Source organism: Phaenicophaeus curvirostris, chromosome Z (genome assembly GCF_032191515.1).
Source record: "Phaenicophaeus curvirostris isolate KB17595 chromosome Z, BPBGC_Pcur_1.0, whole genome shotgun sequence".
NCBI lineage: Eukaryota > Metazoa > Chordata > Aves > Cuculiformes > Cuculidae > Phaenicophaeus > Phaenicophaeus curvirostris.
Genome location: NC_091431.1, coordinates 63,817,420 through 63,961,598, shown reverse-complemented (window position 1 = coordinate 63,961,598; position 144,179 = coordinate 63,817,420). Strand labels below are relative to the sequence as shown.

The 144,179-nt window shown below is 41.2% G+C and overlaps 1 protein-coding gene across 4 annotated transcripts; it reads left to right on the top strand.

The window, feature by feature from the left end:
- The first annotated feature begins 58,915 nt into the window (after positions 1-58,915).
- Positions 58,916-143,147, top strand: RAI14 (retinoic acid induced 14). 4 transcript variants are annotated; one of them, XM_069880088.1, is made up of 18 exons: positions 67,649-67,672; positions 68,680-68,771; positions 108,468-108,598; positions 123,802-123,890; positions 125,589-125,653; positions 128,252-128,309; positions 128,837-128,907; positions 130,198-130,304; positions 132,558-132,736; positions 133,379-133,407; positions 134,321-134,407; positions 135,083-135,175; positions 135,823-135,880; positions 136,212-136,330; positions 136,843-138,369; positions 139,146-139,295; positions 140,795-140,860; positions 141,108-143,147. In XM_069880088.1, the coding sequence occupies exons 2-18, from the start codon at positions 68,736-68,738 to the stop codon at positions 141,183-141,185; spliced, it is 2,943 nt and encodes a 980-aa protein (XP_069736189.1). In that variant the 5' UTR covers positions 67,649-67,672; positions 68,680-68,735; the 3' UTR covers positions 141,186-143,147. The 4 variants fall into 4 exon arrangements, with proteins under 4 accessions (XP_069736186.1, XP_069736188.1, XP_069736189.1 ...); XM_069880085.1 differs by lacking the exons at positions 67,649-67,672; positions 135,083-135,175 and adding an exon at positions 58,916-58,998; XM_069880086.1 differs by lacking the exon at positions 135,083-135,175 and having other exon boundaries at positions 67,650-67,672.
- Positions 143,148-144,179: the final 1,032 nt, after the last annotated feature.

Here is a 144,179-nt window from a genome sequence, read left to right as displayed (position 1 = left end):
ACTGCAGTTCAGCAAGCAGTGTGAAAAAAAACAAATTGGAAAGCAGTGCTACCTAAAGGCTCTTGTCCTTTAAGCCTGCAAGAACTGAAGGATTTCCTCAAATTCCTTCTGCTAGCAGCACTTAAGTGGTGTCTTGCCACTTAGCAAGGATGATACTCTAGGATAACACAAAATAGGTTAGAACTCCTTTTTTTTGAGGTAGCCAAGCCACAGATGGTGGTGTTTCCATCCAGAATGACTGTAGGGTTGTAGGATCAGAGCAATTCTGGCTCTCCCAGAGCTTTCATAGGTGGGGAAAGCTATGAAATAGCTTGAACCGACAATTTAACTGGAATCATTAGAGTCGTTATGAATCTATGATTTGGTACACTCTGCTTCCATCCCTCTTTCTCGATCTGCCTCATTGCTTTTATCAAAGGTTAGCTATTTCTCAAGTCTGCAGTGACATAATCCACATGGTGCCAGTTACTCCATTAATTGCTCTGTACCCTGCCACCAAAGAAGCAGGATCCTTCACTTTGCCGTCCGCTGTATGGATCCTGCAGGAATTTTGTCAACAAGCAGGATAGCCAAAAAGTTTATTTTTCCATAACATAAAACTAAAAGTCTCATGAATGGCTGAGGATCTTGCCTAAGCAATTCCCTGGAGGTGTTTAAGGCACGGGTGGACAAGGCGCTGAGGGGCATGGTTTAGTATTTGATAGGAATGGTTGGACTCAATGATTCAATGAGTCTTTTCGAACCTGGTGATTCTATGATTCTGTGACCCTCTATAATACAGTCAAAGCCACACACCCCCAACACATTCAGAGTCAGCGCAGTGAAAGGCTGTCAGGGATGCCCTATTGCCTGTTTTGGGTGACAGTGACCCCACTAAAGGTACAGGCTTAGGTACACGTTGTAAAGTTTTATTGTGTGAGACTGACTCCAAATAATAAAATATATTGCACTCATTTAATAAGTGGATGGACACTGAGCTGATATCTTTGCTATCATCTCGTGCCAGAATGTTCTCTTTCAAACCTAGCTTCCCTACCAGCTTGTAATTGCTGTGTTAAGGCCACCCACACCACTGCTATGTGTATTTACTTTGTTAGAAACACATTATGGAAAGATACATTGCTTTTAATTTTAATACACTTTCTGGAAAGAAAAGATTTCTTTCTACAAGCCTTTCCAAGGGAAAATTGTCAGAGGTAAGGCTTGTTTCCTAAATTAATTATCCCTATAGTGTATAAATTAATTTAGTTTCTTGTTGACTTGTTAGTGTTTCTATTTAGGAGAAGAAAATGGCCTTAATTTTTGTTTTTTTAGAGAAGTCACGCATTTTGGCACCTTTGGCAATTTAAAACTAACAAGTGCAGGAGTCTGAATGGGTTCATAGGAGGTGTAAGTTTTTCATATAGAGCTCAGATTCCCTTAGCCATCACAGACTTTGGAAGGAAACAGAGAGACCTTATTTCTCTAACACATCTGCGGAAAAGCCTCAGAAACCTCAGGACACAGAAGCTGCTAAATCAGACATTAAATTTGCTGATCTGATTTTAATGTTCCTCATTAGTTCACAAGAAAAACAGATGGGACATAGAATTACGGTCAAAAGATCTGCAATGGGACAATTTTGGCTTAACAAGTTTCACTCTACACCTGTAATTTCTATTAATTTCATCAGTAATGTTGAATTCAGTCTCTGGTAGGAAAGAAACCTGAGTGTTTCTAGGAAAGAGCCAGCCACAGGATTGTTAGCAAACCTCTGAGCAGAGGCACTCTCAGCTCTCAAGGCAGCAAGCCCAGACTGAGCCTCCACCTTTAGGCTATTTATAAGGATGGTATGTAGGAAAAGCAGTGCCACAAATGCAATCAGCATGTGTATTTTTGGTGCTGTGGCCAGCTGTAGGCGTGGGTGAAGCAGGCAGCCTCCAGGGTGCAGTCTGAAAGATGGCAGCAGCATCGCAGAGGTGTGCAAGGAAGATAAACTCTGCATGCTACAGCAGCCCTAGGTGGCATATCTGCTGTTGCAGCAGCAAGGCCAGCAAAGTCTGTCTGCCTGGAATGAAGCTGGCTGACCATAGCCCTCCAGGGCAGCAGGAAACTGGGACGAAGCCAGCCAAGGTCAGCCCCCCTCCTTTCCACTGGCTGAGAGGAGTTTAGGGGAGTGGGGCAGGGACAAATCTTCATTTTACCTGTTATTCCCAGGGCAGCAGCTTTCAGTTCTTCTTGGAGGCTTAGTTTCACCTGTCTGCTGGTAAAATTGACGCAGGAGACTAGTCACAGATGTTGCTTTTAAGTAATTTCTTTTTTTGGGGGGGAAAAAACCTGTGCTTCTCAGGGTGCCTCTCAAACACAACCTAAATGCTTTCAAGTAATTTCTGAAAATCTTTGGAAAGGATTTTCAGCTACTGGTCCTTGCTCCATTCCCTTCATCTCCTGAAACACAGTATGTTGGACAGATTACCTGTGTTCTGGGTAACAGACAAGCACATGTTTTCCTGAAAACCAGGAAAAATCAATTCTGACCAGCAGGAGTGTGCCAGGAGGTTGCACAGGCAAAGCAAAGGTGAGCAGCAGAGACAGAGACTAAAGGTGTCCACTCAGCTCAGCAAGAGAGAAGTCCTCCTGCAACTCAGAAATGCAGATCTACACTTCCACAGTGGTGTTTGTGGCTGGACTGGGGAGGGTCTGAAGCAACCTGTTAAAGTTTTATGTCTAGCTGGCAACAAATACTTTGCTAGTCTCACAAGCCTTCTGTCAAACTGGGTTTGCACAACTGTCCCAGCCCCCTGCAGCACAGCAGCCACAGGGGAAAGGGACCCCATCTGTCTCCTTCCTAGAAGCACCCTTTAACTGAGTCTTTAGTACGTGCAAGATCAGTCAGAGACTGCCCATTGCACGTCCAAATGTCATTTGTAATACACTTTTCTGCTGGGCTTGGTCTGGGGTTTTGCCGCAGGTTCATTTCTGCATCCAAACTGATGTTCACGCCCTGCAGAAGCCTGTGGTGTGACATGGAGTCCTGCTATAATGGGCACCACAGCGGGGAAATGTTTGCTTCTGGGGAGAGGAAACCTCTAGTGGTCTGACCTTACTTTACTATCAAAGCAAATAGGATGCTACACTAGCAGTGAGCAGAGCAGCAGGAGCTGCCACAGGATCACTACTCCCCAGCACTGCCCAGTGTGGACACTCTGCAGTGGAGTGGGACAGCAGAAGGAGGGAAGGAAGGGCAAAAAAGGGGAAAGAAACATGTTAGCTGAGGCCAGACATAGCTCAAATACTCATATATGTATAAGCTCCACCAATAAAGAGAGGAGGCAGACCGGCTTGTCTCTATGCCTGAAGCACATAGCATGCCTGCACCTTCCTGATGAAGAAGAGAGATCATGCCTGGTGCCACACATCGCTTTTAATTGAGGAAAAACTGGAACTAAAGCTGGCGTCAGACACGACAATAGGATCTGCAGGAGGATGTCGCCAGGGAGCCGTCAGTCACTTGTGCCAGCTGAAGCGGGCTGCTGGCAAGCGCTGCAGGCAGCTGCAGGACAGCTGCTCTCTTTGTGTCATCTCCACATTGCATTGCAGGAGTGAGCATGGACGAGTCACCCCCCTTCTTATTACCACATTTTCCTGAGTGTACTTCCTTGCTAACTTGAAAGAAGGTGACTGGAGCAAACGCTACAACACTGTACACCACTTTCATTGCAGTGAGATTAATAATAATGCTGGAGGAGGGATCAAATGGCTTGAACTTAGGGATAAACCCAATTTTGATAGTGTGAGAACAGAATGTTACTTCTGCATAAGGCACCTGATACCCTGGACTGGCTTCCAAACATCAGACTGCATGTGTTTAAAGGAATGAGATCAGAGGAGCAATACATTTACCTACTGAATAACCTTCATACCAACCTAAAGGGCAGAAAACTGGCATCCAGATTCAGAAAGCTTACAGAAAATCTCTAATTAATACTTTGTTCATTGGATCTCCTTACACTGTACCCTGTAAATGTAGCAGGAGCAGTTTTTGTCATTCATCTCGCCCCACATCCATCCACCCTTGGCTTTAATACCTTCCTTCAGAGATCCATGTTGAAAGCTGTAGGTAGAGTGTCTTGCTCACAGTTCATGCTGTGGCTCTCATGGATTTGATTTTTATTTCTTCTTCCTATATCAAAGTGAAGAACAGCATCTACACCTACAAAAATGATCAAAGGCCTGGAACACCTCCTCTTTGAAGAGAGGCTGAGAGAGCTGGGGTTGTTCAGCTTGGAGAAGAGAAGACTCTGAGGAGACCTTATTGGGGCCTTTCAATACTTTAAAGGGGCTTACAAGAAAGGTGGGGAAAAACCTTTTAGCAGGACCTGTAGCAATAGGACAGGGTTGGTGGTTTTAAACTAAAAGAGAAGTTTACACTACATATTAGGAAGAAATTTTTCACAATGAGGGTGGTGAAATACTGGCACAGGTTGCCCAGAGAGGTGTTGGATGCCCTGTCCTAGGAAACATTCAAGGTCAGGTTGGATGGAGCCTGAGCAACCTGATCCAGTTGAAGACGTCCCTCCTCACTGCAAGGGTGTTGCACTAAATGACCTTCATGGTCCCTTCCAACCCAAACCATTCTATGATTCTATGATTCTATGATTCTATGATTCTATGATTCTATGATTCTATGATTCTATGATTCTATGATTCTATATCTGGGCAGGCATAGGTTCTGTATGACTATCTCCATTGCTCTCTGATACAGGCCATGACTATTCCATTGGAAGCTGGACAGCCTTGAAACATTTACACACCACTGCCTGTTTCCACAATTGTCTGAGACCTGTGTGAAATGGGGCTGGAAAAATCACTGCAAAACTTACTTGTCTTTTTTTATTGTCACAAGCCAAACGCTCATGATTAATGCAAGTTCACAGACCAGAACACTGAGTTTGTGTGAAAAATTTATTAACTCATTCATAGTTATATGATGAGTGCAAAGATCAAGCAGACTGAAGTTCTTCATCTCCCTGACACACATGCAGACAGCAGAGCCCTCATCTGTGACCAAAGCAATGCAAATGGCTTTTGAGATAAAAGAACCCCATGAGTGCACAGGACTTTGGTGAAATGATACCTGCAGCATAGTGAAGTGGGTGATAGTTGTGCCAGAGCTCCCCACATTTGGTCCTTTGCTTTCACTAGCTTCAGCTCCTGCAGCCAAATAAGGCTTTCCTTGGAAAAGGAAAACTTTATTTCTGCTCTTACACTTTCACCCCTTCCCTAGGAAATAACATCACACACCAGAATACCTCCAGTAACTTCATCCACCTGGGTGAGCAGGGATGAAATAATTTTAATTCCTGATCAATACAGTTAGCACCAAGAAGTGTTTTATTCAGTGTTTTTGTCAGTTCTTTTAAAGAACCACTTTTGAAAAATGTACCTGCTGAAAATAACAACTGGAGCCTTCGAAGAGCTAAGCAAATTCCCACCACTCAGGGTTAGTACCCAAATTCCAATTCTGGCTGCAATTTATTAAAGTCCTTAAACCAGTGTTTTCATTTACCTTAACCTGGCAAACAGCTGAAGCTGATTTCCCAGTCTAGGGGTATATCAGGAGCCCTAACTCTGTACACAGCACATAGCATGCTGGAAGGGCTGAAGAAGCTGCTGCTGGCCCCATGGCCCAGGGAGAATTTGGTAACTCGACACTAAGCCACGTCTCAGAACTGCTTGTGAAAATCAGTCAGAAACTGTGTTTGGCCAAAAAGGGGAGGAGATATGTGAGCAACCATGTCAGTCAAATGTGCTTCTGAGAGGTAAAGAGCAAGTTTAGAAAACACAGAGTGATAATTAGTCTATGTGACAAAAAGCACAGGTGGATAGCTTAAAAATTCTCCTTTACACAGGAGATTTCCTGCATATCAGTATTACTGTGGCTTTGCTTGCCAGCCCTGCTGTGTTTTGACCGTGCAGAAAAAAATGAGGTGTAGAAAATCCATTTTCTGGGAAACGCAAAGTAGGAACTTGCTGAGCACTTTTTATCTAAATTACCCAGGCACAGTATTCCCACTTCTGGCAATCCATTTCAAAGTAATATCTATAATTACTCTGGCTACATGCTCAAGCAACTAACTTATTTTGCTCTTGTGAAACTCGCTATGCATTTTAGCTTCCCATATGAGTTACATGGTAGTTGCATAGTGAATAGTACCACTAATCCTTGAAACCACAAGAGAATTTTGCAGCATGAATAGGTTGCTCTGTACTGCAGCACCCTGACAACTTTGTGAGAAGCCAGCTTTAAAACTTGAGAAAAAAACTGGTAAAGAACACAAGCCTAGAAATTCCTTGTTGTTTTTTTGTTTTGTTTTCTTTTTGCATTTATTTTTAATTTACAGTCGGTATGTATCCGAGTGCTTGACTTAGAAGGTATTGACAGAGAGCTTCGCAAAAACAGTGACTTTGAAGACATAAAGTCAGAGTAAGGCCACTGAACAGGATTATTTCTCTAGGTCTCACTTGAACAGAAACAGCACCATCTGTTGCTCTCCATGCTGTCAATCACAGCAGCTTTTTCTCTGCTGAAATGATGATTAGGAGAAATGAACCATATGCAATAGAAATTAAATGAGGAGGAAAACATTGATTTTCAAGGTGGGCTTAGACTGGAATAATTTAACCTGATCTCCTGGATGTGTAAGGATGAATTACAGCTGCTCTTTCAGTTTACAAAAAACAATACTCAATCGATGAAGCTTTTTAAAAAAAATCTGGTAAAAGCAGTCCTGATCTCACATTTCTCCAGCAGTTATGAAGTGTAGAAATGACCCTCATAAAATTATAACCACTAGGGATGGAAAATACTTTCTAGGTTTAGTCTGAGCCCTAAATGTCAGCTCAAATACATTTCTCAGGATGCATCTTATCCAAGTAGCACCACCCATTATTATTTTGTCGGTTGAGATGCTGCATTTCCCCAGAATGCTGTCCTGACCCTTCCTTTGAGAAGGGTTAGATGACACCGTGCTGAACGTCCTGCTGCCAGCTGGAAGCTGTCTAACTGTAGGCCTGTCACATTGCTGCAGCTGAACCCTGATAGAAACAGTGGAAAATTTCTCTCCACTTTCCTCAGTGCAGTGTGAGCCAATGTTTGAAAGATCATCTGGGCTAAGCACCAGTTGCGGGCAAGCCATGACAGAAATCTGAACAGGGAGCCCTTGGGCTGTTACACTTGTGCCATTCATCATTTCACAGTTCCTCCTCAGAGCTGGAGGTCTTTGTCCATAGCTTGGGAGGCGAATGCTGTTCTTTGAGAGGTTTTGCAACTCTCTCTCAAGTGTGAGAGCCTTCTTGGGGACTCCCAACGGTGCCAGTAGCTAAAGCCAAGGTGAGCTGGGCAAGCTCTGCACACTCACACACCCAAACCTGGGAGACAGGATCTTTTACTTCAACAGTTCTGCTGTAAAGAGGGTCTTTCAGTTTAAGTTTAAACATTTGGCAGTTATAATCTTCAGGGGTTTTGCAAGCACTCGTGTAATGTTATTGCTAATGCTATTGCTAACAATATTTTTGCAGGGCAGAACAGCAACACTCGGGAGGTTTCCCAGGGCAAAAAAGCTGCGTCAGCCCTTTGCCCCCCGGTGCCCAGCCTAATTTCTCACAAATGGCCATGGTCTTCCAGGTATCTGCCACAGATCAGAGGAGAGCTACTGGGAACTGCACTTGGGGCACAACAACCCTATGCAGTGCTACAGACTAGGAGAAGTCTGTCTAGAAAGCTGCCTGGAGGAGAGGGACCTGGGGGTGTTGGTTGACAACCGACTGAATATGAGCCAGCAGTGGCCCAGGTGGCCAAGAAGGCCAATGGCATCTTGGCTTGTATCAGAAACGGCGTGACCAGCAGGTCCAGGGAGGTTATCCTCCCTCTGTACTCAGCACTGGTGAGACCGCTCCTCGAATCCTGTGTTCAGTTCTGGGCCCCTCACCACAAGAAGGATGTTGAGGCTCTGGAGCGAGTCCAGAGAAGAGCAATGAAGCTGGTGAAGGGGCTGGAGAACAGGCCTTATGAGGAGCGGCTGAGAGAGCTGGGGTTGTTTAGCCTGGAGAAGAGGAGGCTGAGGGGAGACCTCATTGCTCTCTACAACTACCTGAAAGGAGGTTGTAGAGAGGAGGGAGCTGGCCTCTTCTCCCAAGTGACAGGGGACAGGACAAGAGGGAATGGCCTCCAGCTCCGCCAGGGGAGGTTTAGGCTGGACATTAGGAAAAAATGTTTCAAAGAAAGGGTCATTGGGCACTGGAACAGGCTGCCCAGGGAGGTGGTTGAGTCACCCTCCCTGGAGGTGTTTAAGGCACGGGTGGACGAGGTGCTGAGGGATATGGTTTAGTGTTTGATAGGAACGGTTGGACTCGATGATCCGGTGGGTCTCTTCCAGCCTGGTTATTCTGTGATTCTGTGAACTGCCCTCCACCCCACTGCAGCCCTTGTTTGTTACCTTGCACAGGCGAAGCACCAGTAATTTCCTTTGTCTGAATTTTGAAAATGAGGTGAGGAAAACAAATTACTCTGTTCTGAGTGATCAAATGAGGGTGCTGAAAGAGTCAGAGGAGACTGACAGCTGCTGTTCTCCTTTACTTCAAAGTCGTGTTTGGAAAATTGGACATTGGTGTTACAGTTGAGGTATATTAAGGGTGCCTGATGGAAAATGTGACTTCTTCCCCACTCCTTCTCTTTTCCTGCACTGGAGTGTTTTGTTTCTTTACATAATGTATCAAAATATAACTGACATTTGTTTCCAAACAAGTCCTAGTTTTCACTTCAGGCTTTAAAATGTGAAGAAAAGGGGAAAAAAGTGGATTGTTTTCTACTTTTGTAAAACGTTTTTCTTTTGTCATCTGACTTTAAAAGTGGGAAGATTCTAGAAGTGAGGATTTAAAATCACAGAAACAAAGTGAACTAAAGAGCATGGTGAAACTGAAATTTAATTTGTTCATTGTCTGTTTTTCAGAACTGCAATATGTTGCTTAATTTGCACTTTTTAAGCTGACACTTTCCTCCAAAATCAAAACTGTTTCACAGAAGTTTTTACCACTGATTGCCTTATAAGCTTTGTTGGAAAAATATTTGTCAATACAGTTTGAGAATTTCTTCCTGCACAGACAGAACATGTGGGAACTGTCTGAAATTGGCAGTAAACATTCAAAATGCCCGTAGCACTTAATGGGCAAAGGTTAACACAGGAAGCTGGAGGTGGATACATTTTCTAGCCACTTTCATTAAACTCAGTGGTGAAAGCTGAGGCAATTATCAACCCCTCTGACTGTGCTCTCCTTCCCTCATCAGACCTCTTGGCACGTGAACTACGTTCTGCTGCAAAGCCAGATGTAGCTAGGGCTTTCCCACACTAACACTGGCCACTGCAGCAGACAGTCCACAGATACAGCTGAGCAATACCCTCCTGACTTATCCCCGCTTAGATCAGAGCAGCAACTGCTCTTGGAGAAAGAAATAGCAGATGTAAAATTAGGATATTGCTAAACTTCTGTCAAAAATGCATAACAGAGGAGCTCTTGTGCTTCTATGAGATGTGGGAAACTGCAGAAAGTAAATACATACATCGGTGGTTGGCTTTTGTCAGTTCTGATGTTTATGGTCAGAAAATAAAGGAAAATGCTCAGAGAATGATGAAAGTATTAAAAAAGAAATATTCCAGTCTCCAGTGGTGTGGCATCAGCTACAGCTGAAGACGCTCTGCTGTGGCAGAAAACATTTCCTGAAGAACAAATTCAAATGAGTATGACCCATGGAAGAAGTCACCAGACCAGGAAAGAGCACGTCCTGGGTGCAACAGAATAGTGTTAAAATCAGACTAATTTCTCACTTGTAAGGCCACCACGCCTGAATATTATAAGCTGCATAAAGCAGAGATTACATTGCTGCTGGGGAGCAGCACAGGTGCCAATCAGCTTTAGGCCCAGGTGCCACGTGATACTTGCATAACCACGAAGAAACCCACTATTTTAACTAAGCGTGGTAACAGCAGCAGGCTGTTTCCAACAGTTGAACCAAGCTTCAACACAGCCAAGTCTTTCTGGTAAGCATGGGATCTCAGAGACCTGCCACAAGGTACTTGGGATCTTCTGAGCCAGGGTTGAAGACTGGGAGAAACAGTAGTGTGAGGGAAGCTTCAGACCTTGTCTGTTTGGTTTCTTTCTTTGGACACTGCAGTTTGGCTGGTGAAACACCAGCCTTTTCCCCACCATTTACTTTCCCTTTTCCCGAGCCCTGTGGGAAATGTTGGCTAGATCCCACCAAAGAAATCTCTTTTTCTAAATAAACCCCAAAGCAAAGAGACAAAGGTAGATGGCAAGGTGTTTGATTGCTTGTAGCTGTTAAGACACTTACTAGCACTATCTGCATGTTACCAAGCCTTTTTCTGTACAATATGAGCCTTACTCTCCAGCTACTTGGTGCTGTTTACCTCCATGTCAGTATAACTGACAGCAAGGGAGACCATAATCTGGATTCAAAGAGTCCCATAGAGACCAGTCAAAGCTGCAGGTTAAGCTGAGTTAACGTTGTTCCTCATGCTGGCAAGGAGAGCTCCAGTTGTTCTGCCCAAATGCTGCAACCTCAAGTATCTTCTCCAAAGCACTTATATCTCTGAAAATATCTAGGGTGGTCACTGATGGAGTGATGCCTGTCATGCTAGTCAAAGTGTAGTCCTTTCCAGCTCTTAAATTTGGATGCATGCATGTCACCATGTGTATCCAAGGATAATGTATTCTCTATATCCTGAAAAGAAATATAAAAATTATTCTACAAAGCAATAGAAATGGATTCTTAAGCGGAAAAACTATTCTTGAATTTCATGTCCCATTTTTTCCTCTAGCGTGGAGTCTAAGCTGCTGGCTACTTGTTTCTCACATATAAGTACAATGTACTGGTGTAACGAGACCTACAGTTTGATATCAAAGTCAAAGGCCTTCATACAAACAAACAAGCAAAATGGAATAATACTCAGATTGATGTTACTGCAATGCTCGAAGTAGCACAGGAAGGAATTGAGAGCAGTATTTGGCTAAAAGGGGAGCTGTCTGCAAGTTTGTACCTGCTATGGGTTTGGTCCTTTTTTGTGCTACAACAGTCCTTTATCCATACTCCTGAGAGGAAGATTAATTGCTAACAAGAACTGTTCTTCACCTTGTGATGATACAAAGGCACCTCCTCTGCAGTGTTCACACACAGTCATAGCAGAAAATCACTGTCAAAGGGCTTGATGAAATAGTATTGAGAAGTTTGCATAGTTTTGACAAATGGCTGTTGAAAAAACACCTCTGTCCCTCCTAGCAGTGTGGCTACACCTATCCTGCTAGATCAAACTGGCCTTCAGGCCCCTCCAAGACCCTTTTCCACCAGCCACCAACACAGTAACTCTCAACAGGTGGATAAACAAGAGGGACAAGCTCAGAAGGAGCTACAAGCCCACAGAGCAGCTCTGTGAAAGAATGCACTAAACATCTCAGTGCTGTGATCAAGAAAAACAAAGTACAACACAGAGTACTCTGATGCTACCCTGACAGTGAAATATAGACAGGGACTGCAATTCACATGGCTTAGGCTAGCTGAGAGCAGAATTGATGTCTAGTCCTTGTATCCATATGGACAAACACTTTAGTCTTATACATGTAGCCCAGATTTTTAGATGAAGTTGTTACCTCTGAGCTCATCACTGAGCTTCTGTTTTGAGAAAATAACCTGTCACAGCTGTGAAGAGAAGCTGGAAAACATGACCTCAATATAATCAAGAACAGATGTGCCTTCCTGATAGGGCTGCACTAATAACTCTTGGATATGTCTGAGCAGATTGGCGTAGCCACACAGGCACTCACCTGAATGTGAGAGCAGGGAGGGGCGATGAGATAGCACAGTTGTAGACATCCTCCTTGTTAACTTCCAAAGACAGTTCCACTGCACCTGCTACTGCTGACCTTACAAACAGCAAAGAGGCTAAGTTTTTGTTTTGAAAAAAACCACAAGATTCATTTCTTCAATGAAAGCCTCTCCTACAAATCCTAGCCCTCTCCTCTGTCTCTCAGATTCCCACTACACAGCTTCCTAGGACCAGACTTGGCTGATAGAGCTACTGTGATGGGAGTCAGCATGCATGCACTTCCTGCTATGCAGCTGTTACTTGGGTGCATGTCACCTCTCACCCACGGGGAATCAACGTAATCTGAAAGACGCAGGAATCCTGAAACATGAAGGAATTATTTCTCCCATATGTTTTTCCACCTCTGCAATGGTTGGAGTGGACTCTGTTGCTGTCTTCGCTTGCATTCAGGAAGAGGAAGGTTTTCTTGCCTCCTCATAGTCCCCAGTCTGGGAAAATCACTGGGAATCCTCATATTGCTGAAACTGTGGCTACGGTGGAGGGCAACACCGGGGCCCAGCCTAGGTCCTGCCGTGTTGCCATTCAATTCTGTGGCATTTATAAAACCAGAACAACTATTTCACACAGCTCCGCTGTGTGTTTTTAAAGTTTTCTGTGGAAGGAAAGGAACACCATGAGTGTGTTTGCATAGAAAGAGTGAGCTTTTGGGGGAAAGGACATGAGACTGGTTTACTCAGAGCTTTACAGGGGCTGGATTAGTGAAACCTACTCCCGGAGTATCAGTTAAGTAATTAGTATAGTATATAAAATTAAATATCATTTATACAGGGATTACAAGTCTGTTATGAAAAGAACCATGATCATAAGTTGTTTTTGCTTAAATTAAAGCAGCCTCTCTGCAAATTCAACAGGAATTAGACTGACTTCAATATTGTTTACCCATGGGCTATAAGGAGCCTGGAAAAATAAATAGGCTTTTCTTTGCAAATGAAGACATGCTTTTCCTGTACTGCACAAACACACAATAAGGGGTGAACAGCTCAGCAGACGGTGTGACCCACTGTTCCCAAAAAGTCATGTGGGAATGTGGAGGCACACAGCCAGAATTGCCAATGTGCGTTAGAATACACAAGGCAACAGGAGGAGAGGCTGGGAAGGACTGGGGAAGGAGCTATCTCAAGGAGGTTCATGTAGCAGAGGAGTCATTTGCGTAGGTAAGCATGTGTACAATTTCCGAATGACCGATATTCATTCAATAAATCACAACAGATTCCTTGGAGTCATGCCAGGCTCTGTATAAATACGTGCGTTTCATTGCTTATGCCATGAAAATATCATAAAAGAGTGTGCTTTTCTTATACAATGTTGAATAATACTCTGCAGTGTTTCTCCCTTGCTGTGGCAAAGGGCCTATGAAATAACAACTCTGTAGGTTAGAGATCTGTAGATAAAACATATGACTATTGTACTATCAATAATGAGTTATGCTAGTTTAGAACCCTTTCCTGTATTCAATTAGTGCATCACAAGATGCAGTGTTCAAGACAGGGGTTATTTTAAAATGGCAAGAATGCAGCACAAGCCTAATTGTGAATGAAGACTATAAAAGAGCTTTTGTGCCCTGGAATCTTGGAATTTTAAAGTTTGTTCACAGAGATCTACTAAATGCAATGAGGGTGAATCATAAGGCCTCCCAAATTAGGAGGCATGGAAGCAAGACTGGCATATGTGTTGAAAATAATAGGAGCAAATCTATGCAAGTATGGGGCACATCATGTTCTCCATACAAGTTAACTGCTAGCAGAAGACACCGCTTTTCACATGATAGGCCCAGTTTACAGTCAGTGCATGTAGGTATCTTACCTTTCAGGTTATTAACCTATAAACCAACCTTGCGATTCACAGGACACAAGTGTTGGTGTTGGGTGCACCATGATGGCTGCCAGGGTGGGGCATGACTTAGATTGCTGCTGAGAGAAAAAAGCAGAAGATGCTGTGGTTCATGAAAACACCCAAAACACCGTGTGGTGGGGTAAAGGGGTAAAGCAGAAGCCACACACCAGAGAAGAAAGGCTGAGCAGGCCACCTTCAGCTGACCCCATGGGAAGGGCTGGTGTTCATCCCAACAGGGAGCACTGGGCAGGCCAGCAGGGATGAAGCAGACATCCCAGGGATTTGGGGGAACATTATCTGTGCAGCTGGGGATCAGAAGGAGCCACATGGGTGACTCATTGCTGCAAATGCAGCAGGGAGGCTTGTGAGGATCTCAGCCAGCAAGCCCTAGCATTGCCCAGCACCAGTGTCATGCTTCAGAGGAGACATCTGGAGAAGAGCATGGGGCTTGTTCTAACACAAGAAAACACATGTGCATCTCTGTTGTGTAACTGCAATGTGTCCACCCATGCTCCATGTCCTGTGGCAAGTAATTAAAGCTGCTCAGCCAGATATTACTGAAGGTAGGCAGGTTTGGTGGGAAACGTGACTTCCAGCCATGGTCCCCCTGTTTTGATTTGAATGCTGAGTTGAAAACCAGGGGTTGAAATTATGCTGTGATGGGCATAAACAGGCTGGCGGCGAGCTGCCGCTTTGAGGATGATGGGAGTGCACCCAGTGACTGCTGTTATCCACACCGTATGGGTCAATCCTGGGTATTTCAGACCAGACGTGTCCCATATCTTCTCATCTCCACGGAGTTTCCTCATGGGAAACAAGCATTTATTTCTTCTTGAATCTGTCACATTACTGCCTGCAATTAGGGTGATTAGTGATACTTGGGCCCATGTTTCCATCAGGAGAAGGATCATGACTATACGATTCAGCTATCTTTCCAGCTGTGTTGAGAGCTCACGCAGCTGGGGAGGGCAGGCAGCCAAGCCCCGTGGAAGGGAGAATCTGTGAGAAGCTTGGTGGACCCAAAGAGGCAAAAGTGGCATTCACAGAGGAGAGCACAAAGCTTCTCTAACCAGGCCCAATAGGCCTGTAGCTAAAGGATGCTCACTCAGTCACACTGACAGCCTGTCTGAAGCATGGCTGGTTGGTGCTGTCTTTGTGGCAGAGGCAGCTGTTTCCCAGATACTAGGACTCCTTTTTGTCTACTACTGCTACTCTGCAGAAAGGGACTTTTTCACCCAGGATTGTGATGGCAATATGAGGAGAACTGCATGAATTTTGCTAACCTTTTATTTGCATATTAATAGCTGATAAAATGCAAATTATTTATTTCTAATCATAAATCCCAGTTTATAAATATACTTTTTGTCCACACGTCTCAAATGAATTTATAAGGTATGACAGCATGGCACTGCAATTGTTATTTGACAACAGAATACATCAAATCATGGAATCATAGAATCACCAGGTTGGAAGAGACCCACTGGATCATCGAGCCAAACCATTCCTATCAATCACTAAACCATGTCCCTCAGTGCCTCGTCCACCTATCCCTTAAACACCTCCAGGGAAGGTGACTCAACCACCTCCCTGGGCAGCCTGTTCCAGTGCCCAAGGACCCTTTCTGTGAAAAATTTTTTCCTAATGTTCAGCCTGAACCTCCCCTGGCGGAGCTTGAGGCCATTCCCTCTCGTCCTGTCCCCTGTCACTTGGGAGAAGAGGCCAGCTCCCTCCTCTCCACAACCTCCTTTTAGGTAGTTGTAGAAAAAGGAGAATTGATTTGCCCTCTGATACAAAACAGTGCTTTCACCAGTGCTGAGTAAAAAACTGTCTGGGTGGCTGAGTCTGGAGAGTTGTGGTAAATGAAGTTAAATCCAGTTTGCGGCAGGTCACAAGCAGTGTTCCCCAGGGCTCAGTGTTGGGGACAGGCCTGTTAACACCTTTATCAAAGATATGCATGAGGGGATTGGGTGCTCCCTCAGTAAGTTTGCAAATGACAGCAGACTGGGTGGAAGTTTTGATCTGCTGGAGGGAAGAAAGGCTTTATAGAGGGATCTGGACAGGCTGGATCTGTGGGCCAAGGCCAGATGCATGATGTTCAACAAGTCCAAGTAAGTGCTGGGTCCTGTATTTGGGCCACAACAACCCCACACAACCCTACAGGCTTGGGGAAGTGTGGCTGGAAAGAATCCCGGTGGAAAAGGACCAGGTGCTGACTGAGAGCCAGCTGAACATGAGTGAGCAGTGTGTCCAGATGCCCAAGAAGGTCAACAGCATCCTGGCTTGTATCAGAAATGGTGTGGCCATCAGGACTGGGGAAGTGATCACGCCCTGTACTTGTCACTGGTGAGGCTGCATGTCAAAAAGTGCTTTAGGTTTTGAAACCCTCACTACAAGAAAGACATTGAGGGGCTGGAGTGTGTCTGGAGAAGGGCAGTAAAGCTGGTGAAGGGTCTGGAGCACAAGTGTTATGAGGATCAGCTGAGGGAACTGGGTATCTTTAGCCCTGGAGAAGAGGAGACAGAGGGGAGTCCTTATTGCTCTCTACAGCTACCTGAAAGGAGGCTGTAGCAAGGTGGCCGCTGGTCTCTTCTGCTGAAATAACAAGTAACAGGATAAGAGGAAATGGCCTCAAGTTGCACCAAGGAAGTTTAGGTTGGATATTGGAAAAAAATTTCTTTACCAAAAGGGTGGTGAAGCATTGGAACAGGCTGCCCAGCTAAGCAGTAGAGTCTCCATCCCTGGAGGTGTTCAGAAAGCATGTAGACATGGCATTTGGGGACACGGTTTAGTAGGTGCAGTGGTGTTGGGCTGACAGTTGGACTGATGAGCTGAGAGGCATTTTCCTACCTTAATGATTCTACGGTAAGTCCCCTAGTTCCCAAGCATCTCCTGCTTCCAGTCTTAGGACTGGCATTTCTTATTTCCTCTAAGACAAAGTTAGAAGGAAACACAAGAACATCTCAAATAAAAATTGTAGCAATTTTATACATAAGATAGCATTACACCAGCAATTACATAAATTTAAAAGTATAATGTACCAGAGAAAAATAACAGCTGAGAACAGCAGGATAGCTACATTTCATGCTGTTTGCTATAATCTTCTCATATAATGTGGCATACATATTTCAGAATGTGAACGCTCCAGCTTGCTTAAGTTTTGAATTGGTAATACAATCCACATGACAAAAACTAGGAAACAAATGTTTAAGAGACATAATTTCATTTTTATCTGCACATCTGTCCTGAGGAAAGGTAGGAGGAGGAGGTAGATAGAATGCACAAATAAAGGAGACATGAGAAGTGAAATAGAGAGGACACAAAGTTTACCTTTCCCAAACACCTTTATATCATCACATAGAAAACATCCAGGGCAAAATTTCCAGTACTACCATATTTATCTTGGAAGTATCCTGTAGAAAAAAATGTATTTGCAACACAAGCAAAGCAAATTTACAAAGGTGTAGACAAAAACATCAGGCATAGGCTATGGAGTCTCTCCTGGGAAAATCTGGCAGTGAAACAACACAGCAGTTGTAGCAGTTCAACACCTCAGGCAAAGCTGCCAGTGTGTATCTTTCTCTGTTGTTTGGACTGCTAGATGAGACAGCTTCTTCTAGACATTTAACTTGCAGATAAACTTCTGCAAGGTGAGTCACAGCTCTGCCTGATGGTCCCTTCAGATCTGATGTGACTGGGCAGGACTGGCTGGACCTGCTGTCCTTTCTCTGACTTCAGCCAGCTCCCTGCCACCCACTGCTCTAGTCTGAACTCGAGGCTGTTTGAGAAGTGATCATTCCTGGCTGCATTTGTATTAGCACTGCTCAGTAAGAGCAGAGAGAAACAAACACTGCCCTTTTTCCTGCCATTCAGCCGTCCTCAGCAACTTGTGTCCCCTCAGCTGTCACTCACACTTCTGCTTGGTGAGACCTTTTGTTGCTTTTCCCTAGCAGTGGTCCAAGCCCTCCCTGGCTGACCCTTCTTTCTCATGTTTTCTTACACGTTCAGTATAAATCCTAACACAGGCACTGCCTCTTGGCTGCCTTTCAGACTCCCTTTGTTGCCTGCTGCCCTCGCAGGGTTCGGTGCCCTCATGTCAGCGGGGCATTCACATGGCATTCTAGCAGAAGATGCCAAGGGCCCATTGGCCCTGGAGTATTCCACCATGTCATATTTCCAGCAGTAATCTCATGCAGAAAGAAAACGCATGGAAAATGGGGCTTAAGGAGCTTCCCTGGGCACTGCCACAAGACAGTGCTCCGTCTCCCTCTAGTGATGTCTCAGAGTGGGGAGATGTGTGGCAGAGCTCAGGCCAGACCATGGCTGGTGTTTGAGGGTGGCTCATGCCCTGCTGTCGAGCCCTGGGAGGGCTGCTCACCCCTCTGGGTCCTCTGCCCACTCCACGGCTTCCCTCAGCAGCTTCTTACCCCTGAGATCCCCTCTAAAGGGAAGATCTCAGCACTGAAGCCACAAGGAGGAGAACCGGGCGCAATTGATTGAGTGGGTCACACTGAAATAAAGCAGTTTCATCCTTGGGTCATGTCGCAGACACACAAGACAGGGGGATACACAGTGACACAATAACCCAGTCCCTGTGTCCATGCACAGCTAGGCTTTTCTCTCCCCCAGCACATGATGGGAAGCCCAGATCGATACCTAACCGGGGGTTCTTGTCACTCTCTGCAGCACAGAGCTCTGGCTCAGGCTAAACACATAATTAATTACTGTAGGAAGGCACCACATGGAAGAGCTGCAGTCTCACAGGCAGCTCGGTTTAGCAGAGGCTGTGTTAGAGCTCACATCATCCTGCTGCTGGCAGACAGCCGTGGTCCTCTGTCTCTGGAGATGACCCTCCATGCAGGCACTTTGCAAAGCAAGAAAGCAGGAAATTGCAAAGCAGCCTTGTGCACCAGGGGAGTGTATCTGACACACACTGCTCAGAAAACACCCTGGCTCTCCTTGTGCAAGCAATAGACCTCCCGAACCTGCTCTCTCTGCATAGTGTTATGCGGCAGGGAATAAATACAGTGTCTTGGGTCACACAGTGAGAGGACACCTTTGTCATGCATCCCGGTACAAGGGATGAGCGTGCATCCTCCTGGGCTGTGCAATTTGACTCAGTCAGTCACTGGCCATGGGGCTGGGCAGTGGGATGGCAGCAACTGCTCCACCTGAAAACGCTGGCAGGGCAGAGCAAAGAGGGATACACAGCTGAGAGGACCTGGGACAGCTTCTACATTCCAGCAAGGACACAGGGTACAGCCATTTCCAGCAAGATGCTCCACAAGTACCGGCCTCGCTTGAGCGTGCACGAGGAACAGAGCCCACTAGATGGCAATCACAGGTCTAGGATGGCCGAGATTCCTGCAGCGCTGCTGGGACTCAGCTCTCTGGAAAAGTGAGTAAAACACATTCTAGTGCCTATATCGGGAGCTGTGAGTATCTTGGGGGTAATCATCCAATAAACATGAAGTTGCGTGGCTGCCTGATGTTTGCGGCGGTAACTGGAAGTGCTGTGTTCTTCCCTTTTTAAGTGGTCCCCAGTGTGCACACTTCGCCGGGTGCAGTTGTGTGTGTGTTGATTAGCTTGAGCTAATCAAAGGTCACCATGGCTGAAAGGAAGGAGAAACGTTCCCTCCTGCCTATCTACAAGAAGGGTCGCAGGGAGGATCCAGGGAACTACAAGCCTCTCAGTATGAAGAGCGGCTGAGAGAGCTGGGGTTGTTTAGCCTGGAGAAGAGGAGGCTGAGGGGAGACCTTATTGCTCTCTACAACTACCTGAAAGGAGGTTGTGGAGAGGAGGGTGCTGGCCTCTTCTCCCAAGCAACAGTGGACAGGACAAGAGGGAATGGCCTCAAGCTCCGCCAGGGGAGGTTTAGGCTGAACATTAGGAAAAAAATTTTCACGGAAAGAGTCCTTGGGCACTGGCAGAGGCTGCCCAGGGAGGTGGTTGATTCACCTTCCCTGGAGGTGTTTAAGGGACAGGTGGACAAGGTGCTGAGGGACATGGTTTAGTGTTTGATGGGAATGGTTGGGCTCGATGATCCAGTGGGTCTTTTCCAACCTAGTGATTCTATGATTCTATGAAATGCTGTGACGACCCTTTCTCTGCCTCACCTGACTTGCCTGCACCACCCCTCATAGCACTCCGCCAGGCTGGAGGTCAGCATGCGTCCACAGAAGGTGAGGGAGACAGCAAGACACATCTGGGAGCAGAGAAGTGAGTGAGGGGGCAGGAGTTCCATTACCCTTCTTAGTGGGAAATGTTAGATGTTACCTGTAACTTCAGCTTTAGAGACTTTTTCCTTAGGATTCTGCCTTTCTTTGAGGGTTTTGGCTGCTTACATTCATAGAATCATTAAAAATGATCATTTTGAAAGGGGTACCGAAGTGGAGGTTGTCCAGCGCAATGCCCTGCTCTGAGCAGGTGAGACCATGTTGCTCAGGCAATGTGTTGAAAACCTCCGTTTGGAGATTTCCTACTTCATTGGCCCTTGCTTCATTATTTGTTCACCCAGACAATGCAAAAAGTTTTCCATTTATCTAATGCTTCATCTTGTGTCTGTTGCCTCTTGTCCTACCACTGCAAACATTTGAAGTGAGTTACCTGGCTTGGTCATACCCTCCCATTAGATAACTCTAAACAGCAAAAGCAGTCCCTTCACCTTTCATAGAACCCACTCCCAAAGCAGTATTTCACCTACAGAGTTTTGCTATCAAAAATGACTGCAGTTTGTTCAAAATTATATTTCCCTAATAAAAGATACTTTGCAAAGCATTGGGCAGTTACATGCATAAACTGAATCACCACATGGGTCCTGAAGCAAAAAGCTTTTTAAGTAGCTTCACGAAAATCAGTGCCTGTGATTCCCCCCATGTGGCTCACAATACCTATTCAAGAAGTGTGTTTTGGCACACTGGTGGTTGACACCCACATTTGCATTATGTGTCTGATTGCCAGAAAGACATGAAAGCTTTAATGACTTCAGCTGGGGTGAGGGCTCTGACTCACTAATGGCCTTACGACAAGTCTAGGAGAGCTGACCTGACTGCCTGTCCCCTCTCTCTATCCCACACTATTTTTGAGGTTCCCACCCCAGCTCTTGGCATTGCCAAATGTCTCTTTATACACTCCTGAGCTGCCGTAGACTATAGCCTAGCGTACTAAGGTAAACCAGTGCCAATTTTGGTTCCTTTTCATGCACCAGGTCTGTAATTTGTGAACTGATTCTCCCATTCATTATCTGGAATGTAATGGACATGCAAAGCTTCATTTCCAGACTCAGGAAGCTCTGATAATCAGACAGCTGAATCATACAGGCTATATTGTGCTCACAGATTCTTTGAGCCACAAGGAAAAGGAGAGGTTATCTCTGCACTCACAGGCAATGGATCAACAAAAAGACATCGTTTAAGAACTAAAGCTGAGGAAGGAGAGCAAGGCAAGCTCAAAGTCGCATGAACTCATAGGCCAAGTTCAAGCTAAGCCACATGGGAGGTGGAAAACTCTGCATGACTCTGAATTAACCTTGACAGTATAACATTTCTTTAAAAAAAACAGAGCACAAGAAGAACAGTATTGTCCCAAAACTCATTGTTGTGACCGAGCATCATATTCAGTGACTAACAGAGTCATACATATCTATATACAAGCAGAGCAGATCTCCAGAAATATCAGTCTAAATTTTATACCCTTTTTTCCTGACTAATACAAAAATCCCATTGAAATGAAAGGTTTGACTGACTCCTACTTAAATTTTTCCACAGCCAGTTTGAAAAACAAATATTCTCCAAACCAGGAAATGGACACAAAAGTCTCCCCTGATTCCAATGATTTTCTGTAATTCATATGATGACATCATGATTCCAGGCACTAACCCTTGCCCTCACTATCACATGCTGGATGAATGCTATGCCGTCTTACCACCCCTTCCCAATCCCTTTGATCCAGGCAGACACACCAGCTGCAGCCGCTGCTGACATATGTCTGGAGGAAGAAAATTGTGTTCTGTGGAAGATTTAAAGATTTTCCTGGTTGCTTCATTTGAAGCTGGAACAAACCTTCTGAATTTATGTTATGATGAGAAATCTTGTCTCAAGCCTATAAAGATTTCATTCTGTTAAAATGAGAGTGTTTTTCTTTGTTTCTCATTATGTAACACAGTATAAAAATGTTTTAATATTCAGAAACATTGAAGGAAGAGCAGTTTAGTACACAAACTAGAAACATGTGTTGAAACAAGACTTTTTCTTCCATCTTATGAGTTGAAACCTCAGCAAATTCAATTCCATTTCTCAGAATGTATCAAATTCCTCAGATGGTCATACCCTAGCAGCCTTTTCCACTGCTGCTTGTTTTGCCACTTCCACTGCTGGTACCTACACAGGTTTCAGAGCTGCTTTTCATCAGTACTGGAATTAACAGCATTTTTATACATGGGGCCACATTTCTGGGAGGTTGTTTTGAGTACAGCTGTGCAAATCTGCTTGCAAAGGCAACCTAGCATAGGTCTGCTCGGGACACCAGCCAGCTCTGCCTGGCATGTGGTGAAACACAAATGGAGGTTTTTCTCAGCTCTAATAATCACAGCCAGACCTGGCGCTGCTTAATTTAACAGCAAGGCTTGGAGGCCAAGATTTTCTGTTAGCAGGATCACGTGGGAATTGTAAAAGTCTCAGAATGTCTGAAAATCAGACAGCTTATTCAGATGGCTGAACAGTGGGCTTGGGGACACAACTTTAGGCAGACAGTTCAAAAGTTTTGGCTGTACCAGCTGTAGGGAAGAAGGTGATAAGCATTGTTCCTTTATATTGTGTATATATGCTAGTATTAAAATAACTGAGTCATATTGCTAGGTTAAGTAAACTTCTAATCTAGCACATACTATATTGTCCCTCTTTCATTTGGGTAATAGTAACTTTTCTATGCACAAGTCAGTCCTTACTAGTAAATGGAAAAGAGATCAAGCTTATGCTCATAATTGTCTGTCTTTAGAAATGGGGGAAGCATTTTCAGTGATATTCTCCTGCATAGCAGAAACTACAAAGGAAATCATGGAAATGTGCTGGCATGGGAGAAGTGGTGCTAAGACAGACCGGGACAGAGTCTCAGGAGAGACAGAGGGAAGCAGATGCTGGCATAAGCAGCGAGAGTACCCTCCTTCTGCCATCTTACAGGTAAGTCCCAGTAAAGTTTCTCATCTCCCCAGGTGTTCCACTATCTTTTCTCAGCACTCATGAGACCTGTCCCTTCTCCTCTGATCACCTGTCAGGTTGTTGACTCAGTCCTGTGATGCACATTGGATGTGATGGACGCCCATCCAGCTGTCCAAGGAGACATGCAACAGTTTCTGGTCGTAGATAGCTACTCCTTCTCTAGAGAGTATTTGATGAGACACTGCAAAACAGGATATGGCATGTGTCCCTCTAACACCTGCAGTGTCTGTGTGGCCCATCATAACTCAGAGACTGGCTGCTGTGTCTCCAGAATCCCAAACTTTCATTTGATTCTCATTTTCTTCAGGGAGGAAGTGTTGGTCTTCTGGGAGAATTAAGCACAAAAATGTTCATGTTCAGTTATTGTCCCTCAAAAACAGGCTGACCACATACTTGGCCTAGCCAAACCTGTCCCTGATTCATGCTACCCACCGATCCTCTGTTGTCTTTGAGAATATGAAAGATGACTTTATGATTAACAGCAAGGAAAGTCTGTGCAAGCCAAGGTCTGTGCCCCAGACCTTGTAGCGGGCAGGGTAGATGTGTCCTGGATGCGCAGTCCTGCAGCATGAAGTCCTCTCCTGCCCTAATGCAAACAACAAATTGGCCAGAGGCTGCTTGCATTGGCCTTCTGTACCCTTTGCTGTGGTGTGAACACATGCTCTCGGGTCACTGTGAGCTGCTTTCACTACAGATTTCTTCTCATTCCCTGCCATTTCCTTCACATTTTCCCTTGAACAATATCTAGTTAAGTCTTCACCTTACCCATACTTACACACCACTTCACCAGATGTCAAATACCTGTTCAAGCACTAAAACAACAATGTCCTTGCAGAGCTTTCTTTTATCTGTTAGCAAGTAAATTGAAATTACTGGTTACATGCCTCTCATTGCCGCACAAAAGGCAAGGAGATTTAACTCTTCACTCGTGCCTAACGAAGGCTGGCAGCAAGCCTGCCTCTCATCCCTCTTCACTCCTTCCCCTCTGCCATATGAAATCACTGCAGCTCTTTGAGCCTGATGAACGGTGCTGCCAATTAATTACAGCACAACTGTGAGCCCAGCAGGCACCTGCAGGGATAACACAGCTAACGAGGGGAGGGCAGAGGGAAGTTGTGCCGCTGCACTTGAGGCACTGGTACAGGTCAGTAGAAAGACCTGGTAGAGGATAGAGGGGCTTGCTCTCTCCTAGACTCCACATCATTCCCACATCCAGGTGTAGGTCCAAAGGGCTCCATCCTCTGTTGAGGGAGTGCACCTCCAAGGATGAGTGCCTGAGGATGTCTTCAGGCAGCGTATTTTACAGGGTTTCCTTACTAAGAGACAGATGCCATTGCCACAGGGCATCCCACATGCCTTGTTGCAATTGGATATTTCTCAAGTCCACAGCAAGACCCATAGCTGCTCAAGGCATCAACAATTTTTTTCAGCAGAACAGTATAAACTAATTTTCTCCAGAGGAAAAAGTTAGCTTTTCACTAGCAAAGAAGCTGAATCTTAAAAAAGTTCACCTTAAAATCCAAAAGCTGGAATTCAGGTGTTTCCTAAACAGAAGCTTATCAAACTAAGCTTCTACCACCATCATCTGTCATTATAAGAGGAGACAGTTATTGCAGTAATCACAGGAGAGAGCTTTATACAGAGGTATAAAGAAACCAAATTGCACCCTTTCCAAGAAAACTCAAATGCAATGACCAAACTAAATAATTTCAGTGCATGAATTGAAGAGAAATTTTTAAAAAACAGCTCCCCCCCCATCAAAAAATGCATGGAGTGAAACCTCGTTTTTTTCAATGGTAAAACAGTTTAAGTAAAACTTTTCAATTACTTTTGTCAAATTATTTTGTTTCAAATAGTATGGAGAAGTATAGTCTTGTTAAGACAGCATGAAAAGCCAGGCCACCGCCAGCAGACACAGTCCCAACAGAGAGCAAAATAGCTTAAGAACTCTGGGTGCTTCAGTTTTCTTAGCGTTTAGTTGATAACCTTGCATGCGAAACTTGCCAATACCCCTGCTCAGTGGTAAAGATGTGACACAAAACGCTGGCTTCTCAGGGGGAAGGAGTCACCTCTGACTGCACAGGACAAACCACCATGGACTTTTTCCTCTACGCACACCTGGGGCTTCTGCCAGCAAACTCTGAAGTTGTCCATAAGGAAGTGGTATTTTTCCCAGATAAACCATTTCAGTCCAAACAGGACCACCTGAATTTCACCATGACTCTGGCTACCCAAACTAGTCTGCTATCTGAGGGTTTTAGAGCTGCAGAAAGTGAAAGACCCCTTGGTAATGGACTATTAGCACTATATGATGTATTCACAGTTCATTCATTCTCTTTTGGAGAAGGAACATGTTTTCTGGGAGCTCTGACAGGTTACCATCCTGCTATGTGCCAGCAGTGCTACCCTGATGCAAATGTAAATGCCGCTTTAAGATGTAAAAAAGATGCACAAAGTAATAACTCACTTCAAATCAGTCCTGGTAAAGTTTCACCTGCAGAACCTGTGTCTGTTTTGGGGGAACATTCTTCAGAAAGTTATAGAGCAGGAGGAAAAAGGATGCCAACTGGAATGATCAGCTGTCTAGAAGCCATTATCTTTCCAGAAAAATTTCTTTTTCCAGAAAAGTAACAGAGCAGGTTGCCCTGGGAAACTGAGGAGGTTCCTAAGAATAGGTTAGAGAACATCTGTCGGAAATGGTTAAAATATATTTGATCTTATCTTGTAACAGGGGAAAGGACTAGTTGGCCCTTCAACATCCCTTCCAGAGCTATTTTTATGTTTCCATGACAACTCTTTTGCAGATACCATTTTTCATTGTATCAAGGCACCAGGGTACTCTAAGGTGACTCATGGAGGCAGTTTTGGGGAGCTGACACTTAACACCCACATGTGAATTGCTACTAACAGAATTTCCCTAGACTGATCCTCCTATTAATTATTTGAGGACACTTTGATGTATATCTGTTGTGAAGCCATTTTCATCATATCTGCATCCTCCTACTGAAATTCAGCCAAGGATGGGATGACAGCAGTGAGATTGCACTGATTTTTGGTAGGACAGAGAGGGAAGAATAACATTTCCTGTAGTCATTACTAAAGGAAGTTCTTTTAAGCAAGATTTTCCAGCTGGAATTTGCCCAGGTATCCCAGAGCTCACATCATCACTGTTTTAAAAGAAATATCAGAACAAATGGCTGGAGAGAATTTGAATTTGCATCAGCTGGTCAAGATGTAACTGCGTAGCTGTGGCCTGGGGAGTGGGTCTGAGAAGGGACTACACATATGCAGAACCAGTTTGGAGTATGCCACCAGTCTGGATATGCTGGAAAGGAAGCCAAAAAAGGAGCTGCAAACCATAAGACCACAAATCAGCTTGGACTGATAAAGAAATATTCAATAAGCAAATATTCTTGGACAGAGAATGAGCAAGGTTTCCACTAGAACACGAGCATAGAAGATGAAAACAGTTACAGGGTGACAGTGAGCTGGCGCCACAAAAGCTGAGGGTGAAGTCAGATATATCAGGTAGGATGGGGGAAATTCACTTTGCCTTTTAGAAACAAGCTTAAATATTTCCCCCTAACTGGTATTCTACACCCTCCTTATGTTACTGTAGGAAAATGTTAGTTAAACAGACTCTGGACTGCTACCCTGAGTGATCTCTTAACCAGCCTGGCAGGCGGCTTGGCAATTGCCTAGGATTCAAAAGCCTGGGTGGAAAACTCTGAAACAGAAGCTCTTGCCACGTAGCACATTGGCATCCTGCGGAAAAGACCTTGGCCTGAGACCAGGTAATTCTGAGTAACAAAATCAGCCCCTAGGACATGCTAACGTGGATACATTTTAGTTGTAATTTACACACTGCTTAAACAATTTTAGCCAATGACAGGAGTATAAGAGTAATAAAACCATACAAGTACCTATACAGACATAAAGACAGCAATGTGATGTGGAGTGATGTTACATGCCTGTTACAAAAAAACAACTACTCTCCCTCCAAACAGTTTTTCTTTTTTTTTTTTCCTTTTGCTGCACCCTGCCCCTCTACACTTTCACGTGACATTCCCACAGGGCCAATCCAAGCCACACGCCCACAGGAGAGATTAGTTGGTCCCCCAACATGTATCCAATGCCCCTTTCCAGACCTTCTCACTCAGCCATAGTGAAAGCTGGACCAGACAGAGTATTTTAAGCCATGGTTACTTTTACTGAACCAGGAGGCAGCAGCAATAGTGTGAGGAGCTGGGACTGATTCAGATCTCGCTGGGACTAGTGTTTAAATTGGGAACGCATTGGTGCGCAGCTGCTGCGAGGGATGTCAAAGTGAGCTCTCATGCACAAAAGGGAATGCAGAACTGAGGCAGCTCCAGGTCAAAGTCATAGGAAAGGCTCTGTGAAACTTAATTACATTTATAGTTATGCTATATATTATATCATACATTGTGTTCTTCCTGCTCTGGCAGTCATCTAGTAGTTTAGGACTAAATTGCTGAGGATATAGCTTTTAGTTCCTCCTGTCTGTGTGGCTTGGGAGGCCCACTCCATCCTTTGGAAGCATGCAGGACATGGAGTGGGACAGCTGGCATCACTGCATTCAGTCAACCTATTTAACTGCTAAAAATTGTCTCTGGCAGACAAGGAAGATACAGAAGGTAAAAATGCAATAGGTTAAAAGAAACCACTGTGTCCTTCCTAGGAGCACATGAAAATGAGATGAAGATGCATCACTTTTCCTGTCATGCAATCCTTTCAGCTTATAGGATGATATCCAAGCAGCAGAAAAGATTCTTTGACTATGCTTCTCACTGTGGCCAAGAGGGGGTGACTAGCTGTAACTCTAGCTTCTTCAGATTAGGTATCTCTGGTCTAAGGGATTTGGTTTGATTCCTTCTGTAGTCAACAGATAGAGAAAGGCAGCTGCAAAAGGGTGATTCACCCCACCCTAAAATAGATGGAATGAGTCATTCCCAGACAGGCTTATCTCCTTCCACTGATTATATAGGGAGACCAGACAAATAGCTTAGGTGAGATGCCATGGCTTTTAGGTGGCTAAAATTAAATGAGTGGTATTCTACTCTGTAATCACAAAGATCTTTAGGTTTCCTTGCTCAATGATTTTTCTAAGAGATACAAATTTTTCCATCTTTCACTTGTGATAAAATGGTATCAAGTGTTTCTGTGTATTTGTAAAAGCGTAGTCCAAACAGAGCTCTCAGCACAATAAGCAGAAATTCCAAAGGAGGATAAATAGGGCTCCAGGCAGCTGGACCCAGAGAAAATCCAGGCTAAGCTATGTGTGGTCCATAGTCACTTAACAGAATGGGGAGTGTTTATTATTAGAAAAATGTGTTTTGTTGTCCCCCAGCACTACTTGCTGTCACAGTTTAACACACCACAAGACGCTTTCTGCAGACACCGAACAAGGAACCTAACTAAAACACTGGAAAATAAGAAGCTACACTAGGCTGTCTTCTGCAGGCATTCTGTGTAGAGTCTGCACCCTAAACCCTATCCTCTCTCCTCCCCTTCCCTCTGCTCTCCTTTCTTCCTGTAAACAGTGCACATGTCAAGAAATCTCTGACCTCCCGATGGAGATGAGGAACAAAGTTCACTGAAGCGGAGCAGAAGTGTAGCTGTGCACCTTCCTAAATCTTCAACATGTTTTACAGATTAATAAACAATGGCCCACTGCATAGCTCAGGGCAAAGCTGCTAAAAACAAGTGAGGTCAATTTTGCTGGACAAGGCATGGAGTAGGGCGTTTACGAGGGCAAAATATCATGGCCCAGAAAAGATGGGGGTGGTGAGATGGAGGGGGAGAGGAGAGCCCGTGGACTGAGGTAGAGAGTATTCGCACTGCCAAGCACATCTGCAGAGTTAGCATTTGCTTTCTTTTTATTTTCCATGTGACGTATGCAAAGCTAGCAGAGATGCAGAAGAATAAAACCTATGGACAGTATCAGTTTCTCTGGAGCCTGTGATTGAAATTGAAATATCTCAATGTAAGCAAAAAGCCTGTGATGAGTGCTCTAAGGGACATAGTGGGGGTATAGACAGATCCCAAGAAATGAGGGTGAGCTGTGACTTGGGAGTGTCTGGCGGAACAGCCAAAGCATAGCTGTTTCAGCACAGCTGTATGGAAACCAAGGAGATTGTATAACTAAAATCTCTAACAGCTGCTAGGGCCTGATTAATTCTGGAACAGATGTAGTGATTCAAGGTGCTACCTCCTGTGATGAGGGAGGTCTCCATCACTCTTGCGAAAAGGAAGAGTTAAATAACAGCATCCCACAATCCCCGAGCTCCCCAGCTTGGGAGACTTAGACCACCTGGTAGGTAGCTACTTAAGGCAGCAGTGGACTGATCAGCTGCAGCCGTAATGAGTTAAAATCCTTGCTTCCCCTTTCTTTAGACAAATAAATCTTTCTGTGGTTGCCTTGAAGGAAAAGCAGACTGTGGTATGTGGACCTCTGGGAGAAATTCAGGCCACCCTTTGTGGTGGGAGGAGACCAGCTTGGTGAGTCTGCTGCTGGCCACCTCCTGCCCCATGCCTCTTGCTCACATTTGGCAGCAACCATTGAGCTGCCTGCTCCTGTCATGCCTGCACTGGGATGTGATGTCCTCCAGCAGCCCACTTCTGAAGGAGATGGTCTTGTCTGCGCTGGGTTATTCTGTATTTACCTTCCTGTCCCTAGAGCCTGTGGCTTGCTGAGAAAATAGGTCACTGAAAAACCTTGTTGAAACCTTATTGAAGAATACAAGACCCATGAAAAAAACCAGCAGAATAATGAAATGAGTGAATGAACGACTCTTGGAGCTTCCTTGGGCTAAGTGCACCTTCCCATTTATATTTGTCAGCTGTTTTCTCACACCACACGGACAAGGGCAGAGGCACAGGCTTTGCTGTTCCATATGGAGGCACCAAGCAGCCCAGCAGTCACACTTTGTTGAGCTGCTCACAAGCAACTGTGCTTTCTGCTGAGAGGTCTATGTCTGAACTGTCTCCCTGTATGTCTCCTACCAAGACCCCAGAGGCAAAGCAACAGCAAAACACTCTGTGCTAACACTTCTATGCAGAGAGTTGTTTCGGAAACTGTTGTCCCTGCCAAGTGTAAAAAAAAGGCATTTTACCTAAAGGAAATGACTCCTGCCAGACAACGAGCTATCAGATCCCTTCCAGATGGCATTTGTACTTTGAAGCAGCACTGTGCCCTGAGGAACCACGTTACAGAGCAGGAGGCATCAACCTTGGAGGAAGTGGAAAGATTTTATGTGGCTCCTGCATGCCTGCTGCATATCAGGGCTGAGGCTCCTTTTAATGGACACGTAATGCTTTTGTGTATGGGGTAAATAGCAATACAATGACAGGTATGAAAAGAGGCATGGAAGAAGGCACTGAAGGGCTCGGTGCTTTTGGAGATTACTTTGTTTCTCCCAAGGAATAGTTAAAGGAATTCTGGACATAGGCAAGAGTCCCAGGTGCAGGAACTATATATATATGGGCAGTAATTGTGATTCCAAACAAAATGAAAACCAGGAATATAAAATTGATGCTGATATCAGCTTTATGCACCATGCTGTGATTTTATATAGCCTGACACACCCATTTTCTGCACTGTCCCATTGCAGTGATGCTTCCCAAGAGCTGGAGTCATGCCTGGCCACTGTACTCTCTGGGCTAGCAGCACTCATCACTCAACCCTGCAAAGAGCTGGAGTGGAGCAGAGCTGCCTGCATGCTGTGAAGCCTCAGAGCAGGTTTACACCCTGTTTTCAAGAGGTCTATAGGAAAAAAGCCACCTTACATGGTAAGCTGTGCTATGGAGCAGTAGTGGATGGAACACGTGTTCTTTTCCTAGGTAAATCAAATAACAAAGGGAGTAGAAGGCTTGTGACTGTACGAAAGACACGGATGCATAGCCAGCCCAGACCCTCACTGCCTCTTTGTCCAAGAGGTGGTATCATGCTATGAAGTGAATCATAGCACTGTTTTCCCTTGTTTTCATGAAAGATGCAAGTGGTATTACCCATGTCTGTTACATTATCCGCTTCCTATTTAAAATGTTCTTCCAAGAACAACATTCTTTCCCTATTAACTTCTCTTTTCTCTCCTCTGCTGTTCTTCCTAATTCCTTCTCCACAGCCCAGTCATCTGTCACTGTTTTCTCAGACTAAATTCCCCATCAAAACCTCTTCCACCAGAGGTGGAGAAAAGGGGCTGCAAGCGTCCTGCATACCAGCCCTCAAGGCTTTACAATGTCTTGCACAGACCAGCCATGGCTGCTTGCTCCAAAACTTTCCATAGTCCCTCCTAACTCGGAACGCACATATCTGGTGGTATTGGGTGGGCAATACAGCCACTTGCAAGTGCCAAGAAAGCTTAATGTGGAGCAGGGCAGAATCTTATTCTGCTCTTCTTCCCAGTCCCACCCCAACCCTCACCACCCAGTTTACCCAGGCTTGACAAACTCTGAGCAGACAGTTGCTTTTTATTTGAAACAACCACCTCACAACTTCTACTTGGTTTTACTTCTGCAGGACTAAAATTACCAGCAGGAAGCTGTGAATAAGCTAATGTAATTTTTACAGTCAGGTACATGGCCTACTAATTTTGACGAATGATCATATGCATTTAACTCAAGCACTTTACGACAGGATTTTATACAGGTGTTTTCAGACACCTGCAGGCAGTGGGATCAGGGGAGTCTCATCTACCTGAGCTTCAGGGCAGATTCAGGGCAGGGCATTTTGTCAAGGAAAAGAGGACTGAATGAGGAGGGAAACCAGACTGTACACAGCCTAGTTGTGTTGTGGTTTTGTAGAAGAAAAAGATATTGAAGGACAAGAGCTGCAGCTGGGAAAGAACAGAGGGAGTATGTGAAAGGACCCTGAGCTGCAGACATGAAAGAGAAACAAAATGAACTGATCAGAAACTTGCAAGGAACAACAGCCCCACTGAGATAATAACATGACCTAATTGTTATTGTTTCTTTTTACTTCAACTGTGTAAACCAAAAAAGAACAGAGGAGAAGGCATGCTGGAACTGTAGAATTACCACCTAGCACCCATCTCTGCACAGACATGAAATAAACAAATATCTTGATTCTGTGTGTGGATTGGCTCTTTCCACACCAGGTGAAGAATCCAGATTCGGGACAACAGTTTTGGTCTCTTAACATTAATTAATTTCATTGAGAGCAGCTACAAAACAGTTCCAATGTACACTGCAGCTGCAAGAAACGTAGGCACAATGAGGAACGAGGAGTTGCCACTACTCCTTCATAGTCGCATGGCTGAAACCAGTTGCCATTGCTCATGGCTATTGTCTAAAGTGTGTTTTCATTCATCTCCCTATGAACATCCACCACTAGCAGCTAAGAAATGTCTTTGCACACGGCATGGAGGAAAAAGCCAAAGGCTCTTGCTTAAACCAGTTCCATGCTTGCATTTGCTTCAGCGGTCTCACCCTAACCATTGCATGCAAACCAGACAGCAAAGTTTTAGATCCTCAGGACTGCATCCCTTTTCCTGGGAAGTCAGTGACTAATTCCCCAGGAATGGCTGTGGTGAAGGTTGATGCTGCATAATCCTTGGGCCTTACAGCTTCCCCAATGGTGGGCTGAACAAGATTCAGCCGAGGAGATCCCCAGTAAGCACGCTTCTTTCCATTGTCCAATAACTGTGCAAACATGATTTTTTCTCACACTGTTTTTTCCTGTCCATCCTTGCCTGCCGGAGTACCAACATGCTTCATGCTGTCTTTCATACCCTTCTCACTTGAGGACCTGAAATAACCTAAAGGAGGAGATTTAGAACCTACAATTCACCTCTTAGGGGAGAGGCAGGCTAAAACACTCTCCCCCACACTTCAGCCTTCCTTCTGAGTCAGGGTCAGAAACAACAGTCTGCATGCTGGAAAGCCCCTTGTGCTCCAGCAGTGACAGCAAAAGCTGAGAAGCTTCCCCGTTCCTGGAAATACCCTGTCAGTTCCAGTAGCCCTGGGATGGGGAGGTGAGCCAGAAATGACCAGTGTTACACTCCCGGAAAGCCCAACCAAGCTGCAGAGCTGGGAAGGGGGTGCAAAGATCACCACAGGCAGTGGGACCGAGAACACATGCTGCAGAACTGCAGGACCGAGAGCTGCAGGATGGTAAAAGACAGTAGGAGAGGATAGTGGAGGGGAGCCTGGGCTTTTTCAGCAGGGAATAATCCAAGAAAATGAGGGGATTTTTCCTTCCTTCCCCAGCCTCCCTTTTGGGACAGGAGTTACCAGGGGTCAGCTGAGACTGGGGGCAACCAGCATCTGCTTCCTCTGCCTTTTCACTTTGTTTATAAACATATGTTACGGTCTGAAAGACGTCTTCAGCATTCCAGACAGGAATAATGAAATCCATTCAGGGCAGGGGGAACGGGGACTGCAGCTCAAGCCAAGGTCTCGGCTGTGCACAGGCAACAACCCAGCAGTTCCACACCACTGCCATACACCCTTACACATGGGAACTGACTTCCTCGAGCCTCCTCCCCTTTCCTTCCACTGCCCCTTCCCTTCTTCTCCATCCGGTTCCCAAGGGAACCAGCGTGCACTTAGGAAGACACAACTCATCAGCCCAGGACTCAGAATATTCAAAATCCCTTTCTCATTGGGGTTTTTCACATCAAATTGGTTTGATAAACGCTTTGACCTCTACATACCACTGATAAACTCTGAAATATGATCCCCTCCTCCCTCAGCCCTTACTGTAAATATCTTGCAGATGCTCTGCTCATTTTTCTTCTATTATAGCCAGCTGGCAACTTTGCTGGCAAGCCACAGAATTCCAGCCCTCATAGCAAAGCAACCTTTTAGTCTTTAGCTCTGGATGTTTTCTCACGAATATGCCAATCAGTTGATATTTTTAAGATTTCTATTTAATTTGCTGACTAGACTAGTGGACAGAAAGTGTAATCTAAAGTAAGCATCCTCAGAAAACACCATCAATGAGAATGAGAATATTAAAAAGACGCAGCTGAGAAACATTAAGGAAAGGGCCAAGTGAATTTCACAGAAGGTTACTGCCTGCATACAAAATATTTGAACCAGTCTATAGCGTTTTATGTTGATAGAATTTTCTATTAAATTCCTTAGGTGGTGCTAAAAGTTCACCTGGAAGGGTCTCATTCAGTATTGAATTTTCATTTGTTGGGTATATCCCAGACATTTCCAACTTTGTCTCTGTATAATGCTATTCTTTTCATCCCTATTAAATGCTAAATGCTTTTCCACAGAAGAAGTGAAGCAGCTAGCAGGATCTGCTAAGTAGTACCAATGTAGGCATTAGCACACACAAACTGCGTTAAGTCCATGAGGCTGATATCCAAGGAATGCACACAAAGTCACAGGAAAAATGTGCTGGACACAGTTAATTTGGAACCCCTGTTGTGCTGTGTGCTTTGCAAGGAACAGAGCTGGAGAGAAAGGAATTCAGTTCTGTCCATGTCAGCAGTGAGAAGAGACAAAGTGCAGAGAAGGGTGGTTTGAGGCTTGTTCAGTATAACTTGTCTATAATGGAGGATATTAGTTTGTACTCTGGGCCACATAAACCCAGTCACACAGCTTCCAGACAGCTCGGAGTGAAGGCAAGGCAAAACTCTTTCCACTCACCACGCACTGCACAGCCAGATGCCCAGAGCAATAGGCTTGTCTGAAGGGAGCCAAGTTAAGCCTGTGGTTTTCGAGCACTCCCAGCACCCATTCCTATCCCACTGGCACCACTGCATTATTCCCATGCAGCAGCCTGAGGAGCTCTGAAGTGCAACAGGTAACGCCTTTTCCTCCTTCTCCACATAAGCTTTTAGCATAGAAGCATTCATTGACCAGCTCCAACATGTAACATCACATGTGGGACTACAAACAGTTGTTTTAGCATGAGTAACAGGGAGGCGTGAAGATGACACAAGCAGGAGCGTGGGTAGGAACTGGTTATGCAGGTGTAGCTGTTGGGAAAAACATCCACAAAGTTCGGCTCAGAAATGTTGAGGCTGATCTGCAGGTGAATGAGAGAAAGACAGAAGGGGTGATAATCTGAAGATCAGCCCGGTATGGTGAAGAGGACAAAGATAGGAACCCACAGACATGAGTGGAAAATCACAAAGGGTGTCTGAGGAGTGCTAGGAAAGGATGGAGCAAGAAAACTGAGGGAGAACACATGCTGAGGAGTGTGAGTGGGCTTTGAGTGTCTGGTGAGTGGAGCGGAAGGAGTAGAGACCAGACTGATGGCAAGTCAGACAGTTCTGGAAGAAAAAAATGGAGATGAAGTTTTGTATTCTACTGAGGAAGGTGTAATTGATTTATGCATCACCGTTATTTTTATCCAGCCCACAAAACAAAAGGTTGTTTGCTGTCACAGCATGATTCAAACATATTCAAGGACCACATCTGGAAAACACAGCGAAATACATTGAGCAGTTGTGCCTGACTCCCTGTCTCCTTGAATTGATGCACTGGTAAAAAAATCCAGTGTTGGCTCAAAATCTTTATGGACTGCTACCTGCACACATAATATGTACACTGTCCCTTTTCCCCTCCAAATAGCCTCTTTTCCTTTGACTTAAGGTCTGGATAAAGAGGTGGTTGCAGCCAGACAAGAGACCAAGAGATACAGGAAATCTGACCGATGAGCTGGCTACTGACTCTCGGCAAGCAAGAAGGTTAAACAAATGGGTTCACAGGCCACGTGTGCAGAATTAGACAGAAACGCAGTTAAGTTACATGATTCCCCTAGCTCAGCACCACTTCTGAACCACAGCCCAATTCATCAGCTTCTGACAACCAAAACACTATCTCTGAATGCTCCTGGGATTAATCCAAGCCCTGCCACAGTGCCAGCTTAACGCCAAACTGCTGCTAGCATCAGCCCTAATCCTTTGCAGTCCCTTGGGATGAGTCCCATCTCAGCCTAATCAGCTTGATTAGACTTCATCTTCCCTTCCTAACTAGTGTCAAATCCAGTCAGAGTCTGGGAGTTCGAAATCTCCAGCTCTACCATTACCCATCTTTGTTCATTAGCCCACCCAGACTTTAATGCAGAGGTGCCTTCCCCCGAGTTTAATCACACAACCACTGCCTTAGTCCTTTCCTATTTTCTCCTCCCAGACATAGTGGCAACTATGTAGTGAAGTCGACCAGCTTGAACCTGAGTCCTTTGCAGCGGTCTCTTCGCCTGTGATGCCGGGCAATCCCGCAGCTCACTGCAAGCTGTGACAGAGGTTGCTTAGTCAATGCACCCAGTGGCCTGACCTTTCTCATGGGTGTGAGACCTCCACTAGCAAACCAAAACTACTAAATGAAATAGAATTATTTTACAGTGGACACACAGCAGAGTGTAAACATGACAGAGCTGAGAAGGATTTTCCCACGTATATTATGCAGCCTGGAGAAGGAGGAGTTGGAGAAAAATGTAAGACAGTGGTCTTTATACCAGGGAATAACAGGCAGGGTGGGAACCATGATCCCTGCAGGACTCGAATATCATGGTTCTGATTAAGCAATGGGGCATTTCCATGGGCATGAAAGGGCCAGTTTAGCTAGAGTGTTGTAACTGCAGGGATAGAAGGGAAACCCGGGTCTCATCAGATCATCTGGTTGATGCAGACTCCAGTATCTGCAGTACAGAGCAGGCCTGAGGAATTACAGGTAAGGGTCAGGCTAATGAAGCAGTGAGGGAGATCTTCTCTTCATTTTACTTCTTGTAACCTTGTTTCCAGCCTTGTAATACAAAGTTAAATCCTTTTTGGTCCTAAGTAAACTCTTGCTCTGTCTTTATTCTTACATTCCTCTGCAGCTGGATGTGGTCCAATTGGGACTTTCATATTTAGTGGCTTTTTTTCCTTTGAGTTAAAATAAAGCAAATAAAGCACTGTGCACCATTCCTGTTTTGGGTGTTTGCACTGTGACATCTGTTTAGCTTCATGAAATACAAGGACCCTCCCTTGATTCCTTCAAGCTGAGTGAAAGGGGAAATAGATGTCACAGCAAACAAGTCAGAGTGAACTGTGACTGCACATACACAGACATAGTCACAGGCCTCATACAGTGAGAGCTGGTCCTTACCAGTCCCTGGGCACGCAACCAGGTAGTCTGCAAAGTTACTAGGACATAGACACAAGACTGCAATAGCTGTGAAAGTTGTTTTATGTTTACATGACTATGTGAAATATCACCTGTACTCACTGCAATTGCATGGTAAATGTAAGGTTTAGTTTGACACAGATGTTCAATACGTATGTAAAAATGCAAAACAATTTCCTAACCTGTACACATACATAAATCAGGTTTTCAGGACATGAATTTGAGTCTATAGTACAGCTTTAAACATTTGACACTTTGGTCCACTCTCTTGGGCCCAACACACCTATTCCATTCTGAAAAGAGTCACAGACTCATAGAATCATTAAGCCTGGAAAAGACCTTCGAGAACATCAAGATGAACCGTCAGCCCATCGCCACTATGCCTACTAAACTATGTTCACAAGTGCCATGTGTACATGTTTTTACCTTCAGGGGTGGTGAGTACACCGCTTCCCTGGGCAGCTTGTTTCAATGCTTGACCACTCTTTAGGTAAATATTTTTTTCCTAATACCCAATCTAAACCTCCTGTGGTGCCACTTGAAGCCATTTGCTTTTGTCCTGTCACTTGTTACTTGGCAGAAAAGACCAGCACCCACTTTACTGCAACCTCCTTTCAGGTAGCTGTAGAGAACAATAAGGTTTCCTCTCAGCCTCCTCTTCTCCAGATAAAACAGCCAGATGTATTGCCTTCTCCAGACATGCTCCAGGCCAAAGTCCTTTGTTGTATCAATAGGCCCAAAACTAAACACAGCATTCAAGGTGCAGTCGCACTTATTGCTGAGTGCAGAGGGACAATCGCTTTCCTGGTCCTACTGGCTGCGCTGTTTCTGATATATGCCAGGATGCTGCCCTTCTTGGGCACCTGGTCATACATTCGGCTCATGTCCAGCCAGCTGTCAACTGGCACCCCAGGTCCTTTTCTGCCAAGTGAAGGAGTAGAATTGAGGTGAATCACTTTAGTGAAAGATGGTTTGCATTTCTCTTCATTTCCCCTGTCCATAAAAGCACAAAGCAAACATACGTTTAATTGACCTGGATATGGGACTCACTGGAAAAATCTAAAATGCTCCTGCGGTCACAAGAACAATTTTCACTCCATGTTGTTGGACTTCAAAACACATCACCAAAAGCACACAACATAGGGAAAGTAAGTTTTCTTAATGGAAATATTATAGACTTGTAATTTGCTTAGGCAGCAGTTTCTGTAAAAAGATTTCTTACTATTCTAAGGAAATGAAAAACTTATGTTTTCTGCTCATATAAAAAAAGCACAGACATTAACAGAAAAAGGCCAGCAAACAACAAGAGTGTTTCAGCAAAAGTCTTGGCGCAATGCTATTTTGAGGACAGCTGGAAGCAAGTATAGACTGCTCTGCTGAAAAACTGCAACAGACCTTTATGGACGAGTTGTTTAGCTTTAAATGTAATGGACAACACAATCAATATTAAATAATTACTGAAACTGACTCAACTTTAAGACAGAAGTCACTTTGGGCTTGAGTTCTGTTGCTCTTTAGGTAAGGGTAATTTCCTTGTTATCAAAGTTGAAATTCAGAAGATACAAATCACAACAAAATTTGTCTTTGGCCACACTTAATTGTTACAATATCATTAAACTAGCAAGTTTTGCAGAGAGACATTACCTTCCACCTTACTCAGCTTGCCAGACGCTCTTGTGGGATGAAGGAACATTTTCCCTGAACTGGTAAATGGCTTATTTTTTCCAGGACATTGTCTGCATTACAAGCCAAAGGCTCAAAAACATATCTGCATGTGGTGCCAAAATGCAGGGACTGCTACGCACTTATAGGATCTACTCAGTCCATACTGAAATATAAAAAGCTCAGTGGACATCTCTGAGTGAATGACACATTCTATTGCTGGTAAATTTGTGAAGCAGAAGCAAAGACTTGCATACACTGAATTAGAATTCTGAATAGTCTCAAGTGTGCCAGATGAGTTAATATACATATATTTGCCATTCTTCTGTTATTAAATCCATTAGTTATCTGTGAAACAATGAATTCTGAGTAGGTCCTGACCACTATGGTGGAGTTCTATGGAGGAAAAGTAATTTTAATAGTGTAAAAGTAATTTTTAAAAGTAAAAAAAAAAAATTAAAAGGTATTTTTAACAGTGGTAAGTGATTTGAGGTATAAATACCTCTAAAATAACTGTATGTTCAGAATGTTTTGAGTATTCACATTAAAAAAACCCAAGATCTTTAATTTTATCTTGTATCCAACAGATCAAAACAGACTCACCCAAAGTCGCTCTTTTGCAATGATAAACTTAGTTTCAGCTCTGCAAGATCAAGCTGTGTTGTTAAGACCTGAAATTGGATCCCTCTGCAGTTTCAGCATGTCCAGATCAAGGGTTTAGGTCTGGTCTTTTTTATAAAAAATGGCCCAGATGAAATGCTTTGAAAATAATTGAAACATGCCCGAGGTCAGAGAGTTGGTGAGGATCCAGGTTTCTGATTCTGGCTCCTCTCTAATTTAAACGCTCTATTTGATGAATGTACTCAATATAACAAAGGCTGAAGGCTAAATTGGCCTGTGGTTATGCCTGGAAAGCAAAAGAATTACTTTTTCCTTACCATGAAGAATTTATATTCATCATATAGGAACTTAGCCTAAGTTCTACATTTTTAAGTACTGCTGTGACAAGAAAATGGTACAAGCTGAGAGTTGTACTGTATCTCTAATAAAGAATATCTGACAACTGAAAATCAGCTTAAGCAGGGATTACCTAACTGTAATATTCTCAGTTAATAGTGAGTACATTCACATTAGACAGCTAATGGTTTTAAACAGCAACTTGTTCGCACACCCACACAGCCCTAAGAAGCATTTTGGCACATTTTCTGGCATGTCTTGAGTCCTGCTAGGGCTGCACTGATGATGAGTTTCCCAGTTCACAAATGCATAATGCCTGACTGAAGCAATGCGGGATGAGGTGACCTGCTGTGTGAACTTTCCTGGTTGTTTCTGTGATGTCTGGACCCTGAGGAATGTGAAAGTTTCTTGTTTCACCAGTGTACCATGACTTGCATTTTGGGCAGAGAAACATGTAAACATAATTAGATGGCTGGCAGCTAAAATTCCCTTTGAAAATGCAGTCAAGCTCTGTGGCTTTCATTTCTACTTTATTTGCGACAGATTAATGTGACATTGTTCAAGACTAACTTGCCTATTGCCTTAAGAATTTGGGAGTTTTCCAGGTCACCGTTTATGGGTTGTGTGTGCCTGTCTGTCCAGAGTAAAGGTGAAGCAAAAAATGTACTACTTTCACAATTCAAGCACTCTTGATTGTAAGCAGTCAGAAGATGTGGTGTGTTATTTAGCTTCTTTCTGGGTTTTCTCCCAAGTATCAAGTTATGCAGCTTTTAAATACCTACTAACAGCTGGGTCCAGACTTTCATAACCTAAAAAATGTGTATTTCACAGCTGAGGGTGGTGGGCTGAAAACAGTTATTGGTGCTTCCAAAGCAGCTAGAATAACTCTTCCGTCTGCTATCAATGCTGCTGTTACGTGTGGTGAGGCTGAACTGAATCCATGTAGGGCAAATATATTATTGACCACCTTCTGGGTAGGCGTGACAAAACGTGGAGCCTCAGGGACTGTCAGAACAGGAAAAAGGGACTGCCAAAGCTGAAGGTCAGCAATTCCCTCCTGCAATTAGACAGACACACAAATACTTGATTTTGATAGGTAGTACAGACAAAGAACTCTTCACTCAACTGCCCCATGGTCAGGGGAGATGTAGACTCATGGTGTCACTGCTTTTTATGTTCCTGGTAACATGAGGACAGTGGAACTTGTAAGGGCTCTAAAAGCAGGTCTCCACAGCAGATCTCTGGAACCAAATCAGGCTTGACTGTGCTGTCTGTGATGGGGGACGATTATCACAGTCAGATTGACTTCAATGTGTCAGGATTTTTTGTCCATGGTGCCTGTGATTGCACTTAATGGGCAGGGAAGCTTTTTTCTTTTTTCTAAATTGCTTTTCCAGAACATCAAGGAAGGACTTTTAAAAACTAATATGCACAATGAGGATATACTAATTCACCTTCAGGCTCTTGCAAAGCACTCAGAAGTGAGCTCTAGAAGCTGACCTGTGAGAAAAAGGAAGAATGAACTTTTCTTATTTTTCCTTCTTCTGTTGCATAACGCCTTCCCTTTTTATGGCACCACGTTCAGTAGAAATACCATGTCTACTGTTTTATTTAATCTTTAAAAGCCATTTTCTCCTTTCCATAGGTCAGTTCTGCACACATATTTTGTGTGCATCCCCTTTGTTTTAAAGCTGACTACAAGTGATACATCAGCTCCAGCTGGCTAGTTAATTTGGGAGCTGGTACAGTTACTGGCCATGACAAAGTTATTTTCTCAAGAAATTACTGAACACCAAGAAACACTTATAGGTAAAAAAGCACTAAAATCTTTTTACTTCCTCAAGTGTAGGTTGCAGGAATATGTTTAAGAAAACAAAACAAAACCAAGGCAGAAACTAGTTGCTGTGAGTATAAACTGGAGAATGGCAGATTTAGACAAGACATAAGGAAGAATTTCTTCACCAGGAGAGTGGTGAGGAACAGGAGCAGGTTGCACAGGGACATTGAGGATGCCCCATCCCTGGAGGTGTTCAAGGCCAAGTTGGATGGGGCCTTGGGCAGCCTGATCTAGTGGGATGTGTCCCTGGCTATGGCAGGGGGGTTGGAACTAGACAATCTTTAAGATCCCTTCCCTCCCAAATTATCCTATGATTCTATGATTCTGTAGTGACTAAGGCTGTACCAGCTGCCGATTTCTGTCCAAAAGATGGAGATCTTCCTTATAGTCTGACTTCCGGGAGAATCTCATGTACACACTTTGCACTCATACTGGATACAAAGATCAGCATGGAAAAACAGCAGCGGTCATTAACCACACCTTGAAAACAACTCCCTTTGGGCTCCTCCAGTGTGGGGTATTTGCATTAGCAAACCAACCGCAGCCAAAGCACAGACCTGGGCACCAGACCAAAATCTTTTGCTTTGCTTCAGTGTTTGCATGGCTTTAGTCTTTGCTAACAAAGGTCTGTGGTAGACTGTGCTGACCCTTACGTAGGTGTCAGCATCACGTGGCTACCACTCCCAATAGCCAGCTTGGCCATGAGCAGTTTTGGACACAGCTCACTAATACACATGCAGTGAGTACTGGGCACTCTGTAAAGTCACAGACAGCCCAAAGGAATGGGAGAAAGGGAAGGATGTGTGAAAGCAGTAGGAATATACAGTTATGGAGATCTAACTAACCATTTTTCTGTAGCTATGTTATTATTTTAAGAAGAACGTCTCTAACAAGAGGGAATGAGAGAAATCATTTGAGGAAAAGCAGGAAATCAGACAATGTGTCAGAAAAACATACAAAGAAAAGCCATGAAACATGATTGAGGAGAGGAAAAAAAATGTGAAAAGGCCCATTTGGAAAGCAGAACAACAGAAAAAAATAAATAAATGCTGAATATGTGTTCTGTGCACATTTATGAACTGAGATATTATTTATAGTCAAAAGAGTATTATTTGTTCTTTCATATCCAGAAAACAATCTCCCACACACACTTTCTAATATATTCTCAACATTTTGCTGGATACAGTTATACTCACAAATAGGATGCAAGAAATTTCTCTTCATGTATGGACATAAAAGAAAAATACTTGCTTTAAATTTATGATTTTGCTGACCTGCTTAAGGAGGTTAAAAAGTATGAACACAAACTATACATTTTTTATCTTCTTCCCTGCCCCCTTCCTTTTGCGCTACAAGTTTTCGCTTAAAATTCAGATTGGCTGTGCTGTGTTCATAAACCAAACATACCCACAACTCAAAACAAACACACAGCTCAAATTTAGGGCAGAGCTACACCTTTCCTATTTTTCCTCGATGGTAGGACCAGCATAAAGTGTTCACGCTGCACAATCAACACGAGGATGTGGGCTTACAGCTCACAGCTCACACAATTGCTTGGAAGGCCACGATTTCCACATTTTGCAGTATTTATGGAAATGATCTAGGTAATACCCTTACTGCTTTACAAAGGCATCATGCTTTTTCAGTTCAACATGCAAGTTTTATTGGAGTATGACCTCTGTGTTTCTATAACTGATCCAGATCAGGGTTATCATTAGCTTAAGGGTTTCCAAACATGCTCTCCCAACCCCTTCTCCTCTTCCCAGGACACTGCCAGCCTGAAACCCCTTGCTAACAGCCACAGAGGGATCTTCCACTAGGGCCTGTGCAGGAGAATTTTCTGATGCATCCCTTATCTAATATCATCTACCCAGGATGAAAAAGTTAGGAAATCCCAGTCTAGACCTAAGTTCCTAAGTAACTTCTTTTTGTTTATAGAAAAAAACCCACATTTAAGTGATGTCTTTATAGCAGTAAGAGAGGTTCTCGGGGTTATCTGTTGTTACTCACACATTTTTATTATTGCTTTTAAAAACATTTATAGAACTCTCAGATCATAATCACACAGTTATCAACTGTTCCTGTCTCCCAGATGGTTACATCTCAGAGGGAGAAGAGGCTGGAGTGGAGGGACAGAGGCAGGTCTCAGCCAAATGGAAAGGACCTCATAGAATGAAGTTGCTCAGAGCACCTGAATAGCAATTATTTTTATCAGTGACCTGGGTATGAATACAAAGATTCTGTTTAAAACCTGGTTCAGAAACATCAGAGTTTATAAATACAAAACAAGGCTATCATGCTCAGATTGACAGTCCCTCACACAATTTTTTCCTCCTATTAATAAATTTGTTCATAATTTTTCATATGAATCCTGCTCAAAGGTAACAAGCAAATGAAGTAAGGGACATTACTGTATCTTAATTCTCCTACCAATGTAAAAATACTCTGTCTTTCAGAGTTGTTTGCAAGCAAATGAACAAAAAAATGACAAAAATCTACAGAAAAAATGTAAAGATGGATGGAATTTTATGGTTATAAGTGACTGCCATGAGCTTTCAGTCTTATTACAGGCACAGTCTGCATCACAGAATTTCTCTCAGTTAATCTTTTACCCAGTCCAGTAACTTCCAACAGCTAAACCTCATCTCATGGAAAGGTATCTATCTGCTCTTAGAAATTCCTTCCTGAATATAACTACCTGAAAGGAGGTTGTAGAGAGGAGGGTGCTGGCCTCTTCTCCCAAGTGACAGGGGACAGGACAAGAGGGAATGGCCTCAAGCTCTGCCAGGGGAGGTTTAGACTGGACATTAGGAGAAAATTCTTCACAGAAAGGGTCCTTGGGCACTGGCAGAGGCTGCTCAGGGAGGTGGTTGATTGACCTTCCCTGGAGGTGTTTAAGGCACGGGTGGACGAGGTGCTAAGGGGCATGGTTTAGTGTTTGATAGGAATGGTTTGACTCGATGATCCGGTGGGTCTCTTCCAACCTGGTTATTCTATGATTCTATGACTCTATGAATATGTTCTGAATTCCAGGGGCCAGCAACTACTTTCCTCTAGTACTTAATCCCACCAGTCTGAGTTATTAATGTAATTTACAGCTACTCAGAGGTTCTTCTCATCAGCAGAGGAATGCAAAGAAGGTTTATATGCATGCAGTTGAACTCCGAATGTATAAATAACAAACTGTAAGTATACATGAGGTCAGCTATAGCTACCTGATATCCTGGTGGGGAAGACCAGTGGCAAACTGTGTTCTGTTCAGCCCTAGAAATCATCCCCTCTTTGGCCTGAGAGATGGAAGGAACTTATCGTCCACTTTGGGATTTTGTTCACATTTATTTGACCTTCAGGGCAGGCAGAAGTGCCCTTCTGCTTTCCAAGGAAAATAATGGGGAGTAGCAAGGAGATCCAAGCTCCAGAAAGGTGGTACACTGTGGAAAGATAGTACATTTTGAGCAGCGATGGTTGTTTGCCTTACAATATAATGATTCCTATAGTAAAGATTTTCAGACTTGGGTATAAACGTAGATATATTAATTAAAAGTCATTAAAAAGGTCAATCCATGATCAGCAGCCTTTTAAAAAATATGGCTCTCATCACTAAGGCTGCCCTCTCTGACACAGTACCTGGAAGGAAAGAATGGATGGAGGAAGAGAGAATGTGGGAGAGGAGAGGCAGAGTGGTAAAACAAGAACACGAGAAACAAAAGCAACGAGAGGGTGGCAGACCACATAGGAAAAGAGAAGACAGGTCACGGAAAAGGGTAAAGGGATGAAGAAGAAGTGTAAAGGAAAAAATCCAGATAAGGATAGAGCAAATGGTCTGGAGACTGAAAGACAAGAAGTCGGGAGGAGGGCAAAGGAAGAGAAGGAACTACAGCAACCTATTTCATCAATTATTGTCATTACTAATGGAAATGTTTTAAAAAAATTGATGGATTCAGGGTCAAGAATTAACATATGTACCATGTGAAGCTTTTGAATGGAGGGCATTTCGTTACACGCATGGCTATGAAACCTACATTGCACTCTGATCAGTAAAGGGAACTGTCAGCATAAATGATTTTTAATAGCTAGCCTTGACACTAGTAAGGATTTCCTGCACACTTGATTTATATCTCCAAGAAGACAGTCTACGAAAGAATCTTGTATGCTGAATTTCCAGTTTAATAGACGCTGCTCCAATATTAAATTGAAGAACTTCACATCTTGATGTATCCTTTTTTTATGGATTTCATCTCATCTTGGAGCAATAAAGTCTTAGGATATGTTCCTACTGATTAAAATTTAAATTATACATGAATTGATCTTATTGATTAGCTGATCTATAGAGTCTCAACCTGCTACTATCTGGAGATTTGATGAGGAGAGTTCGCTCTCTTTTGCACATCTTCAGATCACTTTTGTAGTGGGGAAAGGAAAAGCTTAGGCTGGTACATTTAATGAAATAAAAAGATTGAAGAACATGTCTATGTGCTGGAATGCTTCCAACTAGACATAATACACATACAGCTACAAATTTTAGCTATTTTTCTGACATTTATGCATTTTGTCCCTTTCTTATATCTGTAATCTGTTTTATTTTAACAGAACTATTTGCGTGAGAAGAAGCTAAGTAAGTAAACGTTTCCAGAATTGGACCCTAACTGCTTTTAGTATGGTTATCAACACTGGCCATCTGTTTTTTTTCATTTTAATTCTGCAAATGAATACTTTCCCTACGAGAATTTCAAGGACCAGGAAGTAGTAATAAACCTCTTCTGCAGCTCCAGACTGAACACACTAACAATTATTAGTTGATGGGTTATGCAGTAAGAAGAATTCGGGTTTTTTGAGAGTACAATTTATAAGCATAATTTCCTTTTGCTAAAAAGCACTATAACTTTTCTGTGCAAAGATGTGGCTGGCTTAGCTGCATGCTTAACCAGTTTTGAGCTGATCTGCTGTGATGCAACCTAACCCAAAGACCAAGAACATAATCAGATGAGTAGCTCTATGTTAATGGTACATCCTGATTTTGAATTAATAGGGTTTCCATTTAATTTTACTTTGTTTTAGAGACTGTAAATTCCAAGCCTGTATTTTGTAGTTGGTAAGTAAGGAGAATTAAAAACCTGCAACCAATGAAAAGAAGCAGTCCAATCTGCTGTCTATACTGGTACGGCTGGAATGCTGGTAAAGGATAGAGTCATGATCTTATGATTCAGTGCTTACTCAGCTTTTGTTAACTCTCACATAATTAGTTTTAATAATGAGATAAAACCTAAGGATCTAATCTACATACTGATTAATATGACTGGGAGCTGTAAACACGTACATGTAAGCAGACCTGTCTCCAGGACCAGATATCTACTTAATATCAGCTGAAGGAAAGAACAGAGCGTTCATTAAGGCAAGTGAAAATTTAATTGGATTTAAGAGGAACTTTACATGTAATAAAATATATAAGTGATCCTTAGAAATGTAAAAAACAAATTCTATTGCATTTTTTTAAAATAGCACAAAAATAAGATTTTTAATTTTTTACAAAGTTGTTGACTAATAAACATCCTCATGAAATAAAAAAGTTAATGTTAATAAATGCAGTTCACACGTACAGCATGAAGCCCACAAAGCAGAACTCTATGCTGATGTTTTTCCCTGAAGGGAAGAGTGATAAAGAGTGATAAGTTATATAATTTTTCTTATCGATTTGCAACATAGTTAAGGATTTGTTTTAAAAACCAAATGATCCTTTTAGCTTAATTATGCCTTTTATGAGAAATGCAACATTCTTTGTTAACCTTCTGTACTAGTGAAGCATGAAGCGATCACCAACGTGCCTATGCTTCTTTGAATACCAGTTATATAAGGCAATGCATGCCACTTTGTAGATCAAACTCTGCTAAATGCTGATAGCAATCTCACTTCATCGTGAATTAAACTGAGACTTTAAGGCCTAATAGCATGCCACAGAATGAATTTAATTTCATACAGGTTTCGTACATGGGCATATATTATGCAATCCCACCTCCTCACAGGCAGAGAAAGGATTTGGATAGATATTTGGTTCCTAATTCAAGTTCAAATAAACAAACCTAAAATAAGGCAGGAAGCTTTGACGTAGTGTAGGTAAATACAGGGGCTTAACCTCCGAATGGCTTCCTAAAGTAGGCATAGGCTGTTATCTTCCTGGTTTGGAAGATGTCTCTCACTGAGCTCTTCTCTTCACCTGTGTAATATTCATTCCTCACTGAGGAAAAAAGATCTGATTTCATATTGATATAAGGAAAAAACGTGGGACAGTCATGTTCCTGGAACTCACAACAGAGTCTTGGGAAGAAATGATAACAGGAAGAAGTGAAGGAAAATCCAAAAGCTGTGTGAAAACTCAGTCAAAAATCAAAATTAAAAAGAAAATTCAAAGGCAAGACTGCTATTCCCAAGGGAATTTCTTGTTCCATTAATTACATTAATAAAGACTCTCAGAGCAAATGGATCTGTTTGCTTTCTTCTTTTCTTCAGAAAGTGCAGTTTTGCAAACAAATCTCTGGAAGCACAGAACGCATTGAAGGAAGCAGTCCATATCAGAAACTGTCTTCTTCACCAGTCAGCATCTCACTACAACCAGCTACCATCTCACTGCAAGAGATTTGAAGAGATACCTCTTTGAAAAGAACGTTTCTGAGATACAGTAATTGTGAACATGATTACAATTTCATTCTGCATACTACTTACTTTACATGACTCACAGCATCCAGAGGAGCAGAACAAAACTTACACAGGTTTCTGGAATAAATACCAAAGCTGTATTTAAGAGTGATTTAATGAAATTGTAAGTGGTATGTTTTGAGTGGATTTGAAACTTGTTGAAACTTTTAATAGGACAAAAAGAGGTATATGAAACTTTCTCCAAAAGTCAGAATATACCAGAGGCTAAGACTTTTGCCCAGCAGGAACCACATTCTGGATGGAAACAGATACAGGCCCAACTAATGACAGAAAATACAAATATAGCCACTTGCAGAGTTTTTAGCATCTTCAGTTATAATTAATAAATTTAATATACCATTTAGGAACTGGTTCAGTTCCTCAGGGATATCTCCATAAAGGAAATAATGCTGTTGTAGAGTTTTGAAGGCAAAATTTGGCTTATTTGATGAAAAGGGGGAGGTGTCCTAGACCTTTTTGATAAAATGACAGAAAATTATTTTTCACAACCCATTCTGTGAGCTTTCATATGCAAAAACGTACTCACGACTTCCTTTCTTTGAATTTTCTAAACAAAACCCTCTTGGTTTCCCAAACGGTTAGAGACACAAATGCTGAGAAAAGGCAATAAAAATTATTTTAAGGTACTTGGTATTTACATCATTCCAATAAGCATCAACTCTCTAACGTTCATATAAAAAAACGTTTGCTGTATCCATATGTCTCCAAACTTCAGTATTCAATTGCAGCTATACTTTCATTATTCAACTGCTTAAAATGGAATTGACAACATCCTTAGTGTTAATGTATAAGCACTGTTTATTTACCAGACAGATTTGTGTTTTAAAATTGCAAAGTAAGATAAAATGGCAAGCAAGTACCCAAGCCAACAATTCTATCTTAATTACTTTCTGTACCTTATTGTTACATTTTATTGTAAATGTTTCCACTCTCTACAGTTACAGTCTTAACCTAAGGCTATATGTTCTTGGCTTTTATTTTTAAATGCACTTGAAAGCTGATTAATAAAGTGTATCCATATCTCTCAGTAGTTGTATTTATCCTTCCTGGACAACAGAAGGAAATAACTAGCAACTGAATAGAAACAAATGTTCATTTTTTTTTATATTTCATTATGTTTATTCAACCCGAAAGCTAAAGGAAATGGAAGAAGCACCAGGCTATCAGCTGGGCTCTCACTGTCAGGGCTTCTAAGAACAGACTCCTGTGCCCAAGGCAAAAGCTAGCAGGTTCCAGAGTTTGGCTCCATATTTTCTTAGAGGTTGGTGCCCTCAGACCCATTTGTAATAACAGACCTTTCAGCATAAATTGGCAGTCTTGCAAAAAGTGCTCTGTTCTCATTTCTTGGACAGAAATTCAGTCTCAGAAAAAGTGTGAAACTGAAAATTGGTACAAGCAAATTGAAATCTGTACTTTCTGTTTACTGAAACACAACAGTAAGACACTACAAGATGTCTAGAACCCAAGGGAATGGCAGGAAGATGTGTCAGGGGAGATTTAGGTTGGATATTTGGAAAAGGCTCTGCACGCAGAGATTGGTAGCACACTGGAACAGGCTCCCCAGGGAAGAAGTCACAGTGCCAAGCCTGACAATCATCAAGAAGCATTTGGACAACACCCTCAGACACATGGTGTGAATGTCAGTGTTGTCCTATGCAAGGACAGGAGTTGAACTTGTAGCTCCTTTTCAACTCAAGATATTCTATGGTTTCATGATTCTATGTTGCTGATGCTATGTTGGACCTAAGAGCCTTATTTCCAGATCTCTGCACACCATGAGTTACAGCAGCTTGCGGTTTCAGGGTATTTACTAGTGGATTTGTTCATGGACAGGCACAAACTGGAGGCCAGTTACAAGTGGTGTCCCCAGGGCTCAGTGCTGGGTCCAGCCCTGTTCAACGTCTTTATCAATGACCTGGATGAAGGCATTGAGTGCACCGTTAGCAAGTTTGTGGATGACATTAAGCTGGGTAGAAGTGTGGATCTGCTGGAGGGTAGGGAGGCTCTGCAAAGGGATCTGAACAGGCTGGGTTGATGGTCTGAGGCCAGTGGCAAGAGGTTCTACAAGGCCAAATGCCGGGTCCTGCACTTGGGGCACAACAACCCTGTGCAGCTCTAGAGACTAGAAAGCTGCCTGGAGGAGACAGACCTGGGGGTGTTGATTGACAGCCATCTGAACATGAGCCAGCAGTGTGCCCAAATGGCCAAGAAGACCAATGGCATCTTGGCTTGTATCAGAAACAGCGTGGCCAGCAGGTCCAGGGAGGTTCTTCTCCCTCTGTACTCGGCACTGGTGAGACCGTTCCTCAAATTCTGTGTTCAGTTCTGGGCCCCTCACCACAAGAAGGATGTTGTGGCTCTGGAGCGAGTCCAGAGAAGAGCAATGAAGCTGGTGAAGGGGCTGGAGAACAAGTCTTAAGAGAAGCAGCTGAGGGAACTGGGGTTGTTTAGCCTGGAGATGGGGAAGATGAGGGGAGATCTTATTGCTCTCTGTAAGTACCTGAAAGGAGGTTGTAGAGAGGAGGGAGCTGGTCGACAGGGGACAGGATGAGAGGGAATGGCCTCAAGCTGCACCAGGGGAGGTTTAGGCTGGACATTAGAAAATAAATTTTCACGGAAAGGGTCATTGAGCACCAGAACAGGCTGCCCAGGGAGGTGGTTGAGTTACCATCACTGGAGGTGTCTAAGGGACAGGTGGATGAGGTGCTGAGGGGCATCATTTAGTGATTGATAGGAATGGTTGGACTCTGTGATCCTGGGGTTCTTTTCCAACCTAGTGATTCTGTGATTCTGTGATTCTGTGAAATACGGTTTGCCTTAAGTGTTAGCACATCTAACCTGGCATCATATTACCACAGCCACCACAACATGTTCTTACTGATGCGCACAGAGTACATTGCCAGGCGTTTCTTACAGTCCACTGTCCACTTAGCTGTCTAATGCACTAAGGCTCCAAGCCTGTAGTGAGTTGCTGACACCTTCCCACAGTCATGACTACTCATTTTATTTTGCATAGTTTCAAATTCTCAACAACTATGAATAAAATCATTACTTCTTTTGTATCTTCACTCCCACGTGCCAGCACTCTAAGCAAGATAGTAGAAGTGTTTCATATACCAAGTCTGGTGAGACAAAACTCTCCTCTCCTTCTTATCAGAAACCATCTGTTTGGTGGGACAGTGTTGATGATAGTCATACCTATCATTCTGTCCCAGCTCTCCATCTGGAAGGGGAGGAGAAGCAGAAGAGTGAGTCCAAATATAAAAAAAATAAAGGCTTGTGGTATGATTGGTGTAATTGGAAAGCAGCAGACAGGTTTGTGGTGAGGGCATGTTGGAACTGCTGTTGCCTGTGTTTTGCTGACTAGGAGAGAAGGATGAGATTTGGCCTAGACTCAGTCATGGACACATGAATCTCCAACTGATCATGAAGGATGTTGACTGTGTGTGAAGGAGAAAGGGGAATTGCCCGGCTTGTGACCATTAGCCTTTTGACACAACCCTCCCAAAGGAGGATATGATCCTGTGAATCATTCCACTGCAGCAAAATTTTTTCTTCCCTTAAGGCCAGAGGAATCTGCTGAAAAGATGGATTGCAGCTACTTCAGCTGTAGGCAGTGAAATGTCTGAAGCCAAACATTCAAGCAAGAGCATTCAAACAAGTGTTTTGAACATTCAAGAAAGAGCAAGTGCACAGTGTGTGAATGGAGGACATTTTGGCCATGGCATTGTATGGATACATGATATACCATGTGGGGAAACTTTCTACCAGACAGAAAGAATCACTTTAAAGAAATTGCTTCAGAAAGGTTTTCTGTTGACTGGATTAAATTTATAGTGGTTCACCCCTCTGGAGAATGTGGCTTTGGCTTTTTTAACCCTGATAATGCCAAAACCAGATCTCATCACTTCATGAAACTGCCCTTTGGTCCATATTTATGATCATCTATGTAAACTGCATTCCTCTGTGATGTATCTGTTTGTCACTATCTCCAAGACTAGTACAGCATATCAAAGATTTACTCTTACTCCTTTCTTTGCTGCACATTTGGTGGTAAGGAGATGCTTCATTTGTGGAAGTCCTTACACAAAGACTCTTTGGTAGAGAAGGATCACATAAGATTTGTATCTGTACTCTGTAAGGTGCAGAAATCTCAAAGGTCTCCACATTAAAAAGCAGTGTCTTAACCTTGGACCCCATGCCATTTTCCAGCCCCTTGGTATTTTTTCCTTGTGATCCAGGATAAATGCTATAGCCACCTCTGACTGCTACTAAGGAAGGTCTGATGCTCATTTACATTAACCCCAGCAGAGGCAGGGGGCCTTGCATGCAAATACAAATCAGATCCAAATACATTGTTAGTTTGATTACAGTGATGCAGAGGAAAGAAATCTTGGATTTGCCTTTCTTTTTTTTAAACAAGTTTTTATTTGTACATACGAAGGAAAGATCCTAAAGCCTCAAAATAAATGAAGACTCATAGAAGTAAAAATACGGTCTGAAAGTTTCTGTATCAGAGGAAGCATTTAAAAAAACCCCAAAACAGGTTATTGACACAGTGGGATTTGGTTCTTCTGGAGATGTAAGGAAATTTCTTTTTCAAAGCTGGGAGAGTGGCAACAAAGATAGAATGCATATGGGATTTGCACCTCCACAACAAAATCACCAGCAGAAATTGTGTCATGGGAATACTGCAGAGAACAGAACTGAAGTTTCAGCTTGCAGATGCCAAATACATTAAGAAATCTTATAAGGAGCAAAGACAAAAAAACCCAAGCAGTTTGAAATGCCATTTGCAAGGTGCTTGGTTTCTCTGTAATGCAAATAGTCATATAAAATATGCAGGAATGTGGATTTCTTCGGTTTGAATGAGAAGAGGAAATTGATTTACAAATTCTGAATGGAATAGAAACCTTAGAGCAAGAGTAGAGACAAAGCAAACCCCCACATGGTGTGGTGTAAATACTGCATGCAACTGCCTCTTCCTGTGGGAACAGCTTAGACTCTTGTGCTGTTACAACACAATCAAGTTGCTCTCTAGTGTAATTGAATATAAGGGATTTCACTTTATTTTGATCCTCAGATTAGTATAATCTTCTTCTTGGTTGTTCTTGGGCAACTGGCCTTTCAGGACTTTCAGTGGTGTACCTTCAAAGAGCCCTTTATATTTGTGAAGGGGTAGAAGCAAGCTCTCCACAAGGTGTGTTCTGCCTGGCCTCTGGCAGTCTGGTGGCTTCACACAGGCGTTTCCATCAGGCTTTAGAGAAGTCTCAACCCACAAACTTGCAGGGAAGCCTCTAGGTTGTGCAGGGTCTGGGAAACAAGGGATTTTCTCATGAGTTATCTTGGTCCCAAGACGTATCTGTGGGGCCCAGGAGAAAGAAAGTCTCCTTCTCACTTGCAGAAAAGTGGGGAAGGTTGAGCAAGCTGAAACACACTGAATTCCATGCAAGAGCAGCTGTGCAGGTGAGAATGAGGCACTCTTAGAGAAAACAAAGCAAAATATGCTACACAAAACCAGTTAATTCAAGGCATAGAGATCTGAAATATGCCCTGTTGATTCTGGAAAAAGTTTCTAAGAGAGATTTGTTATTTACTTCCAAAGGTCTTGTGGCCTGTTTGGACAGTTGTCTTTCTGCTTGGTGATCTTTTCTACAAGAAAAAATGAAGCACTTTTTCCTTTTTAGATTATTCACATAAATGCACTGCCATTTCAGGCACAATCTGTTTGTGTAAGGGAGGACAGCATAATCCTCTTTTGTTGTTTCCATGTGTGCTTTTAAAATAATTTAAGAATTAAATGTTATGGAACAATTCTGAGGATGAGTCTCCGTGGGAAAGCTGCATTAGATCATCAAGCCTTGCAGATCCAAGCTGTAGTCCCCACAGGGAAGATGTACAGATAAACTTATTTTACACTGGATATTAGTGAAAGTGCAAAGAAATTATTTTTCTCCTAGTTAAACCTACAGAAAGCACATTCATGTCAAAGACACTAACATGCAAGTACAGATTTCCATAATAATGTGAGAAAGTGAAAGGAAAAAAGAAGAGGATTTTTACCCTTTGTAGTTAAGAAGGATTTCATTAATTCCTTTTGTATATCCCAGTGGCTACAAACTAAAGTGAAAAATATACCCATGGGCAGAGAATGACCTTCCTCTGGCAGAGAGAGAAAAGTAAACTCCATGTCTGGAGGATTGTTCTCCTCCCTAACTGGAACTGATCCATTTAGTCCCACCCAGGTAAGGCTGCTATCTACAGCGGCTCCCGGAGGTCCAGCTGATTTCTGCTGTGAATTGCCTGAAGGGCTTAGAAGCGGTGACACAGAGAGCCTGATCTTTTCTTTCTGCTCCTGATTTCTGTTCCTGTGGAAGAGGGTGAATATTCAGACTTGTTGAGCCAGGTTGAGGGCAGCCTAGCCTCTTGCTGCCCATTGTGGATGTGGCAAAACAAGGCTCTGTGGCGCAGGAAGGGCAAAGCAGCTGAATTTCTCTGGGCCTTTCCTAGAAACGTCATCCAGTACCATGCAGAGGTCAAACAAATCTTAGACTGGGACTACATACAGAAAGGTAGAAAGGGGAGAGCATAGATGTAAGCCATGAGGAAGAAGGGTTGATGGAAGCAGAGGAAATAACCATGTAGTAAGTGCAAGTTTGCTTCCAAACAGTTCCCTGCAACTACTTCTAAATATTCCCCTCAGCCTTTGAAGGATCACTTCAAAGTAAAAGAAGTCCCTAGGTAGGCTTTCCTGTCTCTCAAGATTTTGCCTCAGTTAAGAGCCTTTTCTGAGCAGCCCCAATTGTGATTTTCTTCAATTTTTAGTATTTTTTGCTATGTGAACCATGTCAGGCCTATTGCTGTGCTACACAAACAGCACAAAACCAGTCAAGGAAATAGATTCCCAAACAAGTTTTCTGAGATATAACATATTGTGAAGAGGCACGAAGTACCTCCTTTCTGTGCTAACAAGTTGTCAAAAAAAGAAATCACGCTGGTGGGAGCAGATATAAACTACACTTGTTGACTCTCACACTTGTTACCACAGAGATTCCTGCATTTGTGTGGGACATCTGTCACAACGACTGAAAAAAAATACTTTACTGTAAGCAAAGAACAGCCCAGGAACAAAACAGTGTCTCAAAATCTAAACCCAAACTTCCTTTAAATTTTCTTCCTGCAAAAATAACAGCTAGCATTAGGCAAACAAAATATATTCAAATTGGAGATAATCAGACCAGAACAAGTCCAGTGAGTGAAGAGAATATGTGGCACTCACATCTCATAGAACAGGTTTAAGCTGCTTGAAGGACAGCAGGGAAGCGATCAACCAGCTCAGGAGCATGATTTCCCTTGCAAATAATTTCTAAATGGAGACACGACCAGCGTTTTGTGTTTTGCAGAAGGCAGTAGCCAGAAGCAGCAGAAAAATTTAACAACCAGCCAGGAGCATCAGAATAAAAGTTAACAATGCCAAATAAGCTAATTAGCAGATGCTATCAAGATAGTGCAAAAGGATGATAAGGTCTTATTAAAGACATCTTTAAGCCACTTCCAGGCCTCTCCCTTCTGGAGAAGTAGCTCGGAATGCGTAGCATAGATGGTTTCAGCACCATTGGTAGACACTCAAAGTCAAAAGTGGCTGCAACCACCCGAGCTTTTCCAGGAGACTGATCAGTAAGGCACAGTCTCTTCCTCTCGCACCGTTGCCTCATGGATGCTGTACAAAAGAATGGAGGGGTGCTGGAAAAGTATCACACTGCCAACCTGCCAACACTGAGATTTTGAAAGAAGCTCATTGTGTAAGATGTACTCCGCCTTCTTCTCTTGCAGATTAGATTCTATCTATCTTACTAACAACTTCTGTTAGATCACGCTGAACACGTAATAAAACCCTTGAAGAGTTGTTCTCACCATGTAGATAGACAGTAGAGCACAAGTAGAAAAATATGACTGCAACGGTGAGGGCAAAATTAGGAAAGGAGCCGAGATCTCCTGACTTCCAATCTTATGTTCTGCCCACAGAGGCTTCAGCCACAAAATTACATAGGAGTGTTTTGAATGAGAGGCTGTGCCTCGCCCTTGGAGAGGAACCCAAAAAGGGGCTCAGAAAAGTTGGAAGTGTACTCTTCCATGCAAGGGGACTAACATAGAGGGTAGTCAGGTTCTGTCAGACAGATCATTTTGGATTAACGAATTTAAGCTAGCTGCCACCACAAAGCCCAAAACCTTTATCCTCGGCCACAGTTTATGAGATGATGAACAATACTCCTCTGGGAACTGGTAAATACCATATATCCCAGTATCCAAAACCTGAATATTCTATAATACCATAGCAAACATGTACTATTTATAATTCATGGGTCATTATATGAGACCGTCCTATGCAAAGATACCCAAATCCCATCTTTATAATATGCTGGTATTGGGAATGGAAAAAAAAAATTCAACATGGTCTAACTACTAAAAATGTAAGAGATTGTACTTGCATATTAAATAATTTTCATGTTAGTCACACATGATTACATGGAATTTTGCTAGTGTTTGAAAAAGCAGGCAGGAAACTTTCCCACCATAATGTACAAATGTATTTGGCTTTTGGAAACAACTGGAATTAAAAATAATTGCATAATAATTGCAACGTGTTTTGTAGCTGCTGAGCTGGCATTGCTGGGGTAGTTTAATTTTCCTGTTTTTATTGTTTTGTGACAATGAAATTCGCAGCATTAGCTATATTAGATTAACATTGGTGTGTAAGTTTTTTTATAAGAAAAAAAGAGAGGAAACACTGCTGGCACGGTTGCTGTTTTCAAAGGTAAAACACATGCAAAACAAAGTGGCCAAGGTAGGGACTGCAGATTAGCAGAGGAAAGTATGCTGCTGTTGATAATCGAGTGTTATTTGTTTAATAACAATACTTGCCACTATTACAATAATGACCTAAAGTTTTGAAGTGCTCATTTCCTCCTTGTACTGTTTGCCACTTTAGGAGGTGTGGATATGGTTGAGAACAGGGAAGATAAGATCGATCACAGAGATTAAACGAGACCTTCTCAGGCATGGAACATGGCTGCGGTGAGTGGGACCAGTAGATGAGTAAGACACTGTGAGGAGACTGCTAATCACTCTGGCCAGGCCTCCCGTGGTGGGATGGTATGCAGAGACTACTGTCACTTAACAGGACAACCTGTAGATGAAGTACCCACAGTTTCTTGCACAGGTGAAGGCAACAGTGATCTTTTTGGTGAGTTATTGAGGTGGTTGGCTTGCCAGAAGACCACAGAAAAGACACTTTCGAGGTTCAACCTTTAAGATTACATGCATGAAATAAAAAGACATCTGGAGCACATCCCATTAAGTAGTACCTTGGCACAGCCTCTTCTGGCTTCTGAACATTATAATGGTCATCAATGTGCAACTATAATGATCATTGATGTTGACAGTAAAAAAGCGCCCCACATCTATTCCTTCTGAAGTGCTCCTCCCTGCCTGGAGTGAGATGTGTCGAGTCTGAGAAAGGGGAATTTTGCATGTAGGGAAGCTCTGGAGAGAACTGAAGTGCAGGACTCTGAAGCACTTGGCACTCCTTGAAGACTCCAAGAGATTTGAGTGGTGCAGTTGTCACACTGGAAGGACAGGACGTGATCCAGAGGGACCTGGACAGGCTGGAGAAATGGGCCTGTGTGAACCTCATGAGGTTCAACAAGGCCAAGTGCAAGGTCCTACAGCTGGGTTGGAACTATCCCTGGTTTCAATACAGGATAGGGGTGATGTGATTGAGAGCAGCTCTGCAGGGAAGGACTTGAGGGTGCTGGTTGATGAAAAGCTTGACATGAGCTAGTACTGTGCACTTACAGCCCAGAAAGCCAACCGTATCCTGGGCTGCATCAAAAGCGAGGCCAGTGGGTCAATGAAGGCGATTCTACCCCTGTATTCCTCTCTTGTGAGACCTCATCTGGAGTGCTGTGTCCAGGTCTGGAATCCTCAACATAAGAAAGATATGGAGCTGTTGGAATCAGTCCAGAGGAGGGCTACAAAGACAATCAGAGGGCTGGAGCACCTTCCATACAAAGGCAGGCTGAGAGAGTTGGGATTGTTCGGCATGGAGAAGAGAAGGCTCCGAGGAGATCTTATAGCAACCTTCCAGTACCTAGAAGCTGAGGAGGGACTGTTCACAGAAGCTTGTGGTGATAGGACGAGCGGCAATGGGTACAAACTGGGGAGGAGCGGATTTAGACTAGACGTAAGGAAGATTTTCTTCACAGAGGGTGCTGAGGCACTGGCATAGGTTACCCAGGGAAGCTGTGGATGCCCCAGCCCTGGAGGTGCTCAGGGCCAGGTTGGACGGAGCCTTGGGCAGCTGGTGGGAGGTATCCCTGCCCACGGCAGAGGGGCTGGAACTGGATGGGCTTTAAGGTCCCATGCAATTCTAATTAGCCTATGATTTTTTGGCAGGGCTCACGTGACCCTGCTCCACAACCCCCCCCCCCCCGGCGCGGGGAATGGGAGGGGCGGGCAGGGGGCTTGTGCCCCCTGCCCGCCCCTCCCATTCCCCGCGCCGGGGGGGGGGGGGGGCGTATCCCCGCGGTCACGTGTCCGCGGAGTGATGTCACGCCCCCTCCCGCCCTATCGCCGCGGAGCCGGCGGGTGTCCCGGGGCGCGCGGTGCGGCCGCTCCGCCCTCCGAGCGGCGTCGCGGCTCTCGGCGATCGTAACGGGGACGCGGCTTCGCTGCGGGGAGGTGAGCGCGGAGGGGGAAGCGGCGGAGGCGGCGTCGTTGTGCTGTGAATAGCGGCTTTGTGTGCGGCGACCACCTGCCCCTCGACGGCGCTGCCGCATCCCCAGCCCGCGGTTGGGAAGGGTGGGGGGTGGAGAGAAAAACCCTCTGCGCGGAGCAGCAGGAGCAAACTTCTCCTTGCCCTTTCCCCGGTGTTCGGAGAGCTCAGCCCGCCGCCGCCGCCTGGCTGTTCATTTACTTTGTGGAGAGTTCGGTGCTTTTTCTTGCTCTCCCTCGCTTTATTTGTTGAAGAGTTGGGTGTTTTTCCTTGCTCTCCCCACGCTTTCCTTTATTGAAGAGTTCGGTGGTTTTTCTCTCCTCGGGTCGGGGTCGCTCGGGTCCGGGGGCGCCGGTGCCGCCTCCTCCCCCGCTGCCGGCTTCGTGCCGGGACGGGGAAGGTGTCCCCTGAGGCTTCTCCTTGGGGATTTAGCCCGGAAAAGGAGGGATGGCGCCGGGGCTCCTGCGGCCACGGGGGATTCGCGTCCCCCTGGCAGCGGGAGAGGTGGAAACCATCCCTGCTTTCCGCGGCCATGGAAGCGAATGGAAGAGTTGTTTTAGGAGTGGGAACGAGCTCAACCGGGAGCCTGAGCTTCTGACTACAGAGCGCGGAAAAGGTTTTGCCTTCTCCTGCGCAGCCCGCAGCCACCACCTGTGACTTGTCCCGAGGTTCTCCCAGGGAGGAAGGTGGTTAAATTCCGCTTCATCAGCATTGCGGGACCTTAGCAAGTTCTGCTGCTTCTTTCTGTAGGGTGTGTGAGGGTGCTTGTTACGGAACTGGCATAAAAAGCTGTAGTCTGGTGAGGCCAGTGCTGCTGTGGTTAGAAGCAGTACTGTCTTCTTTTTATTTCTTCTTTATCCTAGCAGGTTGCAAAAAATCTAATGCCAAAACCTACACATCCATCATTTCAGAAGAGCCTTCCGAGGTTCTGGATTTAGCTCGGAGTAAATGAATTTAGTAAATATCTCTTAGTGACCTGTTTGGATCTTATCTTGGGGCACCTATGGGAAGGTGTCAATGAGATTTTATTTGCTAACAGAAGAATTGCACGATGGGGTTATGAACCAGAGCAAAATAGTGTTTGAGTAGGACGAGGCTAGAGATGAGCTCCGGTCTTTCTTGAGTTGGAGCGAAGCACAGTGCCAGTCAGTCACTATGCAGTAGGAAACATCCGTTCTCCAAGTCTCTGAAAATATTGGCCCCGTTCTGTTCTCTTCCCTCTTCCAGGAGCATATCTGCTAGCAAAGCAATAAAAGCTACCTCCTCCCCTCTCATTCCCTGAGCCGAGAGAGATGGGTAACATCCAGAGGAGAAAATACTAGGCAGGAAGCCTCTCATGGAGCGATGAAAGCATTTCACAAGAGGGTTCACTCGCTTCCCTCATCGCTCTTTTTTTGGGTTTTTTTTCTTTTTTTTGTATATGCCCCACTGTGTCACTTTTCTTCTCCTCCTCTCTGATGAGGAGCTTGAGCCTCTTTTGAGGGAGTGCCTGGAGAAACCTGAAAGCTAAGTTCTTCTGTGTGATGTTGACAATTTCTAAATCCTACTGCAACAATAGCCTAATTGCATTCCTTTTGAGAGCTGATTGTGGGCTTTTTCTTTTTGCACAGGGATAATGCTTGAAATAACTACAGAGAAAAAACAAGCGAAACTAGAACAAAGCAATTCAAAGCTTTAGTGGCTTGCTTAGTGGCAGAGAGAGTAGATTACTGAGAATCCCAAGGAGAGAGCATAGCAATCCATAGCATCTTCTGGGGTTACAGACTGTCTCTCCTGCTGTGTGCATGCTTGCTATGTGTTTGAGAAACATATTCTCTTGCCTGTATTCCTTGGAGTTGCTGTCTCTGTGCCTGTGAATGCACCCAAGTGGTAGCTCTGCATTTCAGGTAGATTGGAGTTTGTTTTCAGAGTAGTCAGTCCTTGCGGCTGCTTACATTCTCAGGGTCATCTAAATGCATTTCTAAGGCATAGAGGGAGCAGTGAAAATTACTGATTCAGGTGATATATTAGAGCGGAGCTTTTCAATGTCAAACTGCCAGGGGCATAGGTGAGTCTGGTGAAGTGGGGAAGCAACTGAAGATCTCCCCTAGGACTTAGCAAGTACTGGTCCAAATGCTTGCTGTGAGCTTCTGGAGTGGAAGTTCACAGCAGTGAAAGAAAGCATCCTTCCTTTGTGTTGGGATCCAGAACAGGATGGTCTGTAATGCCTGGAGGTGATGGTGGTAGTCTGGTGATGTGCTGAACTCAAGACCACCTCTGGAGGAGAGAGACACTGGCTTAATGGTTAGTGGGAAGTGTTAGATGCTGACTCAAGTCCTTCCTCTGCAGGCAGATCTTGCATTTTACATGAGTGCTACAATAACTTATGTATGTTTTCTAAAGCTGCCATAGGCTCTGTTTGGTTTTGTGCCTGGAAGTCGTTGCTGATATTCAAAATACTGTCAAACAAGATGTGTGGGTTTTTTTTTTCACCTGAATCTGTAGAGGGGGTAAGCCAAGCTTGTTCAGTCATTACAACAGAATAAGAATTTGTATGCTGGTCTGTCTGTGGCTGTGTAATTGAAGTAGCTGAGGACGTTCCACTTCTTTCCTCCTACCTGCTGAGAAGCAAGGAGCCACTGTTGATTATTGTGGATGCCTGCATTCCCAAAGGCACCGGGTCACCCTGCACTGTCTCCAGGGAGTTTGACACTCATGTGCTTTCTGAGGACCTTGTTTACAAGGACTTCCGTGGTATACCAGCACAGTAACTGTAGGGGACATAACTGTAGGGTTCATAGATCTCTGAAAGCTGGGAGAACTATCTTAAACACTAGGTCATCTTCTCCAGTATTTGTGTGGCACCTAGTGCTCCTGCCATTGAATATAAGTTTCAACAACCTGAATAAAATCAGATAAAAGTAATTTGATTATCACTAACGCAGAGATGTTGATCTTACTTATATTCTGCTAGTTTATAGCAGTGATTGTCTTCCAGGACAGAAAGTATCTGAAGTCCTGTTACTTTATTTTCGAGAGGTGGAGGAAAGTTCGCTTCTTTCTATTTCTGGGTAATTTTTAAACAGGGACTGCATTTTCATCAGCTAAAATATTTTCCCCACCCAAGAGCTTGAAAGCTGGATCAAGGAGTTTTTACCAGCACAATCTCTGAAGGTGTTTCTAGACTACAGCAGTTTTCAGTAGGATACCCTTCTAAGTCCTTTCAAAAGCATAAGGGCAGACCTTATGGGCGTGAGGCTTGGCAAGTGTGTTAGGTCAACTAAAATTATTTTCCCAGCTTTCCATCTCCTTCCCTAATAGGTGACTGTTCTGCCTTAGGCTGTTTCAGAACATTGATCCATAAAGTCATGGGTATGTCTCTTCATTGCTGTATGAAACAGATTTAATATTGCATCTGTACAGATTGTTGTGTTTATTGATTCTGAAGACTATCTAGTTGAACGGTTGATACAGAATTGTAGGAAGGGAGTAAGTATAGACAAGTGCTAGCTGTTGTTATCCATTTGGGTTTCTCACTTAAGAATTGACACTTCACAAGTGGGACTTTCTTTTTGCTCTGTTTGTAGTTGTAGCTGGATGCATTAATTCCAGGCTAGCCTTGTTGGATGAAGAGGTGAACGTGGGAAAATTTTCAAGACTGCAACATACCTTATATGTGATCAAACCAGAGAATATGGTCTCAAATTTGAGTGGCGCAGAAGGGAAAGTGTTTTTGTTTGAGAGACGGAGAAGTTGAAAATGGAGAAAGACAGCGGTGTGTCCCAGTTCGTGCAGCAAGTCTTGTCTCTCTTGCTGTGCTTTTCAGTGGGCTGGATGTATGTTGACAGACACTTCCAGACAAAAGAACTGGAGTAAGAACGGAGTAAAATTGTATGTCATAAGTGCATGACAAACTCGCCTGGACTTAGCTTAGGCTAGTTTTTTTGCCTGGAGTGCTGTCTAACTTGCCAAGCAAACAAATCATGGCAATGTCACATTTTGATTTTTCTCTAATCTTCTTCTGTAAACTTGCTGTGTCTAAGGCCTTGTTGTTGCAGGCTTCCTCCTAGCTGCCTAGAACTGATTTTGAAAACAGTGTTTAACAAATTGCACATATCTGCACGTTGACCATCTTGCCTGGGTTTGTGTTGGTTGTGGAACATCCACAGAGTCCCGTACTGCTTCAGCTGAATCCATTAAAAATTAATTTTAAAATTTGCAAGTCCTGAATACCAAATGGAAATGTAAGACTGGAGAGTTGATGCAAAGCATTCTGGAGGGAGGAGCGATAGCTGAAGATTTGTTAATAATGCAGTATTTATGGAGCTCTAACTTTGGAGCTCAAATGCTTGAATTTGTACAGTTCAGCACATCCCTGCCAGTGATTTGTGAACAGATAGAGGAACTGTACTAAGTTACCCAAAGCCCTTGCTATCTCTGATTCTGTTTAGAGTGAGATTAACTGTATATAAATCACTCCCACTGTTGTGTAGTACTTGGGTTTCTCATTGCACTTTTCAGCATGTTTTCATTAATAAGTAATAGTAGATCAACCAAGCCAACAATTATTTGTCTTTATAGGTGACATTAAGTTTAAAAAAAATCTGTTCCATTTCAGTTTTTCTGTGATTAGAGGATGGGCTACTCAAGAAGGAAAAAACTGAGCTGTACTGACAGGATGGGAAACTGTTGCCATTGCTTTTGGTCACATCCTACGTGGTTCTCTGGTTCAGCCTCAGAACTAGAAGAATAAGCTCAACTTGATGGAAGTGAGAAGTTAGTCAGAGATGAAGTGTTGGGTGGATTTTTTTAGGACAGCGTAAGCTTTCTGCATTTATGTACAAACAACGAAAGAGCTTGGGCAATGACTAAGGCCTCTAGCTGTTCCTATGGCTTTGGTAATTCTGAAGAGAAGCTTCATTTTGGGCATGTTCTTGTTACTGGATAGTAGGTCAGGGGAGCTCAGGAATGCGAAGTGTTTGAGCATTTGGGTAGTTAGGGTAGGTAGCAGAAGAGATGCTGGTAGTGTGGGTGACACTGGTTGCCACAAAGGTTTGTGCTTCCTGGAGTAAGAGCAGGGCTTGTGACTGAGCAAGTGATCATCTAGAGAGTAAATGCTGGTGTTGTGCTTTGAGAGAAGATGCTTCTGGGGTCCTTCATTTTCCGCTGTAAGTGAGGGTGTATTCATACAAAGGAGATGTAAGTGTATGGAGTCACAGAATCACAGAATCACCAGGTTGGAAGAGACCCACCGGATCATCGAGTCCAACCGTTCCCATCAAACACTAAACCATATCCCTCAGCACCTCATCCACCCGTCCCTTAAACACCTCCAGGGAAGGTGAATCAACCACCTCCCTGGGCAGCCTGTTCCAGTGCCCAATGGCCCTTTCTGTAAAGAATTTTTTCCTAACGTCTAGCCTAAACCTCCCCTGGCGGAGCTTGAGGCCATTCCCTCTTGTCCTGTCCCCTGTCACTTGGGAGGAGAGGCCAGCACCCTCCTCTCTACAACCTCCTTTCAGTCAATGGTATTCTTGTAGACCATTCTTTTCATCTGTTTTTTATTGTTTTCCTCTTTATGTGGCCAAACCTTGAATGGGTTCTCAAGTTCTTTTCTGTAACCTTACAAGGTTAAAATGTTTTTTAAGTATTTTTGGGAGGGGAAGGGGAAATAGCTGACAACATGAATCATGCTTTGCTGTAGAAGAGTACTTGCTGAGACGGATGCTTCTCAGGATGTTCTGAAAGAGGTGTAAGATTTTCGACACCTAAATTAATTGAATTTGGCACTCATTGGTTAAGGGTAGCTCATTAACTGGCATAATCATTGTGCGTTGTGTACAGTTTTACTGCAGTCTTGTAGTTTTACTTAGTGAAAATAAGGTGGTTTTACTGTAGCATCACTGGATCTTTAGCCATTCAAAAGTTGTCACGTTGTTTGAAAGGCCTTGTTCTGATTTTAATGCAATTTAATGAAAGGGGAAAAAAATATGCCAGTGTTGTATACTGTGGCTTGCATGAATCTCCCTGTAAATCAGTGGGGAAGATTAAACGTAGGAAATGGATTAGGATAAACCCAAAGATTGTATTGTGTGTTAAAACAGTTTTAATGGAATTGTTGAGGCCAAAGATTACCACAACTTCAGTGTCTTTTGTTTTAACTAGATAGGTTTACCACCAGCCTGAGGATTTTTTTTGTGGCTTTTATTCCTGAAACCTATTTCTTAATGTTAAGCTGGAGGAAGATGAGATGAAGGACTAGTTATTTAATTTTGGAGCTAACAGTTAAAAGAATGTGATCAGCATTAGCTGTTAGAGAATCCCTGGAGTTAAACACTTCTCTACTGCTAACTTTCTGCAGCTACAAAATGACAGCACTCAGTATTTATTATCACATTTGTTCTAAAAGTGGAGAAATACCACTATTACTAGAGATTGCTTCTTGTTAATACCTGTGATTCATTGCAGAAGTACTGCTTTGAAGTGTCTTGATGCTCCCCAGTGATTTTCTAGTAGTCATTTCCTATCTTGTAAAGCAGGAGTGTATTAATGTCGCTTCCTTTATCCCCCCTCTGGCAAATGAACAGTTGTCATAAACCTCTGCTGAATCAGGATGCTGACCTCCTTTTGCATCAGTTCCAATAATTACGCCCTTTGAGAGGTGACTTCCTCCTCTAAACAGTGCCAAGAAAAGGCAGCCCACACCGTTTCATGGGTTTTTATCTCCACAGCTGAAGGATTATGGGCATTATGATGCACAAGCGGTAATCTTAGTGTTTGTGTTTAACAGTCTCTTTTTGAAAAAATACAATGTGATACACACTAAATTTTCAAATGCTGTTTTTGTGTGCTTGTGCATGCTTTTTTAACCATGCTGAGGGCCTGAGTTTCATGTGCAGTGTATAAAACACACTTGCACAAGAGGTGAAGTGTCCTGTGAGAAGAATGAGTTGGCTTCTAACAGAAACACACCTCACCTCCCATCTTCCTTCCTCAAAAGGGGGAAGAGTAGCACGATAGGAGCGCTTGCTGAACTTCTTAATTAGACTGTTAGAGGTTCCTCATAGAGAGTGTCTAGCTTTGCAGCTGTTCAGTGCCTATACCTGCAAGAAGTTGTCATCTCCCCCTAACCCCGTGGTTGAGTACTTGGTCTTCCATGGACGCTATAACAAACCAGTCATACATGGGAGCCAAAAAAGCTGTGTAAGTGGGAAGGGGAGAGACAGCCTGTAGCAGACAATTCTTTGGTGATATGTATGTGAGGAAAGACTTTTTACATTTTATTAACTGGTCTAGTTAAACTGTTTACCCTTTTTTTAGTCAAAGATGTTTAAGTTTTAAAATAAAAAGTCCAGTTAAGTTTTGGGTTTTGTGGAATGTTGTATGATTTTTCTCAGCTTTTAAAGTTCCTTTCAATTGTGGTTTGGTTTGGTTTTTCTGAAAACTTTTAAAATCAGCTTGAGGTTTTGTCCTCCATTTTCTTTCCTTCCTTTTTCCTTTCTTTCTTTCTTTCTTTCTTTTTTTTTCTTCTTTTGTTGGCATGGGATATAAAGAAGGCCAGATCAGTGTAATGGTGTTTGTCATGTCTATAGCCTGGCATTTCTGGTCTTTGCAATGCTCATCATCCTTGATGTTGCTAGAGAATGATTTAGGAGATTATTGGGCTCTTGCTGAGGTTTGTGCTCCTTTCCAGTGCAGGTTATGACAGCTGTTGTGCAATTTAAATGCTTTCTTCAAAGTTTGAGTAAGTGTAGCAGAAATAAAGGGGTTTGCTTCTCTCAGAGCAACCTGAAATAATTCCTCCTTTTTAATTCTTCTAAAGCTAAGAAGTTATCACTTAACCCGGGGAGTGTAAAGCTTCTGCAAATTTTGTTTTTGCATGCTAAAGAATTAAACAAAATGCCACAAGCCTGCTCTTCTTGAGGTGAAAAGCAGGAACTTTGAATCAAACCTCTTGTTCACATGCCTGAAAGCAGTCAGTAATCAGGTGTGACTTCAAAAAGACTGTTTTATTAGACTTAGAGTCATTTAATTAGCTTTAATGATATTTTAACACCCCACAGAGTTACCCCATCCAGATTACCTACTGGAGATGTGTGTTCAGTGGGAAACTATTTGTGTGTTATGTAGTGGATAGGATTTTCTGTTTGTTTGGGGTTTTTTTTTGTAGGAAACGTACTTATGTTTTTCTTAGGTGGCTGTCTGATAAATAAGGGGTTGAATGAAGTGAGATGTTTACTTAGCACTAATTGCTATTCCTGAATGGTACTTAGTGTTGTATTTTTGTGGAAGCATTCATATATATATATTCTACCAAAGGTTTACTGTAGCTGCATTTTAAAACTTGTAATAGAGTGATCATAAAGCACAGTATCAACTTGCTGCATTATAAAGAAACTTTCTTTTATGAAACAATTGAATCCCCCTTTGCTAATTAAACCATAATGTAGTATTTTTGAAGAGTGATGGGAAACATTACTGACCCTGCATGACTCATTTGAATTTATACTCCAGTCCTCATTTCAGTTATTTATTTATCTGGCTAGACTTGCAATATTTTTTCTCCTTTTTTCTGGGGTGGAGGGAGGAAGTTTAGACAGCTGAACATCCTTTAATTTAAGCTGTTCCTTCAGAAGGAATTTGTATAGCAGCTAAAACTTGGTAGATGAGAGTAGCTGACTATTCCAGTGAGCATACTGTAAAGCTATAAATTTTGAACATTTTTGCATGGATGATTTTGCACAATTCAGTCGTATGTTGGTCTTTCATTAAGTTTTTCTGCTATTCTCTATGATAAAGCACATTGCCGTGCTTCTTTAACATGCTGTTCACCATGACGTTTGTCTTGGATTGGTGATGTGTGTTATGTTGAAGGTTTCCTTAGGAAACCTTGCTCTGTGCACTGGCTTCCTGTTCCCCTGCGAGAGCTTTCAGCTTGTCTGTAGTGTTAGCTATATATATTTGTGCAACTGCTTCTTTTCTTCACTTGAAAGGGAGAAAGGGGTAACATGGCTGTGACAGTACAATAGCAAATTAAAAGCAACAGTGACTCCATGAACACATGCAAAATTTCTTCTGAGGAAGAGTATAAAACAATTCTTCCAGTGATGACCTCTGTTCTTGCTCAGATGGTTTTATCTGCTGTGTTATGTTTACCTGCCCTAGTATGTGTCATGCATGGTTTAAGTATAATTTTGAATTTGGGTAGTGGTTAGGCATGCACATACAATAGAGGTGGTATTTCTGCTACCTGGTGCAGAACCATGGTTGTAGTAGAGTGAAGTTTTAATGAATATTTTTCCATACTTACTTATTTCTGCTTTTCCCACTTCACAAATGGCTGCAGTGATGATAATGTTAAAATAGGCAGTGGGCAGAGAGAGCTGCTACATGCATGAACGTGTTTGTGATCTCATTATTTTGAGAGGGTAGCTAGTATAACGTGATACACACTTGAGTTTTTGGTAAATATTTGCTCTGTTTTTCTGTGGTCAGACTTAGGCTTGCTTTTAAATTTGGACAAACGTGAAGTTTCCCTTAGCTGGCTGTTAATCTTTTTTAGAGCTTGAGGGCTAAATCCTCAATGGGTGACACAGGTATGCAAATTCAGTTCGGACTTGACTGCCAGTGAAAAGTATTATTTTTCTTTCTTTCCTTTTTTTTTTTAGATATTAAAGAAGAATAAAAAGCTCCTTGAAGTTGTGGAAGGTTGAATGTGATCAGCATGAAGAGTTTAAAAGCAAAGTTCAGGAAGAGTGATGTAAGTATTTCTGCTCTGTTTGACTGCTGGTTTCCATGCTGAAAACAAGTTCTTCACTCCCACCTTGATAAGGTTGTGAGTTAATCAATTACAGAGAAGAAAACCTTTTTCCAAACATAGAGGCAGCAGCTGAGCTACAGTATGGAGTAGGCTGTTTCTGTTTGGAGTGCAGTTCTCTGTTATGCAAACAAATAGTATTTCACTACCTGGCTCCCCATAACCGAACCATGCACATGTGCGGGGTCTGCAGAACTTCTGTTAGGTTGTGCTGGTGCCTAAACTGAAACTTTGTTCCAGGTGTAGCATTAAGCTTAGTAAGGACTTTACTACCCAATCATATTTCTGTCTAAGCATAATAGCATTCTTATCGGTGTGGTGTTTGAACACCCAATGAAATGTCTTCTCAGGCTGTGCAAGGTTTCTTTGTCAGCAGGAATACAGGAACCAGCTGTGCAATTAGGGCAGCTGTGGCTTATCACTCCTAGTGCAACAGGAGAGGTGGGTATGGGGCTTGAACAGTGAGGATGACAGATGTAAGTACAGAGGTCCTGCAGGAGGCTGTTCAGGACTGCATCTGGAGAGCCATTAGCCAGCATATCATCTATTGCCTCTTGCTAGTGGTAGTAGTATTGCTGGAGACCCAAGTTTCAACTTGTGTAGTAACCATACTTCCCTTGGAGCAGCAGAACTGTTGTCCAGTCCTGTTGTCTTTCTTTTCCTATTGCTACTCATTTCAGCTTTTTTGTAATGCACTAATATTAATGCTTATTTGGTAGTGCAGTGAGCAGTCAGTGAAATAGGTGACTTAGTGTTTAATTGCCGTTCCAGATTTTGTGTGGAATTTGTAACCAATCTCCATGATCTATTAAGAATGTAATATTCCATCCTTACCCTAAATTTGTCTGCTGCTTTGAAAGAAGTGTGGTGATGTTTGTCATGGCCAGGTTCACACAGGATCCTTAGGGCAGCTGTGTCTGGTGAAGATATTTTAAGTTTGAAAATGGGGTTTCTTCAGGAGTTTTGATGTTCAGGAAGAAAATTACCGCTGCTTTTAGGTGTGGTACAGGCTGTAGTTCAATGTAAATATAGTCTCATGGCATACCATTAGAGGGGTGTCTTTAACCAGCTAGTAATGCACTTCAGAAGCTGTGAAGAAGGTAGAGGTGCTGCTGTGGTGTAATCTGCAAATGTACTGGTTACTGCTTAGAAAGTCTTTTGAGCTATAGATCAGCATTTGGTGCTGCTGCTGTATTGGCTTCTTAGCAGCAGCACTGGTGGATGCTCTACTCCTTCAGTTTAGTAAGGGCTCTTTCTGAAAACACTGCCTCTATAAATGAGCTAAATATGTCAACCAACCTTCGGAAGCAGAGGGAAACATTTATAACTACTTAAGTGCTGTTTGGCTTTTGCTAGTCACCAGACTGAATCAGCCAGTGGCATGGTGTCTTCTGCCACTTCACAACAAATAGGAATAATGTCACAAGTCTCTGGTGTCTCATCTGACTGAATATGCCATTTGGTTTAGAATTTTGTGGTCAGACATTGTTGCTTCTGTTGCAACAAAGAGCAGCAACTGCTGGGTTTAGTTCACCTACACCGGTAAAACTTTTTAGGCATCTGCTTGAGTTATGAGAACAGTCCTTTGGGTAATATACAAGCACATTTGGTATAATGGAAGTTAGGTGTGCCTGTGTGTGAGAATGACTTCATTCACACCTTTATGAGAGTTGGCTGGGCTGCTGCTGCTCTGGGGCAAAGGCTAAGTGACATCTGTGATGCAACTATATCTTGCTAGTCCACCCACTGTTATGAATTGCGCTGGTTTGCTTATTCCTTACTTATCTATCCTTGATAACTTGTTCATACCTCTCACCAAAACCAAGTGGAGTCTGAAAGTAATTGCTGTTTTGATACTACTGCTGTCTGCTGGCTGGAGACAAAATTGACCACAAAGGATTTTTCAGATACCTAAAGTTTAGAACTGCATATCTAAGAGAACAGCAGTTTAAATCCATGACAGTCTGGTTTCCTCTGTTTTGAAGCCAAACCTTAAGGGCATAATTCAAAACAGCCAACAGGAGCTGTTCTGTATTTTGTGCAAGATAAGCAAGGAAAATTATCCTTCTCTTTAGTTCCCAGAAGCTGCCCTTAGCTATAATTTGTGAGGAGGAGGGAGAGGAGGTGGTTTTAATTGGAATTAGTCTTATTTGTGTTTCAATTTATAAGCTGTGGTAACTGCTTTAGGACTGGGAATAAGGGTAAAGTCAGCAGGGATGGAGGGACTCTTTCTCATACCATCTCCTCTGTGTTCCTTTCTGGGGGAAATCATTAATGTCTTATTTTGTAGAATTTAAGGTGTCTTGGAGGAAGGAACAGAGTCCTTCTCTTCAGCCTTACTGTTACCATAAAAAAGTAGGAAGAGAGGAGGAGTAGGAAGGAATAAGTCTTCAAGGTGTGTATAAGAAATAGGAATCACACAAACACTTCTCCAGCAGTAAGGCTGATAACGTAAAACTGTTTACTTGAATGAAGACTACATAGAAAACTTCACTGACATATTAAAGCTCTCTAGCTTATTACAGAGTAGGTGAATTGCAGGTGAGTACAACTGCTGATTTTTCATTCATGTATTGATGTCCCTGCTACAGAGATTTGCTTTGGTGTTGTAGCTACACCAGTCTTGCAGCTTGTAGAAGAGAGGTCCCTGCTCCACCTTCTTTCATCTCTGCCTTTCTGGTTTTGAGGGTACCTGACCTTTCAGTGAGCCAGTTCAGGGACATAAAGTGGTAGAAAATTTTATGGGGTGTTAGCTGGCTAACTTCTTACTCTGTCTCACTGCAGGGTCAGCCCTGAGAAGAATGGGTAAAGTAGGAGGAGCAGCAAGACATCCGTTTCTGCAGCTGTTGCTTGGCATAGCTGTGTTGTCAAATCACACGCTGGGAATATTGGCCTAAAAAGCACAGGGGTGGGCATGACAGCAAAGGAGTTGCAGGAACACACAAGTAAATAAGGCTGTTAATTCTGCTATTTAGCAGAATTAATGTAGTCCACAGCTGAGGGATGGGAACATGACTTCATAGAAGGGAGAGTGATTCCTCACTTCATGCTTTTGCTGCTCAGCTCCCCTGTACCTTGCCTGATTTGCTTTCTGTGTGTGCAGGCAGCTGAATTAACTAAAGAATCTTTTTTCCTTGACACACTTAATCACTGTGAAATCCTTCCTGGGGGTGACTGTTGCCAAGTGAACATGCGTATTTGGAGTGAAGGAATGAGATTTATTGCTCTGTCACAAATGAGTGTTGTCAGTGTGATGTATAGTTACAGGAGGATGCTTGTAGACTAGAAGTCTGTATACCGAAAAACCACCCAAAAGCTGCCAACCTAGAAGGATGACCATTTTAATTGTTGCCAGAGACTACCTAACACTAGAAAAGGTTGGTCTGATAGTATTGTGAGCTATCACTTCAGAGCCTGAATTTGTTCATAGAATCCCTGTAGTTTATTCACACAATAGGGAATTAATGTGTCTGCTGAGTAAGACAGTAATTCTTCACTGTTTCAGCTTGGAGAAGCAGAGTTTGAAATAATCCAATTTAAACAAAAACAGTGCAACTGATGTCTTGTTAAGGCCTCTTAATATTTGAAGTTAGAGTGTTTTCTGTAGTAACTAGTTGGTTTATGGCCTGACTTCAAAAGCATCTAGAATCTTAGACAGGCAGGTGAGGGCTGAGTGCATTTTCATATGTGCAAAGATATTAAGCCTGTCTAAACTTGTTTTGTCTGCTTCTTAAACATAACAAGATCGTAGAATCATAGAATAACCAGGTTGGAAGAGACCCGCTGTATCATCAAGTCCAACCATTCCTATCAAACACTAAACCATGCCCCCTAGCACCTCGTCCACCCGTGATCATGAACTATTCCAGGCACCTACACACACTTAAATATCTAGCTCTTTGATAACGAGGATGTAGAACCTAGGTGATCTGTTTAGGTATATTTGGTTTTAACTGTGTTCTTGGCTAGTCTAGAAAATGCATATTGTGTGAAGGATGTGATGAGTTGGATTGTTTTCACTCTCTGACTTTGTAGGCGAAACCTGGAAAGTTTTAGGACCGTTGCCTGTAAGTATTGAAGATCAGCTGGAAAATGCATCTTGTAATTTGACAACAGACCAATTTTCTTTTAATTGTTAGTTTGTTGACTGGACAAGATGAAGATTAGAATTTGGATTTGTTTCCAAATATCTTCAATACTGGATAATTAAAATAATAGAGTCTCTTTTAAAATGACTGTGCAGTTCAGCAGAAGTGGCAGCTATTGTCAGAAGTAAAGCCAAGACAGGCTGGGATTTCCCAATGCTAATTGCCAGCTCTAACTTCTGGTATTTCTGGAAATGCCTATTCATTGTACTGTCATATGGGAATTGGAAAGTTTGCAGTTCTTACGAAAATGTCTACTTTTTGGCAGTGTTGTAGTCATTCCATAAATCTTAAAATGCTGAGGTGCAGTTAGGTATGTTGTAGTATAAAATCTTAGTCTTTATCCAGATACTATGCTAATTGAGGCTTGGCATTTCTTTTGCATACCTAATGTTCTAAGTAGTCGGCTCCTATTCAACAGTTTTTAAAGAGTTACGTGGGGGGACTGGAACAGAAAGATTGCTGGGATGTGTTCCATTTAAATCACTGTTCCCATGTGCTCTAGACTTGTATGTGTGGGAGAACAAAACTTGGGTGGGGCAACTTTAAAAATAATAAAGCAGCATCTCCTTTAAACACCCTTTAAATTCTTTTATCCACTGAAAGCTCCAATTAACCTTAAAAGGAACATGGCATTGTTGAAAACTGCACTGTGCACATATGTGAATATCTTTAAGGGTAATGGCGACAAAAACCCCTGCAGAGTTCATTCTGGCTAAAAAGTAGAGTAACGATGTTGTCTGAGCACTTTACCTAATTATTGAGAAAATGAACTGCTGAAACTTTTTTACTTTAAATTTATTTTTACCTAAAATTACTTAGGTGTAATTTTATTTGGTGTTGAACTCAATCAGCCTGAAACACATCTTCATGATTATACCTTTCCTTCGATTTTCCCTCTGTGTTCTTCAGTAATGATTTTTGATTCCACTATACAGTGTGTAGGAGAAGACATAATCTATGGTATGCATGGGTTGTTTTCACCCACCTCTTCTTGAGAAAGGAAGATTAAGCCTTTTTCCTCTCTTGAAACAAATACTTCTGCTTATCCCTCCCTTTGCCAGGAGTCAACGATTCTACATTCTAGTCCATTTCCTACTGTGGAGATATTTGTCTTCGTGCCCCTGGTTCTGGATACTGTGAGGGTCTAGTCTAATTAGTTTGCTCTCCCAGACGAAGCTTAAGTGCTTTGTGCAGGAAACATGTTGTTCTGAGTCCTACAGCATATACAGTAAGATCTCCTGTGTGTTGCAGTTGATTCATCGTGAACCTCTTGCCATCAAGTAGGGCCTTTTCTTCATTATTGACAATAGGAACGTGCTCAGGGTACTTGCAAAATGACCTTTCTCAGGTGAACTGTAATTCTGGTGCACTGGAGTCCTCAGAGAGGGGCCCAGTATCAGCCAGTAAGTTGTGTGGCATGTCTTTGAACAGTGGAAGAAAAACGTAATGGAGAAGGCGAATAAGACTGATAGATAAGGATAGGGGGAAAGTGAAGGGGGAAAACAAAAAAGCTCTGAAAGGAAAGGGAAAGGAGGGACAGTTGAAGCTGTAGGGTCAGAGTTACTATTTTGGTAACTGTTCTGTGAGAAGGAATTAACTGGGCTATTGTGGGATGCCTGCTGATCAGCTGTCTCTGGATGGGAAAGTACATAGCTTTGGCAAAGTATTTAAGGATGGATCGTTTGCAGATATTCTAGAAGCAACTGCCACCATCTCCAAATAATTGAGACAGAAAGGGAATTGCTTAAATGAGAACTGTACTGTGGTGTTTGGAATTATTGTAGAGGAACCTGGGTTGGAGTTGGCTTGCTTCGAATAAACACATAGTTATTTTCTAAAGCAGGATTATAGTCTGAAGTGTAGCAGAGAACATGCTGGTTGGATTCCCAGCCAGTCTTTATCAGTCTGTAATAAAATGTCATTGTCAGTTATAGATTCCCGATTCTTTTATCTGGTCTGTTGTCAGTCACACGTCTGTACATCCACAGATCTGATGGATCATGAACAGTTGCAGTCCTAATTAGCCAGTCTTATAGAGTAGTTGCATAGCAAGTGCAATGCTATTAAAGCCTGTGTTTGAGGTCAGAAGAAGCTTTGAGGCTGAATGGGTATCAGGTCAAATAAGCACACCTGACTTCATCCACCAACTTGCAGTTTCTCTGTCCTGTTGGTAGCACATTGCACTCATCTGGGCTGTGCTTTCCACACCTCTGTGTCCCAGCACAACTGTCCTAAGGAAATGACATGCAGCTCCTTCACTGTTTTCCTTTTGACTTCCACCTCTACCCATGCTTGTGTCCCAAATTAGGTGAGGAATATCTCCTATTATTATTGGCCCTAGAGTCATATTCTTACCAACACAGAATAATGTGGGGCTAATGATTCTTCTGTCAATATAGGTTGGGGAAAGGTGTCTCCTTTTCCCAGGTGTTGCCTGCCCAAGCCTGATAGCTTTGTTATCCCAGACGTCTTGCTTGCTCACTCATCTAGAGCAGGAGGAAGGGTTGTGTTGGAGGCTGCATGAAGGGGAACATTGATTAGTCACTGGTTGGCCACAAACACTAGTCTACCCTGCCAGCCTAAGTAGTGCCTGGCAAGCTGAACAGCTTACATCTGTGTTCTGATCATGCCAGGATTGCTGCTTTGGCCATCCTCATGTGATCCCTCATTAAAAGGAATGTATGTAAAACATTTGCAAAGATTAAGGGGAACTCTCCCATCACAAAATTGTTTTAAAAGGAGTTAGACCCTGTGGTGTTACAGGAAGCAATACACAAAATTGTAGTAGATAAGTGAATAACAATCACAATATGAAGCTAGCCAGTTTGTTGAGAGTTCATTACTAAAAATATCAAAATTAAGCAGCATGAAGTGGGGGTGAGTAAGAAGAAAGGCAAATTGGCATATACAAACTGGAAAAAGTCAGTATTTTTAAATATATTGGCAACAAGAATGGAATTTTTGTTGTGTAGAAATATGTTGTTTGTGTCCCATTAAACAGAGCTCAAAAGTTCAAATGCCTGAGTTTGGAAGACTTGGAAAAAAGCAATTGTAATTTTTTCATTTATTTATTTATCTTCAGTGAGATTTAAATGTGAAGTAAAATAAATTAAAAATATAATAAATGAGCAGCCTGTGTGTTCTTAGTGTGGTACACTATATCCTCTCTCTTCCTTTTTGGCGCTACTCATCCCTAATCTGATTGTAAAAAAAAAAAAAAAAAAATAATCTGTCCAGTTATCAAAGTGGTCAGTTAAATTTTATGTAACAGAGAAAACTCAATGGCCTAGGCTTTGTTGGAATAGTGTTATCTTGTCTTTACTAAGAACAAAAAACAATTTGCTTTGAATAGGTGCTCTAGTGTTACCTAAAGAGTAAAACAACCGTACATTTTATTTTATTGGGCATTTGAGCCTTTTCATCCTATGCTTATATTTTGGGAAGCTTTGACTGATATGAGCAGGCAGCAAATGGAGTTAATCAAGCTGAAACAGATGCATTATTTGCTTTATTCCAGCAGTATTTTCTAGTTGTATTCTTCAAGAAGCTGTTCCGATTGTATATAGTCCAGGCAAATCCCCAGCATTAGGGACATGTCAAGTCCTTTTCTGTTTCCTCGTTTGTTATGCTTATCTCCTTGAAATTCATGCCGTGCTTGTTCTGAAGATCCATGAAGCTTAAATATAGAGGAGAATGAGGGTGTCGGTGGCTATTCTTCCCAGGAACTACCACATGGTGTTTAGGGAGACAATGAATTTTCAGTACTTGGTTGAAGGTACCTTTTTTTATTCAGAGGTCTAGTTACTGCAGCACTGCATGGGGCACTGCAAGTAGAAGGAAAGAGGATGAAAAGACCTTCCTGTATTGTCATTATATAAGACAGTTGCTTTGGCTTTTTGCATACACCCGTGAGGAGGTGAAGACAGGTTTGTTGGGTAGGATGGCATTAATGGGTGATGTTTGTGCTTGACCACTTTGTTAGCTACAATGATTAAGGGAGCATTTCAAAACTATGTAGAGAAAAACATAGTGCTGGGATGAGTAGGAGGCTGAAAGCTAACGAAGGTTTTTTCTAGTGAGAAAAAGCTATGTAATACTACAGTGTCTGTTTCACTGTTAAGACAGTCTTGTTTGTATGCTGTAGCTCAATGGTACAAGAGTTTTTACAAACAGCTGCTCAAATTTTGTTAACAGATGATCCTACACTAATCAAATTGCAGGCTTTTAAATGTATTGCATTATTGTGAACTGATGCAAGGCTCATAATTTGTAGTCATTCATATTTGACTGTAATTAGGTTGTATAAATAGTCAAAACTGGACTTGGCAAGGCTCAGAGCAACCTGCTGTAGTTGACCCCTCCTTTGAACAGGGGAGGTGGACTAGACAATCTTCCAAACTTGACCATTCTGTGAGGCTATATAAGGATTAATATCTTGAAAGACATAATGCAGGAAGATGAGAAAGGAGCGTGTGAAAATTAAAGGTGTATTGTTCAAGGCTGTGAGTCCTAGAGACCTAAGGACTAGACCTGCTGCTGTAGTTAAGAGATAGCATTCACAGCCTGACAATGTGTAGCTTTCTCTGCACATAGTGCAAAAGCTATTTTATGAAGTCTTAAGGCTGCAGCTACTTCTAGATAGTCTAGATCTAGAAGTAGAAAACTATCTAGAAGTAGCTGCAGCCTTAGACTTTTAAAAATGCTGTTGACTTTGTGCCAGTGAAAGCCATTGTGGTTGAATGTATTTTAACTACAGCTGCAGGTTGTCTTCGTCTCTTAGACTCACAGCTTGAATTCACATGTATTTTCACCACGTACTTTTCTCTTCCTGTATTTTGCTTATTATGTTGACTTCATACTTTTACCTACATACTTTACACTTCAAGTGCTATTCTGGTGTAATGCCTGTAACAGTAGTGCTACTTAATACTACTTGGATTTTGAAAGGTGACTTAATACCATTAGCAAAACATAATCTGAAACTCAAGCTAAATTTACTGTTCTTCATCTGTCCAAGAAATCTCATTCCCCAGAAATGCTGCATGTGATATCTCCTATTAAATATACAGTTAACTGTCTGGAACACTTGCACTGACCTGATGGTGACAGAAGCAAAGATGTTTTAATAACTTTGCAGATTATGTGGTTACCAATGTGTATGTATGTATCTGACATAACTATTCTTCTCTGTTCACAGGTGCATTACCTCTTTTCTTTCATCTTTGTTGCGTGCGGTGGGAACCTCTTGAGAGTCTTGTAAACTTGGGTAACCTGTCTGCTTACCCAGAGACAGAAACAGTGCCCTTTGATGTCAGAAGAAAGACTTCAGTCTGTTTGATTTTCCTTTGAATCAAGAACCAAAATCAAAATGCTGGAAGCATATGGTGGGCCTTCAGTGAGGCATGGATTTTTGTCTGAATCTGGCATAGAAATACATGTGGCTATTGAACATACTTAGATTGGCAGGTTCTGTAACAGTGGCTTCTTTCTACAGTCTAGAGTGTGTTGGGTTTTGGTTGTACATTTTTACCCTGTTTTTGCTTTAGAGGGTGGTTGCTTATGATATGACATGATTCAGTTCAGTAGGAACAATTGCAACCCGTCAGTGACCTTGCCCTTTTGATGTGTGTGTCAGATCTATTATTTATAGATATGTATGAGGTCTAAGAGTATGTCGGTGAGCTTGGGGTTCAGTGAGCAACAGTGTGAACTTATGGAAAGTTAGACAATGTGCTGCTTGTGAGCAATTTTATTGCACATCCCAGCTACAGATAGATTGCAGCATTTTGAAAGTAGAGGAAGCTGTATCATGCACAAGCAATTTTTAATCATTAATATAAGCTATGTTGTATGTCAGTGAGGAGAAGCTAGTACACTGTCAGATTTGTGTCTTCAGTTATTTTGCCTTTATTGGTTCTTGTCAACATACATGACATGGGGAAAGACATTGTGTACTAATGCAGTCAGATTTGAAATTATAAATCTGTACACAACTCTTCTAATGGGAGATGAGAGGATTTGGTCAAAGCCAGTGATTTGTGAATGTAGGTATATAAACTATTTAATCTGTAAATACGTACTTGATTTGAAAGTTGGTTCTTGTAATGTTATAGAATTATGGTATGGTTTGGATTAGAAGGGACTCTTAAAGTCCAAGCCCTGTGCAGAAGCAGGGACATTTTCAACTACATCAGGTTGCTCAGAGCCCCATCCAACCTGACCTTGAATGTTTGCTGGGAAACCTATTCCAGTGATTCACCACCCTTAAAAATTTCTACTGTCTAGTCTGAATCTACCCTCCCAGAGTTTAAAACCATTACCCTTTGTCCTGTCACTACAGACCTGGGTAATAAGTCTCTCTCCACTTATCTTTTAAGCCTTCAGTAATCCGACTGAAAGGCCGCAGTTAGATCTTCCTGGACCATTCTCTTCTGCTGGCTGCAAAGCCCATGCTCTCTCAGCGTGTCCTCACAGAGGAGGTGTTCCATCCCTCTGATCATTTTTGTGGCCCTCCTCTGGACCCAATACAATAGATCCTTGCCTTTCATGTGCTGAAGAGTCCAGAACTGAGCACAGTACTCCAGGTGGGGTCTCACCAGAATGGAGAGGAGGGTCAGAATGACTTCCCTCACCCTGCTGGCTGTGCTGCTTTTGATGCAGCCCAGGATACGGTTGACTTCTTGGGCTGCAAGCGCACATTGCTGACTCATGTCCAGCTTTTGATCCACCAGTACCTCCAAGCCTTTCTCCAAAGGGCTGCTCTTTATCCCTTAGTCTCCCAGACTGTATTGATACTGGGGTGCAGGACCTTGCGCTGGGCCTTGTTGAACTTCATGAGGTTCACATGATCTCACTTCTTGAGTTTAACCAGGTCCTTCTGGATGGCATCCCATCCCTCAGCCATGTCAACCACACCACTCAGCCTGGTGTCATCTGCAAGCTTGCAGAGTGTGTGTCTGATCCCACTGTCTGTCATTGATGAAAATATCAAACAGAACTGTGACCATCCAGCAAGTTCTTCATCCATCAAATACTCCACCCATCAAATCCATAACTCTCCAATTTAGAGAGAAGGATGTTGTGGAGTTCTGTTTTGACTGTGTTATTTCTATGTGTTTACCCGGGGAGGAAGCTGAACACTACAATAATTCTGGTTGTGGCTAAGGGAACTCAAACAATGTATTGTGAGCTTATGCCTTATGTAGTTGCTCAAGAAGGACTGCAAGTTCCAGTTATCTTGGAGTGTGTTTTAATAACAGCGTTTACTGGCGTAGTGTACTTAAAGGGTTGGATTTAGTGTATTTTTTTTGCCCATCTCACTTCTCTTGGTATAAACAAACTGTTGCTCTCTGCTTTCTCTGGATTTGTCTCCAGTTTTTTTCTTGTTCTGGGTTAAAACAAGCAGAGGGTGCACATCCTTGCAGTAATGTTGGAATAGATATTATTCAGGGCTATGTGTGTGTGAAGTGCTGTTTGGCAAGAAGCTGCCCTGAGCTTGGTTTTGGGCACCAGTTTTTTTCATGGTAGTGAATACCACTTCTTAATGCATACGTTGTTTGCTTGTAAACTTGAAGTTGCTCAGGGTGTTTTGGTTTTGTTATTCTTAATGTAGGTTCCTTGTTTGCAAGCCTTGTTTGCAAGCCAGGTCTCGCATCGGCTGGATTGCAGTGCTAGTTATTTAGCATGTTGTGCTCTCAGGAGGAGAGTTGTGTTACCTATGTGTTTGTGAGGACCATAAGCTCAGATTATTGTCACAGCAAAAAATTCTTGAAGATTTCCTGTTGGGGTGCACTTCATCTATCTCCATTTACTCAGAAGATGGTAAGATGCGTGAGGTCAGATGGAGGCTGGATTTTTTTAATGTTTGTGAGTAACATTGCTTTCCTGTAAGGATCATTTGAGGTAGAAAGTCATTTATATGTTGCTTGCTAAATTGTGATAAGCAAATGGGACATGGCAAACATGAGCAATGTATGGGGAAGTTGGCTAAAGTTAAGTCTGGGTGATTGTCAGTTACTGTTACATTGCCTAGGACTCTGTATGGTATGTTTTTTTATCTTTTTTAAATGTGGATGCTTGCTCAATCATCACATGCTAGGTGGTAAGTACCAAACATTCTTTTTTTTTTTTTTTAGTGTAGTCTGGCTGGGGGAAAAGGAGACTATTCTGTGGCTATAGAAGCTTGTTTCAAGGTGCTTCTCATTCATTATCTCATTGCATGCTTTTGGGCAAATAAACAGCTATGGCTGCTGTTTCAGACTGTACAATAAGCTGTCTGCTTTGTCTAGCTGTGCAGTGTTGTTGAAGGGAAGGCACCAGGTCCAATCTTAGGTTTTTCTGATACGAAATGGAAAGACATTAGGCAAGTGTTCTTCCAGGACCAGGAAGGCGGGTTTAGTAAGTTAACATGTAGCTGAAATGTACTAGGCATTTTTTAGTGTTTTTCTTTTGGTAGCATAAGAATGTAATTGTTCTGCTATGGTATGTTTTTCCTAGTCCCTGCATGGGAGTTTCTGTGCCTGGAATTTAGAGTTATAATATGATTTTTTTTTTTAATGCTGTGTCCTGATACTTTTAGATTAAGGTCAAGACACTGTAGAATTTGTTCTTGAAGTGCCAGCTTGCGTGTTTCCTCCAGCGGTGGCTTGGGTTGGGTCTGTCTATAAGCTAACAGAAAAAAGTCTGCTAACTAGATGATAAATAAATAGTACTTAATGACAGATTTCTTCCTGCCCTTCTGCGATAGCAATTCATGTACTCATTAACCTCTCCCATCTCCTGGGTTGCTCTTATAGGTTTGATGACTGTCTTGAAGGCAGCATTTTCATTTTCTAAGATTTATGTTTCTATTTTTAACACTTAATTGTTTTTTTGTTTTCTCATTGGTCTGTGAATTACCTATGTAGTCCTTAGTAGCTTCAGTTTTATGAAAGCAGAATTTTTTTCTGCCTTCTTTACATACAGCAAACACAATAATGAGATAACATTCTTTGACGTAAGAAAAACAAATTAAACGTTTTTAAGTAGCTTGTACATGTACTGAAGGTGGCTGTAAACGACCTTAGTACAGTCTTATTTAGAGGGATGGGAACGGACACTGTAAATCTCGCCGTTGGAATTCATGTAAGCTCCTAGTTGAACAGCGTGAGAACTGCCAAGCTAGTGCAGTAAAGGAAGAAAAGAATAGAAGACTGGAAGAAGGGTTCAACCTCTCATTTTTCAATGCAAGTTTCCATAATCTTGTGGAGGGGTTTGTTATTCCACCTTCACTTCTTTAAAATAAGGTGGAGGTGTATGAGAATATTTACATGGGGTAATTGTAATGAATAGGAAAGTAATCCTTCAGTGCTTGAATACTGTGGAAACGTGAGGTATGTGTACATTCTATTGGAGAGACAAGCAGCTTCTACGTTTTACCATGCCCAGCTTAACTTCTTTCTCAGCTGTACGTAACTTGAGAATCCTCAGACTGTTCTGACCTTTATGCCTGTTGTAAACTTCTATGAGTTTCCTCCCATTTAGAATCTGTATGTGATTAGCTGAACTGCTGCTGTTGCATGCTGCTGGAGATCTGACCTTCCTTGCAGGGCACTTCAGTTAGTCCCAGATTGACTTTAGATAGACGGCCCTGATGGCAGTCTTCTTTAATGATCTCCTCTGAAAAGTAGAGGCCTGTGTTCTTGGTGACAAGGATGCTCAGGACCTGGTAGGAACAGATCTTTACTTGCCAATAGTTTAGTTGCTTTCAGTAGGATTACTCCCAATTTTTTTTTTTCAATGCATGATCATAGTCTGACCTAGAACATGCTGCCTCCTCCTCTGCTTTCAGTGTGTGTGGGATTTTGGATGAATTGTCAGTTTTCACACACAGCTGAAATGCATCTTCTTTTCAAGTATGTTTGAGCAATCCATAGTGATTAGGCAAAACAAGTAGGAAAGAATGTGATCTTGCAGTGTGCCATGATTGTAATGACCCCTTCTTTGAAATAAATCAGTTGTTTGTCAGAAGACTCATGTCTGCATAAGCACACAGCATTGCTGCAGACAGGAAGTGCCCTAGTCTTTTGACCTCGTCTCCCAGAGAAAATCAGAGCTCTCATTAAATTTAAAAAAAAAAAAAAGAAGAAACCAGCTCGTCTTAGTGGAATTTGAAGGCAATAATGTATATAACCTCTTCTCTTTTTTTCAGTTTATGAATGTGCAATCTGATATTTAAATTGCTTTTAAAACTTTTTTTGATGCTGCTGAAAAGAGTGAGGTCAGATATATTTTCTTAAGGCCATATTACAGTCCAGAGGGGTGAACAGGAAATGGTTTAAAGGAATGCCAAGAAGCTCCTATTCCCTGACCAATTCCCTTGTCTTCTTTTAACCAGCTTTATTTCACATTGCATACTTCAGCTGCTGTGAGCATTTCTGGATTGAGAATAGGGGAAGGCATCTGTAATGTTCTTAAGTTACATCACCCAAGTTCCTTTGCTGCAATTTAAAGAAGAAAATGGGCTGGATTTTAAATAGAAGTATATACAATCCAGGTGTTGGGGAACTGAGATTTTGCTGTCTGCATCTCTGATCTGTTAGAAATGCAGGGAGTGTCTACCTTATTAACAGCAGAAATAGTCGTAGTTTAACGTGACAAGAATATTCATCACAATTTCCTGTGATTGTCACTGTTCCCGTGAATTCGCAGTACAATCACCATTTATTCATGTTATTACATGAATTCTAGTTTTTCTGTGTTTAGCTAGGATTTTCTTCAGAGCAGCTTTTTTTTCAAGTCTTCTGCTGCAAAAGGAAATTTGAGAGGAAAAAACCCCAAAACCAAACCAAATACCTGACTACCAAATCCATGGTCTTTCAGACTAAAAGAAAGAACTAAAAATGCACAAAAAACCAATCCTGGATTTCTTCAAAGTGTTTTTTTTATGATACCTTCACTGAAATAGTTAAGACTACGATTATATCTCCGTGCTGGTTTTGCTTGTCACCTTGAATATCCAGTTAGGAAACACAAAGAGGACATCTCTTTGTAGAAGAGAAATTGAAAGTAGGTATTCCAAAGAACTGCAGGGGGAATTGCATGCTTTCTGGAGGTGCAGTGACCTGTACACGGCATGATCTTGGACTTCCTGTTATTTGTTGGCGAGTCAAGTCCCTTCCTTTTTGGGGAAGGTTACTACACCAAGTCACCTCTTTCTGAGCCTTTGAACAGATGTAATGAACACTGTCTTAGCACCTGGCTTCTAGTCTAAAAGCTCATGAACCTTTTCATGCCCATGGTGATTGTTACGCCTATGTGGTGATTGTACTTCTTGGCTGGTTAACAACGCAGAGCTTGCAAATAATTCCTGTGTTTGCTAGAGTGCTGCCACACTGAACATGCAAGGCTCAACCAGAAATGTACTAAATTCCTTCACAGAGTGTGTGTGATGTGAATTTTTTAGTCTTGCCTCCTCATGAGTCATTTGAAACACATACACATAAGTTCCAAAACTAACCTACTGCTTATCTTAAAATAGCCTTAAATAGTCACATTAGACATTATCCTGTGCTCTTTCAAACTTGGAAATCAACCCAAGATATCTGAAGTATGACAGAACTACATAAGCTGAGTGGTTGTCACTCAGGAGTTTACACACGTTAGGCTCCTGTCTTACTCAAAAGGCACAGTTGTAACTCCTTCTGTAGCTTTTGAACACAGTGATCTAGCTTTCCAGAGATCAACAGCTTTGCTGACTTGCCTGGCTTAGATCTGTTGTTCTGTTACAACAAGTGTTTATTATATTTGCACAACAGTGATTATTAAAGAGGAGTAGGAACTCTGGTTATGAAATCCAACACCTATAACAATAATTAACACTGGCTGGGTGGGAGGCATGTAATATATTAAGTACCTACAGTTATGATTGAGTACCTGCTACATGACATCAAAACTGTGGTTGTTAAATATTTAACACGCTAGGCACCTAGGCAAAACCATGCAATGGAATTCGAGGGTCTTCTGATGTCTTTCTCACAGTTGTGATTCTAGAGTTAATTGGTTTTCCATCCAGCTAATCCTTATCACAGGTGTGATTTGTTGGAGCTTTGGGTTGTATAGAGAGACTCAAAATTATAAAAATTTTGTTACTGTTACACCTCTCCCTCCCCTTGCATTTCTGTTTGGTTTTCTGTTTCCTCCTGGGCTGCTTTGGTAGGGGAAGACACTAAGAGAGGAAACAGCCCACCATTTTTCTTTATACTTTCTGGCAAAGTGTGCTTGAAACCTTTGCTGTGTTTTGAACACTGCTTGCCTCCTGCAGCAGTGTGGAGGTCCCTTCAGTCTCTCTTTGCGGGAAAGGCTTTGGATTGTCTTTGAGACTGTCTACCACTGCTGAGCCTTGGAGAAAAGTTATTGGTTGGAAGCGAAACAAACAAACAAAAAAAGGCAAAAAACAAAGGAAAAGAAAGTATGTCTATTGACACAGAGACTGTGTTTTATTTGAAATAGAAAAATAGGAGCTTGCACTGACATGAATCATCATCCATGTTCTGTTCCTTGTTTTCTCTTTAGCTGATAGTGGGTGGGGTTCTGCAATATTTCAAGCTAAACTAACTTCAGAAGACACTAACTTCGGGGAGGGTTACCATCAGCCTAGGCCTCCATTGTCCTGCTGCAGCTTTTAGGGTTTTTTTAGCATTCCTTCATGTGGTTTTTTTTGCACTACCCTTGAGGCATTGTGCTTACCAATAGATCTTAGTTGTTTTTGCTGCTATAATGAAATTCATCGTTACTAAGCCATGCCTTCTTCCCTCCTTCCATACCCCTTTGCTGTTCCCTGCAAGCTTATTATGTATCTGTACCCAAGAAAGCTAGGGCTGGCCCAGAATCTTGCTGTGCTCAGTGCTATTATTTTTATTGCCTCTTCTTGCCCTTACAGTTTGAGGGGTTCTCCTCTTTTAAAGTTTCATTCCGAAATGAAAACCACATTTTTCTCTCACAAATACCAAATACAGTTGATCATACCAGAAGAAGATACTGTGCTTGTTTGCAGAGCAGCGGGTAAACATAATTTGTGCTATGCAGACTTGCTGAACATTAATAAATTCCAATCACCCAAGTTGATGAAAGACGCACATTATCTGTTTCTGGCAAGAATTATATTGCATCTAATTAGGCCCAACTTTAGAACATAGTATTTCATGAACGAAGTTAATTACAATGTTCCTAGTCTTTGTTACAAGAAAGCTTAGTGGTGGGGAAAATCAGCAGTTGATGTTAATTTGTACTCTCTTTATGCTTAACTGTCTCCCTATTTTAGTATGTAAGCCTGCCAGACCTTCCATGCACTGCAGTTGCTGGGGAGAACATAATTTCAGCTGAAGAGAATGGTAGGGAGAGAATCTTATTTCCAGTAGTAGAAAGGAGTGTGGTTAACCCTGTAGTGTTCATGCAGTTCTCAGTCTTTGGTGATTCAATAGTATTTTTAAGGGCATTAATGAACTGGATTTTGTTTGCAACATGATCAAGTCCAAAACACATTCCTTTTGAGATCTCCCTTCCTCCTCCAATTTAAACTTCCTGTCCTATTAGGAAGTCTACCCAGTTTATGTTTTAAGAAAATAAAGTGACCATTTTAAGAGACATCATATGAGCATTTTGTAATGTTTCTTGAGACTGGGCACAGTCAGTCTTAGATTTCCTGGTTTTCACAAGGTCCTTTGTGAGCAGCAGAAACAGTGAATCATAGCTTCTCAGTGTGGTGGTTTTGTTTTCCTTCTCATCTAATCACAGTACTTGTGGTTTTTGCACTCTGGCCTTTAGTGTCTGCCCTTTCTCCTCTTTCTCTGACATTTGTGTAGAGGCAATTCTCTCCAATGTCCTCCATCTGCTTGCTGAGCATCAGGTGGTGTCTCCTGGGGTTGTTCCAAGCTGCTGAAGCAAGTAGTGCAGTTAGCTGTTTGGCATTTGACAGATCAAACAAAACAGCTAAGCTCGTGCTGCAGCCTTTGGTGGAAATGCTGTGTTATTCTTGTCGACATAATTGTTGTTTTTTGTGAAGTTGTGTAAGCCTATTTTATCTTGGAGACTGCTTCCTGGTTTTCAGTAGGTGTACTGATATGGAATGATTGCATAAACCTCAGAGGCAGGGAGGAAATGACACAAAATTAAAAGCTATTTCAAAAGAAATAATTCTGGAACAAGAACAGTACCCTCACACCTGAGTTTGCTGTAACTAGCCATTACCAAGGGCTGTAGATTTCTGTGACACTTGGTTGTGAATACTGACAGTGCTGGCAGAAAGCTACCAGGTGGTACCAGTTTTTAAAGCTGACAATTTATATTCAAGAATAAGGATGTGTCTTCTGCCTATGCTGAATAAACCTGTTAGGAGAGGTGATCCCACCCTGTAAAACAGATGGAACTCTGAAAGTAGTGCTGTATAGAACTTGTTTAGTGAAGCTGCCTAACATGACTGTTCTGGAGACTTGTCTTTATTTTGGCAAGCATTTTGCTACACATGCAATTTGAGAAAAACCACGTGTAGATTTTCTGTGGTGCGTTGTGCAATGGCACAGTCCTCTGTGACTGGGACCCTGAAATGTCAGAATGATTTGAGCTCAAATGAAGAATTGTAGTCCTTTAGGTTGGAAAAGACATCTAAGATTAAGTCTAACCACAAACTAACAGTACTAAATTCACCATTAAACCATGTCCTGAAGTGCCACATGGACACATCTTTTTAAATACCTTAAGGGCTGGTCACTCAACCTCTTCCCTGGGCAGCCTATTCCAATGCGTGACAACTCTGTTGGAGAAATTTTTCCTAGTATCCAATCAAAACCTTGACTTGCAAGACTTTAGGCCATTTCCTCTTGTCCTGTGGTTTTGTTACTTGGGAGAAGACATATGCATCTAACTGCACAGTTCAGTTTCATGTGAAATAAATTTGCTATATTGAAGTGTTATTTTTTTCCTACCTAACATCATAGATGCTTTAACCTCTGCCCAAAGGGCATAGTCATAATCTGTCCCTGCTGTTTTGAGAACTTTTATGGTATGTCTTGTATCCTATTTCTTGCTATACACACACTGTTGATGGCGACAAGAATTGAAAGAGTATTTTGTCATTATCATAATCTTGCTTCATTGTATTGTGTAATTTTTCCTGCTTCATCCTTCAGAGATGAAGATTGGCTCTCTTATATGTCTGAAGATATAAGTGTATCGTATATGCAATAGTCTGAGTGGCTTTCAGGAATGCTGGCTGCTTTGTGTCTGCTCTATCCAGGTTGCTGACTCTTCAACCTGTCAGAGCAGCAGAGTTTTTGGGGAAAAAGTATGTATTGAGATGCCTAGGTAGACTTTGCTTGAAACCAGGCAGTGATTAGACAGCTTACGTGCAAAATATGCCTGTACTCTATGGGAGATATGTATAACATTCTTGTTGAGATCTTCAGTAGCTTTTCCCATAAGCCTATTACCTGAACATGATGCTGTAACCTAGTAAACAGCCGAGATGTGCTATTTTATTAGAAAGTCTGTCATACTGATTCCTGTATTTTAGACAAATAGAAGTGAGAGATGGATAATTTCTGTAGCTTGAGTTCTATTGGGTTGCCTTAGGAGATGCCCTTTCTTGGACAATGAACTTCTCTTGATCATGTTTCTCTTTCTTTGTCTTCCCATTCATCTTCCAAGAAGATTGGCGAGATGCTTCAATACAGGCTATTGACATTGATGTCATTTAGATGTAATGACTTTCATAATCTTTCTCTCCTAACCACATGCATGAATCTAAGTGCAAAAAAAAAAGGATTATTTAGCGTAGATGAGCCAAAGTGGTGTTGGAGTGGACCAGGTGCAAAGAGACTTTGCACTCTTCTGTGAGATGTTGAGACTTGTAACAAAATGCATCAAACCAGATGGTGCATAGCTTTGAGGAATAGAATACATGGTTGTGATACCATCTCATTTGAGCTCTACTGTTTCTACTTGTGGTGTTTCAATAGTGCAGTTGTTCTGTGAGCCTGCGATGCTTTCTGGAATGAAATGGAGCACATGATTGCCCATTGACTCATCTGTGGCAGTGTAAAGGCTGGAGCCTGCAAGTATGTTCTAAAGCAAATGTTAAAAACCTGCATTCAGTGGTAAAAACAGGAATTTGTAATGCTGCCTTCTGTAAAATACAAGCAGTCAGTGACCTTTTCATTGCTGTACTTAAATGTCTCTTGCAGGACACTACAAAGGCCTGAATGCACAGACTTCTTTTTCCTTCATTACTGGGGAGCTGAGTTGGGTTTGGAAGAAAAAGCTCTGTTTCCCATTTTCATCTGAAATATGAACTCCGCTTTACATTCCTGACCCGTAACAGAGCTATTCCAAAAACATGCTTTTTCTCCACCAAAACAGCATGTGTTGAATTATAATGGCCCATCCTGCAATGCAGACATTTTAATTTTCAGCAGGCATGAACTTCTGCAAGTGGGGGTGAAAGTTCGGGGGGTAGGGGGGAGGGAGGCTAACTCAGAAAATATGAGCAGAAGTATGCTTGTTTCCCAACCCTTTCTTCTTTGGAGCACTTTCAGTAAAAGAAATTGAAACCAGAAAGAATTTTAAAATTATTTTTATCTTGAAAAGAACTTGATGCCTCTTGGAGGTCTTGGAATGAAAGTAATGAATTAAAAGCCATCTTATGTTTGTGTACAACTTCATGCTATTTAGATGGTGGGAGGGAAACACACCTAAGTCTGAGGGCTAAAAATGGGTCTGTAATTATGTGTAATAGGCAAAGATAACTGGCAGTCTTGCTTAGCCTGAGCGTTTTGATCTGGAGGAAGGGTAGCCCTCTGCAATCAGTGCTTTCTATTGAAAGCACCAAAATTCTTCACGCCTTGTAAAGCATGTTGTGTACATGTTGTAGAGCTGGTTAATTTCAGCTCCTGATGTATCTGTTGCTCTCTACTCATCTGGCTCCATTCCAGGCAGAATCTGAGCCGTTTGCCTAATGGGATATGAAGTTCTTGATAATGTGGTCTAGTTGCTGCTCTCTGTAGTTCATGGACTGAGCAGCTGAAGAGGTAGCTGCTGTACTGGTAAAGGTACAAATTGTGCTGTACTCCTGAAAAACTTAAAGATGGGGGGAACTTGAGGAGGAGTTTGGGTGTGAATAGCTAAAAACCTTAAATTGTGGTCATGGGTTGACTATTGTAGAGTGCTAGAAACCTCTAATGGACCTCCCTGAAGAAGAGGAGCATCCATATTTTTGCAAAAGGACATGCGCCTTGATATACATGTTACTGGAATAAACCCATAAACCATTAGAGCAGCAGAAATGGCACATACTGATTCTTGTACATCCTCAGGCAGTCTTATGAAAGAGGAGGGTGTTGTGTATACTGATGTATAGGGAGCACATCTAGAAGTCCTGTTTGACAATGCTGTGTAGAGAATTAAAGTGAGGCAGTGAAGCTCTCTCTTCCTTGAGCCTGATTTATGCAGGAGTTAATTTCTGACAGAATTTGGTGGTAAAGAAGATTCCTTTTTTTTTCCTCCCCCCCGGGTAAGAAAAGGCAGAAACTTAAATTTTTAAATTTGGATGAGTGAAATGCTGAAGCAGGAGGAAATTATAAATTCAATGCAATGAATTCTAAACAAATTATGCTTTCCCTGTCCTGATCAGCCTGTAGCTTCTGTTGACCTTGTTTCTCTGGCTTAGTGATTGCCCGCGAGATGTACAGGGATGTTTATACCTTAGCAGTGGGTGAAATTTGTGCTCAGTCTCCCTGTAGCAATTTCAAAATAGGTATGCCAAAGTGTGTGCTTTTTCTTTTCTATTCTTAGTTGAATGGTTATAAAATTTCTTTTTCTTATCTGTGTCTATAGAGTGACTAGGAAGTGAATGTTCTGAAAGAAGTTAATCTTTTTCCCTTTTTGAAGACTACCTGTGACTGACCCATCTGAAAATACGAACAATACAGCTAAGTCTAGCTGACTTTGGAATAGATTGTCATGATAACATGCTCCATCCTCCTACTTAAACAGTTAAGGAAGCTGGAATGCTTTAACCATGCAAATCAGATATAATTGTACCCTTTGAATGGATTCTTTGCTTTTTTTTCAGCTGTTGGTGAAAGAAATGCCCTTTTGTACTGCCTTCAGAAACAGAACGAAAGTATTGTTGAACACTGTGCATCATCGTAGATGAGTTGAGCTCCTTTTTCACAACTCTTTATAGTTCTCATGTATGAATATGTTTATTGCAGGACTCCACATTGTATTTCCCAGATAAAAGTGATTTCAGGCTCAGTGTAGAAGGAGCAGTGTGAAGATCATGGAATCACAATATTGTTTAGGATGGAAAGGGCCTGTAAGATCATCAAGTCCAACGATAAACCTGCAATAAAAAAAAAACTTGCCGTATTGCATGGGGTTGTTGTGACCAAAGTGCAGGCCCTGACACTGAGCCTTGGCCCATCAATCCAGCCTGTCCAGGTCCCTCTGCCAAGCCTTCCTATACATTTCTACCCTTGATGGGGAGAATGCCTACTTAAGTAAATATTTTGAGCATGATACATACTTGTTACCTGTGCAATCCCTAACAAAAGCAAACAAACAAAAAGCCTTTGTGTGTCACAGGTTCAATACACCCATATATGCTAGGGTCTGGACACAATTATATCTTGTTTTATCTTTGTGTTGAAATTCTAACTACGATGGAAAGGTAGTTAAAGTTCTACCTACTTTGGTTGTTTTCTTTTTTGTCTTTATGCTTTGCTCAAGCATATGGAAATTGTCTGTACCCAATAGAGAGACTTAAGGAAGAATTTCTTCACCATGAGAGTGGTTAGGCGCTGGCACGGGTTGCCCAAAGAAGTGTTGTGGCTGCCCCATCCCTGGAGGTGTTCCAGGCCAGGTTGGATGGGGCCTTGGTCAGCCTGATCTAGTGGCAGAGGGGTTGGAACTGGATGATCTTTAAGGTCCCTTCCAGCCCAAACTGTTCTGTGTTTCTGTGATTTTGGTAGGTTACATCTTGAGCTGGGAGTGGTCTCCAATGTAACCACGGTTTTCCTGGCATACCTCAATAGCTCTAAAATAAGTGTTGATAGTGGCTGCTTTGGTGCAGTAGCAAGGAATGCATGTTTGTTTGGGGTTTTTTTAGACATAAGTAGTTAGTTCTCTGCTTATGGACCGGTGTTTTGTTTAGAGGTCATCCATGTGAGACAGACTCTATCAGTCTCTGAAAGGGTTCAGAGTTCAGCTGGAAGAGACCATGTGTTGAAACACGCTCAGCTTCTAGGGCTGAGAATAAGTCTTTTTGTGCTCATATCCTCAGTGATCTCTCTTTCAGCCAACTGAAAACCAGTATTGTCTCACTCTGGTGGGAGGTGTATATGCAACCAGTGAAATATGTGATGAATCCTGAAGTCTTACATGCCCTTTTTTTTTGTTTTGGTCAGACTAAATCAATACTTTGTAAACATAATCATGTTTGATGGCTTAAAAGTAATTAAAATGTTGCACTACAACACCCCATTTTTCTAGGTCTACTGACATGCATGGATTATTTTTGTTTAATTGCTCTTTTATTGTGTGTTGCAGTCTCATGCAAACAGCATATGGATCCTAAACACAGTATGTTATTTTGGACTTTACATTGAAATTCTATTGTTCCTGTTTGCAAAATATGTCTCTTAAATTAGCAGTGGCATGACTGGCAATAGTGCTTCTGGTAACTCAGAGCACGTATAGCATGTCAGGATGTATGGAGTGTGTTGATAAAGCTCAGTTAGACTGGCTGTCATCCACTTTCCACTTCAGTTTTCCTGTTTGACATTAAATGTTTGGAAAACTCCTTGCTTAGCATAGAAATAGAAGAATGACACGTTCTAAAATAAAACAAAGCTAAGGAAGTGGCTAGCTACCCATGGAGCTCAATATGAATCTAAAACTTCTAATTTATTTCCAAATAATGTAATGGTCTCAAAATGTTTTTCATTTGCCAAAATAAGTATTGCCTCTATTTTAATAAAAATCCGCCCAAAGCCACTGCAAAACAAAACCCCAACTCAAACCTGAATAGAAATGGTGGAATTCACCTTCCCCTCATTTATACCTGTTGCTGATTCTTTGTTTAAATTTCAGGTGTGAAAAGCTAGTGCATAAAAGCCTTCTAGCTCTTTCTAATATGCCATGGAGGCTGTAGGTGACCTTGTGACAGTCGTGAAGGCTTGACCCAATGCTTGATGTGCCATCGACAGCATTTGAGCTAAAAGAAAAGGGCACTGGGGATGACCAGCCTGTAGTGAGCGTAACAGGCCAGTTTTCTGAAGGGCAGCGTAGTAAAACTGGTTCAGTTGCTGGGCAGGCATTCGGCAAGCAGCCTGAGGCAACGTTTTGTGTCAGGGACCAAGTACAAAGCCTTGGACAGCTGCAGCAGAGGGGTTTAATTTATAGTGACGTTGCAGAGTGTGTGCCAGAACTTTCCTCACTCCTAAGGAAACACTTTCCAGTGCATAATCGTTCAGGCTTGTAGAGTTCTTCAGAGATGCTGAAGAGGGGTTTTATCTCAAGGGAATGGCCATGTTTTGTGATGATATAATGGCGAGCTTCTCTGTTCACAATTCACTGTAATTTCTGTAATAACTACAGTAATATTGATAGTATCTTCACTGTAGCCATTCCTGGAAAAGTAACAGGCGGTTGATTTCATTTTCAGAGTTTCGTCAGTTTTTTCCCATTCACGTAGTATACCAAGCCAAGATCTTTAAAATTTGGTATCTCAGAAGTAGTTACAGGGCTGTTGTGAAATATTATTTGGGTTTTTCCAAATACCAGTCCTTAGTTTTGTACTTAAGTGCAGTGAAATTTTTCAGAAGGATGAACCAAAACTGATATGTGGCAATTGATCATTGAACTGTTTAAAAACAATATTCTTTTCCTAGCATGCAGGCCAGGTTTTTGAGAACTTCCTTTTGATATCTGTATTTAGGTATATAAACAAGATGCTTAACTTTCAAAATAGCTGCTTCAACAAATAGTTCAATATTGCTATAGTGGGACGTGCAGGCATAAAATATACTTGATGTAAGAGATGATAGTCCACTGGAGGCGTATCCTTTCATAGTGTCCTCAGCCTCTGTCAGAACAATTGTTTTAATCCATCCTTAGGGTTTTTTAGCGAAATCCTGAATAAAAGTGTGGCTGTAGCCTGTCCTCAGTTTGGACTTCAGCCCTTGCCTCCAGTTATCATTAAAAGCTCTTGCCAGGAGATTATAGGAATAGGTGCCTGGAGTATGAAGAGGCCATACGATAAACAGTATTCCAGCTTTCTGCCGGAGTGGTTAAGACAGCATAGCCAAATCTGATGGTTTTAAACCATTTTTGTTCTGCAGTTATCTAAAAAAATGTTAGTGATATAGTGATATAGAGCTGGCCTGTTGACTTCAAGATCACTGCCTTGCTTTTCTTAATTGTCTTTGGGTATTTGAGAAGGAGCTAAGAGGTGGCTAAGGACCTGTAGTACACAGGTTTCTTGAGCACAGTGGTTAGTTATTGAGGAGTGTGCTTGCTGGTGAGATGAAGAACAAAGGAGGGGTAGTAATGCTGTTACTTTTTTGCAGTGTTGTCATGTGTGGTTGGCTGCTTCTTTGTGAGCAGTGTTTCTAGCATGGCAGATTCTGGTGCCCATCAGGCTGTATGAACACCAGTATGATGTTTATTTTTGTACTGCAGAGCAGGGGAGAGAATAGGTATAGGAGCTGTGGTGGAAAAAGCAGTAGAGCTGAACAGACTTCTTTTCACAACAGAACAGTGATTACTGGTTCAGATTGAGGGTCCCTAGTCTTTTGCTTCCAGTAGTATCTGTCAGTGCTTAACTAGGGAAGAGCAAGCACTGAGCAAGTGTGCATGACACTTCATAACGCTTTCATAGCCACTGGCTATTTTCAGCTCAAGTAGTTTCTTGAACATGGAAATTCGTTCCTTGTGGTTTGAATTAGTCTGTCTTCCAAATCGGTACTGAGTCTTTCTACCTATAGTATATGATCAGTCCCTACTTGAACACATGTATACTTACTCCATTTGCAACGTCCTTTGAAAGTCTGTTGACTTTCTTGTGTTTGGTTTTGACCTGGTTCCACTTCCATGTAATAGTGGACTTTTCACTGTGGTGGAAAAGATACTGAACAGCTGATCCCCATCCTATATTCCCTAATTACTGCTTTTTGTTAACTTTGCATGCCCCATAACTTGCCTGGTTTCTGAGGCTGAGGCATCCTGGCCTATTTGTTGTTATTATAGGTGGTGTTTTGGATAATCCTTGCACCTCTGAAACTTGTCCAGCTGTAATCCCGTTATAGAGAAAGAGACTGATTACTGCACGTTGGTAAATAGCTTGAATGTACAGTTGGTGTACAGTCCTTAGTGATTTTATTCTCTTCTTTATGCCTTACCTGGTGATTCCTGACACTTTGATTTGGTAGGGATTGGACTGGGAGTCAAGCATCTCCTCACTCACTTGTGTAGTCACTTGGCTTCTTGGTGTCTGCTGCTTCTCTGAACTTTGATGTTTATGCAGTTAGCTGTGCACAATCTTATTGAAAGGGATAACCAGTACACATGCTTTTTAGTGGCTGCAGGCCCCCTCTCTGTTGCAGAGAAAGGTATTATTACATAGAAAGGAATTGTAACATGGTTTCAGAAAGACTTTGGAGTAATTATCTCTGTCAGCCCCCAGTAATTTTCCTTTGCTGGTTTTGTCACCATGAGAAATGAAACTATTGCTGCTTGTCATTTTTCCTTACTTTTGCTGGAATGAGTCAGTTTTTTTCTGGTAAGCTGACTTGAATTGTGGGTGGATTTTAAACTACCTAGAAGAAAAAGTGCAGGGTTTTTTTGTAGAACTGTTAAGCATTACATGCTTAGTTAAGGCATCTGTGCACACCTACTTAAATGGTGCCCTGAATATGATGAGGACCAAAGTGATAATGTACTGAATGGTTATCATTAGCTCAAAGTGGTTATGTGAGATATTCAAATATCTGAGATATTGATGACTTCTGTTGTACATATCTGGGTACTTAATGAAATGAAAATTTTATCTGCCACAGTTGATGGCTCCGATTTCCTCCTTAGCAGGTTTTTAATACAACCTTTACATAATGCAGAAAATAATATTCGTTGTCACTCAGTGTTTGTGAATTCTTACTTGATATGTATTCTTTTCTCTTCTCTAGACATTTGTAAAAGGGAAGCTTCTTTTAATTTGCCAGTAGTTCTTTCAACATTTCTTTCTAGAATTTTCTTGTTAGTTGTGAAGTACTAATAAACCACAGATTGCTTTCAAAGTTTATAAAGACAAGCTTTTTAAAAGCTGCATTGCTGGAGAAAAGTATAACAACTAAGTAGTTCACTATACCTATTTAGCTGGGTAGAGTTTGTAACAATAATGTTTGATGCATTAATGTAGATTTTAAGAGCAATACTGGTTTCTTTTCCAAGAGAATTCTCAACAATATTTATCTTGGAGACTTCTAAAACCCCTGCTTATTTGTGTAATACCTTTTTAAAATAGCTGGCCAGATGTAGCCAGGGGATGCTTGTGCATGTCACATATGTCTAACTCCTTTCCTTCTCCTGGGACCAAACTACATTACATCATATTTTATGATTACAAGACAGAATTTTAGTGGAACTTGGCCATATGGGTGACTCATCTGTTCTTTGCCGTTTTGGAAGGATTACACAGACATCTTCAAAAGACTGTTAAATTTATTGGCTTTTTTAACCCGTAAAATTTGGAAACTTTCTGCTGTCTCTGGCAATGAGAAGCACCCCATTTTCAGCTTATTATTAATGTAGTCCTTTGCAGTTATTAACTGAATCTGTTAAAGATAGTGTTACAGGATGCAAAAAAGATGCTTGTATATTATTTCGGGTTTCCTATCTCATGAGATGGAAGGGAACTCCGAAGATATGTGATGTGGATTCTTAAAAAAAACAAAAACCCCAAAACCCAACAAACCCACATTCTTTGCATTTTTGTCATGATTCACAAAGCTCTTATCTCCTCTTCCTTAAAGACTTAAAACCTGTTACTAATCCTTGCTCCCCCTCTCTCACTCCACCCTTTCACATAAATTATTGAAAAGCATGTTTTGAAAAGGATGAGAATTAACTAGCTGCTGACTGGCTGTTTGCTCCTGGGAACTGTCTGAATTCAGCAGTTATTCATTCATAGTTGTTGCATTAGATGCACTCCACAGAATCCAGCATAGCTTTCATAAGCAGTCTCAATCTTTTAAATATAAGTAGAGTAAACAGAACATGATAAGCTATGTAACTATCTTAGGGATGTTTGTCGGGTTGTTCTAAGCGTAAAAGGGGTAGGGTAGCCTTAAGGGAAACATTTTACAAGATTTGTATTATTACTAGGCGTTTCTCTCTCATGTAAGCCCCTGACAGAGAGGTTATGGCTATTTTTTGGGTGGATTTTTTTAATGGATGTTTTTAATGATGGGAGAGGAGCTGGTGGCACAACAGTCCCTCTTTACAGGGAATTGTGTGCTCTGCCTTGTAAGAGATTCAGGCACTGTATTGCCCTTCAAGATTTTACACTTTATGCATCTTTTCATTGTGGATTTTTAATTTGCAGTGACTTTGTACTGAGAAGGTGAAAGTCTCCAGGTTGTCGAGCTGCTGAGCTCTCTTATTAAGAATAAAATGTGTATGGACCTTCTGAAGAAATCAAAATGTAAGATAGGTGATCTGAAGTAGGATTTCTCCATGTTACGGCAACAATATTGCTCACTTGGGGCGATCAACACTACAACAGACAAACCATAGCCACCACTTATCTCTTGTAAGAGAAGAGTGGTTAATGATCGTGATGTGAAAATATAATCCAGCCTAGAAGTAACTAATTAATTAAAGAAAAGAGATGTCTGTTTGTGATTTAAGTCATCTCATATGAATAATTCTAGCACGGTAGCACTTGGTGCTGTAGTAAATCACACATGGAACCTTTAGGCTAGTTATGTGTAAATGGGTCCATTAACAGTGAGCTGGGGAGGTTGCCCAGGCGGCAGATAGTTCAACCTCTGTTCAAACGGGCAGGAGTTAAACCCCAGCACTAAGCTTGGGGCAGCTGAAACTGAGATTCCCCAGGCTGCCTGGAGGGTGGTGTACCAGCTGCAGCCCTGGTCAGATGAAAGCCATCCATGTCTGCTGAACAGAAAATCTGCAAAGGGGCTTTGCATGTTATTATTTGTTCCTGTAGAGAAATGGAGCTTCTTCTGCAGGTGAGGCCTAAAGGAAGGAGCCAGGATGAGTGCCTCCTTGCTCTCTCTCTCCTTTTGTTCAAGACCTACCGTGTGTGGGCAGTCAGTGTTCTGCATACAGAGTGTCTGACACGTAAAAGACTTGTCTGATTCTCAGTGTGTGAGATATGGAGGATAAGCAACATGGGAAGATGTGGTGGTTTGAAATCTCACACACTTTTCTCTGTCTGCTGAAGTGAATTCTATTTTCATGCAAAATAATTGCTTGCTTTCCCAATTCTTAAGTCCAACAGGAATGTATCTTAGGTATAACTTCCCTATGACTCTTCATTTATCCTTCATTGCACCCATGGAACTAAATGCTGCCAAGCTGGGCTTGCTTCTTTACTACTTGATTTTGGAGGCTGACACATACTAGATCTAGAGGTCAATCCATGACACAAACATCTATCAGTGACTTCATGAAGGTCAGACAGATAGTGAAACTTTTTTGTCTTCTTTTCTAGTCATGAAGCACTTTTGGAGATTCAGTTGAGCCCTTGAAGACTCCAAACAAAATAATTGCTTGGAATAGGGATTTGTGTTTATTTATGTACTGTGTTTTATTTGGCTTTGTCATGGAGTTCAGAATAGAAGGCTATAACCCAGTAACAGTGGATATGTCCTTTACAAGAATGACAAATTCAGCTATAATGTTCTTCTACTCTGAATAGTTTTGGGATTTTAAAATATATTTTGTTATGAATTTTGAAGTATATTGCTGCCTTCAATGGCATTATAGTAGGTATAAAAAGTAATATGAAGTGCTTTTCATATCAACCACTTAAGATTTTTCTGGTGCTTGTGGAGAATGTTAAGATGGAACTTTGTCAAGTAATCTACTTTAGTCTTGCTAGTATTATAGGGAAAAAGGAAACAGTTTTCGTTGTGAGTTGTGATATCACACAGACGTTTGTAATACAAATATAAGGTGCCGTGTTGGCTGGTACCTTATGAATACATCTTACAGCAGTAGTAGCATTGATCAATTGATATCTTTCTGGACTATGTGCAGTTCCCCTTGGTGTTGATTTTTTTTCTTGTCTGCAGACTTTATAATCAGCCTTTGTATCTCTGTTCCCTGTTGCAGAATAATGGGGAGGAAATAAGTGCAGCAGCTCTAAACTTGATGAAAAACAGCTTGCTATGCAGAATTGGCAAGATAAGTAATATTTGGAGAGATTTAGCAGTAAACAGTAGGAAAGATAGTCATGGATCTGCAAAGTGCCAGTTTTAGTAAGTGAGGTGATGAACCAGATGAGTGGATTCCAACGGGGTGGATGTCCATTTGCCCATTTGAAAGCAAGAAGATCCATCGAGTACCTTGTGTTCTATGACTAGATTCACCAGCTCAAGGGTGTTACTCAAAATCTGGGTAGAGGTAGTCAGCTTAGATACACACAAATAAATGGTGCTGAATTTAAAAACAATACACAAAGGAAGAGTTATATGTGTGGCGTTGAATATTGAAAGCTAACAGGCTGTTCCTGTCACAGTCTCTGACCAGAGCTCAGGTGCATGCTCAAGTCATTAGGCACACTCTGATCCTCACAGACCGTTGTGTCTAACACACCATTGAGAAATGTCAGATAGTCAACACAATAGCTGAATAAACAAACTTGTCTTGCATAATTGGCGTTGTCCCTGTATTTTACAGCCTGCTTACCTCTGAAATATACTTCTCAAACAAAAGGTGAGATTAGATTGTCCAGCCAATTTCAGTTTAAATCTCATGATTCTCTTGTTCCCAGCTGACCGTGAAGCAGTTGTGCAGCAGAAGTCCTGAAAACGTAGAAGACCGTATGCAAGTTGCAATTTGACCTTGATACATAGCTAAAATCTGTTGATTCAGAGGTTTCTCAGTCTTAAAACTTTGTTAGAAAGCAGTCTTTGTCATATATCTCATGCTGGTAATCAGTTTGTTGTTTATATATTTCTATTGCTAAGTCAAACTAAAACCTGAGGATTCTTGCTGGCCCTTGCATAACCATTTGAGAAGGGAGGGCAGTTTAGTCTGTTTAACACTCCATGATTTTTTTTTTAAGGAAAGAGCTGCTGTGTGTCCAGCAGTAAACAGTAGTCCATTAAATGTGTTTTTACTAATGTTTTCTGAGTAATTTCAAGGTGAACAGTCATCTAAGTTCATTGTAGCTCAAATTTTTAGAACTATTAGAAAAGACAGAACAATGGGAGATGGTCACTTCAAAGAGGATTGATTTGGCTTTTTATTTTTAAAAAGTCCCTTGTGGGTTTTTCCTGTGTTAATATAAACATTGTTTCCTTTATACAAATTACACAATTAGTCCGTGGCTTCACTTTCTTATGTATAATTGAGAATGATTAGTTGCATGTGGTGTGGTTATTGCTGTGTGCTTTGCTATCTAAAAGTGAAGATAAATCTCCAGTTGCTGTATTGGTGATGTGTGAGATGATAAACAATGGGCAGTAGCTGGACTTATTGCCAACGTTCTGGCTGTATGCTACTAATGATTCAGGTGTAATTTTTCTTATTTTGTTCTAAAGGCTTAAAAGTAGTATCTGAATGAAAAATACATTGCAGCCTTTACTAGGAGGTGAAATGAATAGCGTAAGCTGTGTGCCTCTCGGCTTACACAGAACTCCACCATGTGCCTCTAAGCTCACTAGATGTGGGACAACTGTATTCCTTGGTCTGGATGGACTGTCATGCTTTTTCCTGGCCTCCCTTGCAGACTCCTGGGCTCAACCTCTTCACTATTATACTCTTACAGAAATGAAATCTTACAACTGAGTTATGAAGAGGCTGCAGATTCCCTATGCTGACCTTATGGCTCCTCTTTGTTTAAAGCTTGACTGAAATTGTGAAAGAAAGCAGGCTTTTTGGTGGTTTTGTTTTTGTTTTTTTTTTTTTTAAAAAAGTGACAGGAATCTTCTAACAAGACATACAAATGTCTCAGCAAAACAGCAACTCTTAAATGCATTTGTTTCCATTTTCATGGAGTCTTGAGTGTCCTTGGAGCACAGCTCACAGGTGCTGCAAGTTCCAGTCATTATTCAAGCAAAGACCACACTAACTTATTTCTACAACCATTTCCCCCAGCCCCCCACTTGCAGTCTCAGATGGCCATTTCAGTCGGGTCATCTTTCCCCTTCTCTGCTGGTGAAAGACCCTTTTATTTCACAGCTTGTAGTCCCCTTTTGCCAGGAAGTTTTTCCGGGCAGCGCCACTGGCTGATGGAAGCACCCTGCTGAGTGACTTGCTGTTCAGTTGCATTATTCTGGGGTTGAGCATGAAAAAAAAAAAAAAATAAAAGGTTTGCTTGGACAATAATCACTTCTTTATCTACAGAAGCTACCCAATGAATTGCTAATAATCAAAGTTTACTGACAATCTACAGTTAGTGGTTTCTTACCATTCCTTGTTCATTCACTCCAACTGCTTCCTGCCTTCCCCATGGAGCTTTTTGTGCCCACTTCAAATAGAGTTTGTGCTCTGACACAAATACAATCTCCACTGTCAAACAGACCTCATGCACTTTGCTGGACAATTACCATAAGTGGGCACAATGGCTCCAGAAGCAAGAGAAGGACCAGGGATTCACGCTTCTGGATGTTCACAGGTTATTTCCATTGCTGCTGCTGTTTACACCTTTAAAGAAATTCCTGTGTAAGCTTTGTGAGCTGCAAATGTTTTGTCTTCTTATGTAAATAAAATTAATATAATCAATCACATAAAACAGGGAACAGAGATGGCCAAGTGAAGCTGGAAAAGTATTTCTTTTGGAGAAATTAGTAACTTTTAGATAATACCACTATAAATTACTTTTAAAGCCGTTGTTACACTTTGTTTTTTTGACAACCTAATTAGAGGTCAAGACCTTACTTGTGGTGAAGTTAATGAACCTATCATCTTTTGGCATGGCCTTTGGGGTCCTGCTGCAGTGGGGTGCGGTCAGCTTGCAGTGCCAGTGGTGCTATATATGCACTGTGGGCAAATTTTGAAAGGTACAGGAAACAGCTGGAGCCAATGCAGTAGAAAGGCGGTCTGGAAGACGAGCGGAGTCTGGCACCTGTTAAGCTCTGATGTCCTGGAAGCTGCTGCCACAGACTTGGACAAGCTGTTGCTGATAAGTTCAAGAACATCCTGCCCCTCTTCCAGGGAGATGTCCACTCTCACCATACAGTTTTGCTACTGGCTCATACAATCTCTGTACTGGGGATAGAGGGCAGGGAAAGGTGTAGGCTCTTTACCCACATGTCACCAACTGCAAGGTTATAATGTTTTCAGATAAGCAGTTCTTTTGAGAAAAGCTGTCTCTGTTGTTTTATCTTTGAGGGATGTTTTGTTTAGTGAATGCATTCTTTACAATAGGATTGTTATTTTTTTTTTTATGACTCTCTTGGGAAGTCTGGCACATGTGGACGTTGGGGGATGACCTTGTGATGCAGTGGTGTTCGGTGTCTTTGCCATGCGATTGTTTGTGACGCCAGTCTTTAAGTACTCCTTTCCTTTTCAGACAGTGAGTTGCTGAGTTCGAAAATATCAGGAATTTCAATTTGCTACTCAGCTTCCCTGTAGTTCTGATTTCAGTTGAGATAACATAACTCTGTCTCCAGTAGGTTTGCAACAATGCAAGGTCACTTAAATCATCTCCTGTAGGCTGAATGCCAAAGATAAAGAAACAAAGTTGTTATACAGTTGATGTTTGCTCAGGTCTCTGTACAGGGGCTGTGTGTAAGTGCTGGGCTGAACTATCAGTTCTTGTTATATGTTGCTATTTCTTACATGATATTTACTGATAATCTCACAGGCAAAGTGAGTTAGGATCCTGATGTGGTGGTGATGAAGGCAGAATAGGTACCTTTCTAAAACATATTTTTTAATAATTGAGCTTTTCACTTAGTGACAAAGAAACCTGTGTAAAAAAGGTAGTGCAAGCATTAACTATAAAAAATAGGCTTTGATATGAAGGTTTCTCTTTGGACTCAAACCAGTCTGTCAACTTATCAACGCACGGTGTGTAATTCCAATGAGGAAGGGTGTTTACTGGACAATTTCAGCAGCAAGAGTACGGTTACTACCTTATTAGTATCTTGCAGCCATAGAATTATCTATAGGTCTGCAGAGGAAATAACCTGTGGGTAGGGGAAGCTTAGACGAGACACGTGGTTGACAATTGTCAGTATAGTTACTGCCAGTAGGTGCTGCAAGTGTGTGTGGCTGTGGCTGATGGAGCTGTATTTTTGAGAGGTCAGCCTGTCTTGACCACGATAATGAGCACTTTGCATTTGGTTGGAGTGTTGTGCCCTTTTTAATCACTAATCCTAAACTCATGCTGTAATTCAGGTCGATCGGTTTTCTCCTGCCCTTGCCTTGCTCCATTAGCCTTGTTCAGACAATGCCCTGGTGTGACAGAACATTTCTTGGTTTATTAAAAAACTTGCATTTCTTGAGCTTTAATCAATTTTCCTTTCCATTATTGCTACCTAGCTTAAGACTATACAAATATTTTTAAAAAACAAACAAACAAAAAAACAACTCAAAAACTATCAAAACCAAACAAACAACAAACTGCCCCCCAAACCTGAAGAAGTAACAAATGGAGAACTGATTTTGTTATATGAAGCTGAAATGTATGTTTCATCAACTGAGTTTTGCATGTGTTCACAAACCATTGTTACTGCAGAATGTTAATTGTTTGAAGGAAGGCTGTTGATAGCTGTTTGGCATGTAGCCTACAGAAGCAGGAGGGTGAAGATAAGAAATCTCACATGTGCAGTCTTTTCCAGGATCAGATTCTTCCAAATTCATTGCATGTGTTTACCTTTACACTGAGCTGCTTGGCTTTTTTGTTTTCATGCTACATGTATAGCACCATGTGTCATGCTGTACTAATTGGTTGTATAATTTGCATATTGGCAACACTGTCAACATAAAAGCTAAAACCAAAGAAGTTTAGCTTTACTGCTGGTAAAAAGTGCCTGCTTAGCTGCTCAAGTCTGTTTTTCTTTCTCTGATGCTATACTAGAGACTTCCCTGAAGACCCTGCTGCTACGATGTGTTAACCTTCTGTCTGATGTGCCCCAGATACACGGGCTCAGTATGTTGCATGTCTGGGCATCTCTGATGTGAGAGGAAACATTTATTTGGAGTACCTGAAACAGTGTTAGTAACAGGATTGAGACTTTCCCAGGGCTATTTGGTGATTGGTATCTTGGTACTTGAATGAAATGTGAAAGCTGAGTCAGTGGGTGTAGATAAAAGCAAGGGTATCGTGCTGAGGAGCCTTATGATGGAGGAGGCAGGATGTGTAAGTGGGGCAGATGAAGAAGCATCTTTACAGAAGCGTTTGTGCAGCCTGGCCATGAGGAATAGCATGGTTTGTGGGGTTGTGATGGAGGAAGCGTGGTGCAGTGAGTTGATGAAGTTAAGGTCTCCAGTTATGCTGGCCACCTCAATCCTTCTGTTACTCTTGGTAGAAGATAATATCTCTTGTGCATTTTTTCCAGGAGGAACAACTGCTGCTACTGCGTGACAAATGGCAGTTCAAGTTGGCTTTTACACTGGACAATATTAACAATAGCTACTATTACCCATATATTTTGCATCATCCCAGAAATTACATCCCCAGTCTTTGGTAGATACTTGATGATAAGTGTGACTTGTGGGCGGGGTCAAAACTAGACTAATATCACAAGACATTCAGAAGTTGTATGTGATGCAACAATCACTATCTCTCTTCAGAGATCTGTATTTTCTGATCCCCTCTAGGCAGCAGTGACTGTGCAGTTCTTAATCACCTGAGGCACTGTGAGAGTCCTGCTGACTTAAATGCCTCCTACTTGCTTGCCAAGTCCGTGGTGCAGTGTCTTTCTGGGTGTCGTAAATATTCTCTTTCCTTCTAGAAATTTTTTTTTCCTCTGAAGACAATGGGTAGTCAGGCTAAAATTCCCTGTTGGAATGGATGTTTTTGAGATTGGCAGTTGCATGCTATTTATTTTATTAGCTGTACCTTTAGCTTGTGGAATGGGTCGTACAATGCTGCTGTTTTGAACATGATGGAGAAAAAACAGTACAATCCTATCAGAGGAATACTTGAGCAACAGTTGATGCCTGCATAGTTGTTTCTTCTGTGGACAGATCTATCCATAATTCCGTTTTTAAAATAAAATGAGATCTGTAAGTAGATTTATATAACTTGCATGTGTGTAATTTTAAGAGAGTTTCAACAGAAAATGAATGTCTCCTCTACAATAATGACAACAATTTATTGATGATCTAGAATGGAATTTTTGTTGCTTTTAACGAAAAGATGCGTATCTTCTGTCTGAGCAGTACAACATAATGACTTTTAAGCATCTTATGTAGAGCACAGATATTTTAGTTTATAAAAGAGCATAACTGCTGCACAACAGTGAAGGGAAACTATATGTTTTCTTTTGTGTCCCAGAAGCACAACAAATTGCTGGTACAATAATGTTAAATGTGTTAATAACATCAGCAAGGAAATCTGTAAACATACAATTGGAAGAACTAATGTAAGCAGATTAGGTATGTGACAGTCTCTAGAATTATTCATGCCTTTAACAACTCTGAGTCACAGTGCTTAGAAGAAGAGACACTAATTAGATACAAAACTGAAAATAGTTGTCTAAATTACCAAATACAGATCTTCTGTCCTAGCCTTCAGCCTCTACCACTTTCCTTTAGGCAGGAAAAAGGATTACCATCTTGGTGTGAAAAAAAAAGAAATATACGCTGATAGCCTTTTCTTCATACTGAGATCAATCTGATAGAACTGAGTGTTTTCAGTGTTTGTGTGAGAAACTGTTTTAATCAACATTTTGTTCAAGTTTGGTTTAGTTTAGTTCTTAAATACAAGGGAATAGGTTTAGCTGTACAGGTAAGTAGGAAGCAATTTTTTAAATGAGGCAACTTTAAGTCTTCAGTTGTTTGTGTGTAGGTGTATATTTTTTTGTTACCAAAACAGGTGTGGTTGAAAACTAGATTAAAGTCTGTATTCTTGTAAGAGGCTATACCAGATGTCATAAAATGTTTTACTGCTAGCATGAACGTGACATCATTTTGGAACATCAGAATCACTTTAAGAACACTCCAGGCTTCCCCATTCAATATCTATATATCCCCTAGATGCAGTTTCCACACTAGATAAATACTGAGACATAATCTGGGACTCAGCTGCGTTAAGTTTCCCTTGGGTCTGTGATGTTAATGGTAGTGTAATCATATACAGGAATATAGTTACCTCAGCAGCCTTTCAGAGGAGAAATTGACTCTTGAATTTAGCTTTGTCTTGGGAGTTGGCATTAATGCAATTGCTTGCTTATACTGGAATACCATATATTGGATTATATGTCAATAATATTTCTACTTAATAGCTGAAATTTGAAGGAGTATTAATGAAACTGCTTCTTGAAGACATGGCAATTTTTTTACTAAAAAGCTGAATGCTATTCTGAAAGCTGTTCTACAAAGGATTTTCAGCAGACCATAATCTAAAAAATTTCCTGTAGCTTGTTCTGTTTCATGTTTCAGAAGTAAACTGGTTATTTCAAGTCATGAGAAAATCTTATGTGTTGTATTTCTTTTTCAGTGTATGGGTTAGTATTGGGTTAGACATGTGGTGGGTGTGTAGATTTTCATGTTACCCAACATCTCCTTCTTTCTTTTCCAAGATTTAAAACAAACAAGCAAACAAAAGTGCAGGAGTTAGATTCTACAGTCATCTTGGTGATGTGTCTGTAAGGGTGATTCATCAAATATCCTTTATTTAAATATCTTATGTGTCTGAATAGAGGAACAGGACAAACTCCAAAATGAAAGGCATACTATGCTGTTAAACAGTGCTGACTTTCAAGACTTTTATTTACCATTAGGATATATTTTTAACATTAGGATATATTATTTAACATTTTAATAATGAGCTTCCATGGAATTCCCCAAATGAGGAGTGCACAACGAGTTTCATTTTTGGTGGAGCCTGCTACTTGGCTGGCCACTCATTGTTATGGAGTCTAAATATTGCTAGGGGAAATGATTTTTTTTTTTTTTTGCTGATGTAATTAATGCTCTTGGGTCTACTGAGGTTTATTCCAGTGCTGTAAGAACAAGGAATATAACCTGCTTGATGTGCATTTACCATCTATCACTACCGTAAGACTGCAGCTGCTCTTTGTCTTCTGTGTGCCACTTCCCTTGCAGAGCTGCCATTCATACTCTTGGTTCCAGGTGGTGGCCTTTTAGCCCCTGACTGCTCTTCCACTCAAACTGCAGTCTACTTCATGTTTGTTTCTTTTATTATTTAGTTTTTAAACAGCTAGTAACCTGGAATACTTTTTTTCTCCCGTTCCAGTTTTGGGAATGTGTACAGCCTCTGGAGTTACTTTGTGTTGATGCACACTTCCTACACTTTTCCTCACAGGTCCTAAGAGAGAAAAATTGAAGTTTTCGTTCAGCTCGGGGCAAAAAGGTCTGTGTAGAGCGTGTTAGGAAGTAGTGTCTTTTACCTGATTCAGCTCATGAGAAGAAGCCAAAAGGGTTAACAGATTAAGTTTGTAAAGATTTAAATGAAGGACAGTCATCTTCTCTTTCAGCAGCATTAGGGATGTGCCATCTGAGTGGTTGTTTTGCCTGTTTTAAAGACAAATTAGGAGTGAAAGCTCAATAAAGCTAGTTATGGTTTGCACAGGGCAAAGTCTTAACCTAGTACTCTCTACAAAGTGTGAGCTGGGAAAAGTCTTAAATACGGAAAGTTTTGGCTGGCCTCTGGCAGGGTGTGAATCAGCTGAGGCAGGTCATTGCTTATCCACGTGTTGTACGCAATGAAGGTCTGATGGGACCAGTGCATCTCCTAAACAGAAACCAGGACTAGACAAAAGGAGCACTTTTTTAAGTACACAAAGAACAGGTGGACTTGTTTTCCCTCTACTCCTGTTCTGCAGTGTTTCCATTTTAGAGGTCGTCTCTGGTGATCACTTGGGACCTGGCTTGAGCCATTAAAGCCTTGAGGAACTTGTGCCACACAGCTTGAAAACTACTTTTATGCAACTTTTTCTGTGCCGTTTCTTTGAGTTGGACTTTTTTTTTCAGCTTTCAGTGGTGATAAATGTGAACAAGATCATACAGGAGAGCCTGAACGCAGTGCTGGTACTAATAATATTTCTCTCTTTTTTTTTTTTTTTCCCAACTCCAGACCAATGAGTGGAATAAGAATGATGATCGGCTGCTGCAGGCAGTGGAGAATGGTGATCCTGAGAAAGTGGCTTCGTTGCTGGGTAAAAAGGGAGCCAGTGCCACTAAACAAGACAGCGAGGGCAGAACTGCGTAAGTCCAACTTAAATTTGTGATTTAAGCACAGGAGAGGGGAAAAAAAATCTGGCTTTGGATTCATATGCCACTTGCATGAATTAAGAACCGGAGGCCATCCTGACAGCGAAGTTTACTTTTTCATCTGAAGCACAATAATTGTATTTGTATATATATATGTATTGTATATATTTATCTGTATTTGTGAACCTACATTTACAATGCCATTTCAGAATCAAACAAGCTTTAGAATAACTTGAAGCTGGATTGCTGGGTAGATTTGTGCTGTTTTAGAACAAGGTATTTTAGAACTTGGGAATTCTGTGGCATACTACAGTTTGCACACTCCAAAAGGCATGAATCTTTGCAACTATTTTTTACATAGACATAGACATAAGACACAGACATTAGTATAAAGACATAGAAATTAAGACTGGTTTTCTTTCTAGTGGGTTAGTTTGAACTGAAGCTATGGTGACTGAGATTTAAAAACCTTGCAGATGCTACTGATACATGCAGGTGTTCCTTATTTTGATTGAAGCATGGCAATGAAGTTTTATGTGAATGAGATTCCTTTTGCAGTCTTAATATATTTAATATATAACATTTGTTTCTGCTATTCTCTTTGTTTTCCTGTGAACATTTTGAATTGTGGAAGATAAAAGGTTCCATTAAGAAAACTACAGCCAAGCGATTGCTATCGTAAAACTTACTTTCTTATGGCTCAGAAAGATGATGAAATGGGTTAATGATAAATGGCATCTCATAACAGAACCAAAGCCTTCATAAAATTCTGGATAGATGGGGAGACAGGAAAATGGTTTCTATTCTTGAAAGAGGCAGTGCAAGGCAGTTTATACCAAATAATAAGTTCTAATGAATTAGCTATGAATTAGGTTTATTGAGTCACACTGTACTTGCTTGGTCTGTTTTGGTTTCTTATTTCTGCTCTGCATCTGAGGAAACTGAATGATGGCAGTGATTCATAATGACTTCTTATTGCAGAAGTTCAAGTCTTCTAATTACTTCAAGTGGGCTTTCTCTACACTTTAATATGTTTTTAATTTTAAAAATTTGCATACATGTTTTCTTTTGAACATAATCAAAGCATGACTTCTATTGAATCTTCTGAATTACAGCTCTGTTTAGCATCTCATGTTTTTACAACCAACATAACTTCAGAACTAAATCTTAGACTGCACTGTATCAAGCGTAACACCTAGTTTGCAAGTTTCATATATAATTTGAATCTGAAATTTCTCTAGGGAACCAAATAAGACTGAAATTATTAATAACTATATACAAGACTCTTAACCTCTAAGAAGCAGGACTGTTGTAACTGTAGGGATCTGGTGCCATGATTTTCAGCTTTACAGGAATACACTACAAATATCCTTTTTTTTCCCCCCTCTTTATTTGCAACTACAAAGAAGATGATTATCATATATTTGTATTAATGATGCTGCTACTACAATGCATATAAAAGTACTTCTTTTAATTGCTAGGAACAATTGTGAATTAATGCAGTTAGAAAAGCAAAAACTCAGTTTTATTTGAAATTGGCCAGAGATGTCAATAACTACAAGGAAGGATTCCTCAGGTACGTAAGCAACAAACAGCAACAGAAGGAAAACAATGGCTGACTGTTATAAACAGGAGAGGTGAATTGGTCACAAACGCCACTGAAAAGGCAGAGGTTCTAGACATGTTCTTTACCTCTGTCTTTACTGGTGTTGTTGAGCCCCAGGCCTTGGGACCAAAAACCCAGGTTAATGCAAACACAGACCTACCATCAGTGAAGGAAGAGTTGGTATGTGAACTGTTACAGGAACTTGACCCCTACAATTCAATGGACCTGGACATTATCCACTCAAGGATGTTAAGAGAGCTGGCTAATGTCATTGCGAGGCTGCTTTCCATAAGTGGAAAGAACTGGCTGGCCAGTCACACCTGGAGGGTCGTGTTGAATAGCTGCTTTTCAAACTGGCAACCTGTCATAAATGGGGTACCCCCAGGATGGATATTGTGTGCAACACATTTTAGTATCTTCATAAGTAGCCTGGATGGTGGCTTCAAGCGTACCCTGATAAAGTTTGCTGATGGTAGCAAAGTGGGAAAGTGGACATTTTGGAAGGGAGAGCCACAGTGCAGGAAGGCCTGGCTAGCCTGGAAGAGTGAGCTAACAAGAACATTATAAAGTTCAACAAGCGTAAGTGTAAGGTCTTGAACCTGGAGAACATAATCCAGGAGTGCAGTGCAAGCTGGGATCTACCCAGCTGGGGAGAGGTCCTTTGGAAAGGGTTCTGGGCTTCCTGGTGGTCAACAAGCTCAAAGGAGCGAACAGTTTGCTATTGCAGCAAAGAAACCTTATGGGCTGCATCAACAAGGGCATCACCAGCAGAAGTCATCATCCTACTCAGCACTTGACAGGCCATACCTGGAATCCTGTGTTTGGTTTTGACCCCTGCTATACAAAAAAAAAGCTGTAGACAGACTGGAGAGGGTCCGGACAAGGGCCTTTGGTGGTGACCAAAGGACTGGGAAGCCTGCTACATGAGGAAAGACTGAGAGGACTGGGTTTGTTCAGCATGTTAGGGAAGATCTTATCACCACGTTCTAGTATTTACTGGGTAATTAAAAAGAAGATGGAGGCTCCCTTTTTACAAGGAATCACACAGAAAAGGTGAGGTATGATGGGTACAAGTTACTCCTTGACTGATGCCAATTGGACAAAGATTTTTTCCTAATGAGAACAGTCAGTCAATAGAATAATCTCTTCAGGGAAGTGGTGGACTGTCTAGCATTGGGTAGGTTTAAGATTTGGCAGGACAGGTGCTGGGCCATCTTGTCTAGACCGTGATTTTGCCAAGAAAGATTGGACCAGGTGATCCTTCCAGGTCACTTCCAATCTGGTGTTCTGTGGCTCTATGAAGACCTCTGCTTCTGTTTGTTCCATATGTTCATTGTCATTTATGTTTTTAGTTATTTCTGTGTAGTCATTTAAAGGAAAGCTTGAGAGAGAGAAGAAAAATAGTATTGCTGTGATACACAAATACAATGTGTCAACTCTGATTTTGTTTCCAGTGCTTTGGGAAACTTAGCAGACCTGCTCAGGTTATTTTTGTCTCAATTTTGAAAGATAGAGACTGACAGGTGGACAGGCAGTGACATTGATCTGGAAAGACATACCTACCAGAGAGTATCATGATGCAGAACTGTTCTCCAGTACGGCTTGCTAATAATGGACGGTGTCTTGTTTGCATTTTCCCCACTTGGGAGTCTTTTTTTAGTGTGTGCAAAATGAAGCACAGCCATCGTTTCTGTACAGGTAGACTTGTTTCTCCTATGTTTGTGGTGTGATACCAGAGCTTCATTCCTGCACAGTGATTCTGTGTGCCTAACAGCTGTTTGGCCTGATCACAGAAGCTCTGCTTAGAGGCATTGACCCTGCCGCAGCCCAGCACTGACGTCTGTTCATGGCCTGCAAAAGCATGTTACTAGTTTGTTTGCTACATCATCTGTGACATGGGAGGTTCTCCTGCTAGATAAGGTGCAACCTGGAGAGGTCTTTTTGGGGCAACTGGCTACCACCCTGGTCAGATTTCACTGGTTACGTTTTAGAAAGTGGCTTGCAGTGCCACATGGAAAGGGAGCACTTTGGATAAGTGTCTTATTGACCCTCGGGAGCATATATTGATGAATTTGTTTACATAATTAGGCTGAATGTGACTAACGAGAATAATATGATAGATTCAATTATATAACAATGCGCATAATGTGATAAAAAATCTTTGGAATGTGCTTGAAAGCAAAAAAGGAGAAACAATTACATAGTGCAGTATAGGTTTGTTAGGCCTGTCATTGTCTATTACCTTGAGATGTGATATGTTTCTTTTAAGACCTTTTCTTTTTCTGTCTTTTTGTTAATAACACTGCAAACAAAATTATCTGTACTGCTCAGATCTTTATTTGAAGTGTAGTACATATATGAAGTATAGTATATGTTACATACTATTGCATTATTTTAAACAGGAAGTGGAGAGGACTCTTATTTTTTCAAGCTTGACGGGATACTTCTTAAGTATTTTTGTTCAGTAATGAAATGGCTTCTTAATAAAATGCTTAACCCAAGCAGAACAGGGACTAGAACTCAGGATTTTCTGTTCGTCTTGTTAATTACTTGATGCATCATTCCATTGAGACCTGCTATGATGTGCTCCAGCTCTGGCTCAGTTTTGGATGTAACCACCAAAATTTCTCCTATTTCCTGTTTTTCCTTTGCCCTATAGATCCTGTTTTTGTGGCTTGCCCACATGCAATAAAATAGAGATGCTTAAATTAATGAGGTCTAGGTACCATTACATTTCTTAGAGGTATTATTTACAAGTTTTAATCAGGAGGTTTAATTTCTCAGCAGTGCCTCTTTAAAAAAAAAAAAGTTAAAAAATCTTCAAGGTAATAAAATTAGCTATTTAAGACTTGCCTGACTTTCTATAAACAGCAAATCAATTTTAAGGCCATGGAGCAAAACCACCTTTGGCATAAGTTGACACAGACCTAGTGTTGCTCCCACTTACACAGCACAGACTGTTGCCAAGCACACTTGTAATAGAACCTGTCTGGAAATCTGACTCTGCTATTGTAGTCTTATTCTACCAGAGAGGGTTTGTGTTTTGTTTTAGGGGTTTTTTTTTTGTCCAGCTTCCTTAAACAACAAAGCAATGCTTTATGGTTTAGAATTTGATTATTGAAATCCCACTTAAACTATCAAATAAGGGGGTTTCAGGGAGGGCTTTTTCAGGAGAGGATAGGATTTATTGATGTACTTCACTTTGCACAAGAACAGGTGTTCAAATGGACTGCTATCAGAGCATGGCTAAAATAAGGAAGACCACAGCGTTCTCTGCCTGTGTTTTATCTCTAGCAAACAAGTGGCTAATAACTGGTTCTTTTTCCAAAATTTCTTGGAAAGTTTATTTACGTGGGACATTTGGGTATAAAAGCTTTTGTCTCTAAAACTTTCCTGAAGGTCTTTCTGGTTCAAATCCTCTTTGTCCCTTTTTGTTCCCCTTCTCCCCTGCAGCATTATTATGAATATAATTAAATTAAGATGTTGACATTAAGTTTCCTGAAAAATTACTTTCTACATCAGACTAACACTTAGAAGTCTTAGTGAAACATCTGGGCGTGGTTGGGCAAAGTTCTACTCTGCCAGGATACTAAATTGGGCTAATTAACTTTCTGTTATGTTCAGTATGAACCAATTGTTAATGTACAGTGACAGGAGTTGCTCTTAGTTCTGTGACGGAGCAGCAATATTGAACTTCGATTTTGGAATCTGGCAATTCGTGAAAAAAATCCACATTTAATACAAACATTACTCTATTGTCACTCATGCAGGCTTCTAAATGAGATCCATGGAGTGAAATTCCTTCTAGTGATTAGTTCCTGGCTATGACTGAAATTGTATAGACCATTTCTGATGGTTTTCAGTACATGACTGCTCACTTAGACTTGGAGACATTGTGATCCAATTTTTTACTTCTTAGCTGTGCTTTTGGCAGATCTTGAAATCAACAGCATTAAGATTCTCCTATATGCATTTTTAAACCAAGTTTTTATAAAATTCTAGTATTTTTATACCTTGAAGTTATTAAAAAAATAAGGGAAGGATGCTGTCTTCTGAAGAAAAAAATTAATTCTTTGGTTTGATTTCAATTATGAAGATTCTAAACTTCTTCTGAAAAACTGAAGCTTTTTACTTCCTATCTTTAGTGATTCCTATGTTGTAAAACAAGGAAGTTCCACTTATTCAAGGAACTAGCTCCCTATTTCATATAAAGTTCTTCAAGCACTGTGAATATCCCAAGGGGTTTTGCATCTTACATGCACAGAACTTCCTGAGGTAATATCAAGAGTTCAAATAATCAGCCTGTAATTTCTTCTAAGAGTCGGCTTGTGTGTTCTGTTTTATACTTGCTTTTTCACACAGGCTGATAGGATGGCTATTCTTCATAAACTACTGTATTTCGTTATCGATTAGTAGGGCTGTCATCTCAGAAGAAAGCAAGTCATCTTCAGAAGGACCTTGTACCCACATTCGGATAGCCTGTGAGCCACCCATTCCAACCCTGCTCATGGGTAGGGTTGGCCAAACCTGTAACGCAGCATCAGGCAGCTGGTGGAATTTCTTTTAAAGCAGTTTCATTTGCAGAGCTGCCAAATACCCAGATTTTACCAGATCTGGCCAAGTTTCAAGAAGTTTGTCAGTTGCACTTGGATCAGAGCATAGCCTAAATGGTTGGCATTTTTTTGTATGCTTGGCTTGGAAGCAGCTGCAGCTTGTTTTGTGTTGAGGTAGAACCTGGTGCCCAACTTTGCATCAGGAGTGCTCTGCCTGCTCCTTGCACTCCTCTTATCTGAGCTGGCAAGGGAGCACAAGGGAAATGTGCCTTTCATGAATTGGGCCAGAACCAGTCTCACTAAGGCTAGAGGGGACAGGACAAAGTTGTTTTTCAGATTTATATCCGTATAATGGGCTGCAGTTGTTTTACATGTTTTTCAGAGACTTATGCAATCATGTGAACTGTATGTGTAGGTTTTAATTACACCAACTGGCTGCTACTGGCATAAAAATCTATGATCTAGGAGGGGAAAGGGAACAGACAGCCAAAACAGGGCAATGTGCAAATGTTGGCTTTATTTCATTTTCTTTAGCTTCTAAATGATCTTTAAGGCAGTAGTCTATGCTGATGGCTGCTTATTTATTTGGCTTATATATATCACTTTGTTTTTTCTGCTACCTGCTTTACAGGTACTTTCTGTGTTTGGAAATTACTAACTGGAAAATGTAGGAAAGCTCTGAAGCTGCCTTTTCCTGCACTTGTCTACATTCCAGTCATTACTTGTCTTCAGAAATATGGAAAAGCTTTAGTGGTATAGTTGTTCTGAAATGCAAAATAAAAATATATTGCCATACTCATTTAAAGAGTTTATAAAAACAAATGTTAAGAGGTCATTTTAACCAGTGGTGTCTGAAGAATGTTACAAGTAGATGAGTCACTAGGAGTACATATTATTGCACTTGGTTTGCAATTCCCCTGTGAAATAAGACAAGCTCACTTTATACAGTTTAATAAAAAAAATCCAAGTAGTTCTGTTGCTTCAAATCTGAAAAGATCTGAAGTGGTTTAAGTGTAAAAGTCACAGAAACTGTGTCATGTCACGCAAGGATATCCATGCTCTTTGGTTCTTGGAGCACTATATGCGGTTCTTAAGCCTTGCTGGATTTTCATGCAACAAAAATATTTTGTTTAGATTAACTTTTACTCAGTTGTTCTCTGCCTTTCCAGCCTTTTCCTGGCCTCTTGTTATGCTAACATGGTTTGAGATTTCCTTGCTCCAGTTTCATGACTTTTCATGTAATAAGGTGGTTATTAGCATTTGCTGGCACTTAGGCAGCAATACTATGTGGGTTGTATTGGAGGATGGAGGCAAAGGGAGGTGCTAGTCATGATCTCATTGTTAGGCTTAATTTTAACTCTGAACTATGTTCTGGCCTTGCAAGAAGATTCAGCAGACAGCTGGCTGGTTTTATGTAATTCAGAGGGGAAGTTATTTTGATCTTGATGTGTCCATGGCATCCTCAGTGGTATCACCCTGTGCTAAAAGGATGTTTTGTCAGAAGGCAAAACATTGCATTGAGAGGCTAACTGTGCACTACTTTGGGCTTTAGATGTGGGATTTTTTTTTAAAGGAATTATCTAAAGGCATCTCCGCTGCTTCTCTGAACTTGGCCTTAGAGGCACCGGTGAGACTGCTCTCATTTCTAGGCTCTTTAAGCTTTTTGAGACTTCATTGTTCCTTGTACTGTCTGTTTTCCTATGCTATGACACTAAAAATAAAAGTAGTATTTCAGAACTTCAGACTTTCTGTCAACACCTAGGAGTGCCTCAGAGCTTGCCCTTGGCAGAATCTCTGTTACAATTTGCTGACATTAGTTATTGAGGGCTTAAAAAATGGACATTCTGCAGGAAACTTCATATGATGAATCTAAACTGTGAACACTTACGTTTACAGTTCATGGTACGTAGAAGAAAAGTCTTTATGTTTCAGACTCGAAGTAGGAGTTTCTGGTAATGTGGTGACATTGTTTGCCAAAGAAAACTGTGCCTGAAAATGGAACTGCTGGAACACAACCTGAGAATGAAAAATATAAAGCTTCTGGGGATCCCAGAAATCTCTCTGAAGAGCAGCTGCATGGATATTTTTGCTGAGTTTGAAGGCTAAAATCAGGAGTCTGTAGCTTGCCAGCTCCTGTGTTGCATGATGCAATGGCTTATTTCCTATTAAGAGAACAGCTATTCAGCAGGCTTGCCTTTTATTAATTTCCTATAGCTCGAGGTGTGTATGATTGAAACAAGACTTTTTATGCTATGAGGCAAAGCTGGAAACTTTATATGAAAACTGCATTGTTTGGGGCTTTTTTTTGAAAGCCGTCCCAGAATATATGCTATTGCAGAAGTGGTAGGTAGGGGTTTTGCCAGAAAGTTTTGTGTGTACTGGGGGAGGGCAGATGCCATCTCGTGTTTGCACAGAAGGCAGGCAGGAGAACATAGGCTGTGTGCGTTGCTTCACTTTGTAGTGGCCAGTGTTAAGGGGAAGACAGGGGAAAAAATCTCCCACAGCTCCTAGTAAATCCATACTTGCCTATGTCAGCTTCTTAAAATCTTTGTCTGCCTGCACCTGAGAAGATGTTAGTAGCAGTTCATTGGTTGAATGTCTTAGAAAATCAAGTATTCTGAGTTTTAAGTTTGTAATGGTGCCAAATCTGTCTTGAAAACAAAATGTATTTCCTGTAACTTTTTCCTAAGCTGATTCTGGCACTCTTGTGGCTGCATGCATGTGTGACAAGATCATGACTTGGTCTGCCAGCACTTAATGAAAACCCATATTAATTATGTTTACTTTTAGAAGGGGATAAAATAGAAGCACTGTGAAGCTGTGGCTTTTATTTGTTTAAAAAAAATAGGTAAAAACTGAAGAACTAGTAAGTATTGATAATGGTACCTGTAAATGTGTTATTTTCATTTACAACAGTCTGATTTGCCAAACATCTGGATTGTTCCTCTATTATTAAATTACCTAAGACTTACATCTTCTGAGATATGAGTGACTATCTCTTGATAATGCAGTCAGGGAAAGAAAAAAATTCTGTGACTTTCACAGGGAAACATTCATGGTTTAATGTTAACTTTTAGGTTTAAGGTGAAATTCTACATGCTGTTCCTTCCTTCGTATTGACAAGGCACATGCACCTTTGACTATGTAATGAAACAGTGGAAGGCAGCTTTAGTTTTCAGCTGGTTTTGTTCCCTGTTCGAGCTCACGAGCCATACAGGTACCTACCTACGTGTGCTGATGCATGGAAGAAGCAGGACTGGACTGATGCTACATAGAAATGTAGTGCTTGCTGCAACAATTACTACTGATAGCCCTGTCTGGGTTGGCAGAGAAAGGCAGAAAACATCTGCAGTTTTCAGGCCATTCTGGGACTTTCCCAATCTTTAACTATAAATATGATAATTTTTCTATTAATTAGATTCAGGATGTGTCAAAGTGTTTTGTTTTAAAGGCTTATTTTCATCATTGTCTTTATGCTGATGATATCTCAGACCATGCCCAGGCAAGTAAACTGCGTTCTTTAATTACCAGTAGTAGAGCCATGTGACAGAGAAGACCACACTGAGCTTGCTTCTGAGCAACAGCAGCCACTTCCTTAATGCACAGAATAATCTGCTGCCATGGGACTTACGTCTCTCTCTACTCCAGGTCTGGTCTTAGGCACTCCAGTACTTCTGCCACACACAGATATCCCAAATATCATCTAATGCATTTATTGTTGCTGTTGTAATTGAAGTGGGAATTGAGGCTTTGAAGGATACACTGTAAACTAGGTACAGCCACTAAAATGTGTAAAAACTCAGTGCAGAAAATCACCCAGGTTATCAGTGGGTCTCTTTCTCACCGAGATAGCTGGTGAATTGCCTGTCTGGTGTGGTAGCAGTGAAGCTAGAATATCTTCCATTTCTATAATTTTTTTTCAGTCATCATTACAAAGTCTCCAAGCAGCTCTGTGTCTTTAATTTATTAATCTTGTTGTTTTGTGTGAAGGTATTGGTCGGTTGCAAAACTATAAATCGTCAAGCTATTGGCCCACAAGTCAGACTTTTAAAAAAACCAACAAAGAATTGATGTTGGAAAATGAAGAAGAATGATCTTCCTTGTGGAGGGATGTTTTTACTCATAATAAACCTTGACAATGAATGTTTGTGAGTTCATAGTGTATTTCAAACATTCTTGCACTTAAAATATTTTCAGAGCACTCAGATTAAAATGGCAGAGAACAATAGTATTATATGGCTGCATATGCATTTGATTTTTTTCTGTGTTTGTCATAATAGAAAATAGCAAATACAGTATTCATTTAGCATCCATAATTCAACCATGTTCTTTATTTGCTTTGGATTTTTTTAATGTGTCAGACTGCTCTCAGGCCCTCTGTTTTACAGAGAATTCTAATTTTGCGTCAAAAAACCTCTGCAGTGTGACCTTGCTGAACAGACGTGGAGCCCTGTGATTTGGCATAATTTTTCTGTTCTTTTTTTCCCTGTTTTTGTGTTTTTCACAGATGAAAATTTCCTAGTTAGAGGGTTACTGTCTTAAGTTAAGACTTGACATTTATTTTTTCCTTTTCCACCGCGTTCCACTCTACTTTTGCGGCATTTTCCCTACATGTATGGCCCATCTAGTTGTTTTAAGCCAGCTGTCAAAATAACATTCACTAAGGGGATTGTGCTCAGTTTTGCAGGATGTAGCTCTGCAAATGGTTAAGCAGAGAACCTGGATATGGCAGACCCATGTGCTATTATTAATACCACCTTAGCAAGCTCAGTTAGCTTCATTTTTACTAGTCCGACCTCTAAACATGGATTAATTTGGTTCTTTTATGTGTGGTGAGATGGTTTGTAAAGAAATGTTTTATGTGTGCTACGCAGTGAAAATTACAGCCCTTTTCTGTTTGGGCTTGCCTGTCTGGTATTTAAATAATTTCTGGAGCACTCATTTGCAGGCTTTTAGCAAAGACCAGCTTTAGCTCAGCTCTGGTGCTCTGTCTGTCAGATACTGAAGAAGTCTTCATTCCCTAGATAGCATGGCTTTATAATCAAAATGTAGAAAAGGTCCTTTGCCCTGAATAGAGGACGGGATTGTTTAGGACAGTTTTAAGTGCTTCACGAGCTGACATCTCCTACCTGTAGGAAATGTGCTGTTTAAAATTAGTTCAGGGATGTCATGCACAGCTGTCCTTGCTCTTCTGTCACCAAGCATTCATAAAAAGCATCTGGAATGTGTTGCCCAGGGAAGTTGTGGATGCTCTATTCCTGGAGATGTTCAAGGCCAGGTTGGATGGAGCTTTGAGCAACCTGATCTAGTGAGATGTCCCTGCCCATGGCAGGGGGGTTGGAACTGGATGATATTTAAGGTCCTTTCCAACCCAAACCATTCTATGATTCTATGATCTCTCTGTCAATTAATTTGAAAAATGTTATTTGAATAACATTTCTGGTCAGGAAATTTGAGGTCCTGACAAGACTTTGAGGTGATAGTTTTGTAGATCTTCACCAGCTGATCCCTAAGCTGATGCAATTGTTTTGCTTCTACTCTTAAGGCCTACTTACTGCAGCTGGGCTTTGTGTTCCTCCCAAAGAGCATAACTTTTACTTTATCTTGTTAAGGACTGTGTTGTTAGGAGACCTCAATGTTCCCAGTAGGGAAAAGCTGTGTCAACCAGCAGATCTTTATCAGCTATCGCAGAGGTGGTTCTCAGATGTTGACTTGCTTCATTTCTGGATCCACTGCACTGAAAGATCTGGAGACAATAATAACAAAACATCCTGCCCCTCAGGAAGAACAGAAGTGTTTTACAGCAATAAAAGAAAACTATCTCAAATCAGTTCAGGCTGGGATATCAAGATGTGTCTCTGGTAGTAACAGGCTTATCTGTTGTGAAGGGAAAATGTTGTAGTGGGATTTTAGGCTGAATGGGAATCCATCCCTCAGTGTGGCCCTTGCTCCAAATCAAGCCTTACATTTTTGTTTTTGTTTGCCTAAGCCATTGCACAACCAGGAAGCGGGAGGAAAAGTTGTTTGCTTTCATATCAAGGGAAATTTATTCATGAAGGATGCAAGTAAAAATGCTTAAGGCTTCCAGATGGTGAGAACTCCAGTGTTTGGAAACCTGCAGCTTTTGCCTCAAATATTTTGGGAAAGTTTACATAGCTTGTAAAGAATTATTCTGTACTGAAATGAGTGTCTATAGGCTTTGTTTCAAGAGCCTCCCTTGCTGCAAGGGAGCCCTCAGTACCTTCTACTAAAGTGTTTGGTTGTTTTGGGTTCTTTCTTTAAAAAGTGAAAGGAAAAAGAAAAAGATGGGGGGCTATTAACTTTAAAATTACTTAGAATTACTGCTTAAGGGGAAGGTTTTGCCCAGCACTCGGTAAATACTGTCGCTTAAATATGCCTGGTTTAGGTTCATCACAGTCTGGACTCATTTTTCTCTCTTGAACAGGGCTAATGTCCTAGTAAGCCAGTTCAGTTTACTAAACCAGCAGCTAACTCTCCCCCATGCCCCTCTCAGTTGCTTCTAGTTTATTAAGAAAAAATATCTCACTACAAGGTTATGTGAGAGATGATAGCAGTTCAAGGACGTAGGGAAGGGACACAAAGCAAGCATTAGGGAGGGAGCTGTAGCTGCCCAGTGCTATTTGACTTAGGTCACTGTACAGATGACTGAGAGTGAAACCTTATCATCCTCTCTCTTTACAGACTCTCCACATAGCTTATGTATTTTTTTTTTTTCCTCATTAGATCTTTACATCCTTCCCACATACTCTCGCATCTTTCTTGCCACCTGTGCTGCTTAGAGAAGATGTTTCTTTCATCTCTTCGATTTGGAAGGAGCAATATTTTTAATCGGGCTTTTCTTACTTGAAAATATTTTTGCCTGTGTGAAACAAAGCATCTTAGTGTGTGACAACTTGTTGAGATTTGTCAGAGGAATTGTTTGCATTGATGGGTCTGATGTGTTCACAGGTGCATAGCCTGAAAGGAGTTAAGTTTTTCTTCTCTTTGGTACTTCACTTGCAATCTGATTTTACCTAAATAAAACTTATTTTGCACTTGCGTATTCGTGTTGCATTTGGCACCATCCTACACAGCCTGCCCATAAAAACTCAGTGTTCCAGACTTAGCCAGGTAATTATTATTCAGGTATTTATTATTCCTAGGAATATTGTCAAATGTAAGTGAGCTGAGCCAAGTGCATGCTTCACAGCCTTCGTAAGATTTTTGTGACTTTTTTTGTATTGTGTGTCTACACAAATGCACCTGAGAGTATCCAGTATTTACTGGTATGTTGCTGAATTAGAGGTGCTGGAATTTGTCAGAGTCCTTCTGTGACCCTTCTCCAGCCATTTTCCCAGAGCCTGAGAAACTTCTTCTTCTGAAGAAGAATGTTTACAAAACTTTGTATTGGTCACCAAGTACATGAAGTTTTGATTCTGAATGGCTTGAAAACAGCCAGCGACAGTGCTTTTTATACTTTTGGAAGTGTTAACTCTTCAGTTTTATGGCAGTAGTAAGCATGAGGATGAGCACACAGGATATTTTTGTATTTGCAGAAAATGGTTTGAAGTGTAACCACTGCCTGTCTGTCATTTGCAGTCAGCAGCAGCCAGTGTGGTAGGAGCCCTTGTAGTTACTGTCCTTGATAGAGTACTCTGTTCCAGGAGCTCTCCTCTTTTCATTAATTCTCCCCCTTTTGCCAGATCTTGTCTGTAGGTCGTTTTTTCTGCTTAGTTTTCAAGAAGTCTGCAAAGAAGTCTAGGGCTTAAAGAAACACAGTTTACATACTATGTGCCAGAAATATCTGTTTCATTCCTGCCTGGTATTGCCAGTTTCCCTGGTTAGCAGGCTGAACTTTCAGTGTTAGTTTTAGCATTTAAAGGAAGCAGTTGTTAAAAATGTAAACAGCAGTTTAAATACTACTTAAATACAGTAGTTGGTGTGGCTGCATGATTTGTGATGTTCCCTTTAGATTCCAGGGGAAAATCCCCTTAACACAGGGTTACATGATGTTGAAAATCGACGTCTCCTGTAAAAGACATCAGAAAACATCCCAGGAATACTAGCTTTTTCAGTTTGGGGCATGCTGAAGGCCCCAACTTTTAACATGCAATTTAATAGTAATTGGAAGTGTTTTGTCTTGACTTTGTTTTTCACATTACTCTCACTGGAAAACAGCTCTGTATATCAAGCTAATATTAGTTGGACCCATGGGGAAGGCGGTGTGTTTGCCTGTACTGTGACTGTGTCTTGAGACTCGCCAGTGTTGGCCTGGTATGCATCAGGAGGACATGAGCTTACCTGTTTTCAGTAGCTTTTCCTTTATTTCCCAGCAAAATTAAGTCAGCAGCACATGTATAGGACCACTTCTGTGAATCTTAGGGTGCCAAGGATTTAAAACACGAACTTTCAGCTGTAAAAAGGCTTGAATTCTTTGTTTTGTTCTGTAATTATCTTTGGTAACTGATGCTGTTGAGTTCATCCTGCATGGTGTGGTTGCTGTTTCGTACTGTTCAAATAAGTAGGGGATTGAGGTGGAAAGCCAAGCCAAAAATTTTAGAAATAAATCTCTAGCAGAATCTTACAAATATCTTGTAGGTGTGATTTCTTTGGGTGATATTCGCAAATGCTAACAGTTTTGGGGTTTTTTTCCTCCTCTAAGTGGAAAAAGGTGAATTCTGTAAAGGACAGTACAGAAGCACAATTTGATTTAATTTCATTTAGGAGCTGAATCAGCTTTTAGAGGAGCTAAATTGTGTCCCCTGAAAGGACTAGAATGACTAGAGTAAAGACAGTAATTGCAAATGTTTTCTTCATTGGTGTGGGTTAATGAGACGCAGCCTGTGTAAAAGTATGGCTGCAAAAATTTTGTGAATGTGCCTTCTCACTTTCAGAGCTATTATCTTCTTGGGAGGCAGTGGAGGAATGCCAAAAGATGTAAGGACAGGGAGGGGAGAACTTGCCAATACTTAGTTTGTGAGTGAAAGAGAATTGAAGTCTTAATAACAGAGAAGTGACATGTAAATGCTGTCTTCCAGTTTTCACCTGGCAGCCACCAAAGGGCATGTGGAGTGCCTCAGGGTCATGCTGACGCATGGTGCAGATGTGACAGCCCAAGATGGTGCAGGTATGTCTCTGTGAATCTACATGTGTACCATACTCAGTTTGCCTATATAGTTCTTGATGTGCAGGCTGCAACTACAGTTTTTACAACATTGCTTTTCCCCACACTCTGTTTAGCAGTTGCAACACTTGCAGATTTAGGCATACCTACTTTCTGACATTGAATTTGGATTCTAAAGTCCTTCTTTTGCACTGATACCATAAATGTCACCATTTATAGTAGACTCCAGATGGAAAACAGTTGCTCAGTTTTTTTTTTATTTTTTAGTTAAAAAAAGATCCCCCTCCCCCAATTCTTTTTGCTAACTTGATTTGAGAGTTTGTGTAGGTTAAAGCAAGATCGTTAGTGTTACTTTTATATATACCCAAACTATTAGCCTCATTAGCCTTACAGGAGTTGCAGTCAGGCATTTCCTCAGGATTACAACGTACTGAAAAGAGCTGAGAGTTAAGCATGCTGTTTCAGCCCTGTAAAGTCCTATGCTTGATTACGGCTGCACCAGGAGAATGATGGGAGCTGAATTTGAAGCTGGCAAACACTTCCTAATAGATTTTAGTTGACATATCTGTGGAATCTGTGCCCCGCATTTTCTCTGGCTAGCAGAGTCACCCAAATGAGCTATCAGCATTCTGTCTCTCCTCTAATGATCTGTAAATGTTGGGCTCAAGGGTTCTGTTTTGGCCACCAACTGCAGCCTGAAGAAATTTCTGTCATACGTGGAAATTACTTGCTTCTATAAGGAAGTGTCTGTGGTCCTGGAAGAAGCATTCAAATTCTACATAATGATAAGAAAATACACGTACCTGATACAGACTGCTATTCAGACTTCATATTTCGTCTTGCCTGAAGATTTATTAGTTGTTTGGATAATAAGAGGTTTCCTGCTCTCACTTGAGTGTGTTGACCCGGTATTCATTAGGGAAAGCCTTGTCTGTAATAGTCACATTATTTACAGTGAGCTTCTACTGTCATAAGTGCCATAAATCTCATCACCTTCTTTTCTTAATTACCTAGATAATCTTTTGCTGTCTTTTCTCTTCAACTTTTCAGATGCCCTTTAAGATGAAACTAGAGGGGTGGCTGCAGTCTTTCTTCATAAATCCGTAGTCAGTAAATCACTGTTTTGCATACCTATGTATGAGCTCACAGATGACTAAATAAATTAACAGAAAAGGAAATCTGTGAGATGCAAGCTAAAGCAGGCCTGTATTCTGAGCCCTCTTCTATATGCACTCCATGGATGATACAAATTCTTTGTACTGGTAGCTGGTGAATTTGGCTTGTTTTACTCTTGGTGCTGGATTCTTTTTTCGTTGCCAGATGGAAGAAATCATGAAGACACTTGACAGACATCTGTCTGCAAGGGAAGCTGAGTAACATAGGAAAATTGGTTTTTAAGAAGTAAACATAACTGCACAATCTTAGTCTTAATTCTGCCAAGGTATAGTCTGACGTAATGTTTGTGGCATTCCTTTATATAAAGGTAGACATTAAGATTATTGTTACCTGCCTGAAAAACAGTCTGTCATAAAGATATTCTGTTCAATGTCAGATTTTGTTTTATTTCCTCTAGCCTTATTTTTCATGTGTTGTGATAGGAACAAGGTGGGTAATTCAAAATTTTGCCTTTGTCATGGAAGAGTTTATTCTTGTGCTTTGGCATGATTGAATACTTAATTTGCTTTGCTCTTATTCATTCAGGGCACAGCGCTTTACATCTTGCAGCAAAGAACAGCCACCCTGATTGCATTAAGAGGTTACTTCAGGTAAAGTAAAAATTAAGTTAATGTTGATTTTTTCCAAGTTTTCCCTTTGTTCCTGTAGCTTGGCCCAACTGGATATTGAGATAATTCCTCCTAATAATCTGTATCACACTTCTATACTGTTGTCCTGTCTATTGCAATCAAGAGAGGTGCTGGAGTTTTAGACCTTTTAGGCACTGTGACTGAATGATAGAAAACAGTGTGGTATCTGCCCTAAGTGGTGTAGAAGTTGAGTTTTCCATGTGAAGCTGATACAGCAAGGCTGGGTTTCAAGCAGGCTGCAGCTTCTAACTTCCTGTGTTTTGTCAGTGTGATTGGATGGCTTGGAAGTACATGGGTTAGGGGGTATAGATGTAGAGGATTTTTTACTTGGGGGCGATTTTGATATTGTTCCACTGGAATGCATTTTGTCTGTTGTTGACTGTAGAAATGTCTGTCACGTTTAAAGTCAAAGAGAGAAGAAACTGAAGTAGTTCAGATGATGAAAGTATGGAAATACTCAAATTCTCTGTGAAGTGAGGCAAAGGACAGTGAGAGGTTAGAAAAGGAGAAGAAAGGAAGGGGAAAGAAAATATAAAGAAAAGTGAAGATAAAGAGAAGATTCTTGTGGTGTTGAGGCTGAAGATGTGTATTAGTAAGCAAATCCACCTTGACTTCGTTTCAGAATGCCAGATGAGTTTTGGTAGAGGTGATCAGAGCAATAGCATGTATTTTTAGGAGTTTGGAGTTACCAGTAAGACTGTGTCTTAGGCTGCAGGTGAATAATAACCCTGCTTGAGCACAGGGTTAGAGAAAGGGAATGGATCCCAACCTCTAAATTGCTTTTCTCTGATTACCTCAGGGCTCTCCAGTTGACCTGTGACTGTGTCAATATCTCAAACAATATTATGTCCAGTTTCACTGGTTCCCACCTCCATATTCATTGCAAGCTGATGGCCCTGTTCTTCCACACCTGGAAAGGGTTATCATTACTCACTGAGGCTCCCCTCTTCGGGATTTCATTGTGAATATCTGCCACGTGTAATGCAAACCCATTTGCAGCATAAACAGTGACATCAAGCTGTCACTGGTGGTATCACATGCAGCAGCATGATCAGCTCGGCAACTAGATGTGTGTTTGACACCAAATATGCCACTTGGTCACTAACCAGCTACAACCAGAGAGTGCTTTTGTTGATATTTTTGCTAGTTTTATTACAATGTGCATATTTCTAAATATAGTCATACGTGCAAACCCATTGGTAATATGCTCCGATGATTCAAGCTCTTTGGATTGCCTGCTTGCTTCTGAGGACAGGATTTAAGATATAAACTGTACATGTGAGGAATGTGTAATCTTCACGTGCTGGAGCTGAATTAACAGAGGCCAAGTAACTATTTACATAGGCAGAACCTTGACATTTTTTTTATGGAATGTGGTAATCTGTGTGAACCTGATTTCCTGTAAAATCGTAGAAGTGTTGGAGGCAGCGCTGTATTTGAAAGTCAAAAGCTTTCTATTGTCTGGTTTGTAGAAGCCAGTTATTTCAGGGTTATATCTTCTCATGTCCAAAGAACAACAACAAAGCTGATAAAGGTTCTGGAGCAGAAGTCTTATGACGAGCAGTTAAGGGAACTGGGGTTGTTTAATCTGGAGAAGAGGAGGCTGAGGGGAGGCATCGCTCTCTCCAATTAACTGAAAGGAAGTTGTAGTAAGGTGAGTGTTAAATCTCCTTCCCCAAATAACAAGCAATAGGACAAGAGGGAATGGTATCAAGTTGTGCCAGGGGAGGTTCAGACTGGATATTAGTAAAATTTTGTTTACAAAAAGAGTGGTCAAGCACTGAGACACGCTGCCTCCCTACGGAAGTGGTGGAGTGTCCGTCCCTAGAGGTGTCAAAAAGACCTGTAGATGTAGCACTTCAGGACATGGTTTAGTAGGCGTGGTGGTGTTGGGCTGACATTTTGACTTGATGATCTTAGAGCTCTTTTCTAACCAAAATAATTCTGTGATTCTATGATTCTCTTTCTTTGCTGTAAACCAAAAGTAAATTTTTCTGTGCCAAAACAAGTCTTGACAAAGATTTGAAATTTTATTTTATTTTTTATTTATTTATTACTTGAAGTCCAGAGTGATCTGTAGTAGCTGGTGGCTTTAATAACACAAAATATAACTGGATTGATGGAGTTCTAGTTTTTACAATGCAAATGAAGCCTTATTGCCTTTGACAGAAATAATGCAAGACTAACTTTCTTAGGATGTGGTTGCTTTAGCTCTTACTGTAATGTAAAAAAAAAAATTCTGGTGCTTTTCTGGGGCAAAGAAGAGGCTTTCTTTCCTCTTATTTCCTAATTTAAATTGTTCCAAAACTGTAACACTTTTTAGGGATCTCTTTCACCCTGAGTATTGCCTATGGCTTCAGTATAAGCTGGTACCAGGACTGAAGAGAATAGATTGGTAAAGAGGAAAGCTGTGCCTTTCTTCAGTATTATTTCCTGGAACTGCTTGTAAAACTTTTCTCAAGGGTAATCAGCGCTCTGTCCTTAGCATCAAACATGTTTTATTTCCTTGGTGTTTCTCTAATTGCCTTTTTTTCCCCTTTTCCTTATTGAACTGTGCAGAATAAATGTCCAGCAGACAGCTCTGACAATTCTGGGAAAACAGCTTTACATTATGCAGGTAACCTCTTTGTTTAAAGCTTGTACTATTTATTTTGTCATGTGCTGATATTCAGCCTGGTAGAGATTCTTGGGTTCTAATTATATAACTCTGATAACTCTGCTTGATGATTTACAAAGTGCAGGTGCTTTTTTAGATAAATATTGTAAGTTTTGAATTGCAGTTAATTATGGTTAATACGTGTGACTTGCACACTTGGAAGTACAGAGCCATTGGAATACTTAAGGTTGATTTTTACTTCATTCTTTAAAGCTGGTATCTTGTACCTATTTGGACTATGAATATTGGTTGTATTTCTGTATACGACTTGTTGTTCATCCTTTTAGTCTTTTTCTCCTTCTTTCTTAAAACAGAGAAATGAAAGTTGAATTTATTTTCTTGGACCCCACTGTAATGCTGCTGGTTTGCAAGTGGCAGTGTGGAACAGAAATTTTGAAAACGGGATTTAATTTGACTTCAATTCAATGCTTGTCTCTATTTATTTATTTATTTACTTGTTTATTTATTTGTTTATTTATTTATTTTAGCTGCATGTGGTTGTCTTCAGGCAGTTCAACTTCTGTGTGAACACAAATGTCCGATTAACATAAAAGATATGGTACGTAGCTCTTCTGCTGTTGTGTACTTCGGATACTTGGGAGCTTTTAGCGCTCTTCACTCCAGTTAACTTCAGGTGCAGCAGTTCAAAGCAGTAGTATGCTTATATTTCTTCTTGTGTTGGTGGAGGAGGTTCTTTTTGCAGTGCCATAGCAGAAATGGGGAGGTACTTCACAATCTAATACAATAGTGGCAGGATTTGCTTCCTGATTGTTACGTTAAGGCATTGGTCTAAGTAGCTCAGTTACGATATACTGAAAACATGATAAATGTTTCCATTGACTCTAGTAGGCTTTGGAAAAGGCACATTGTATGGCCACATGCTGTGAAATGCTCACAAAGCTCAGCCAGTGCATGGTAAATGCATGATGAGGAGAAAAAAAATATACTTGATATAGTCTAAAGGGACAGGGACGCTTCAGTCACTATTATGAAATATCTACAACTAATCAGGTCTGGTTTGGGGAATGATGCAACTGCCTGCTAGGAAACCCTCTGATGACAGGGACCTGGAAGAAATGAGGCACAAAAAGGAGGGGGGCGGTGGCGGTGTGTGTGAAACAAGGCATAAAAGTATTTAAACTTGTTTGGTATGGTTTTGACTTGGATCTATCTCCTTCTTATCTGTTCTTTCTAATAAAACAATCTGTCACAGAGGTTAGACCTAAAATTTCATCAGGTGCATTTTAGAGGCAGAAAAGGGTTGTTCAGTAGAAGGCTGAAAAATGTCATCAGCTACGTCATTGCTGATCATAAGGAAGAGGGAGCCAGGCAGCCTCAGTGGTGCCTGACAAAATGATGGCAAGTAAAGGTCAGACTTTGAGTAGTGGACCTAATTGGTTAAGTACTAAGAAAAAAAATAATCTCGCCATGAAGGTGGAACTGGTACCCAGAGACATCATGGTGTCTCTGCCTCTGGAGATGCTTAAAGCTTGACTGGACAAGTCTCTGAGAATTGTACTGTAACTTGAGGCTTGCCTAGCTTTGCATTGAGAGCAAAGGGGGAGAAACCCGAGATGACCTCTAAAGCTGTTTCCCAAACAAGTTAGTCTGTGATTATATGAAATGTATTTTTGCCTTGACTTAGTTAAAATTATCATTTTTATTGTGTAGCTACTTGAAGGTATTGGGTAGTTGCAAAATCATCATGTTACAGCATTAAGTAACAAAGGGAGTGCCACCAGGAAAAAGCATATATAGAAATAAAGTTCATAACTGACCTTTAAATCTCAAAGTGGTATTTGTGTATGGATGGATTATTGTTCATAGATTTTTTTCAATGCATTCCCAGGATGGGAACATACCTCTGTTGCTTGCAGTACAAAGTGGTCATATGGAAGTTTGCAAATACCTTCTGGATCATGGAGCGGATGTCAACACCAGGGATAAAAATGGAAGGTACAGCAAGTTAACATGTTAATTCTTCCCCAAGGCTGACTGTCACATGAAGCTTTCTTCTCAAATTCTTCCCAAAATAGTTGTTTTTAGGTGAAATCGTGCCTTCTGTACTACACAGTGTGTCCTTATGGTTGAGAAGGCTTACAGAATTCTGCCTAGAGGGAAAGGAGAAACAAACTATGCAACTATAAAACTAGATGTGCCTGTCAGATTTCCCTTGGGCTATCAGTGCAGTCAATCCCCCTTTTAAATCCTCCCTACAAGAATCTGATTGATGGCACTTACCCACACATCACTTTGTACACATCCCTCTTCTAAATGCTGCTCTCTTTTTTTTGGCATGGGTTAGTTTCTGCAAATTGAATCCTCAAGCTATTACTTGGGAATGAAATCTGTGGAGGATTCTTTTTTTTTGTCCCATAATGCAGCCAGAGCAGCAAGAAAAAAATACAGTAAAGCTATATAGCAGAAAAACTATCATCTTAGAAGGTGCTATTTGTTGCATGATTAGATAGTGTCTAAGACTTGTTTTTAAACAGCAGCATCCTTATAGTGAAAAACACTTCTTTTAATGATACTGATGAATATCAAGTCTTTGAAAATTTTGGACCGTTTTATAAATGGTTGGTTAAACTGTGATGGTGAAGCAGGATGTTGAGAAGACTTAGAAGGGACACCTGATAGCAGTCTTGAGCGTTATATGTGACACAATGCTCCTGTTGTTCTTTGGCAACACCTGGGATGATAAGACTTGGCCCTAACTTGTTTTTTATTAGTCCAAAGTGTATTAGCACATTTTGTTTTAAGTTGTCTGAAGAAAAGCCCTTGGTTTTGATTAGTTTGTATTACCTTATCGGTGCTTTGAACCTGAGGTACTGCCCACTCTGGGACCCCTACCTCCCTCTCACTCTCTTACTGTTTAATCAACAGACAGTGTTAAGAGTTTCTAGTTTAATTGAATGAAGGTATTGCAATTTTTTATTTTCTTTTCTTTTAAGGAAGTATTGTGTGTAGAAGCAAGAAAATGGTAATTTGATAACTTGGATTATAACTTTTTACTTCTTGCTTTCCTTCCGGTGAGGAGACTGACTGCTCCTGCATCTCACATTCACAAAAGTGGTTAAGTTTTTACTGAAAAAGGAGAAGCCTTATTGGGAGACAAAGGGGATGACCTTTGAAAATGGCATCGCCAATTTCCTGTCTTATTTAATGTTTTGATGATCTAAAACCATCTGTGTGATTCTGAAGGTCTTGTCTAAGTTGCCACTTCAAACTACCTTTTAGGACAGTACCACTTTTTATGTCAGCACAACAGCCATCACTTCTACAGGGCTCACTCATTACAGGGATTATGTTTAATTCATCAGTGAAATGATTGTCTTAGTATCTAGCAAATATTGCCACCGTAGTAACTTTTCAGTTTCATATCTGCACTGAGGAATGTGTTTGCCGGTGACCTTGACCAACCTATTAGGCATGTTTTCATGTTGAGATTATGCCCAAGCAGGAAATCACTATAAGACCATGCTTGAAAGATGGAGTTTACTGTGTGTTAGTAATGATTCTGTACTCCTCTTATGACCCCTTCAAGTAATTGAGGAAAACAGATATAACCTGTTAAGAAAACACTCCTTCTGTATGCTGCCCTTACTCTAAGATCTGGAGCTGTCTAGCTTCCCTCTGTTGGAGACGGAATCAATTGTGCTCTAATGGACTTCCTGGGTGTTTTTTTTTAAACTGAGGGTAGATCAGGATTTGAGGTTGAACGCATGTCTCAGTCTCACTGAAGAGTTTTGAGATTTGTTTGGGTTTTTGGTTTAAATCTGTGTCTGTTTTGTCTTCAAAGCAACATGTGAAGGAAAGCAGCAATGAAATAAATACTTTCATATTGCACCACTGCTTGCAGAGCTGTAATTGAAATGCGGCGGTGAGATTTGATAGTCTGATTTTATCCTGCAGCAATTTCTATGAATCTTCTCTTAGCATCTGGAACCCAATTTTTAAAATGGTTTGAGGCCTGTGCAAAGCATGCCAGGTCTTTGCAGAAGGTCCAGCTGAGGGGAAGAGGAGGAGGGGCAGCAGGTTTTTGTAAGGAGAAACAACAGTTATATATATGTGTCTATACACATGATGGTAAGATCTTGGACTTTATTGCACAATAACTGTCATACCTTTTTTCCTGAAAAAAATGAGCTGCCACTTAAAGAGTACACTCATGAAACTTACTCTGTGTGTTGTGTTTGTTTTGTCCAGAACTCCTTTGATGATGGCTTGTGAAGCAGGTAGCCTTAATATGGTGGAAGCCTTTCTTAGTAAAGGTGCAGATGTCAGTTTGGTGGATGCCTTTGGACAGAATGCTGTGCATTACTCCAAGCTCTCTGAAAATATAGGGGTCCAGAATCTCCTGTCATCAAAGTTATCTCAGGGTGTGGGTAAGTAAGAGATGCCAGTCTGCAGTTTGTCACTGCTTGAACTGGCTACACGCATGTTTAGCAATGAACAAATTTACTTTTTAAGGTAGCCTGAAAAGTTTCAAAAGTCATCTTCAAGATGGTCTTCCTGAGGCTTCCCAAAACCAAGAAAATGTGATGATGTGATCTTTGCTGTAGATGGTAATATATAAGGAGGTGTTTTGGAGAAAAAAAAGATAAGCTGATGTAGCAGCATCATGAAGGATCTTGCAGACAATTTGGAACAGATCCCTTTTTTATTATGTGAAAAAGTGAGTGGAACATACAGCTCCTTAGTAGAAGGGTTGGAGAAGGAACTAATGCAGGCAGATGATTTTATGGTCAAACTAAGATGCGTTTCTAAAATAGGAAGGTAGTGTGCAAGACCATAATAGAGTAAGAATTGTCATGATGCTTCAAATTTTATCTCATTATGATACCCAAAAAGGAAGGATATGGTTTAAATAGTATTTGGAAATTGAAGTATATTTCTTAGATTTCAGGCAGGAATTCAAAAACCAGACAAAGATGATGTGGAAAGTAGAGCTGAAAGGTAGACTAGGAATGGCAAATAACTTCTTCTTTGATAGTTGTTCTTAATTCCATTTCTTTTCTGTTTCACAGATACAAAGTCACCGACAAAAGCAAAGCAGGTATTTACTCTTTTGGCTTTAAAAATACTCAGGTAACTGACATGACATAGAGTACTAGTAAATGTCACTATGAGATGCACTACTCTAATGTGAAAGGGTTTTGTTACTTATTTAAGAAATGTGTTTCAAGAACATCACTTTTAGACTTGGCTTCTTTCTGTAACAGCAGCCAGTGCCCTCAGCAAGAAAAGGAAGGAGGGGGCATGTGTGTGTGTATGAGCATGTGGAAGATAGACTGCTTGGATTTCGGACTCCCTATCACATTAAACTATAGAGAAGTTCATCTAGAAAAGTCCCCTGTTTCCAGAATATATAATTGAAGTTTATCACTGATTATGTCTTACTGGAGAACCCCAACTATGAGAAATCCAGCAGATTTGGGCAATTAAATTAGGTTCTTATATTTTTTATTTAGTGTTGTATCTTGGAGTGCATGTAGATCCTGTAGACCTGCTGGTGGTTGGAAAGGTGGCTGGGCAAGGGTGTAATGCATTGGTTCATTCCCTCTCTAAGTAGATAGGTGGGTTTTTCAGGGAGGTTGGGCAGAAGCTGGTGGAGAGGAAAGGTGGTAGCTGTTGAGAATGGCATGACTGGACTGTATATGAATGGAAGAATTTAATATCACTAGAGCTAAAACCTATTGTCAGCTTCTGCTTTTTCACTAAATCTTGTTTGTTTTCACTGAAGCATGGATTACAAGAGGGGAGATTCTTATTGCCAGGCATGTTTAGTATCTTTGTGTTTGTAGAGATGTAGTCTTTGCATAGAAAAAAATAAAGCACTGCATGATCTGCTAAAATTGATATTAATGTGGGTTTTCATTTATTTATTTATTTTTAGTTTAAAAAAAACTTGCTTAGACTTTACTAACCAAACTAACAAACCTACCTTTTCTGGCTGGTGAAACTTTCAGCATGATCAAGGCTCTAAATTAAGTTCAGAAAGAAGTGGAACTGCAAAAAAACGCAAAGCCCCACCTCCTCCTGTCAGTCCTACTCAGGTAAAGAAAAGACCAATTTTGAGATGCTTGCAGGGGGTGGAAAGAATTTTGAACACTGTGGATGATGTGGGCTGGATTTGCTCTGTCACTGTTAGTTTATATGCCTGTCTTACTATGAGTACTTGTCCTGACATTAGGGTGGTACCATGAGAGCATGTGTTGGTTAGGTTAACTAAGCAAAATTGCTTGAAATACGTAATGGTCTAAGATAAAACCATAAAAATGTAACTGTTCAATTGCTGCTTCCATCTAAAGTTGAAGGTGTCTCAGTTTTGATGACTTCCATTAGTAAATAATGATGTGTATTCTAATTATATATATATATAAAATGTACACATTGTTATGTACAATATACATATGACAGTAAAATACTTAAATAGATTTATATAGTATCAAAATGCAGTTTAACAGATGGGTTTAATGTTAAGTTGGAATGTTACCTGTATAACAGATACAGTGAATATGTACTAATGACTCAGAAGAGCACATAATAATTATATCTTTTCTTTGAAAGTAAGCTAGAGTTGTAACTTACACTAGTGCAGGGAAAAGTACTCTTTAATATGTGTGTGTGTGTATATATATATATAAGTATAGGATATATAGGTACGTGTTAGAGAGGTGGTTATATGTACAAGTACACATACATACCTATTTATGTAAAATCTTTCACAGCTTAGCAATTTGTCTTCTCTACACTCATCAACTTCAACTTCCATGACTGGGAAGGGGCAGGCTTTCTTTGCTGATCAAGTATGCAAAGGATCAGTTTTCTGTTCTTATGAATTAGAGAAAAGCAGTGTGGTGTCTTAATCCGTTTGCTGACTGCAGAGCCTTCTGTTAATTAATAAGCTGAGTTTTAGGGACAAAAAGAAGTCCAAATATATTTCAATGTAAATTATAAAGCAAGTGTGGATTACTTTGTTTACTGAATATGTAAATAGATTTAGTCATAAATTAGTTTTATATTTAGGAATATGGTTATGAAAGTAACTCCTAACACTTTGAGAGCTCATTAACCAGTACCAGTGAAGTGCATGGCATTCTGCAGTGTTAAAAGTAGAATCTCTTTCACTGGAAGACATCAAGGAAATGACTGAGTGTGTTCTGTCTGGTCTTTTCCTTATAGTATTGAAGTATTGCTGCTATCTATCGTATCGGCTGCAGCCTTCCAAACTATTGATGAGGTAGTTGCCCATGTTTCATTAATATTTAATGAGAATTGGGCAATGGAACTTGAATGGCTATGGCGGATTTTAAAATACTGTCTACATGCTACAATTAAACAAGACCCTAGAAATACGCTTTGCCAGGCTTTATCCAGCAAGATCTATACTGTCTGTACTACTCTTTGGTGAACTGTCCACATTTATATCTGCTTTCTGTGAAACTATTTTCTTTTGATGTTTCAACAGGAAGAAATCAGCTCCTTGCATCAAGATAATAAAGACAGAATGAGTGACAGCACGACAGGTATACAGTAACACTTAATCCTTATTTTTTCATTTGGCTAGGTAGTTCAGGTGATGTGAAATATTGAAATCTGGTCAGAAATCCTCTGTGCCTTTCGACTTAGAGTGTGAGACACTAAGTATTGGGAGTGATGCTTTGTAATTTTGCTAGCAAGTCAAAACTTACTGCTTCTGTTGGATGACCTAACACATTTTTTGAGAAAGAGTTTCTAGAAACAGTTATCATGCTCACTACATTTAGTGGTTATGGGAACAAACTGTTTAATTTTAAATATTTGAGTAACTAACCTGCTAGCACTTCAGCTTTTTTAAACCCTTTTTTTTCTCCCAAGGTGCTGATAGTTTATTGGGTGTGAGTTCTGAAGCTGACCAGCAAGATCTACTTCTGTTGATGCAAGCAAAAATTGCTTCTTTGACATTGCACAATAAGGAGCTGCAGGACAAGTTACAGGTGGCATATTTTGTGCTTTCCCAGCACTCTTTTAATCTGCTAGCAGAATAAAGAGCTGCTTACTGTTTTAAAGAGATGTATTGTGAAGATAATTTAATGAGCTTGCTGGTGGTAAGATCATGGAAACACTCAGCCCCAAAGGATTAAATCAGTGTTCTGATCTTCTCACTTTTCCCATAAATTACTGAATAACTTTGTTTATTATTGTAACCACATTCTAAAAGATATTGTTAACAGTTATGTTAGCAGAATTTCAATTTGCATAGCTTTGGTTATTAGCGTAGGGAGATCAGCCCAGACTTTCAGAGGAGCTTGGCACCTAACTGCCTTCTCTCACTGTATATGACTAAATAGGAGCAGCTGGGTTTTGAATTTTTCTAAAACTTTTCCATGGTGCTTTAATTTTCTGTCTCTGTGGGATGTGGCAAGATTTCCTTGCTTACTCTATTCTAAAAAATATAATCATGTACTTCGTTGTTACTGTGCAATTGTTTGGGTTTCTTTTTGCACAGGAAAGAACACCTAAAGAAGTGGATTCACCCACAGAATCTTATCATTCAGTCCAAACAGAGTTGGAGCAAACAGCGGATCAACAAAATGAGTTCTCAGCTCAGGAGCTGAAGTCTCCGTTAAACACCACCCAAGTTCAAGACAAGTTGGCAAGTCTCAGTGAAGTAAAAGAGAAGTACCTTCAGGAAGACTTAAAGGGTGTGCAGAGGAAGTTAGAGAATTCTGAAGCCAAAAGAAAGCACCCAGAAGCTCAGGTCCAGTCTAGAGTTCCAGAAACAGATCATTTAAATAGCACAGGCATTTCAGAAAATGGATCTGATCTTAATGTGAAGTTCCAAGAAACTCAAAACAGGTATGAGGAAGCTGTGAAAGGGGTATTAAATATACAGAGGCAGGGGAAGCTGAGTCTTGTTTCCTCTGAAAGTGAAGAAAATGGTTCTGATCTGAGTAGGTTGCGGGTTACATGTGGAGAAGTTGAAATGCTTAAGCAAGAATTGAGGAGAGCGTTAGAGGAAAGTGAAAGGCAAAAAGAGAAAGTGAGAGAGCTACAGAACAAGTTTGAAGAAAGGGAGCAGAACGGGGCAAACAAATTGTCTATGGAAGAATGTGAGGAAATGAAGAATTCATATTGTTCAGTTATTGATAACATTAATCAAGAAAAAGCATTGTTGATTGAGAGATACAAAGAAGGACAAGAGGAAATTAAAAGGCTACAGGACAAGCTGTCAAATCAGACGCAGTTGGAATGTAGTGGTGGAGCTGGAGAAATGAAAGATGCAATGCACGGAATGGTAGATGAGCTCAACAGACAACTTAGCGAATTGTCTTATTTGTACAAAGAAGCACAGATGGAGCTCGAAGACTATAAGAAGAGAAAAACTCCAGATGATATAGCTTTGGACTACATTCCTAGAGATGAACATGAGAAACTGATGCAGTTAACAAATTCTTTGAAATACAAAGCAGAGAATGAGTTATCAGAAATTAAATCCCAGTACACAAAAGTACTAGATGAAACAGAAGAACTAAAGCAGCTGCTAGATGCTCAGAAACAAAACTCTTTGCCAATTTCTGAACACCATCAGGTGATGAATGCCCTCAGAAATACTGTAAAGGAAATGGAAAAAGAAATAAATGAGCTCAAAGCTCTGCTGGACAACAAGGAAAGTGAAGTAAGAAACTTACAGAAGGAACTACTGGAAGAAAAAGCTGCAATTAATGAGGCAATGGTACCCAAGGCTACATATGAAAAGCTCCAGTCATCTCTAGAGGGTGAAGTTAGTATTTTGTCATCCAAACTGAAGGATGCAATTCAAGAGAAGGAAAATGTGTCCTTTGATGTTATGCAACTGAGAAATGAAGTTTTGCACTTGAAAGAAGAGAAAGAAGGTATGCATAGTTTGCTTGAAGCAAAGGAGCGGGAGATGACTGGTCTTCACCAAAAGTACCAACAAGCTCAGGAAGATCTTCTTGAAATGAAAAGGTATTCTGAAAGCTCATCAAAACTAGAAGAAGATAAAGATAAAAAGGTTAGTGATTCACAAGAGTGGAGAGGCATTTCATGAGTTCAGACTGCAAAACATGTTGGATGGTGCATGGGTGACCAAATAGATGATATGTCAAGTGCAACAGAGTGGAGTAACTTTTGAGTGCATTTGCCCATCTGAAAATTCAAATATCAAAGTTGAAGTAGTTTTCAGTATCTTTATCTTTACAATTGGTTTACGCCCCTCATGGAGATCTTTCAATTTACCTCTTTAACTTCTGCTTAGATTGGGTTTGCACTATTCAGGCAACTGAAGTTAAAGAAGTGAGGTTTACAGCAGGAAAAGATCCCAGAGGAAACAAGAAAATAAAAGAGCAGAAAGGAGCAAAAATTCACTCTTCTCATATTACTTACATCATCTCAGCCTTGGCATGACTTGATTATTTTTCCTTTGTAGCTACTGTACCTGTCACTACAAATTTCTTTATGAAAAGCTATGTATTTTGCTAGCTGTGAATAGCTGGCCTATGTTTATCTTGTGTTCAGCAGCAGTATTTGCAAAGGTGGCAACTGCAGTCCTTGTTTGTAAATATTGCCGGCTTCCAGAACAAGGGATGTGTTTGAAGGGACTGGACTAGGAGGGAGGATAGAGAAGCATTGTAGTCCTTTGCTAGCATGATGTCTGTGTTCATTGAGTTTATTTACATCTTGGTTTTCTCCATTTCTTTATATTTAAGTAAAAATTACCCCAAGAGGAAACCTACAAGAACACTATCTGCTTTGCAGCTTTTCATGTAAACCTATTTTTTGCCTCCCTAGATCAATGAAATGTCCAAGGAAGTTTGCAAATTAAAAGAAGCACTGAACAGCCTTTCTCAGCTTTCGTACTCAACCAGTCCCCCAAAAAGACAAAGTCAGCAGCTGGAGGCATTACAACAACAAGTGAAGCAGTTGCAGAACCAACTGACTGTAAGTGTGGTAATTTGTAAACCCACCAATATTCCTAGCTCTCCAAAGATATGCATGCCATTCTTCAGTATGCCTTGTTGAAAATGGAGCACAGTCAGATGAGTAAGTACAATGAAAGGAACTTTCATCAGGGAAATCCTCTAATTTCTCTGAAACATTTAGGAATCTGCAAGTCACAAATTGTTCTTTTAGATGTAGCCTAACTAAAGGAAGCTGTTTTCCCCAATACATTTCCTCAGAACAATAGTGGAACAAAGTTGCTGTACTTGTATTGGAATGTAGTGATCAGAACTACTGCTGAGACCCTGATTTGAGAAAAATATGGCTGGTTTGCAGTGGATTTGTATGTTATCTCAAGAACATTCATCAGCTGAAGTGTATTTGTGTTTTTAAGCTAAAATAAGTTTGACTTTCTGGAAGAAAGTAGTCACTGAAGCCATAAAATTTCAAACCAAACAAATCCATCTGTTTATAGGAAAGTTTGTTCTCTGAAATTCTGAACAGCTTGAAAATATTTTTTTTAATGGAGTTTGTGCATGAAAGGTGGAATTCTCTGAGCTGGGTTGAGTCACATTTGCTATTTCAAAGAGCTTGCCTGTCCAAAGGAGCACTGTAATTCACTGCTGAGTGTGAAAAGAAGGTACTGTCCACCAGAGGCCTTTGTTGAGAGCTCTAGAGTAGTTCTGGTAGCATTATCTGGTGTTTGCTTCCCTACCTTCCCCAGAAGGCAGAAAGAAGAGTCAGTATACATATAGGCCAGAAGAATTCCCATAAGTGGGGAGGAATAAGTAGGCAGACTCCTTCTTGTCTGTGTCAATGCCCAGACTACTTCTTATCACAGTCCAAGTTTGAAAGGAACTTTCATTTTCCACTGCCTAAGCAGTGTAAGGTGCAAAGATATGCAACACGTTAGTACGGTGGGTATGATTTAAAACAGATCTGAAGAATTCTTTCTTCCCTGTTGGCTAACTTTGCTAACAGTTTCATGTTTATTTGGAAATACGGCTTCTGGGATGTGGGAGTGTGTGATTGTAAAAGAGGAGGTTGGCTTTTCTTGTTTGAATATGTAGTGATTAACTGACCTTTGTAAGCACCTCCTCTTCCCTGAGAAGGTATTAGTTGACGGATGGGTCACTGAGTTCAGGGAAGAGCTTAGTTAGGTCTAATTTATCAGAATATTGTTGGCTTTTCTCGATTCTGGTTGCTGATAAGCTCGGGAGTATGTGCTTATCCCACATCTTTGCAGTTCATTGCTTGTTATAGCTAATGTCATCTCACCAACTTCTGTACTGGGATGGGTAGAATTACAGTGTTTCTGTGGACCATGCTTCCAAGCAAATTGTTTTGGATGCCTTGTGGCAAGACACTGTCTGAGCTGGTTTTCTGTGCATACATAAGACTATGTTTTGTAATTCCCCAGAGCACTCTAAATCTAGTTGGGGAGTTCTGAATTCAACAGTTCTGAATGCTCTGTGACTTTCTGCTTAACTATTTTCTAGGAAACAAAGAAACAACATCAGGAAGTTGTCTCGGTTTACAGGATGCATCTTCTCTATGCCGTGCAGGTATGGTTGTATATTGTCAGTTACACAGTGTTGGTATTTTAATGAAGGATGTTTCTTCTGCACTTTTAATAAGAACTTTGTTCCAAGGAATCCTACCCAAAAGGTATGGTTATGTAAGCACAAATTTAATGCTGCTTCCTTTTGGGAAATTGATGTAATTACTATGCCTCAAAAATAGTTTGTAGATCTTAAAGAGTAGAGAGGTGTTTGCAGTCATTCATCTTTTCTTCTTTCTCCCCTTTTCTAGGGACAAATGGATGAAGATGTCCAGAAAGTGCTTAAACAAATTTTATTGATGTGCAAAAGCCAATCACAGAAAAAGTAAACAAAAAAAGCCAAGGAAAACTCCACATTTTTATTAATCCCTTTACGGGTGTTTATCTAGATTTGCCTTAACACAAGATTTAAAATAGGCAATTTGCTGCTTTTATGTTATTGTGTTGTTTGTGAGGTGGATTTGTTTGTTTTTATACCACTTCCCATGTGCATTTGTATGTGCAGTAACTAAACACATGCCTGCTTTTCATATCCAAAATGCAGGCATGTTCTTCAGACTTTTTACTTCCACTACTCCCATGTCATGTTTACCCTGACAGTACTTTCTACCTTTCTCCAACAGAGGGAGGTTAATCTAGAGGAAAGCACTCACTTTTACCTGAGTAAAGGTGAAATTCTCCATGAGGTCTTCTCTACTGTTTATAAGCTGCATCTTATTATTGGGGATAAACTTAGTTGCTTGATGTAGTACACTCAGATTCCTGACATTTTGCCATTTGCAGTCTTTGGCAGAGCAGAAGTGAGCCTTGCAGCAGTGAGCAGAAGTCAATATTTATGCAAAGCCAGAACATCAAACAGCTACAATTCTTAGTGTAATATTACTTAAGATTAACACACCATACAGTAGGTGTCCCAACCCATCCAATGCACTGAGTACACAAAAATCACACCATGCTTCATAGTTTCCTTAAACTGCCTGGAATGACACCATTTCAAAAGGTAAAACAATTAGCTTATCCAAGTTCTGTACAAAGCAGTACAGAAATATTTGTATAAACAACCCTTTATGATAGGTTTAGCTATCTATGCAAGCGTTGGCCATGAAGCTCAGGAACAAAACCAGAACATATACTTTAGACAAGGGATTCTAGTGAACACAGGATGTTTACAGTGAATGGCAATGCCTCATGCTTCTAACCTCACTTTTGTAAAGATCTTCTCTTCAGTATATTTTTATTGGCCCTCTAATGAATTCTTTTGTAACTAAACCATTTTTTCTACGTAATGTTTGCATTAACCTTATTAACAAATATTTTTAGGTAATCATGTTTTAGAGAGGTTCTTTTTATACCCCCAAGTATTCAGTAATAGCAAAGCATAGTGAAGTGTTTTTAATGAGTTAAAGATCTGTACAGAATAGTAGACCTGTATTGTCAGTGTGTTCTGAAGCAGTGAAGTGCAAAATGCAATTCAGCCTGCTGTTTCAAAAAATGTAGAAATGATAGGTAGAGAACAGCAAAAGGTGTCAGAATTTCTACTGTCTTTTCTACAGGCCAGGGGGATCAGTAAAGCCTTTGTCAGCACTTTTAAATTTAGAAGTCAAATAAAAATGTCTATTGTGGTATAATATGAAACAATGGAAAAATATTTCTAAGCACACACTGCACTTGAGGCTACAACCATTCTAACTAGCTTGCAGCTTCACTATGGTATTTGTTTTATTCCCATTAGTGGATGTGTCTCTAATAGGGAAATCTTCCAGAGCTATGTAATCTATGAAGTTTATATAGAGTCAGTCATAATATGACAAGAGTCAGCAGTGCCTCAGGCTGACTGGACTCATAGTGCACTTACATCAGATAATTCCTAACCCTGGTGAAACTAAAATGGAATTTAAAAGCAAAAAGACAAATCACACCTTTGCATCAGTTAGACCTTGGTGTTACTTTTCTTGGGCGGTTTAACTAATGCCTGTTAATTTTGAACAGTATTTTGTAGTTAGATGGTTTTGAAAATGCTCCAAAGAAATGTGAAAAGAATTTTGCTGCAGCACTTCAGAATGAACAACAAGATTTTAAGCATGCTAATGCTGCAAAGTGTAAAACTTGATGAACCATTTTGTAGGTTGCCTGGTAGATTTAGTTTCCTACTTTATTTTGATTTGTATATTTATTACTATTATCTTTGTGGAATATTGAAAATTATATACTATGGCATAGCAAGTTTCTTTATATGTAATTTACAAGAAGTTTCCTTATGCAGCAAATAAACTATTTCAAGTTTTTACATCTTTATTGGTTTTGTGCCTTTATTTAGTTTTTGTATTGCGGGAAATCTCACTATGCTGTTTTAATGTAGTGCAAATGTTCTGTATCTTATATTTTGATAGCTGTTAAATGTACCAGATTTTCCCTCCCTGAAACTACAACTTGATTATTGATTTTCTTGATCTGTCAGGTAGAATAGAATCCACTCCAAAACCATTTCTCTCATGGTCAGCCTGCTAGAGGTAATTCAGTTTCCTCATTTGCCAAGAGATGCATTCCAACAAAGTTTGTAACCTACTTTACAACAGTAGTACAGACAGCTGAGTTTCCACAATTTTTCAAAACTGCCGTTCTCTATCACTTAGCACTTCATGCACAGAACGATAGTGAAAGTATATATATGTGTGTATATAGAATCACGAGGTTGGAAAAGACCTCTTGGATCATCGAGTCCAACCTTTCCTATCTGCCACCGAACCATGTCCCTGAGCACCTTGTCTACCCATCTTTTAAACACCTCCAGGGATGGTGACTCAACCACTTCCCTGGGCAGCCTATTCCAGGGCCCAATGACCCTTTCTGTGAAAATTTTTTTTCTGATGTCCAGTCTGAACCTCCCCTGGTGGAGCTTGAGGCCATTCCCCCTTGTCCTGTCCCCTGTCACTTGGGAGAAGAGGCCAGCTCCCTCCTCTCTACAACCTTCTTTCAGGTAGTTGGAGAGAACAATGAGGTCTCCCCTCAGCCTCCTCTTCTCCAGGCTTCTTTGATGAATTTAGTGCAGGTATTTGCACAATCATCAGTTTTTCAGTCTATTAGAAGCCTGCTTGCACGCTGATCTGTCCAGATTCACAATGCTGGCCCTCCTTGTACATTTTCCAGCAGCCTGACATGCTCAGACTGTTGGTAATGGGGCCTCCTACCAGCAGCTGGAAACAGGCACAGCTCAGTGACATCATTCCCTGCAAGGAGATTGGGGCTCGAGCCTGTCTCCTCAGCGGCTCTTGGTAGGCAAGCATCACTTGAATCAAAACCACACATGCTGTATGGAAAAGCTG

Coding starts and splice junctions, on each gene's coding strand:
- RAI14 (XM_069880088.1), top strand. CDS start 68,736: ATGAAGAGTTTAAAAGCAAAGTTCAGGAAGAGTGAT. Junction 68,772..108,467: donor CAAAGTTCAGGAAGAGTGAT/GTAAGTATTTCT, acceptor TCCCAACTCCAG/ACCAATGAGTGGAATAAGAA. Junction 140,861..141,107: donor ATCTTCTCTATGCCGTGCAG/GTATGGTTGTAT, acceptor CCCCTTTTCTAG/GGACAAATGGATGAAGATGT.